Source organism: Epargyreus clarus, unplaced genomic scaffold (genome assembly GCF_041222505.1).
Source record: "Epargyreus clarus isolate Ecla_fem2 unplaced genomic scaffold, WU_Ecla_fem_2.2 ptg000004l, whole genome shotgun sequence".
NCBI classification, from domain to species: domain Eukaryota; kingdom Metazoa; phylum Arthropoda; class Insecta; order Lepidoptera; family Hesperiidae; genus Epargyreus; species Epargyreus clarus.
Genome location: NW_027332212.1, coordinates 6,698,652 through 6,825,082, shown reverse-complemented (window position 1 = coordinate 6,825,082; position 126,431 = coordinate 6,698,652). Strand labels below are relative to the sequence as shown.

The window sequence follows — 126,431 nt, the reverse complement described above, 5'->3', positions numbered from 1 at the left end:
ATTCATCATCACCCCAACGCCCTCTATTGTTGTCTGATGTAATTAAATATTGAAGAAAATAATAAAATGGAAAAATTAAGTAATCCCATCTGGGGTTGATTACAGATGTCCATGGGCGGCAATAGCCACTTGCCATCATACTGTGGACTGCATACTCGTCTGCTACTCTTATATTATATATAGAAAAAAATAGCGGTTTCGATAATGTCATATCGGTATATTTATATAACGATTCCTGCACCCGTAAATCAAACGTCGCATACAAGGGTAATTTTTGTTGGCACTGATATAAATCGTGTAACAAAAGCATAGGTGATTCATTTCTTGTCAACTGTGGGACGTGATCGTATGATTGTGAAAAATTCTGTTGATATTCTATACAATGTTTTAAGGAAATTCGATGTGTTTAAAAAGTAATTTGTGGTTCTGTATTCTTCATAGTTTTACGGATGAATTACGAGTCATATATTAAAGATAATGTTACCTTTATCAAAATTCTGATAAAATTAGTAAAATATAATAAATTGACTAATGAGTTATAAAAAAATATAACAACGCCATGAATATAAATATACATTTATAATGACAATAATTACGTATCGATATACTATGTATTTCAGGTTAAAAGCATGATATAATTTCTTATTCTCTCTTAAAAAACCTATCACTGTCAGTGCTATTGAAAATAGCGCTTCTAAATGGTTTAGAAGCACTATTTGAAATAACGGATGAAACGTATCGCACCCACGCATTACCATTCATTGCTATTAGTTGTACCGAGAGATATTGACCATAGATTTCAATTCTCAATTTCCCTCGAACAAAAGTTTTACCCTGAGTAGGTACAGGTGCACTTTTCAAATGGAATGTGGGGACAAAATTGATTGTGTAGGGCCGTTTTCCATTTAGATATGGAAATTCAGAGCGTGTGTACGACACCGCAGCCGCCATGTAACTAAAAATACCGCTGGCTATTTGCAATCGTTTGAGCGTCGCTTAGATTTGTACGCTTTATTCTTCTGCTACTGCATATAAATCAGTATTAAGTGCTGTCTGGGCATTGGTTGCCGAGTTTGTTACTTAAGTGTTATAATTTCAAGTGGCAAATAATATTAATAATAACTTAACTAAAAGGAAAATGTATAATCGTTTAATCGTGAAAATATTTATACATACATTTTATAATACTTTTTGTTTTTTTTCGTATTTAAGTAAAACATAATCAGCTCCAGCATGCGTAATTATTTTTTCAAATAGGCCTGTATAAAACTTTATAACATACTGTTGTAAAAAATCCTACTGTTAAATGTTTTAAAATGTTGTTAATTAACTGAAAAGGAAGTAATGTTAAGAAAAATTCAAGGATACCTCATGTTTTAAAATACAACAATCCGTTTGGACTGTAAGAGCGTTTGTCCAACGCTGCCGTCAACGGACCGTCACCGAGAAAGAGATGACGACGCCGAAGTAGTGGTACATACATTTACTATAGCCACGTGTCCACCACATGTCCGTCATTTCATATTAAAGTGGGTCCGAAATAATCTCGTACTCGGTGAGGATCCGGTGACGGCGGCGGTGGACAAACGCACTAAGGCGTGTCAAAGAATGGGACATAGATACATACATACCCTCGAAAAATTTTACCGTCTAATTTCTAGTTAAAAATCTATAATCATACATATTTTTAATGCTTTGCAGACCTAAGCCCAACAATGGGATAGTACTCGTAATAAGCTATTTTCATCAACAAACAAGACGATATTAGTCGCTAATGAGTTCACATGATAATCCAATAATCCGTTGTACCAAGAACGTGGACGTCGCAATCAATTTGATATGTACATTGGTTTAATATGCATAATCGCATTGCTAACTGTTAACTAGTTACGACTAATTTAACTGTGTAATGTATGATTAATCTTAATTATCCAAAATTTGTTCAAAAGCCCTATTACATTTTGAGAGTTTCCGCTGTCTGTCCGTCTGTACGACAGGGCTCTGTATCTTGAACAGTTATAGATAGATATTTTTAGTTGTATATACATTATTTATTATAGTTTAAAAATAGAGCATACTATTCTGAACATTTAAAGTCTTTAATTCTTTCAATATATTTTTATTTGGATTTATAAAAAATGTTAGGTACCTATATACATTCGAATTATATTCCTATGAACATACTTGAATTACGGATGTAACAATGTTAACTTAAGCTGGCCCTAATTAATGTTTCGATAGTTTTATTAAAGTTTATATAAGTATAAAACAAGCATGCAATCTACCTTATTAAAAGGCTACTACCGCCCGCCTATTTTAAAATCCCCATACGATCATTGAGTCATGCGTTAGGTCAGACATAGTCGCGTAAACCGTAAACAATAAATTGAGCCTTACCAGTTGTATTTTTCTTCCCACACCCTTTAAATTAGAATTCAGGGGAATGTAACACAACTATTATTAACCAGAAATATGTGTGGCGGCGCTGTCATTAAATTAAACTATTAACGGTCCTACCAATGAAGCTAATTGGAAATGTGCAATATGATTAGGTACTTATAATTGACATTGTTACAATATTGGAATAGGAACTTTATAACGACCCGGTTGAAATCATAGAACCGCCGAGCTAGGCGTTTGTCGAGTATTAACTATTTAAGTTGGAAATTGAGCTGACCAATTCAATTAAGTGCTCCAAAATTCATAGAACAGTATTAGTTTTAAGTCCTATTCAATTAAAGGCGGTAAATTTCACCATTTGCTATCATAGATAAAGAATACGAGGTAAGTAATTTATTAGGCAATTAATTTGTTCCAAACATTGTTACGACTCGGTGAAGTTAAACAAAGAATAGGGAATTTATAGCGAGGCTCTCAGTATCCAATTTCAAATTTTGATTAGTAAGAGCGATCCATAATATTGGCATTGTACACAGAGAAGAGTGATTAATTCCGCTCATAGTCCAATGAGACAGATTAATTCCATTATCATCTTTAATAACCAATTGATATAATTTTAATTATTAAATTGATATGGTTTTAAAGTTCTGTACAGTTAGTACAGTTACAACTACGATTAAAATTATATTTTAGTGTTTTTACTTTGTATGCATGTCATTGTCTACCGATTCGCGCTTGGCCAGCGCGGTGGACTATGGCCTGAACGATGAACATCTCTCACTTCGAGATGTGAGCTGTGTCCAGTAGTGAGGCAGTAATGGGTTGACGTGCCTTCGTTACAAATGTTCATGCGTCCGTCAAATGTGGTAGAGCCAGTATAAGTCGACCAGGGAGGTACCACTCATACCAAATTTTATCATGGAGCAGTAGGTATTGCGTTTCGGTGGAAGGGGATTAGCAGTGATAGCCTAGTGGTTAAGAAACGCGGCCTCTCGATCGAGGGGTCCGAGGTTCATATCCCAGGCACGCACCTCTGATTTTCAAATTTATGTGCGTATTAGAAATTAATTATCACTTGCTTAAACGGTGAAGGAAAACATCGTGAGGAAACCTGCATACCTGAGAGATTTATAAAAAATCTTAAAGGTATGTGAAGTCTACTAATACGCACTTGGCCAGCGCGGTGGACTATGGCCTAATCCTTCTCATTCTGAGAGGAGACCCGTGCCCAGCAGTGGGACAGTAATGGGTTGATGATGATGATGATGATGGAAGGGTGCGGCGTACTTACGGAGTACATTTGGGGCGACCAACCTCAGAAGTGGCAGCGTGTTCGTTATAGGCTACAGGTAGAACCTGTTAGAACAGATAGAACAGGTAGAGAAAAAAAGGGAAAAAGAGAATAATTATTATTAAAAAAGAAAGACAAACCCACTGAGTTTCTTACCAGGGGGGCTAGCCATGTTACAAACTTTGCATTCTATTCGTTTTCTATTCTATTCGTTAGCAAATGTCATTGTACATATACGATAAGTCTATGGTTAGCGATCAATTTATATCAATTAGCCGTCAAATACAATATCGTCTAGTTTCTACACTACCAAAAATACCTAGATGGTACTGATTAATTATTTAATAGTAATATTACAATAAAACATTATAAAATACATAAAAAATATACCATATTTTATAGTACATTTATTTTACTAATTACAATTATTTGCAAAAACTAGACTTAATAATGTGTCTATGAACGGTAACTATGGTGATTGGTGATTGTTTACAAAGAGTATACAAATTGTTTATAGAGATATTACTAATGACAGTAACAGCGATTGCATGTATTTTATATAAAATTATTACTTCAACTGAGGATACTTATTCGTACCTCGTACTAAAAGAAAATATCTGGACGTAAGATTTACTGGCTCATGGCACGAAAGTCTTTCAGCAACATCAAGCAAAAAAGCCATACTAAAACCAATATGGTCATATGGATCTAAACGTTGCGGAACCGCATCCAACTCAAGCTTGGACATCATACAACGCTTCCAAACGAAAATGCTTCACATGGTAGCTGATGCCACAGAGACAACAGTGAAAGAGGAAGTGACAAATAAACTAAAATCATATACTCGTCCATAGGGGTAACCTATCATTGTATTCGTCATATAAAGACACTCCAATGAAGTTACTACTGAGCTTATGAAATCCACCCGCACTTTTAAACTCATCAAAAGTAGAGCTACTCAGGATCTTCTCCCATCGTAGGAGCGGCTTCCAAGGAGGCAATAATTATAAATGGTTACGCCACTGGGTGTATACTATACATGCCATGCCAACAAATGAAACCTCATAACCACCAGCTTTTTGCCTAGACAGGGAAATTGCAGGGAAACTGGAGATAATAATGAAAAAGAAGGATACGGATATTAATATTTTTTTTTCTATTAAGGTTTTAATAAATTGTTTTGTTACAAGTAAAGATAATAATAGAAGCATTAATATAATGATGCAATAAAACAGTTAAACTGAGACAATACTTTTATTTAAATACTGGAATAACTCTAAGTTCTATTTTATCTATCTTTATATATATATATATATATATTTCTTATGTGCGTGTGTATGTCACTGAACTCTTCCTAAACGACTGGACTTTGATGGAATTTGATGAAGGATTTTGATGAAATTTGTTGTGTGTGTTCAAGGGGACTTGAGAATGGTTTAGATTCACAATTTAGTCCGTGGGAAACGGTTTTTTTTAATTAATTTTTAATTCGTAAGTAGTTGTTGATTTTGGAATGTTTCACATTGGATTCCAGAGACTTCGCTACCATCGCAGTTTCAAATATTAAATAATAATCTATTTTAATGATAGTTTTTACCAACAGTTGGCGCTGCAATCGAATTGAAAAAAATATTTTGTTTTCATTGAGTTACATTCGAACACGTGTTGAATCAATATCTATATATAAAAAATAAAGTCGTGTTAGTTACACTATAACTCAAGAATGGCTGAACCGAGTTGGCTGAAATTTGGTGGAGAGGTAGCTTAGAACCAGGAAAAGGACATAGGATAATTTTTATCCCGTTCGACCGCGTTTCCGTGAAGTATTTTATAACTCGAGCACGGCTGAACCGATTTGGCTGAAAATTGGTGGAGAGGTAGCTTAGAACCAGGAGACGGACATAGGATACTTTTTATCCTGTTCGACCGCGTTTCCATGAATAAATAAGGGGAGAAAGTTTGTATTAAAGTCGCCCAGTTTTGATGCAAAACTATATGAATATTGGTATTTGGGATTTCGATAGAAAGTAATTAAATATCTATTTTACGATATTTGGAAAATCAACCCTAAGTTGGTTAAATAGGGGTTGGAATTTTATTTTAAAATCCGTTAATTTGGAAGCAAAGGCTGTAAAAAATTGCATTTGGCTTTAAAAGACACTTCGTTTAGAAGTCGGCAGATTTTGAAGCAAAGTCTATGAAAATTAGAATTTAGCTTTTATATTGAAAATAATAGAACATATATTTCACCGTTTCTGGAAAATCAACTCTTACGGTCGTTTAACCGGGTATGGAACTTTAATTTAAAATCCGTTAATTTGGAGCACTAAGAAAATGATCATAAGACATAATGAAGCATCTGAGTCACTGTTTGTTTGTTTAGATCAACCCTTAAGACTGTTACACGAGTGAAACTACGGGGTACAGATAGTCACTCATAATTAGGTGGTACGAAGTTCACCGGGTCATCTAGTTATATTATATGCTCATATTAATTTAAAATAGAAAAACGGCTTTGCAATTCATTTCTATAATATTTTAGGATACACTAGTTATAGAGAGCCATATTCAAATTTCAACACATTTAAAGTATACATTTTCAAATGATCAAAAGTAATTAAAGTCTATAATGCAGTGATAGCGCGTAGTGAAGTGACAAACAGCTGATACAGAATCCACCATTTTATTAGCGTTTACGTTTTCTACAGGGTCGGCGCGATCGCTCACTATGATATTTATCTTAGAATACGCTTCGCTAACAAATTTGACAAAAAAGTCAAAAGGTTGTCAAAGGTTGTCATTTGTATGGAAAAAAGAAATGACATGGGCATTGTAGAATCGCTAGCGTTCTATTCTATCGTGTAACTTGGCTACGACTTTTCTACTTCGCTATTTTGATCACGTGATCATTGATATTTTCATACATTTTAGCGTGTCTATAGCGTTTCTACAGCGCAAGCGACTGTAGAATGTCAACTTGGCTAGCCCCCCTGATCTTCTCAGTAGAGGTCGCGTTCCGATCCGGTAGTAGTTTAATAAAATATTGTTACTGACAATTTGTAAGTGCCGCTGTTGGCCTATACAAATAGATATATTTCATTTCATTTGTTCTATTTGGAGTAAATACAGATATCCATGGGTGATTTGTACCCGAGTGGTCGCATTGGTCGCGGTGGTTGCAGTCAATCTGATGGTAAGTCCAATCAGGTGAACTGCAAGCTCTTATGCCTTTCTAATCTTATAAAAGAAAATAGTACTAAATTCACTAGTCTAAGCTACGTATTGTCGTGTCTTTCAATCAGTTTTAAAGTTTTATTAAGTAAAACGCATAAAAAACTTTAAAGAAATATTAATCTAAGCAGAAATGTACCATATTTCACTTTTTGCTCCATACCTATCTACATTATTAAAAGAAAGCATAATAATAGCGAAAATAATCTCTCACTTTCAGAAGAAAAATCTTTTCAAGAGTGTTGTTATAAGATATAACGTTTTCTCTAACAACAGCTAAAGGAATATTGAAGTATATATTAAGAATAATAAAGGCAAATCGTCTCTGTATATTATTTTTGCATAATGTTCATGTATATTATCTTGTTGTTATAGTTTATATTGTAATCTTGATTATAATAAGAAAAGGGGCATAACAAGGAAAATATAAAAAGACACGAATAATTAGGAACCTATTTTTTTTGGGTAATCGCAGAAGCAAATGCTATGCAGAAGCATTTTTAGTATTCCTAACTTAGCCTACCTTAAGTTAGTCAGATTAATGTGTTTCTACTGTTATAACTTTACCTAAACTTTGGGAGTATCCAATAAATAAATTGAATTGTTCCTTGTATGCAAAGCAATGTATACAATACTGGCCCTATAACTAGTGACTTTCGAACCCAAATGGGATTTACATAAGATCAGCCTCTAATTAACATACGACCTTACAATTAACATTTTGAAAACACGTTCGTGTTACATCCCTCAAGAGACTACAAGCTAATTAGTGTTTGTCTCGAGCTAATTACATCACAAGCACAGCTGAGCGTGTCCACTCTGCTGACGCAGCGTACACTGTGCTTGTGTTAGCTGACGGACTAACAAGTGCGGGACAGTTGACAGTTTTGCTTATAATTTTGTTGTTGTACTTATAATTTATACGAATAAAAAAAGGGTCATTATCTGTGTGTGATTTTTTTTGTGATTGTCAGAAAAATATAAAATATGTGTCTATTGGACCTTGGAGGCACTCTGTTTCTGACTTTCCACTAGTGATGGATTAATTAGTGTTTGTCTCGAGCTAATTACATAACAAAGCTGTGTGTCCAGTCAACATTGCCCGTAATTTTATAAGTATTTATTTTACTATAATTTATTTATACAAATAAAGATAATTTTATTGCATGTAACGTGGAGGCATTTACTGTCTGGCTGCCCACTAGTGACAGATTAATTAGTGAATGCCTAAAGCTCAACATTGTAAGCCGAGTTGTGCTTATCCGCTGATGCAGTACGAACTATATTAGCAAACAAACTGATTATAGCTTGGGGCTGTTCTATATTTAATATTATGTATATCGTCAAAGTATGTAGTATGAATATGTGTCTTTTTACAAACAATCACTTCAGTGGTCAAGTTTGTCGATAGCTAGCCAGTCACACGACGCAACACACTAGCGATCGCTCGATCATGTCTGAGCTGCGTGGCGCTGAAGGTGTGTCGTAGAACACGTTTAATACCTATGGCTTAGCCTATTTTCAAACATTATTATTACCCATGTTTCAAATAGCAGAAACTATTAACTATTTATTAAATTAAACGGTAGCTCAGGTGTATTAACTAGAGATAATAATTTCAAAACTCAATGGTAGCATCTCCACTAATTAGTGCTTGTCACGTAGCTAATTACATTACAGGCTAAGCCGAGCGTGTCCACTCCACTGATGCAGTGCAAACTGAGTTAGCTGACGAATTGATTACAGTCGGGGAATTTGCAGGGATGTCGGATAGAGATAATAATTTGCTATACTTGACTGTTATTAATAAATAGAAGTTAGTGTAGTTTTTGTAGAATTAAGGTATGGTTATTATTTTGCCTGATACGTATCCAGATAAGTGAATGTGAGTAGGAGTACGTATGATTCATCATTATTCAAACGGTGTCGTTTGTTGACTATAGTTACTTGATTCTAAAATGTCAAAAGTAAATCGTACGAAATTATCCGTTTACACACGGATAATTTCTGTGTTATCAATTTATTTATTATCTTACTGTACTTGCCTTTTAAATATTTCTAAAATTAATACTACGAGTAGAATATACATTTACTTATCCATGGAAATGTTTTTTATGTTATTACCACGTATGTATGTTATGTCAGAAGTTCTATATTTTCAACTTTTTTTATTTCAATAACAAAGTTAAAAGTTTCAAAACTTAGCTTACTTATTTAGAGATCATGTTAAGCTTAGTCTGTCCACTGCTCCAACTAGCGCGAAACTTAGTTAGCTCACAAACCGATTATAGGGAACAACGAGAGACGTATTTTGCTCTGCTTTGGCATAATTTACAAAGAGGTTTGTGGCTTTACATACCACCAGTACCCTGTAATTAAATTACTTGTAATATTGTTTATGCTTCAAAGGGATGAAGACAAAACAATTTCAAAATATACATTATTAGATCATAGTTCAATATGGAGATTTATTAAGTAACTAGCTGACCCGGCAAACGTTGTGTTGCCATATAAATAAAAAAAAATTAAGGGTGAACAACCGTTATCACTTAGAGGTATGAATAATAGATAGTAGCCGATTCTCAGATCTACTGAATATGCATATAAAATTTGGGTAAAATCGGTAAAGCCGTTTCGGAGGAGTACGGTAACTAACATTGTGACACGAGAATTTTATATATAAGATTAACAACTGAAAAAATATGGTACAACCCTTCATAGTTCGATAGCACTTTACTTATGTCAATTGATCACCAAGGTTAATTAGATTTCTATAAACATCAGCGTTAAGCGTTGCTGTGATCTGGTTTGAAGTGTATGATATGGGAAGAGACACTTAAATATGCAGCCGTTCCAACTTAGTCCTCAATAGTAACAACGCTATTATAATCGACGTTACTTTGAGCCCCAATCCTGTTAGTATCCTCCTATTTGCGTCGATATCCTCAATGCTGAGGGTTGTGACCTCCTCCACGGATACTCCAAAGGCACCAGTTCTCCGCAACACGAAAGACTTCATGCATCTTGCTGTATGTGTAATGTTTGTTATAGATGTCCATTGGCGATAGTGTCCACTTCATTAAGCGAAAAATATTGTCACTTGTTGTTTTTGAGTTTAAAAAAAATTACATAAATTATTCCAATTATTTTCATATCCCTTTTATATTTTCTGTTTAAATCAATTATTTCAAAATTTGACAAAACATCATGAGGATAAGATTGGTGTATACTGTATATCGAGTAAAAAGGCACTAATATTGTTAACTACCACTTTTATTTCTTGCTACGTATTTAGAAATGTATTTGTAGGGTTTAGTGGCCAAATAAACCTTCGTAATAGATATAAAAGGAATTTACTACTTGACTTGTATAATGAAGGAGCTTGATAGGTCACGTTTCTCGATCCCTCTCTTTGAGGGAGGAAAATAATTAGGCCTTGAAGGGTAGGTAAAATCAAGTAAAAGAACGCAAAGGTATATAACTTTATATACATTTATACCATTCTAACGAGGTGTGTACATTGAAGATATTTTTGAAAAATTGTCTCAATTTAGTGGTTTTTGTACCCATTTTTTCAAGATGTTTGTCTGTTTATTCGCCAATAATTCAAAAACTTAATACACATTAAACAAATAATATGTATTTAGTATTTAATAACCGATATCTCCTTAAGATATCATTAAAAGCCTTATATAATATTATCAATATTGGAATTAATCTCACCGTTTAAAGGATGCCTTATCTACTACGTTATCTGAATCACGAGTAACTTATTCCTTTGACTGTTTCACGGAATATATCTAAGTAAATTGAAAATTCTGTCTCTGTTCTATTTCTATTTCTCGCACAGAAACAATGATTTCTCTCAAATATTTCTAACATTTGTTCCGTACTGACGCTACCAGCCGTTCAACACAAAACAATACACAAAAGTAATAGCTCACTCAAATTGCCAATTGGCTTTTTCGTTTCGGCGATAGAAGGGTTTTTCTCCTTTTGTCGTCGCTCGCGAGTCGACAAACATTGCAAAAGCTACGACATGTATGATCGGGAAGCTGTTGCAGATTCTTTTAATTTGTTACATAGACGCGACACAAAGATTGATTGTCTCGTGACATTTTGAGATCATAGATAACAAAAAATATAACTTTTTTCACTTTGTTGTTTCGGTGTTTGTTTTATCTTTAGCATATACTCGTATGATTTGATTTTCTATATATTTAAAAGGATCTATTACAAAATTCGAATGTATTTTATGTACCTATGTATGTTTATTTTATGTATTGTTTGTTTGTATTTAGGTATAATCATCAAAAATATTTAGGTGTGTTCACTTTATGTGTAAAGTGCTCTTTCCCCTTCGATCACTAATAAGAACTATAGTCTGATTCATAATTAGGTGTCCAAAATGTAAACAAAGGTGTTGATCTATCAAGAAAATACGTTAGAAATGGTAGTTTCTTATTTTTGTCGATATTAAAGTAATACAACAATAATAAAATAATAATCTAAATAAATTAAGATTAATTCACATTTTCTAATATTTATATCACCTCAATTTCGTTCCATACAGTACTAATAATAAAAACAAAGTTTATGGTAGAAAATTAAAATGTGATAATGGTAACACAATCGGAATCCAAGACATTTCTTGTGCTGTCATTTTTAAGTTTCGTAACTGATATTATTCATTTTCGTGATTGTGATCAAACTCGAATGTTTTGTCGTTTACACAACGCGTTTGTTAAATTGTGTATATTTGTTAAATTTTCGTTTTTTGTTGAGTTTGTTAAAGTTTTTGTTTCTTGTTAATTTTGACAGTGACATTTCTTTGTTTACATTTTGGACACCTAATTATGAATCAGACTATAGTGATCAAAGTCTTTCCCCTTTTAATCTGTACGATCAATAAAACAACAACTATTTTTAAGAAAGAGTTTTTATTTTCCTTTACCCGGAAATTACTTACAGACTTTAAAAACCTTACGCTATAATTTATTTACAGAGGATTATTGTTAATCTATAAGTTACATTTAATTTTACATACCATTCAAATACCTATATTACACATAAAGAGAAATTATTTTGTCTATTATAAAGTTACACAGTTCTTGACAATTAGCCTAACATTTTTACAATCTATATCACATTTCTTTTTATATCTAGTGTTATTAATACACTGTACCAAAATGCAGTTTCTGAGTATTTTACAAAGGTTATACATATAAATATTATAGGCAGATTTTCATGAATATATTATGCAGTGTCGTATTCGAAATATTTACACAAATGTCAATTTAACTTGCAAATCACTTACCACATAATAAATCCACTAATATACGTTAATAATGATTTATATTTGTATCTTAAAATTGTATTGTCAAGCAATGTATATACAAAGATATGTTATTTGATGAGTCAAGTATAGTATAAAATTTTATACGAAGAACAGAAGACATCATTGGTTACGTTCGCTACAGCTATTTGTCAAACAATTCACATCTTATTTACAAAGTAACCTTCAATTTAGATATGGCGTCAATGTGAAAACAACCTTATTACATTGTATCAGAAGCCATTATAATTTAAAACTCTACTGACGTAACATTTAAATATTTTAACAGCACACTTAAACATTCACAAATTAGTAAGTACTGATTCGACGAGAAACTGTTCAGTTAGGGAGGCACTTTTGCCAAATTCAGTCTTCATTTTCTGGTACACGATAAACACAATTGTTATACGTCTGTGAATGTAGGCAGTTTGGCCTACAAAGTTGTCTCTAAAAGATCGGGGTAATGTCAACAGAAGCCGTCCTTGAGGTCTGGGTACCCGAGATCAGGCATCGCTCTCCTGGAGCCATTTCCTCTTGAATTGTCAAGCCTCGACCCGCGTCCCGCACGACCTAAGCTAGCGTACCTAGTATCAGCAAGTTTATCCCTTTGTGCCACTTCGTCATAATACCTCGCGTCATTTATTCCCGCACTATATTTTTGACTTAAACTGTATTTATCTATAGTAGCGTACTTTTGTACTGTTGCGTATGGACGCGCAGATTCTTGTACGCCATTCACTTTGACCCGATCGTAAGGTCTTTCCTCTGGTGGTAATGCACCATCTAGGCGGGCTTTGAATTCTTTGTCCTTTTTTCGACGTCGACGACACGCGCACAATGCTACAGCTATCGCACATATTAGAAGACCAACTCCCGCCACCGCCGCTACGTATGGCGGAGGTAATGATAATCTGAACGAGCAATTAGCATCATCTTCATCATACCCTGAAGGACAGTGAGGACTGCCATCACACCAAAGCGCCACAGGAATGCACGCGTTCAACTTCGGACAACTAAGAGAAAAATTAAAAATATATGTTAATATAGTTGGTTACACACAAAGATATTATTATAAGCATACATTGATAACTTACTTGTATATACAGTCCTGTGTAACAGAAGCTGGCAAAATATTTGAATCAGGATCATGTTCAATCGAAGGCTTTTTCATAATCTCTATCCATTTTATTGAGTAATCTGCTTGTTCATGCTGTAAAAAGTCGATAACGTAACTTTTTGCATGAGGTTTTAGAGATGACTCAATATTGTTTTGCGACGACTTCCATCCAGGCGAGTACAGCTCAATATAATTGGGACCATCAGGACATATTTCTCGGTATCGAGATGTATCTCGGGCTTCGTAAATAAACAGTCGATTAGGGGTAGGGCAGAAAGGGGATGCTATTGTTATATCATGGCCAGGAACCTTCACATACAGATATCGTCCTTGTACAGGAGTAACTTCATCTCCACCAGGTTCAATAAGCCACGGTCGATGCACACACGCAACTTCTGCTCTAACGCTTTCCGATATAACATTCCGGTCTCCAACTATCTCTGGTATAATAGACGTATCCCTTTTATCAAAAAGTCTAATTTCTCCGCTGCTTCCTCTAAGTTTTCTCTCTCCCCAACCTGTAGAACATATAGTCTCATCACCAGGACCAGTTGATATAAATTTGTATTCGCCTTCAAAAGCAAAATCATCGTAGTCCTCAGTTATATTCATCATCGTGACAGTGAAATTAATTTCCACAACGGGAGCCGTTAAAGTATGAATATTCAATGGGTCTGAACGATTAGTGCATAAGCAGTCTCTTTGTATCGGTACGCCTTCCCAAGGATATTCAGTTATTTTTATTTGAGCTAAACCTTCCCCTCCAATTGTCCTTTTTGCGGGCCTGTCACATTTCCAACGACTCGTTTTACCATCTTTGTGTGTGCTGCAATGTTTATTTCCAAAAAAGGTACTGGTGAATGTTATCTGAACTCTTTCGCCCTGTTTCGCTTCAAACCTGCAGACAATGAAATTACCTTTTACAAACGTGCGTCTCGTTTCCTTCTTATCAAATTTAATGTTATTAGTACTTACCGTAAAATGCAGGTGAGGTTTTGTGCTCCGCCCCTTCCGTAGTAAAATATCGCCCTGGGAGCCTGGAATCTCCCGGAATACGTTTGTGCGGATTTGAAAACTCTATCGCACGCAGATTGAGAGTCCGCCAAAGGTTGCCCCTGTTCGCTCACGTCCACAAATTCGTACCTTAGGAGGAACGAGACGGGGTACAACGCCGAGCCTTGGCGAAGTTCCTGTGGGAAAAGAAATATTGTTACCTTTTTGTGATTTAATTTCATCTACATCGTTTAAGTTTTTTATTTTACTTGGAAGAACCCCAACATCGCGGCAATCTTAGTGGCATGCTTCAATTTAAAGTAAGTCAATTTAATTTTTATTTTGCAACAGTTCCTTTATCTGTTTGAAAATTACGTTCATGCAAAAAAATAACACGTCAATACTTATATACAAAACAATTTTGCTATTGAAAGGTTAACAAAAATTATGGGAAAAAATATATGGACAGTATTTTACTGATATGTTACCGATGTTCATATAAGAGAAACTTGTTTATTCTGTTCCATGCCGATGTTATTAAAATGAGTGTACAATACAATATTCCTACAAATTCTCAGAATTGCTGATATAGAACAACATACGTGAAAATTAGTCGGAATTTCATAGGCGGGAACCAAAATCATGGCGATAACCAAAATCATTTTTTAATACTTTGTATCAATTTTATCCACTTTTACCTGGTTATAAATAAGAATTAACATGTGAACATTGGTTATTCCAAGCCGCGAGCCTGCTGTACTAAAACTTAAATATTTAGTTAAGAAACTTGTTTGAGTCCTTCCTCTGCTGAATTTAATATTGAATAATAAAGCAGTTCTCAACTTGTGACTTTAACAACTTGCTTAAGACCAGGTTTCCTGTAATAACTAGGGCGCCCCTTCTTGCTGGGAACTCAGTTAGCATACTAATGTCAACCATCACGTTTTTTATGATATTAATTGCTATAGAGGCGTCAAAAGACACGATTACTTATAAGTAACTTGACTGTCGTCGTCAACCCATTATTATCCCACTGCTGGGCATGAGTAGAGAACTCAGAGTGAGAATTTATGTCACAATCCATCTAATCTGGCACTGGTCAAGGATGAACCTTTAAGATCTTTTTTTTCAGAAATTTAAAACATTTAGTTAGTATGTTTTCCATCACTGTAATACCAAGTGATAATTAGTTTGTAAAAGGAACATTGTAGTCCTGAGATTTGAACATAAAATTAAGAGGCCGAGTTGCAACCATTAGGCTATCAATGCTTTTACTCTAATGACTATGTACTCTTCAAAATATTAAAATATGCAACATTTATAACACTTTTACATTTTGAAGGTGGTAGAACCCTTTGTGGTTCGACTCCGGCGGCACCACCGCCACACCTATTTCTACCTAATAACAGCAGTGTTAGGCGCTGCTGTGTTCCGGTATGAAGGGTGTGGTAAGGGAGACAGACTTTTCCGAGGCGTTCTAGCTTAGTCCTCAGGAGTAGCGGCGCATCTGTGGCCGACCTCAGGTAGGAATATGTAATCCTATCTGGGGTTGATTACAGATGTCCATGGGCGGCAGTAGCCACTTACCATCAGGTGGACTGCATGCTCGTCTGCTACCCTTATAATATAAAAAAAAAAAAAAAAAACATTTATATTCCTATCTTCTATAAGATTCAGTTAATTGAATAAAAAAGGAAAATGTTTTTTATTGACTTTAAGAAGGGATTAATAGTTATTTTTTACCCGACTGCAATATTTTCTAACGATTATGTAATAATTATTATGACACTACCATTATTAATATATTTTAATTTCACGTCAGGCACTGTCGGGAACACAAGAAAGATAAAACTAAAAAGTTACTAATAAAACAGTATTACTAAAGTTTTCCTTCAGGCTACGTAATAAACTATTAAAACATTCTTAGAGCTCACGAGCGAACTACTCGTATGAAGGTTCTGCATTATTTACTTTAGAAAACATACTACATTTATCTCATGTGTGTACCTCTGAGATATCTAACAAAGAAGCACTAAGATTATTATACTTAATATCGTCTTAAATTACTGTATGTACTTAAACCAGTAAAAGTTATAATTAATCAAAATCTTAATTAATTAATTAATCTTATTATTAACAAGTAATAACTAAATTTAATGCGATATCATTTTGTCTTAATTACAAGTAATTATTAAAAACCATATTTAACAACATTATGCTCAATTCATTCAATCAAAAAAACGGTTCATAGTTTATAATCATTTCTCATAGTCATAGCTCAGTATTTAAACTTTTGATCCTCTTAACATCAAACTAGGCTGTTTGCTTTTTACTCTTAAAATTGCACTAAAATAACCCTTAGAATTCGGTTTCAAATATGTTAACAGTGTGTTCGTGCCTTCATGATGCTGAATCTTACAAGCGATCGCATTATGTGTTACCAGTTAGCATTAGCAGCTGTCGATGTATTTAAGTTGATGAAAATTATACCATATAATTTTGAAGGTGGTAGAACCCTTTGTGGTTCGACTCCAGCGGCACCACCACCACACCTATTTCTACCTAATAACAGTAGTGTTTGGCGCTTCTGTGTTCTTCTTCCGGTTGAAAGGTGTGGTAAGGGAGACAGACTTTTCCGAGGCGTTCCAGCTTAGTCCTCAGGGGTAGCGGCGCATCTGTGGCCGACCTTAGGTAGGAATATCCTATCTGGGGTTGATTACAGATGTCCATGGGCGGCAGTAGCCATTTCCAATCAGGTGGACTGCATGCTCGTCTGCTACTCCTATATTATGAAAAAAAACATTGAATATTTCTATTACAAAAAATACATTCCTTTATTTACGAAAGTGAAAAGAAAATCTTGATTGCCCAGTGCAGTGCAATAACTAAACCCTATTGGTGCATTCCATCAACTTAAGAGCACAGCGCGCGTGCTGCATTATTTACCGCACATTGCAAAGGCGTAGTTATTTACATTACCCTTATACTATCCCACGCGATTTTCTTTCTTGCATATTGAGAGATAAATGCAAAACAAAAATTGAATAACTTTGTGCCTAATGAGGATTGGAGTTCTGTGCTACTTATTTTATATGATGTTGGGTTTAATAACAGTAATAAAAGTCGATCCATACGAGTCTCCTTCATGTCAAACAGATTCCTGCCTAAACATTTGATTACACGTTTTTAACTTACTTCTAAGAAGTAGTAGTAGTAAGTACATTTAACTCAAATCAGGTCGGATTCAAATCCCATTTGAGGTTGATTACAAATATCCATTGGCATCCGTGAACACTTCCAGATGGACTCCTTACCTCAACTAACTACAATCAAAAATCAGGAAAGCTTTTTGGAGTTTACTCCTTAAGAAACGATTTAAGTTATAAGGGCCGGTACGGAAATTTTATGAGGAGTAAAATCAAGTGTAACACGAAAAGTTGAGGCGTAACGGTAACCAAAATATGAATCAAGAGTGCTTTTATTAATTTAAAATACAGTAAGTTCAAATCCCATATGAAAGTAATTATTACAATAAAAATAATTAGCAATATATAAAACATTAAAACGTCATTAACTAATTTGTTTACATTTTTGCATAAATTAAGTTATAGGTTTGATCATTTATAAACACTGTGAAAAATATGAACATTGGCGCCATAATATGATTAACAATCTTTTATGAACGTTTTTAAAGAAGAGTAACATATAAAATCAGTAAGCAATTGAATAAGATATAATATTAGCAAAATAAGTTTTTAACATAAAGAGGCTTTTGTAAGTTACTGATATATTAATTTAACTTATAAAAATGGATGCATTATTGATCAGCACCATCTATCAACGATAAACGGGCAAAATCAAAACAGTATTATTTAATATTTATTACAGAATTATTGCTAATGAATTATGTTCAAAATAAGTTATATAAAATTAGCAATACGTTTTAAATGAATTCTAGAATTATAAAACATTCAGAAACAATCCAAATTACATATAATAACATGTTTATTGAGTCTCATATAAATTTCATCCGTAAATTGCAACAAGGATATTTTATAGATGGCAAAGAAATTATAATTATTAAGTTTTAAGTTATAAAACGTTTAACATTGTTTTAAATATAAATAATTATATTATATTAAAATTTACTTTAATATAAACAATTATATTAAGTTACCATTATAATATTTGGAACCAAAATACATAGATTGATAAACTTGCAAACTTACAATTTATAAAACTTGCCACTAGATGGCGCTATTTTATATTATTTTGTAACATACTTTATGTAATACGCATTATTGAAGTAATATAAATAATCCGAATAATTACAGATATATGTTTGTTTCTCTTATCGTTTTAGCAGATGCGTTCATTTACCTACCCTTTTTTCTATTCGATATATATCATAATTATCATTCGTAAAGAGTAAACTCCAATCGTGCGTCGTAGCTGACACACACACACTTTTTTTATTTCCTATTTAAGATTTGGCCACTAAGAAGTAAATGCCCTAAAACAATAGAACTACTTCGTGAAGAACTCTCTTACCGTCCCAGGAGTAGCATAACATCTACCCACTATACAGATATAATCAAGCAAAGAAATGTAATAACCCAAGTTTCAAAGCTTTCATATTTTCTCCTCAACAATATCCTATTCTATATACGATCCTTTCTCTTAGCTCTGAGCTCATCTACTAGAGAGTGGATCTAGCACGTTCCTGCATTATTCACTATGGAGTGCAATGCCTCGGCGCTGGAAAATTCCACCCATAGAAAATAAGCCTCGATGAAATATTCACTTGGACCGCTGCCGAGGTATAAAATTAAATAAATGTTCCATATATTTTTAAAATTTCCCCGTGTGTACCGACCCGCCCTATATCTTCGGCTATGAAAGTTTACCGAATTTTGTAACATTGAGGCCGCTGAATTAGGTTATTGGCAAACATATTATTTTAAATGACAGTCATTTATCTTGCGGTCAATGTGAATGGCGGTCTAAATTGTTTTAACTCTACGTTCAGGCACAAGGTGATATAAATTATCAAGGTGTTTAAGCACTGTTTTGAGACATAATCAGGTATATTTTTATTACATTCCGTCATTCTTTAGCTCTGTAGGGTTTACCATCAAGCAAGACACATTACATGCCTTGATACAAAGACAAAAAATAGAACCGACTTGAATATCACTACAAAGTGAAAAATAATTTAAATACAAGTTAGTTGGGTCCATATTTCTGAAGTCTGCATGAATACAGCGTTAAGCTGTTATTGGGAAGAAATAAATATGACGGTGCCGCGGGCGTCGAAAGATAAAAGGTTCTACCTTCAAACTGCTTATTAATGAGTAAAACGTAAAGCATAACTAGATATATGACAAGACATAAACACTTGCAACTCATAATACTACCCGCATGTCATCTTACATCACGCACATATGAGCGGGTTTCAACAAACGCCATGCATATGTGAGCACAGGATGAATGCAGCCGCGGTCAAAGCCTGGAGTACTGAACTTTGTACGCTGGAGGACGTTTTCACTTCATACTCTCGTAAATATGTCCATGAATAAGAATTCGTAAGTGACTTAGCACTAGTAACATAGTCGGTGTGGGAATCTTGTATGAATTGTAACATGTTATCTTAGAGAGTTTGAATTGATTGCGGAGACCATAGATATATTTCGTCAGTAGGATAATATATCTATGGCGGAGACGGAGTGTTTCACGAAGTTTTCATCTGTCAGTTTGAAGTATTGTGTGGCAGATATACTAAATTAATGTTTTTTTTAGTTCCTAAGATTAGCATTACAGAGTTTCAAGATAATGCGGAGTTCTTGTCTATTCAGAAACGCCCATAAACAGATACTTTATAAACTTTAAAGTATTTACTGTTTCTATGTTGTATATTTCTAAATATTTCACACATAATTTTCTCGTGTAATACAAGTAATGGAAAATGTATTAGATTTTAATGACATTTCAATAACACAGTACTCAATAGGTAGGTCTCTTTATATATTCTGATAAATAATTCATGTCAAAAATATTTTATATCCAACCGGGTTTTATAATGTCCCTTACATTAAAAAACCTTTACAATCTTGTAACGAACGTACCTACGTTACGAAAGCCCGCAGCTTTTAACGAATTGTTACGAAATTTGGCACAAAAATAATATGCACGGAAATTTTGGTTGAGTAATGCGAAATTTACCTTTCCGAGTGGCGTGGCTATAAGTCTTTTTGTTTATTTTTGGCCGATAGCCTACAGGGTGGTTAACGATGCAATTAATTCCATCGTGAAATACGGTTTCCTTTCGCTTAGGATTAGTTAGGAGTAGGGAGGACGATGAGATGTTAAGAGATGAGAAGATGAGTCTTTGCTAGAGAAGATATGCTCTATTGTGGTAGAAGATGGCTATACCACAGTAGGGCATACCTTAATTTCTTAAAACCGATTTTTAGTAAGAATTATTGATTTGTGATTGTTGGTGAAATGTTCACTAAAAGATCACAACTTTCTGGCGATAGTTGGTGATACAAGTACCGAACTCGCTAACCCAAATAACCTGTTATTGGAGACAACTTCAACTTCAGAAAGGGTTCCTGGAAACGGCGATGAAATCAACCAAACTTAAAACAGCCGGCTTACTCACTATGGGGTATTACATATATGGGTTGTTCTCTTTACCGAATTACGTTACACTAACGAACATCAGGTTGGCTGCATGCATACTTGGTACTAGTATAATACGAAACTTAGAATGCTTAGAAGACACATTTCATCATACCTGTAATATAGTAAGCGCTGGTCCAGTAGTGATGTAGCTCTCAGTAGGTGCACAGGGTCTGGTAGCTCTGGTCGCGTTTGAGAGAAGCGCATGGTCGCATAGTCGCGGCGATTCTTCCCGACAGAAGGAACCTAGCAACAGCTTTTTGTCGCTCATCTCCAACTGTTTTATAACAAAAAGCTATGATTTAAATTTATTTTAGAGATCAGACTGTAGGTACAAAAAAATATATTAAAAAGAAATATATATACAAACAGATATGTCTTATTACATAATGTAATGATAGGGCTGGTTTTTATCGCAAACTGAATGCATATTAGTTTTACCCAACTGCTGAGAATTATAGTTTTCGAGCGTAGGTAGATACATCTCTTTGGGTTGCCCTAAAGCCGAAATATTTTAACATAGGCGTTATCGATGCATTTGTCTAAATTTTAAGAAGAACGTAAGCTACATTACTTCATTTTTCAGTTAATTGTTTTAAATAGTCATTTTAATTTAATAACTACTCATTATTAATTCATGTTTATGAGGTAAAGTGGATAGTTCTGATGGATTCGAAGTCGACAGTATAAAATTATTACCACTAAACTGAACTAGTTTAATTAGCTCTTGAGACAGATTAATTAACACTAGAAAAGTTAATTAAAAACTTAGCTTTTTATTTCTAATTCTAAATACAAGACAGCCTTCCTTGGGTCAAAATAGCAAAATTTTGGTGTATCCATAAAACTTGTATTGGAGTGTATGAAGACGATAAATATAGGAGACTGACTTTAAGAATAGAAAGTCCTACAAAATATAGTTGTAACATAAAGTCCTAAACTATGAATGTATTTTTGGTTAACACATATAAACGGTAGTTGATTATTCAAATACAAGCGAGGTAAAAGGTCATAACGTTCTGATTGTAAAATCCGTTTTGGTGTTCATTTACGCCACGAAACCAAATCTGCTTTTCAATTTTGTTTTCAGCGCTTTGTTAAAATATTGGCAACAGTGCTGCGTTGAAATTTCTAGTGTATTTGCTCTAACGTTTTTATCGAAAATTCGTCTGCAACATGTCGGCAATACTGAACGGCAGCGCACTTATCTTTTCCTGTTTCGATAAATAAAATGTAACCTACTTTTGAAGTATAAACTTCGAGCAGGAAGTGATTTGCCGACCAGGTGCGCTATTTACTGAGAGTATCCGGCGAATGGAAAGTTTTCTGATTAAAGTGCTAACAAAAAATAACTTGAACGTAGCTCTCATCCATTCTTAATGCAAGCGGAGGAATACCGAATGAATGGAACGAAACACCGCAGTGCAGTTGGTAGTCAGTAAGAGTGCTCAGACACATTAAAGAAAATTAATGTTTGGCTCCCGCCGTCAAGTAGGTAATAGTTGGCAAAGTGAAATGGTACGAATAAAGGCGGTGAGAACGCCACCCAATTTTATATCGCTTCTGTATTTGTACACGCATTAGTCTTCCGGGGAAGTTTTGCTCGCTAAACTAAGTTAATCCACATTTCATTCCGCTGCACATTGGTTGAAATTTTGTCGTGTTCATCAACTTATGAAAATTTGGAACTTAACCGCCAAATAAACTTGGGTTTGATAGATTAACTTTGTAACTTGCTCCTCACGATTTATGATTTTAAATTTTATTTGTTTGTGCTGTTAATGGAAATCGTTTTGACTATGAAGCTCAAAATTGTTGGATTTTTGGAAATAATAACATTGTTGCGAAATATTCACGTCACCTATATCCAGCTTATCAAAATGATGAGTTGCCGCTGTGTTTCTGTTTGATAGTAAATAATAATGATAAACTCTCATATAGACCTGTAAAATAAACTATTCCTGTACAGTCAAACCAAAAAAAATCTTAAAATATACAATTATACAATCCATCTGTAAACACGAGTAACTTTCCGAGGCTTTTAGGGCTATAAGTATTAAAATTTGGCCATAATAATTTGCAATTTATAATTGAAACCGCGAACTCATTTACTAGTTCTCTCATATTGGCAAAACATATTCCCGGTAAAAATCTGAAAAAAATCATATATTAGGGCACTTTTCATACCTTTCTATCCAAATCAGCGTCAGGTGCCGCTCCATCCCATATAGTGAGTTGAGAGGAGCAATCCTTTTGCTGGTCGAACCCCGCTGGCTCAGTGCCCGCAGCGTGGTACTTCACGAACGACACCCATACGATTTCATTAGGTCGACCCTAAACAAAGCAAAAAGGATTATTTAGCAAAAAGGATTAAGCAAAAAGGAAATTAGTATAGCTCTGTTTTAGTTATGATATGTAGGGACATTTGTTTTTTTAATAGGTAGGTATAATAAAGGAGCTATATATGGCTTTAATCTCTCATTTCTGATCTAAGTATAAGTTAAAATTTCAATAATTATTTATATTATAATTACTAATTCTAATACTGAACAAAGAAAACATATAATTGTAAAGATATGTTTGCGTTGTATATTCATAATATCATAAATCAGTCTCCATTAAAAAAAAAAAAAATATCAAATCATTTTTTTTAAGTTTTTTAATTAATTAGTAGTAGTAATTAGTAGTAATTAATAGAGTAAGTAGTAGTATTTTTTTTAAGTTTAATAAAATACTACTAAACGTAGGCAAGTACAAACTTTTCACATTTTTCGATTTTTATTGATAGCTAAAATTTATTGAAACCGACGTCATAAGTATAACATATAAAATTCTACTAACTTGAAAGTAATAAACACAAGACGTATTCGGCGGCAACGAATGCCGCGGGTTCCGTAGCACGCCGCTCGTTTTGTCCGCGGATCGCAACACGAAACGACAGCGGCCGTCCGCGCGCACGTACGAGTGCGAATCCTTGTCCACATATAGCACCTGCGAAGAATATTATCTGAGCAAACAATCCAGAAAGATTTCCGCAATCTTTGTCCGTAATAATATTGTCAATACAACGGGTATATGTTAGTGTGATTGGATTTCGCCGAATTCTGAACACGCAACTAAGATTAATAAAGGTAGAATAAATAAAGGTTCCTATAATATTATTGTTTTATTAATAACTTTAGATGACATTCATAAAGAATATTCCTTTTTTAATTCATTATGAATTTGACAAATGGAATTGTGTATTTTCATTTCATATTCATTTTTATTATTCAATCAATTTGAATTCAATTAATCGAATTATTAAATTTCATTTTTGAAATAAAAGTTTGTAATAATTAAATAAAGCAGCATAAAATTGACGAATTAACGAGAGATTGAGGGACAAGTAGATCTACTTAAAACATTAAATTACCTGAAAACGTTTATTAAATTAAATTAATATTTTCGTATTTTACTTTTCGCTGTTAATCTGCGCAAAATGTCATGGTCGCTCTTGAATTTACTGATTTTAATTAAATTTAAATATAATACAATTTTTAATATTACCTGAACTTCAAGTTCAAAGCCTGGTAAGTAGCTCAAGGGTACAGGGTGGAAGGGATTGTCGTATGGTGACGTATGGAACTCCAGCAGCATGTTGGGCCCGCGGCTGACGATGTCCGGGACGGCGTCTCCACCGCACAGACGGACCAACACAGGAGAGTCGCGAGTGCCACCATCCCACACTGTCAGGTAATCTTGGACCACGTTGCATTGGTCCCAGATCCTGTGGAGGAAGATATGTTTAATAAACTCCCTACTACATGTAGATATGTGGATCTAAATTGGATCTGTAGTTTTTGAGAAAATCGCGGACATACAAACATACATACATACATACATACGGTCGGATACAGATTAAAGATATCGGTATAAGATATTTACTAGGGTGGTCGTTAATTTTATTTTTTTTTGAGACGCCCTAAAAAATCCTTCCTTTTGACGAAAAATGACGGAAGATGTTGACAGAAATTTTGATGAAAATGTTGAAAAAATGTTGACTTTTCGGTTAAACACAATAATTTATTTAGAACATTATCTAATTTGTTTTAATATCGATTTGCTTGTATTTGATTCAAATGATCTAATTGTTACGGCTGTAATATCCTAATGACATTTATAGCAACTCAATATAAAAGACCTATAACTTAATATCCAATAAATTTCACATGAATTGATTGTAATAAAAATTATATTCTGATATCGATATTATTGAGTTTCTATTTAGCATGCTCAGTTTCACGAAATACATAATAGAAATAACAAATAATGTATCTGCGTAAGTGAATACAAAGTGTTGGCATCGTTTCAGTTATCCTTGCTTATAACATTGAAATCTGAGCTTATAACAATTGCGTTTTATTCTCAACACTGTGCTTAGATAAATGTGGTATGTTATCACGACTATGACGATAAGAAAGAACGTTGCACATTTTATTATATTAAGCCGTTTACTCGTATAAGAAATATTTATTGTATTATGAAAATTCAGTTCGTTTTTTTACCCGACTGCCAAGGAAGGGTTATGTTTTTCGCGCGTATCTTGTATGTTTGTCTTTCTTTATTTGATCCGATCTAACAAACGGCTGGATGAATTTCAACAGTTAAGGTGTCATTATATTTGTCTCAATGACCCGAGTGTCCTTAGATGGGTCTTAGTAAAAAAAAAACAAAATGGCGGATTTTTGGCGCGAAATAGTAACACATGTAAAAAAAAAGTTAACCGAAACTATCAAGTAGGGTATCAAATGAAAGGAAATTAAACGGAGATTATAAAAACATATTTGTATATATATAAAACAGCAAGGTGACTGATTGACTGACTAACTAAATGACTTTTTCATTTTACAGAAATCAACGTACACCCTAAACTAAGGACCTTACAGTTCTGAAATTTTGCACATAGGTTCTCTATATAGCGTGAATAAGTACTAAGAAAAGCCTTTTGGAAATTCTACCCTTAAGAGGGTAAAATAGGGGAAAATATTTTTTTTGAAATCCTTAAATTTTGAAGCAACTACTATAAAATTTTGTATTTGGCTCTCTGGATAGGAACAAGGACGCACTTATTTATCCCCATCCGAAAAATCAACCCTGTAGAGGGTAAAATAAGGGTTAAAAGTACATTTGAACAACCGTCAATTTTGAAGCAAACACTTTGGTTCAAAATTGGTGGACCTTTTCACGAAATAGTAACACGTTTTAAAAAAGTTCATCAAACCTATCGAGTAGGATGTCAAAATAAAGGAAATTAAGAGGAGATTACACATATATTATATAATATATCTTTTATATAAAATTCTCGTTTAAGTTACCGTACTCCTCCGAAACGGTTTCACCGATTTTCACCAAATTTTATATTCATATTCAGTAGGTCTGAGAATCGGCCACTATCTATTTTTTTTACCCCTAAGTGATAAGGGTTGTTCACCCTTAACATTTTTTTATTTATATGGTAACGCAATGTTTGCCGGGTTAGCTAGTACATATATACTCGTATATACACATCGAGATGACTGTCTGACTCAATGAGAGAGTTGATGTGCCAGAAATCAACGCAAAGGGAAACCGCTGAACTTAAGCGTGTTGGAATTTTACACATAGGTTCTTTATATAGCGTAAATGAGCACTACGAGGATAAAATATGATAATATTGTTTGAAGATCTTTTGTTTTTGAAGCAGACACCTACTATGAAACTTTGTATTTGGCTTTCTGGATAAAAATAATGAAATGCCTATTTCACTGCTTTTGGAAATTCTACTCCAGCCTTTTTGGGGCAGTCGGGTTTTTTGATTTTTTAAATTAATTACTTGTTTGTAAATGCTGTTGTAAATGAGATGAGATCTATCAATTGACTCAAATGTGTAAATGAAAGAAATAAAAATCGAAAATCTCCCTTTCAGGAGTTAAGCGGTTATTATAGGTTGAAATCTTTCAGTAAAATCTACTTCTTTGTTATTATCTAATGTTATTATCTACTTCTTCAATAACGTTCAATACACACATGACTTTTTAACCGACTGCAAATAGGAGGTTCTAACTTTGTCCTCGGGTAACGTTCTGCTTGGTTTTAGTTCCTACAATATTAAAAGTTCATTAATATAGGCTCAGTTTTACCTATATGAAATTAAAAAACTATCAACACAATAATTAATTTTGCGAAATGTAAGATTTTTATCGTACTCAATAATTTTCGGAATGATAAGTTAACTAAAAGCAACGGAGAGAGTATTTAAAAACTCATTTGGTTAAAAAATTTAACAGCGGTACACGTAAAAGTTATTTTAAAATGACATAAAAATTGTTTCATGACAAAAACTTTGTCTCCGCCAAGCCGAGCTACACCGTACTGTAAATTTTGGTAAGGGAAGTGTTTTATCGCTAGCGAGAAAATATAATATAAGTTGTAAATAAAGAAAATGTAAGTTTTGCACGACTCATGATGCGAAGCATCAGAGAGTGCTTTACGATCGAAAAATTTTTTTCGCTTCATTTTGGCGGCTATTTTTATTATTATAGCCTTGATAGTTCACGGAATCAAGATATTTTGCATACTATTGTCGAGATAATTTAATGGAGATTAATTCCATACTTTTTAAAAATTGATTTACTGCAATAGAATTGGAAAAAAACACCAAAATAGGTCAAAAAAATTTCCTGTCCGTCATGTGTGAAACCTGAAAACACTGTAACTTGTGAAAAAATCCATCATTTGAGTTAATTTTTTTTTTTTAAATTCTAATCGACGATTGTAGGTCACTGAATGCGAATGATTAATTAATTCAGTGTCGTTTAATTGCAATTAATAAAAAACAAAAACTACAAGACTGTATATCTATAGATATTATGTACATTTATTCCACCAGGGGCGCTTGTGCAGTACCTTCTTCCTACTACAGCTGTTTTTTCGTCAATTAATTTTGAACGACTTAAGTTTTTTTTTTTTATATATTTCATAATTAAATGAGCATTATGAGTCGTGCACTTTTGGATTTTCCAAACTTTTTACAAATAGGACACATTTGTTTTTATAATATAGAAGTAGCGAACGAGTATGTCGTCCGTCTGGTAAATGGCTACTGCTACACATGGACATCTATAATCAATCCCAGATAAGATTTGAGTCCTATCCGAGAACTGTTACAGTTGCTTGCTACTCCTGAGGTCTTATTTCGATTCCCTTAATAAGCATGTGTCCGTTATTACACTCTTCACACCAGAACACAATAGCGCTCAACACTGCTGTTATAACGAAGGAATAAGTGTGACAATGGTGCCCTCGGAATCCAACAGAGGGTTCTACCATCATCAAAATTTAATAATATTGTAGTTACAAATAAATCATTTTGCAATAGTTTTCAGTGAAATTAATGAGACAATACTCGGCTTTGTGAAATGGTGAATAAAGTTGATGCTTTGTATTCCGAAATACAATATTATCAATTCGTTGTATTTAACTATTGGATTCAAAGAAACTTATAGGAGTTAAATATTATGAATACCTCATTTTATCAAAATATATTTGGTAGGTGTGGGACGTAGGTATACTTGAGAGATGTTATTTGAGGCGTTTTATCTTAGTTTTCAAATGTAGCAACGCCTTCGTGGCCGAAAGTACGCAGTTACCATTGGGTATGATCATGCTTGTCTGCGATTTAAATATTATAAGGTAAGGTGGTAGAACCTTTGTGGTTTGACTCCGGCGGCACCACCTCCTTACCTATTTCTGCCTCATAACAGCAATGTTAAGCGCTGGTGTGTTCAAGTTTGAAGGGTGTGGTAAGGGACACATACTTTTCCGAGGCGTTCCAGCTTAGTCCTCAGGGGTAGCGGCGCATCTGTGGCCGGCCTCAGGTAGGAATATCTAATCCTATCTGGGGTGATTACAGTTGTCAATGGGCGGCTGTAGCCACTTACCATCAGGTGGACTGCATGTTCGTCTGTTACTCCTATATTATAAAAAATGCAAATTATAGCCAGATAGTTGCTACTTACTTGAGAACCCGCTGACTTCTATCGTACTTCACTATTTGATCTTTGATATGTATCTTATGGCTGTTCGTTTGTCTAACAGCCAGTAAAACGTGTTTATCGGCTGGTATCTGAAACAAAAATACATTTAAACATATGGCATTGAAAAATGAACGCGTTTTGACGTCACTGCGAAAATTACGCTCAAAAAATGTTGATCCCGTTTCGCTTGTCATAATTTAAGCCACTTACACATTAGTGCACTGTAACTGTAACCATTTGTAACTACAGCTGTTGGATGTTACTTGCAACAAATATATTGAGTAACTAGCTCACAAGCCTGTCGCTTACCTATTTATTGTATCTGCTACAATTACGGCTCACCAAGTGAGTACGTGACTGTAGGTTCGCTTGATATTGAGGCGAAGATTGTTTTATGCATACATTATGTATATTAAGGCGGTAACATACTATTGAAACGTCACACTGTCTGATAAAGCTTTGTAGCTAGAGTCGAATCAAATGTATATATTTTCTATGACCAAAATCACATTATGAATATTCAACGCAACGCGATGATGATGGTGGTGAGACGTTTTAATAGTATGTTTCGGCCTTAAAACACGTTACTTTATTATTCGGTTACAGTTCACCCCGTTAGTGTGTAGCCGGCCTTAACTTACCGCCATTCATATATTATGAGTATTGTTGGTGAAACATCGGCACAGGGTGGTGTGAATTTAAAATTAAATATTAATACGGGTAGCCGCATCGACCACGCGTGCTTGTGAAAAATGTCTACATAAATGAGCCACGTATGGAGTTTGATGTAGATTTGATTGCGAATTCGAAATCATATGCAAAATATACTGTGTTGAGTGTAGAAATATTAATAAGTAGAAACAAGGCCGTGGTAGTCTCTGCAATTTAAAGGGAATATAATAAGATACGATATTTTGTAGTATTAGTAACGTATGTAGATATGATACATGTCGCAAAAATAAAATAAATTCAGGCCTTCATGTGAATAAGAATCAGATGAAAAATGTATGTGTATTTATATATTTGATATATGTAGACATGAAAAAACATTTTTTTGTCCCGATGATCCTGATAAGAGCTTAATGGCAAAGTTAACATATTATTGAATTCTTATCGATCTATGATCCCAAGCACGCCGAGGGTATAAGCTATTTTCTATATAAGTTTACTGTTTACTAGTTTTAGTGTAGAGAAAATAAATTGTCAAAATCGCAAATATAGACTCCCAACCTATTTGCAATACACAAACATAAGTATTTTGACCTTTACTCGCAATGTCAACAATAATGACACTACAATTTTTAATTACACACAAAAAGAGACTAAAAATAACGGAACATAAACAAATATTCAAACTTGTTAACCAAATGTGAGTATTTTTGAAAAACACGATAGTATTTCAGCAACAAATAATTAGGTTGATTTCGTAAATACAGCGCTGAATGGGTGCATAGTCGCTTTAATTAAAAGTTGGGAACATGTCTGCGAGAAGTGCTCTGTAATTGCTGGAAATTATAACCATAGAGTTATAGTGTTACTTTCACGTAGTACACTAGATCATTTCTGTGGTTGCTATATGAAGAGGTAGGAACTCTTTGTAATCACAAAGGGTTCTGACTCCGGCTGCACCACCTATTTCCGCCTATTTTTTTTTTATAATATAGGAGTAGCAGACGAGCATGCTGTCCACCTGATTGTAAGTGGCTACTGCCGCCCATGGACATCTATAATCAACCCCAGATAGGATTAGATATTCCTACCAGAGGTCGGCCACAAATGCTCCGCTACCCCTGAGGACTAAGCTGGAACGCCTCTGAAAAGTCTGTCTCCCTTACCACACCCTTCAAACCGGAACGCAGCAGCGCCTAACACTGCTGCTATTAGGTAGAAATATGTGGTGCCGCCGGAGTCGAACCACAAAGGATTCTACCACCTTCAAATAACAGCAGTGTTATGCGCTGCTATGTTTTGATTTGAAGTGTGTAAGGGAGACATACTTATCCGAGGCATTCCAACTTAGACGTCAGGAATAGCAACGCATTTGAGGCTGTGATCAGTATCCTTAGTATCGGTGTTTACGTTTTTACATGACTGTTTTTGTATTTGTTTACGTATTTGCCCTTACATTTCTTACTATCAGCGCCCCTAGCGGACTGAATACTAAAAACTCATACTATGGGTACGGGTAGGGACCTAATGTTATTTGGGGTTGATTATTATAGATGCCCATGAGCGGTAGTATCCACTTACCATCAGGTGGGCTGCATGCTCGTTTGGTACTTCTAACTATAAAAAGTCTGTACTAGTTTCTAGTTTGTCTAAGGCCAAAATTCGTGACCCCAGGAAATATAAAATCAAGCGGGACATTTTCACTATTGATATAAAAATATTTGCGTGTATTTATGTACGTACTTGGAAATTATACTTCTTTGGCGACTAAAAGGACTTATAAAAACTAACACCTAAGTTTAACTGCAGGTCACGTAATCATTTTTACTGCTGAAGAAAACAAAGAAAATCTTTTAAATGTAACCTGATTTCAAATACGAAATGTAGTTGATGATAAGGTGCGTCACCAGCAATGAAAATAGGATCGTCCTACCAGTTTGGTTACAGGTGTGTTGCTACCCACGAGGATTTTGAACGCCTCGTGTTAAGGGTCTCTACCTACAACTCAGCTCAAATCAACACTGCAGCGCTTAACATTGCTTTCATAAGGCATAATGTATACTACTGTTAAAGCAAAAGTATGGTTATATTATTAACATAATACAATTAACAATTATTTATTATTATAATATTATCATATCTTACATTATGATATGACGAAGTATTAAACACAAAATAAACACATGATTTTAGGAAATAAACCTACCCAGGTATCTGCTCCCGTTCGTATCTAGTGACTTATTGTAACATGTTTCAATTATACTACTAACTCTTTCTATTAACGCACACACATACAGACACACACACACACATGCGCAAATATAATTAACAGTTGTCACATTACCTTAGTATGTTCTATGCGGTACGTGCACGTAGCGTTCCGAGGATAAACGCCCGGGAAGTTCGGCGACTGGATGCGACAAGCACGCAAGTCGCAATCGCTCAGGATGCGGTCGCAGTAGGTCCCGGGGACCCGCTCCCCCCTCCACGCCCCCACGGTCGCGTTACCATACCGCAGCCGCGCTTCACTCCGCCTCAGAAACTTGTACGCCAACTTGAAGTCAAAATTGTATCCAACGCCCTAAAACCAAAAGGGGTCGTCACTTTGTGTAATTACTCCAACTTGCTTCAAATGTGAATATATAGGTTGTACAGTGTATTCACTACATACCCAAAATTCGAAATGCGACTGACAAATATGCGAGAAATTCAATAATACGGTGTTCAATATTAGTTTGTTCAGCGCCCCCGGCAAATATAAGACGTTATTCACTACGATCCAGATATTCGATATTATGCTAACATAGTAGAAATATTTATTAATATCATATCAACGAAAACGTAGTGTCTTTCGCTAAATCGTTGTAATTCCGCAGCGTACTAATAATATCGAATTATCGACAAGTTCTTGCAATAATACTTTGAGAAAATTACCAGTCTTCGACGACTTAAAAGGTAAATTACAGACGCGCTACGTATTAGATATGTCAACTTGTCCTGTCATAAGTCCGTAATAGGTGCCCATTAAAATAATTGATATCGAATTACACTGGAAATCCAGCTACGGAGGGAGATTTCAGAATGGATTCTTTGACGCGAATAAAATGGCCATTATTAAATTATGGAATTGGGGCCTAATAATATTCATTATAGTAATTGGAGAGGTAGACTTATCCGCGCGGTCCCGAGGGCGTCCGTAATCGTCGAGTAATTAATTGATCGAAAGTTCAACCCTCGGTGCACATAATATGTCTGCTAAAAGCAGATAAAGGAAGGGCGGCGAACCGTTAAACCCGGGCGTAGTGAAATATTAGGCAAGTCACAGGCGAAAACATGTAGTTAGTTACGTCACGTCACTGTAACATAAAGGGATGCTTAGTAAGATACTCTTAATGAAGATAAATACCGTTGTTCATTTATATGGATTAACTTTGCCGTACGCTGAAACTTAATTAACATGGCGTCAATGTTGACGTGTGGCAAATGGACGCGATTTTGGGGATTCGAGAATTTAAACAAATAGGCAGTGATAGCCTAGTGGTTAAGAAACTCGGTCGCTTGATCGCGGGGTCCGAGGTTCAAATACTCTCCTCTGATTTTTTAAATTTATGTATGTTTTAGATATTAATTATCACTTGCTAAAACGGTGAAGGAAAACATCGTGAGGAAACTGCTTACTTAAGAAATAAAAAAAAGTTTTCACAGGTATGTGAAGTCTACCAATTCGCACTTGGCCAGCACGGTGGACTATGACCTAATCCTTCTCATTCTGAGAAGACACCCGTGCCCAGCTGTGGGACAGAAATGGGTTGATGACGATGAAACAAATAGCTTGTTAACGACTATTCCTTAGAATAAATACGTAAAATAAACAAATAGAAAGCAATTGGCCTTTATTGGCTATAGCAACTTACAGTTCTGTTTACTTGTCTTGGAAAATTCGATTAGTACAAACGTAGCCCTCTGCAATTGTAAATACAATAAGCGTAAAATTTGTTTACGTTTCTTTTGTTGAAAGCGTAATAATCGTAATACTCTATAAGATTTGTTTTATACTTCAAACAGATTGTTTCAACTAAAGAAAAAATAGCGGAATTGAGAATCTCTTTTTTGGAGTCTGTAGTAAAAATGAGTTGGTGAATTGTAATTTTTGCTGATATTATGAATTGGGAGAATATACTCTTAACTGGGTTATGAGAAAGCATCTAGTATTGCACATGCAATGCATGAAGCAGTGCTAGTGGTTGAAACTCGGTCTGTTATTCGGTGGGTCTAAGGTTGGAATCCAAGGCCTCCAATTTTTGATTAACATTAATTACCACTTACTTAACCATAAAACAAAATTTCTTGAGGAAATGGATACTCCTCAGAGTTATTTTCAAAAATTCTCGAAGGTCTGTGAATTCTACCAATTCGCACTTGACCAGCAGTGGCCAGCTACGTCCTAATCCTTCCTAAGATGAGAGGAGCCCAGAAATGGGACAGTAACGGACGACTTTGTGATAAAGTAATTCATAGATTTGCATAGCAAGATCATGAATAGGGCTATACGATCATTGCTGGGTCCTGAACAATCAACCAATCATTATGAGATCGCGATCATCGCAATCGCATTGATTGCGATGATCATTATTATCTCGCGATTATTGCCGGGTCGCTAGGTCGTGCACGATTATTGGAAGATTGCATACAATCGTTGCCATGTCACAGGGATTAATCATGCAAATGCGAGATTGAAAGTTATTGACAAAAGCTTCATAAGCACGACGATCGAACAGTCACATTTTCCATTTTTTACCTACCATTCTAAATTTGAAAATATAGGCAGGCAATCAGTGGATCGATTATTTGACAAACGGGCGTTAAACAAACGATAATTCTGTACCCTTAGTATGAGTTTGTACGTTTTTACAAAAATGACAATGATTTCCCCATACATTTTAAACCAGCGGCCCTAGCGGATTGTATCGGAATTTTATGGGAAATACGTTTCCAAAACAGTCATTTTTGTAAAAACGTAAAAATGCATACTAAGGGTACTGATTAATTTGCTTTGATACGTTATCCATTCATTTCTGTATTAGTTCATTGCAAAAATAAAAAGTGAAATAAAGAGTCATGTGCTTTAGACACTATGGTTAAATTATTAAAATATACCAAAACAGATAATCTGTATACGTTTAATAAGTGATGGAAAAGCCATGACACATAGGCTGGTAGGTATAACATAATGGTTGGAAGGGTAATGAATAAACATATATAGGTACTAGGAATTATGAGTGATAATGGATATTTACTTACTACAATGAGAAGGTACCTATTTGTGATCATAGATCAAAATACACGTCAAATGTACATTGACACTAAAGATAACAATAGAATCGATAGGGCAATGAACAAACTCAACACCACTATAATTACTGCTGTTGACAAAGACGGGTATAATGACTATTCGTATTTCTATTCTATACTAATATTGTAGACAGAATCGATGACCCCGATCAAATGTCTACTACTACGTACAAAATTATTAGGAGTAATTGATCTTTAGTATATAAAGAATAGGATATTAATAAACGTATATAAATGTAATATAAAGGTTTGATGATATGCTGTACCCAATATCTCTAGTATAATTATTTGCAATGTACATACAGGTACATTATGAGTGTACAAGAAATATTCGGTTTTAAAAGCCAGTAAATCCTACTTATTCTCATTATTGCTCATTTATATAACAAAGGCTTAAGTAAAACAAGCAAATCGAATTAATAATTAAGTAGCATTAAACTACTTGCTTTTTCCATATTTCCTTTCATTTCAGTATTAAATAAAAGTTGTTTACAAAAACCGAAATTTAATAACAAATACATGGTAGTACGGCGTTTTTCCTTTCACGCATGTTAACGCCCGCACGCGCGTCTCACACGCAGATATGTATGTATATACATTAACTCGCCGCAGTCTATTCGCGACGAGTGCGCGTATCCTTGTGAAACGATAGGAATCAAGTGGCATGCGTGTGGATATGACACGCGTGCAGCCATAAACACGCATGACAAGAAAGGCGCCCGCCCGTAGATAAATAAAACATTATACTAACCTGTTGACTCAACCTGTCAAGTCTTAGTGTCATGTTAATGGAATCCGACTCGCTGAAGTACACAGTGTAGCCCCAAGCGGACCCACACCACTGTCCTGTTGGTGGTGACGGACTCCGCTCCACGATGGTCATGTGACCGTCTGGACAACCATCCGACGTGAATGACACGAACTTCCCAACGGTAAATGTGTCGAATGTTAGCTGCAACAAATATTTATGATAAGACTTTTTAGCAATAGCAATTATGTTTAGTGCATTAAAAATCTCTTTTTTTTTAAAGTAGTAAATGAATCTATAGTTTATGGTTACTACAGGCGGCACATATTTCTAATCAACCCCAAATAGGATTGTAATGGTTGACATGTTGAAATTTACTCACCGCACCCTTCAATTCATGAACACAGCTGCGCTTGACACTGCTGTTATTAGACAAAGGTGCTACTTGAACTGAATTATAGAAAATTCTACCACTTTTATAATATATTTGTTAAATATATTACGGACATCACCAAATTTCATTCATTCAAAACACACTTATGATAATATTTAACCAAAAGTTAAGCTTTGGTACGCATTGGGGGGTAAATACGTACCTAAGCTAAGGAAGAGTGCCTATATTAAGCATCTTTTATCTGTCTGTTACGCTTTGTCTCCCAACTGTTGTACCTAAGACCCTATAATACATTTTATGTTATATTTAACTGTGAGAGAAAATAAATAAAATTTTATTATTTTTATTATTATTATTTTATTTCTTAAAACTTCTTTTTAAATATCTGTTATTGCAGTCTATACAAGTTTAGTTTAACATTAGTTGAAAAATAATTAAAAGAAAAACATAGCACATAACAGAACAAGATAAAAACAATTTTATATTTATATTTGTTCTTTTTTGTTTGAACAAGCATCAAATAAAAGTAAAAAATAAAGACGATTTTCCTACATTTGAGAAAAGTTTTGTTTTCTTCAGAAAATATAGAATTAGATACCGTATTTTACGAGTTTAGGGATCATTGAGGAATTATAAGAATCTCGGGCCAAGTAACCCGACGACCTGAGACAAGGTGAAGAGGGGCGTCGTAAAAGCGAATCAGCTTATTTTTTAACCCTCAATTTTAGCCCCTAAGTATACTTGATAATACTTGAATGCTTAAATTTAATGACTAAGTAGGTACATAAGACCTGGACTGCAGGTGAAAATCTGTTTAGAACCATAACAATTTTTTTTTTGTTAGGTTTCATTGTTCGACTTAGCAAAGTTCTTAGAAAAGAGTTTTTTAAGAGCAGCTGTACGGTACATTGCTGAGTTCTAAAGTTTTTAATGAGGACGACATTAAGACTCGTCACCCCTTGGCTACTATTGCTTGAGCAACTGGTAGCTGCAGCGATTAACGTCCACAATTAATAATCTGTCCATTTATCGAGCAAAGATCGATATTTGATGATTGTAGTAGATAGAATAACTAGTAGTGTTTAACGTGACTGTCATAAGTTATTCGGCGACTATTGTTACGTGGACATATGTATGTATTCGTACATACTTGTACGTAGACACAATCGAAAGAAAATCAAATATGTACCTCTCGTCGGTTACTTATGTAAGGTTCTTAAAAGTTCGTAAATAACAAATTAGACGCCCGAGCGGTGGCGGCTTTAGTAACTGCTCCTATAAAGCACCAAATGGCTTAAGCAACAATATCGTAGCAACTATCGCTCATAAAATAGCACTTATATAATAGCATTTACTTTTGTTACATAACAGCAGTTGATGACATAATTTTGACCAAATTATGTTGAATATTCGTATACGAGTAAATTAATCGCACTGAAATTTCAGTTTTAACATATTGAAGTGATGTCTAATAATTAGATAGAGTTCGCGCACATGATTTTGACCATTCTGGGAATACTGAATGTAATTACTTTAACTCAATATACGTAATTTTGCAAATCAGTATATAAATGAGTAATTTAATGATCGACATAAAGAATGTTTCTTTTTAACGGCTATATATTTATAAACAAAGAATGTATAAACTTGTCACTGCTTCCGGTGACCAAAAAGCTGGCGGCTATTTTGCACAAAGATTAAGTCTTGCCGTGCAGCAAGGAAACGCCGCCAGCGTTTTGGGAACCATGCCTCACACGGCAATTTTAGATGGCTTATTTTATTTATAATTTTCTTGTATATATTTTGTAAATAAGTCCATTTTTAGTTTATATTTAACATTTAATGTATGTTAGTAATTAAAAATGTATCAATAAAGAGCAATAAAAATTCCAGTATTGGACTTGCTTAACAAAGAATTTCATTGACAAGAGAAATACAATATGTACTAATAAATTGGCTAAAAAACAATTATCTTTAAAAACCACTTAGTAATATCTAATGTAATAGTAATATCTCTCGATTATTGTTTTAAAATTAAGTTTCGTAAACTTTAAAGGCAATTTAACAAATTGTTAAAACTTTACCTCTAAACCTATCTTTGGGTATGGAACGTCTAAATAATTGATGGATGACTATTGACTCGAAGTTTATTATCTCCAACTTTAGTTATTTGACCTTTAGTTCGATACGAAGTACTGTTGCTTGCCAATCAAGTTTCTGAGAACTTTGTTTCACTTATAGGAGAATTGATGGTTTCACTCGAATTATTGGCTTGCGCTAGGACGGTTAGTACCACCCCTCCGAGGAGCTGCCACCTTGTCGTGGTGGAGGGGCTTGCGTGGCCCTACGATCCCCAAGGCTATGCCGGTAGGGATTCCCATACCGGACAGGCTTGGTGGGGAGGGTCCAGACTAAGAGTGGCTCACCCTCGTCGGGACTCAAAATGGTTCCACCAGGCGGGGAAGGTGCAAGGCGAATAGCTTGCACGAGGAGTCTCTTCCAATTGGGAGAGCCCTAGGCGGGCTCGGTGTGCACTTGTGCCACCGTGCAGGCTACGGTAATTTGCCTAGCTACCGTCGATATCGTAATCCCACCCAGGAGAGGTGTCGTGGTCATGTCTCGCGGCCTCTGGTGGGACCGAGGGTCTTGCCTTAATTGGCCGGACTGAGAGGAAGAAAACCTCTATAAAAAATCACCCTAATCCCAAGCGGCGGCGCACCGCGAGGGGATGCATGGCTGGCGGGGAGGCCAGTCACTAGTGCGACTCCCGCCACGGTACCGGCCGACACCGTGGTGGGTTACGCCCAGGCTTACCCGGGTACAGGGGGCACTGCCCGGGTGGACCGCTTATCCCCCATACTCGTGGGAACAACAATGGCGGATCAATTTAAAAAACCAAAACAAAGAACAAAAGCACACGACACAAAAAACACACGCACACACACAAAAACACACATAACACACAAAACATTGATGAGGGGGAGGCATCCGTATCGGATGTGAGTGGGAGTACACAGGTGGGTACCGGCCGGAACCGCCTGTGGAGGAGCCGAAGGAGACAAAATTTGAGTCCTTCGGTTACAGCGCTGTCGAGCGATGAAGATGTTGCGCCAGTCGCAACAGTTGCTCCGGCGAAGGTTAAGAGCAGGAGGAAAGAGTTCCTCATTCAAACAGAGACCTGCAGTGAAGGGGCGACACAGGCACAGCTGACGTCAAACGTAGCTTCAGCAGGAGTGGAAGACGATCGTTTGGCCTTACAATTAAAGGAGAAGGCCCTTAAGGATGTCAGCGTGATCCTTAACGTGACGGCAAAGTCGAAACACCTAAAGGGTACTTTTCACAAGGCCCTGAAGGAGGCGGCCCAGTCGTTGATAGTGGCAATAGAAGCCTTACATTCTAGGTCTTCTACGGAAGAAACTGCCAAACTGCAGGCGGAAAACACACGCCTGAACGGAGAGATGGCAGATCTCCGTAGAGAAATGTCAGAGCTCAGGGAAGAGTTAGTTTGCCTTAAAAACAGCTCGCCACGGAAAGAGTCGCCTCAAACAGCTAACAGCAATGAGGAGCTGTCTAGGCACATATTGCTACAAGTTGGGGGCATGCTAGATGCGCGCCTAGAGGCGTTGGAGAGTAGACTGCCTTCGCGTACACCTGACTGCAGCTACACGTTTGCCGAGGCTGCCTCTAAGCCGCGTAACAAGCGAGAGGTGCCGAGACCGGTGGAGGCCTCCGGCAAGGAGAATGGGAGTAGGAAGAAAAAAGGGGAGGCTGACATTGCATCAGCCCCAAAAAAGGCCGACAACCGACCTCCCCCGCTGACACCTGCACCCAAGGAGGGCCAGTGGGTTTTGGTTACCAAGCGGGGAAAGAAGAAGAAGGGAAATCCTCAGGTGGGTGCTCAGGCAGCAACGAGCAGTAAGGGGAAGAGGAAAACTCCTGCCGAGAAGGTCGAAAAGCCAAAAGCCAATCGGCCAGGGCCTGTAAAGCTCCGCCCTCCTCGCTCCGCGGCTGTAGTTATTACACTGCAGCCGGCAGCCGAACAGCAAGGAGTAACTTTTGCCAAAATTTTGGCAAAAGCGAGGGCGGATATTGACCTCTCGAGCCTTAATATAAGCGGTCTAAAATTCCGTACTGCTGCTACAGGTGCCCGCATTTTGGAGGTACCAGGAGCCTCTAGCGGTGACAAGGCGGACTCCCTTGCTGAGAAACTCCGGGAGACCCTTGATGACGGAGTCGCCATAGTATCCAGACCGGTGAAATGTGCAGAAATGCGGATCACCGGCCTGGACGACTCCGTATCACAGGAGGATGTCGCTGTCGCCGTTGCACGGGATGGAGGCTGCCCTAAGGAGGCAGTAAATGTCGGTATAATTAGACCCACTCCTCGGGGCGTCAGTTCCGTCTGGGTGCGGGCTCCCGTCACGGCGGTGAAAAAGATGGGTAGTCTCGGCCGCCTGTTAATAGGCTGGGTTTCAGCAAGAGTGGAGGTGCTGCAGCCAAGAACACTGCGATGCTTCCGGTGCTTGCTCAGCGGGCACGTCAGAGCACAGTGCACCGCAGAGGCTGACCGCAGCGAAGAATGCTATCGCTGCGGTAAACCTGGCCACAAAGCCAATGCATGTACCGGCACACCTAAGTGCTCGGTATGCGCGGCGGCAAATAGGCCGGCCGAGCATCGACTGGGGAGTAAAGCGTGCTCCCCACCGAAAAAGAAAGGGAAGAGCGCCAAAGCCGCTACAGCTCCTGCTCCCGTTCCCGCGCCAGCTACTGGTACTGCTGCTCCGAATGCCGCCACATCTACTCTGGCAGCCGCCGATAGTCCCCCATCTGAAGGAGGGACTGGGGAGGTAATGGCCACACAACTCAATTAAGTATGGCCCATCGCCTACTCCAGGCTAATATCAACCACTGCCGTTCTGCTCAGGACCTTCTAGTTCAGAGTATGGCGGAGTGGTTGATAGAAGTGGCGGTGGTGGCGGAACCCTACTTTGTCCCCCCAATTAACAACTGGGTGGGGGACCAAGATGGATTAGTGGCCATTACGAGCTCCAGAACACTTAGTGTGCCGCCCCTAACTATGATCAAGAGGGGCAAGGGCTATGTGGCTGTGCAGTGGCGGGACTGCGTCCTCGTTGGGGTCTACTTCTCGCCCAACAAACTACTTGTCGAATTTGAGGAATTCTTGGGCGAGTTGGAGACCCTAATAGGACAGATTCAGACTCGCCGTGTGCTCGTCCTTGGGGACCTCAACGCCAAGTCAACGGCATGGGGCTCCCCTAAGACGGATGCTCGCGGCGAGGTCTTGGAGGAGTGGGCGACGACGACCGGCCTCTTAGTGTTAAATCAAGGGTCGGCAAACACATGCGTGCGACAGCGGGGGGGTTCTATTGTGGATGTCTCGTTCGCATCCCCCGCTGTGGCAAGCATCGTCCGGGGCTGGAATGTTCTGGAGGGGGTGGAAACACTGTCGGATCATTTATACATCCGGTTCGACGTGTCCCCCTCACCAGAACACCCGGGCCGTCGTCGCCCAAAGAAATCGACGCCGAGATGGGTGCTGGGGAGTCTCAATAAAGACTTTCTGGTAGAAGCTGCCATAGTCCAGGCCTGGCTGGCTCCACCTGAACCTGTGGAGGTGGAAGGGGAGGCGGAATGGTTCCGGGCTGCCATGTCGAATATTTGTGACGCAAGCATGACCCGTGCCAAGCCGCATCCCCCAAAACGCCGGGTGTACTGGTGGTCCCACGAGATCGCAGTGCTTCGCTCAGACTGCACAGTGGCGAGACGCCAGTACGCCAGGCACCGCAGGTTGCGCCGACGTGAGTCCGATCACGGCTCGGTGGAGCAGCAGCTGTACAAGGCCTATCGAGAGCGACGATTGGCCCTACAGCTGTCCATAAGCCAGGCAAAGGAAAAGGCCAATACGGAGCTTCTCCAGACCCTTAGTCACGATCCGTGGGGGCGCCCTTATAAGATCGTAAGGGAAAAAATGCGCCCTTGGGCGCCCCCTCTGACTGAAACTCTCCAGCCCCAGCTACTGGAGGAGGTGGTGTCCACTCTGTTTCCAGCCAGAGTGGCACACTCTCCTCCGACAATGGCACCTTCCGATCACACCTCAGGATCGGAGGAAACGGAGGTGCCAAAGGTGTCGGATGAGGAACTAGGTGCGGCCATTTTAAGGCTCCGGGGAAAGAATAAGGCCCCGGGGCCGGATGGAATACCTGGCCGCGCCTGGGTTATAGCTCTTAAGGAGCTTGGGGACCGGTTTCGCAGGCTATGTGATGCCTGTCTGGAGTCGGGATCGGTCCCAAGACAGTGGAAAACGGGCGGCCTAATTCTTCTTAAGAAGGAAGGACGCCCCGCAGAGTGTCCTTCGTCGTATAGACCCCTAGTAATGCTTGATGAGGCAGACAAACTTTTTGAGCGTATTGTGGCAGGTCGCCTCATCAGGCATCTAGGAGAGGTAGGGCCGAACCTATCCGGCAACCAGTTTGGTTTCCGAGAGGGCAGATCGACCATCGATGCTATTATGCACGTAAAGGCCCTCTCGGATGAGGCGGTGGCCCGACGCGGGGTGATGTTGGCTATTTCGCTCGACATAGCAAATGCCTTCAACACCCTGCCGTGGGCCAGCGTTAGAGAGGCACTAAAGTATCATAAGGTGCCTCTCTACCTCAGCCGGATCGTTGGAGCCTATCTCTCCGATAGGTACATAACGTACCCGGGGCACGGAGGACACACACTCAGTCGGCAGATGACGTGCGGTGTTCCACAAGGGTCGGTTCTTGGTCCGCTTCTGTGGAACATCGGATACGACTGGGTGCTGCGGGGTAACCTACCCCCGGGGGCTACTGTGACCTGCTATGCGGATGACACGCTGGTCACTGCCCGTAGGTCTAACTACGAGGAGGCTGCCCGTCTTGCCACTGAAGCGGTGGCACTGGTGGTTGACAGGATAGAGATGTTGGGGCTCCAACTGGCGTGCGCCAAAACCGAGGCCCTGTGTTTTCACGGGCCAAGGAGAGCACCGCCGCGGGGGTCCCACATACTCATTGGTGGAACCCGTGTCGAGGTTGGGTCAAATATGAAATATCTGGGACTCATCCTCGACAGCCGCTGGAACTTCCGCGAGCACTTCACTCGCTTAGCCCCCCGGTTAATGGGAGCGGCAGCTGCGTTGAAACGGCTGCTGCCCAATCTCGGGGGGCCTAGTATGAGTAGCCGCCGCCTATACTTAGGGGTGGTGCGGTCCATGGCCTTATACGGGTCACCCGTATGGGCGAAGGCCCTGACAAGGCAGAATATCACCCTCTTAAAAAGACCGCAGAGGGTGATGGCCGTCGGGGTCATTCGTGGATACCGCACCATCTCCTTCGAGGCAGCGTGCTTATTGGCGGGGTGCCCTCCTTGGGATCTGGAGGCGGAGGTCTGTGCTGCGATGTATAGATGGCGCGCAGACCTCCGGCTCCGGGAGGAACACCCCACGCCCAAGGAGGAGGAAGAGCGGAAGTTCCACGCTCTACAGTCCATGACTGTGAAGTGGAAAGAGAGGCTGGCTGAACCTACGGCTGGCCTCAGGACTGTGGAGGCTGTCCGTCCGGTGCTAGAAGCCTGGATGGACAGGCGGCATGGATCGCTGACCTTCCGGATGGCGCAGGTGCTCTCGGGACATGGGTGTTTCGGAAAGTACCTGTGCCGCATAGCCGGAAGGGAGCCAACCACCCAGTGCCACCATTGTAGCTGCGACGAGGACACGGCGCAGCATACACTGGAGGAGTGTCCTGCATGGGACAGCCAGCGCCGTGTACTCGTCGCTGCAGTGGGGCCAGACCTCTCGCTCCCTGCCGTGGTAAAAGCTATGGTCGGGAGCGACAGGTCTTGGAAAGGAGTAAAATCCTTCTGCGAGGAAGTCATCTCGCAGAAGCCATCCCACACAGAGACGGGCCCTGTGGTGGGCAGACGCCGTCGGGACCGCGGACGAATGCATAGCGTACCCGCAGTCCCGACAAAGGGCGTATAGAGGAACACCGTGGGGTTTTAGCCGGTAGGAGTCCGGCATATCCTCTCCGCTGCCCCCGCGGCTGAGAGGAACCCATGAAGGGTTTCCCCACGGAAAAAAAAAAAAAAAAAAAAAAAAAAAAAAAAAAAAAAAAAAAAAAAAAAAAAAAAAGGACGGTTAGTACCAAATAATTGTTTAATTAAAATACACGTAAAGCGAAGTTTGCAAGGGTGAATATTAATTTTAATTTGATAAAAAAAACATAAAATTCTAAGTATACTCTACGTTCACTCATAATCCTGATTTATGATGTCTCTCCAATATACATAAGCTAGGTAGCTAAGTTATGAACGTGTGTGAAATCCACAAATAGATATGCTTTATTTTCAGTGAGATATAATATGCATAACTCTATTTATATCTTTGAGAAACACATCGATCGATACCATAAAACATAAACATAACGGTTATGACAATTTATTCAAAACTTCGCCATTAGAATCTTCGGTCGAACAAGCACTTACTAATGATAAGTGGACTGCATGCACATTGCCTATTTCCATTTTATATTTCTTCAGAGAAGTGATAGCATAGTAGTTAAGAAACTCGGTCTCGATCGAGGGGTCCGACATTCAAATCCCAGGCTCAACTCTGATTTTTCAAAGTTATGTGCGTATTAGAAATTAATTATCACTTGCTTAAACGGTAAAGGAAAACATCGTGAGGAAACCTATATGCCTGAGAAATCTTTAAAAAGAAAAATCGTCTACCAATCAACGTCTATCAATTCGCACTTGGCCAGCGCGGTGGACTATGGCCTATCCCTTCTCATTCTGAGAGGAGACCCGTGCCCAGCAGTGGGACATTAATAAGTTGATAATGATGATGATGATGATGATAATATTTCTATTCAAATGGCATCATGACATAATGTTAATATAATATCATACCTGTATAATATCCCCGTAGTTGCCGCCAGTGGCAGTGAAGTTTAGATGGCACACAAATGGTAAGTGGTCTTCCCGAGGTCTCCGCACCTCCAACTCATATGTCCGGCCGACATCCCCCATGTAAGTTCTGTTGCACGCTGAAAAGAATATGTAAAATTAGTAATTATAAGTTAATTTTAAAAAAACTACTGTTAAAATTATGGCCTACATAAGTTAAGAAGAATCCAACAACATCTCATATGGTAAAATCCGTCAAGCCATTTGGGCTGTAGCGGGTGCCAAATAAGAATGAAAAACCAATGATATGACGTCTGAACATACGTTCATACATACATGCCTTCCATAGATACATACATATTATTTTTCGAAGTCAGGTAAAACCTAAAGAAACTATATCCCCTTAACGGTATAAGTACACTAGACTATTGAACTATCCAAACGTTTGATAAAAAGTCCTTGATAAAGTTGAATATCTTATGTACGTAAACTTTTTATTTAAAATTTAGAGACTTCTGAACTTATATGCACACACATTGATTTCTAAACCATTAATCTCGTAAATGTGCGTCTATGGGTTATTATTCAACTCTTTACTTTCTCATGTATTATATGAGTTAGGTTTTCGAAATCAAATACACATAAAAAGACCTAAGCCAAGGTTAGATAAAATTCGGCAAAAGTACTTAAAACCCTTCAAAGCGTAGAATCTTGAACGCTTACGGCCTGAAAATCTTTCTTAATATACCTGAGGCTTACGTTTACGACCACTTTTTGTTATAAGAACCTCTCGTGAATATTACAACCTTTTATTTAACTTGCCTTGTTTGTTCTTATGTATGAGGGTCAAATGTTAGAACTTAATTTCGAACCACTTAACCCTAACCGATTGAGCTGAAATATTGAAAGAAAGAAAGAAATATTTATTTGTTTACTATAGCATAATACCTAACAATACATTATATTAAATACCTATGTTTGATTTAGCTGAGATTTCATCATTACTTTATTGACATAGATTAGTAAAGCTTACTCACTCCTAACAAGAAAATGTAACCAGTTTTGACAATTGAAATTGTCATCTATTTTCGTGTTTACATATTAAAAAACTATATTAAAAAAATGTAGTTTTAGATCATTTACGAATGCAATGATATTTCTCCACACTTTTTCTTCGATTTCGTGTTTTTGCACTACTAAACTGCGCTTGTCGGAATTATTCCGCGTAAATTACACCATGACAGTCATTAAACGGCTGACAGAACTGTCAGCCGTTAAAGCCATTTAATGGCTTCCTTCAATTAAAAGGCAGTGAGATATCTATACTTATGTATCTATGCCCGTGATATAAACTTTAAATGGAAATAATTTCTGAGACCAATACGAAAGAATTTTCCTTTAATAATTTTATTTGAAGATCAAATCTAATTACCTTTAATACTCGTAGTTTTTCTCTTTTGGAAATTATTAAGTAATACGGTACAGCGATTTACATATTGTTATTAAATATGTTATCGACACCTCGTATATTAAACCAGTTTGGTTGCCAAAGCGTTTTAAAAATTGAGACATTCGTATATAGAGCTTAAAACATTACCCTCCGCAACTGGTAAAAAACTTAACAGATTCAAACAAATGGTACAACGTTAAATTAATTAACACTCATGCATTATTATATTTTCTATGCCATAAATGTATCATTAATATCCGGCTAATAACATTGAATATTAACATAATACGATTAACGTTGGATTAAAACGAATGTTACCGTTTAATCATAGCTTAACCACTCACTGACCTTGTGCGTTTGTTTCGACTACAAATGTTTTGTTGTGGTTACATTTAAACCGATTTACGAGAACACGCTCCAAAAATCGCGTGAATATGTTTATAAGGTTCGTGAATAAAGTTTGTGTAGACCTTTTGTTTGTTTAGTGTTATGTAAGTTTGTTGCTGTTTCGAATTAGATAGTGCTGGGTAACTTGGAAATTAACTGTCAGAAACCTAGGTGGTATTAGGAATTTCTTTTCTTTCTCATGTCTTCAAAAGAAATAGTTTTCAAGAGACAATTTAAATGTTAATTCTGTCTTTTCGCTTCTTCGTTCTTCTGATGTTAATTATCATAATTCGCTATGATTTATTTATGTACCCAGAGTCTACCTGTTCGAAAGAGGCTAATGCCGCGCATGGAAGTCTATAACCAACATCAGATAAGAATATATTCCCATCTGAGGTTGGCAACAGATTCGTTGTTACTCCTAAGGACTAAGTTAGAACGCTTCGGATAAATATGTATCCATTACCTCACCTTTCAAAATGGAAGACAGCACTCAATACCGTTATAAGGCAGAAATTATGTAACTGTGGTGCGTCCGGAATAAACCAAAAAGAGTTGTACCAATTTCTACAGAAAAATCCTACAAGATATACTAGCGAGCATAGCATTAGCAGTTAAACTCAATCAATTTATCCTATCACGGCTAGCTACGTAGACATTAAAAATATACACCAACTAATTATTCCGACAATCCAATGTATTTTTTTTAAACAAAATGAAAGGAAAGGTAAATCATAAACAACGACTATCTAAACTGCGGGTCAGGAACACGCTACCTGTACTATTGTTAATCCTTTCAACACAAAAATAGGGAAATGGGAAGGAAAAAGATTTGAATAAAGCGGGCTCACAATAGCGGGCCGCCATATTTTTACAATCTTTTAAAAAAGGCCTTTTGTCCACCCTGACAGCGCATTAAGTACACAGCATAAGACAAGTGTTCACTCCCCTGAGATCATTGTTCCTTTTTAATTCTCCTTTTTTATTCTGGAGTCGGGAAATCTAAACTTCTATTATGGCAGCAAACGGCCTTTGATTAACGGTGTATGAAATGCTTGAGGCTCTTTCGGGCTGGTAAGTTTTAAGAAAACTTGAGCACGTGTAATACTATACGTTATTATAATTGCTCCTTAGTCGTTTAGCCCTATGGCTTGTGTAAATCAACCATACATTGTGAAGCAACGTCGACTGTGATAGGCAGCAGGATGGGTGACCGTCAGTATCTAAATTTCATGTCCTTTTCTCGCTTTGGAAAATACTTAAAGAAGTTGATCGCGATTGTTATTATTGAATATTTCAGCATTGTCAGTTTTAAGAGCAGTTTGAACAAACTTACACGAATTGGCTACTAACACGAATCTCTTTGCGCCAATCCGTATTGAAGCAGTGGAATGATCAACACCCTCCTCAGTTATGGAAAGACCTATGCCCAGCCGTGGGGTATAAAAAGTTGTCCATGTAATATGATCATTGGTGCGTCCGTTATCGATCGTGTGACATCTGAACGGCTTGACCGATTGAGGTCATATTGGCAATATATTTGTTTTGTCGAGACAGTGGTTCTACGGTATGCTAGGATCCGATAGGTCGCGCCGCGGTCGAATAATTACTAAATTCCAATTTACATGTAGATGACACTAAAACACTGCCAAAAAAGTGTGATCGTTATCAACTCATTACTGTAGAATTGACATAGATCTCCACTCAGATGCAAGAACGGCTTTACGGTGCAAATATCCTAAAACCTTTTAAAAGCTGGTAGGATCCTCTCGATAGACGCCACCGTCTCATCTATTCTGTTTAGTAACATATTAAAAGTACTATGTTAATATTATTATATACTCATATAAAAAGTAGAATGAAACTCTACTGTACTCTGATTTGAAGGGTGTGGTAAGACAGATCTACATATTTGAGGCGATCCAATCTAGGTACTCCTCGGAGGTAGCAAAGTATATGTAGTGAATCTTAGACAGGAATTTAATTTTATCCGGGACTGATTACCGATGATCATGTTTGGCAGTAGCTACTTAACTACCGCGTGAACCGCTTGTTGATTTGGTACTTTCATTTAGCAAAAAATAGGTATAGTAAAATTTTGTAGTAAAATCCGTCGTGTAAAAGTTCTACGCCTACACTATGTAGGTGACAGAGTAGCCTGTACACACTGCAACATCAAACACAGGATGTTGACAGAACCTTTTTGTTACAAAAATGTGGCCGCTATATGAAATAGTAGCCCATGACGTTCTATCAACTGTTAGTTATTCATGGAGACATTAATGAAAATAGTAGTACAAAATAGTTAGGGAACGGAGTCGAACCATTTGTGGTTCGACTCCGGCAGCACCACCGCCACACCTATTTCTACCTAATAACAGCAGTGTTAGGCGCTGCTGTGTTCCGGTTTGAAGGGTGTGGTAAGGGAGACAGACTTTTCCGAGGCGTTCCAGCTTAGTCCTCAGAGGTAGCGGTGCATCTGTGGCCGACCTCCGGTAGGAATATCTAATTATATCTGAGGTTGATTACAGATGTCCATGGGCGGCAGTAGCCACGTACCATCAGGTGGACCGCATGCTCGTCTGCTACTCTTATATTATAAAAAAATAATATGTGTAATTATGGGATGGATGCCGTTTTTGTCGTTCATGCCTGTCCAACTTCTGAGCATGTGTCTACTTCACTGTTACGGAAAGTTTGAAGGTCTTCTAATGCCGTTAGAAAATGATGCTGCGAACTACATTTTTGCATTAGTGTTACTTTGTCAAACCACACCATAAAGATAGTAAAATTCTTGTTTAAAAATCTTTGTTTATTATTCTCAATATTAATTTATAAAACGATCCTCCTTCTTAAACAATCTTCTTAAACATACATCTCATGAGGTATCAAACTTTAGTATGACCGTAACTCAAATGTATATGATACATGGATTTCAAGCTATTTTTTGTTAACTAATGCATTAAGAGTCAACAATTCCAGCAAATCCCATGAAATTAACCATGAAATGACCAACAAAACGACTGTGATCATAATCAATGCCTTCCAGCCTGTTTTTGACTATTTCGTACAAAGACATTTTCAAAGTAAAACAAATCGAAAAACAAAAGCTTGCAAACCACAAATAACCAGCAAGCTTTTTTTATTTAACATAACATTTGGCTACTTTGTGTATGAGCATTTCACTAATGTAAGGGCGCACTTAGACGCAGCTGTGCAGTCCCCAGAAAAACAGTTGTTCGCTCAGTTCCGCATAAGTTATCCGGGAACTGTACGGTACACGGACCCTCACTGTTGACATGTATGTAACTAAAGTCCGTTAGAATAAAACATTTACATAGGAAATAAAAGCTAAAGTTCATCAGTGTATAGGTGCAAAATAAATACCGTATGTCAAACATTACATAGCCATGAATTGTTGTTTCATTTTACGTTTTACGAGTAATATTCTTTATTTGATTTAATGTATTTTTGCGAAAAAATCCTTCTTATGTAATAATGTAAGAAATATGAATATTCACGGAGACGTAGTTAGACATTAAAATGTAAAGTAAGTTAAGGGACATAATTGAGATTTAGTATACAATTTAAACAACAAACTAATCTCATTCATACTTTATCGACATCTTTAATTGACTATTTTGTACTCAATCAAGATCCCATACAAATCTCATCACAAAAATATTAGGCTAATACAATCGACCCTAAATCTAATATATAAAATTCTCGTGTCACAGTTTTCGTTGCCATACTCCTCCGAAACGGCTTGACCGATTTTGATGAAATTTTTTGTGCTTATCCGGTATCTATGAGAATCGGCCAACATCTATTTTTCATCCCCCTAAGTGATGAGGGTTGCTCACCCTTAACATTTTTTTATTTATACGTCAATGCAACGTTTGCCGGGTCAGCTAATAGACAATATAAAACTAAGCGAGCAGGGCGCGGCAGCGCCCTGCGAGCGGACGCTTCCATTCAATGTAAATTAAGCTTACCTTAATTCATGATCACGTTTATACAATTTTATATTCGTTCTCATCGTTATCCAAAAAAATATATTGAGCGCCGACTTCAGAAATATGTACTAAACCAACACTTATTTGAATTATTTTTTACTTTGTAGTGACATAGAAGTCAGTTGTATTTTTTTGTTAAACATTTTTTTGTGGCTTATATTGCGGTTACATTTCAATTGTATATTTTTCTTTAGAGAATATTCTATATCTGCATGAAAATCTGTACAAATCAATTCACGAATATTCATTACAAATAGCGAAATTCTATTTCCTTGCAAATCTCAGTACCCCAGGGCATACAAATGATACGTTTTACAGTAAGAATTTAATTTCCAGCCACGAGTTGCTCTACCCACATGTAGGGAAGCACTTTGTACAAATAAATTATTCGTAAATAACGCGAACTAGTGTTTCTGCACAGCCGCGTCTAAGTACGCCGTTACATCAGCGGAATGGACTGTTTTTTACGCGTTGAAATGCGTTGTGTCAAATGAAAAAACTCGTCCGCTGCCCTCGGGTACTTTATTAGATTTTCGGACACATTTTATTTGAAACAGATAAACGTTTTACTGTTTTTTTCTGGCTATGTAACGTGTTTGTAATATATACCCTGTTAGGTGTTTACTGTTTGATTCGCTTTTATTTAGTAAAAACACGTATCTACTATTATAGATATCATGGATTGTATATTAGTTACTGAGAAGTTAACTTCAAAAACACAAAAATATATTAAATATATCATATATTTAACTTTACAACTACACTAATATAAGTAGTTATTGTTAAGTGATCGTTTAGTGAATTTTCTACGTTATTATTTTTATTTGTATGTAAAACCTTAAATATTACCACGTAAATATCTTTTGATAAAAAAATCATCATGTAATGATCGCATCCAAAAAATTAAAAAGTGTACAATTTTATCAGTTGATTTGAAGTATACAAAAATGTTTTAAACCGAAGTTCTCACGGGAAATCAGATTAGCCATAGCGAAACATGCCGGGTTTTGCTAGTCATATAACATCATTATTTCTATATAACTCAGATCAAGACAAATTATTCAACATTCAGTCATAAGTTCGAGCCGATGTCTAGCGAATAGCATTCCACGGATAAGTTATGCTCCAGTAGCACAAACAACTGTTTTTCTGAGCTGCACAGCCGCGTCTAAGTGCGCCGTTATTTCAGCGTAATGGACCGTTTGTTACGCGCTGGCGTGCGTCGTGCTAAATGAACAAGGTAGCTCGCTGACCTTCACTGCTTTATTGCCTTTATTTTTGGAAATGGTTTCTTGAAACAGATTGGCACATTTCGATTTTAACTTCTTTTGAAAAAATAACTCTGTCACTCGAATGAGGAGACACCAGGTTTATCAAAACCTTTTTTTTTTATTGTTTTCGAGGGGGAAACCTTCAAAAGGTACCCGGTGCCATGGGAGCGACACAGGGTTATGTGGGATTTTTACCGCACTAAAACCCCCCCGGTGGCGTCCTCTACGTTGCCAAGAGGACTCCGGGATCTCTACGGAACGCAACCGGAGTCCTCTGAATGCGTCGCCCCTTCGGGCTCCACCCAGGTGAGCTCCAGGACTCGCCACACCGTCTGGTGTTTACGACGGTATGCGACCACACACACCGCCGTCCTTCCCGGAGTTGCGTACCGGACGGCTCGACCTCCCAATCTTGCCGCCCGCAACCCCGGAAGCCCCCTTTTAATCGCCTCTTACGACAGGCAGTGGATACCGTAGCCCTATTCTAGTCCCGGGACTACAGGGACAGGGTTTATCAAAACCTATCCCAATTATCAAACCTATCCAATGCCCATTGTATAATTAGCAGTGCTGTTGTGTTTTTGTTTGAAGAGTGTATGTATTAAAACAGTATTTATATATTATTTAGGTTAAAAATAAACTATTTAACATTCAGTCATAAGTTTACGCCGATGTCTACCGAATAGAATTCCACGAATAAGTTATGCTCCAGTAGCACAAACAACTGTTTTTCTGAGCTGCACAGCCGCGTCTAAGTGCGCCGTTATTTCAGCGTAATGGACCGTTTGTTACGCGCTGGCGTGCGTCGTGCTAAATGAAAAAGGTAGCTCGCTGACCTCCACTGCTTTATTGCCTTTGTTTTTGGAAATGGTTTCTTAAAACATATTAGGACATTTTGATTTTAACTTAAACTTGAACTAAAAACAGGTATTATAAAAATCTATTTTATTTTAACAACCAATGTTGAGCTACTGTGTTTTGGTTTAAAGGGCATAATTATGTATTAAATCGATATTTTTACATTAATCAGGTCAAAAATAAACTATTTTATCATTCAGTCATAAGTACCAGCTGATGTTTAGCGGATAGCATTCCACGAATGACTTATGCTCAAGCAGCGCAAACAACTGTTTTTCTGAGCTGCACAGCCGCGTCTAAGTGCGCCGTTATTTTAGCGTAATGGACCGTTTGTTACGCGCTGGCGTGCGTCGTGTTAATGAAAAAGGTAGCTAGCTGACCTCTACTGCTTTATTACCTTTGTTTTTGGAAATAGTTTTTAGAAACTGATTGGGACATTTTGATTTTGACTTGAATTTTTAATTGAACCGCGCGTAGATTGATGAAGCATCAGATATTATCGAATCCTTTTTTTATTTAACAAGCAGTGATAAGCTGTGTTTTGTGGTTTGAAGAGTGTGATAAAGGATAAGAGCTTTTAAGTTAGTCCTCAGAGGGGCTCAAGGGCCTACAGGTAGCGTGTTCCTGACCCGCAGTTTAGATAGTCGTTGTTTATGATCTACTTTTCCTTTCATTTCGTTATGAAAATTACATTGGATTTGTCGGAATAATTACTTGGCGTATATTTTGAATGTCTACGTAGCTTGCCGTGATAGAAAAAAATAATTGAGTTTAACTGCTATGCTCGCTAGTATATTTTGTAGAAATTTTCAGTAGAAATTGGTACACCTCTATTTGGTTTGTTCCGGAGGCACCACTTTTACGCCTATTCTGTCTAACAACGGTTTTAAGTGCTGCTGTGTCCATCTTTGAAGGGTTACGTAAGGGACACATATTTATCCGAGGCGTTCCAACTTAGTCCTTAGGAGTAGCAACGCATCTGTTGCCAACCTCATATAAGAATATATTGTTATGTTAAATTGGTTACAGATTTCCATGCGCGGCATATGCTTCTTTGGAACAGTACCCTTACCATGAGTTTTTACGTTTTGACAAATATGATTGCTTTGGTATTTGTTTACGTATATGCCCATACAATTTCCAATCAGCGCCCCTAGTAGATTATACAAGAACTTGGAAATTGTATGGGCAAATACGTAAACAAATACCAAAACAGTCATATTTGTCAAAACGTAAAAACTCATGGTAAGGGTACAGGTGGACTGGGTACATAAATAAATCATAGCGAATTATAATAATTAACATTAGAAGAACGAAGAAGCGAAAAGAAAGAATTAATATTTAAATTGGCTCTTTTTATTCTTAAGACATGAGAAAGATAAAGAAATGTCTAATACCACCTAAGTTTCTGACAGTTAATTTTCAATTTTCCCCGCATTACCTAATTCGAAACAATAACAAAACTTACATAAATAGCCTAGATAGACCCTAAATAGACCCACAATATATTTTGTTGGATAACGATGTAAACAGCGTGTCTAATATGAGCGCCGACTTCAGAAATATGTACTAAAGCAACATTTATTTGAATTATTCTTTACTTTGTAGTGACATAGAAGTCGGTTGTATTTTTTTGTTAAAATTTTTTTTTTCACCCTTTTCAGTGATGACATAATAACGTTTATATGAATACAATATAATAAAATTGTATAAACGTGACCATGAATTAAGGTAAGGTCTTAATTTACATTGATTGGAACCGTCCGCTCGCAGGGCGCTACCGCACCCTGCTCGCTTAGTTTTATATTGTCTTATATGTTCCAACCTAACCTAACTAAATAGTCAATGATGAACTGGCTTTGCAATTTCATTAGAACCTACACCAAATATCTTCAAACACAACTCAATTATTCCCATCGGTTGAGGAGTTACATATTTTGTCTCCGAGCCACATTACCAGACCCTTAAATAGTCAATGATGAACTGGGTTTGCAATTTCATTAGAACCCACACCAAATATGTTCAAACACAACTCTATTATTCCCATCGGTTGTGGAGTTACATATTTTGACTCTGAGCCATATTATCAGACCCTTAAATAGTCAATGATAAACTGGTTATGCAATTTCATTAGAACCTACACCAAATATCTTCAAACAAAACTCAATTATACCCATCGGTTGAGGAGTTACATTTTTTGTCTCCAGAACGTACTCCGATCCTCATCATATTTAAATGGGACCAACTTGTAGCAATTGTCTACACACAAAATTAAAGCCATTAAAATAGGTTCATAAACGGCGAAGTTATGGCTGTTATATTTACATGGTTGGAGGAGTTCTCCTTATTTTCTCCAGAACCCATCGATGGATCCTAACAATATTTAAATGGGACCAACTTCCAGCTCGTCTCTACACAATAAAAAATAATTATTAGAATCGGCCCACTAACGGCTACTAATTCGTGTACATACATAAAAAAAAAGATACCGGCGGAATTGATAACCACCTCCTTTTTGAAGTCTGTTAAAAATAAATTTTCACTTTAGGATGTAATGTGACCATTATAGGTAATGGCGACAGAAAACGTCGTGAAGAAACGTGAGAGAAAATATTTTCATTATTAAAAAAAATACAAAAACTGTGCAAGGGTTTTCATTAAAGTCATGGCATTGTGTCCCCACTCTCTTTAATATTAAAGACTAATGAACTGCAGGAATTACCCGCGTGGTTATAACGTTAACAAGGTGTAATAGGAGATAATGTTATGCATACGAAAATTGGGCGGGCTGAATGAAAACTGGGTTAAAGTTTGGCAAAACAAAATTTGAAACTGGAAAATGAAAGACACGACACACTTCCATCGTAGTTTGAAACGAACATGCTCTCCAAAATATTATGAAAAATAAAATGCGGAAAATTCAGTGAATACATGTATAATTATATCCGAATTTTCACTCGTTTGTCTCGAAACAATTTTGCTCAGGTTCACATTTTTACTTTTGTAGGTTCTTTTATACGTATGTAGTTGAATGTAATTTAGAAAATAACTGTTTTTACTCGAGTTCGAAGGGTAATTTTTTCGAGCGTATGAATATATAATGTATGGATATTTGTATGTATGTTTCATTGTTTGGTATGCCCTGCAAAAGTCCAAACGGCATAAGAGATTCTAATATAAGGCGTCATTGGATTTGTCTCAATTAAGGAAGCAACATAGTTATATTTTTAGCAAACGGGTATTTTGAGTTATATTTTTTTATTTTTATATTCATCAACTTTTAAGTAAATGGCATTACTCACGATAATACTACGAGACACGTCTAAACCACGCAAGGTATACAGCTAGTCAGTGATTACTCAAGATTTTCATTGTAGCGTTCTCCTGAACCGACTGATAGGTGATACTCTAGCCTCGACGGAGCTTAAGCACGTCTTAGACTTGAGTCAGCCTCTAGACTAGCTTGCACGTTTGAGAGACTTGCTATGCTACGACTACTACTAATTTCGAGCTACGCAGACTTCTGTATCTTGTGGCTGCTACGCAATTGACGTAATGATGCAAGACATTATGTGCTACCAAAAAGCTATTCCAATTATGTAGCTTTAGTTATTGTTCTGAACATAGTAGCAGTAGCATATTACGCTACGACTACTACTTCGAGCTACGCAGACTTCTGTATCTTGTGGCTGTTACGCAATTGACGTACTGACGCATAATATTATGAGCTACCAATAAGCTATTCTAATGATGCAGTTTTAGTTATTATTCTGAACGTAGTAGCTCCATATTACGCTACGACTACTACTTCGAGCTACGCAGACTTTCGTATGTTATAGCTGCTACTCAATTGACGTAATGATGCAAAACATTATGTGCTACCAAAAAGCTATTCCAATTATGTAGCTTTAGTTATTGTTCTGAACGTAGTAGCCACATATTATGCTACGACTACTACGCTTCGAGCTACGCAGCCTTGCGCATCTTGCTGCTGCTACGGAATTGACGTAATGATGCAAACATTATGTCGCTTCTAAACGAGCTATTCTTATGATGTGAGTAGCTTTAGTTATTATTCTGAACGTAATAGTTCCATGAAATAAACACAGTAAGCGAATATGAATCCTTTGACATTACGTAAAACGGTCCCATCTTATCTCTCACGTCTTATGAAACATTGCGTTCCAATGTTTATGTAGATAGAATCTTTCATCGTTCGACTCTGAAAGCACCACTGCACCTCTTATGTCTGCGAAATAACAACTGACACGCAGACGGATCCAGGTTCGATCCCCGGCCAGACAGATATCTAAATAATTAAGTGAAATTTATATTCTGAGACTGGATATTTGTGAATGCATCTTTGTGTGTATCCATAACACCCATGATACAGGAAAAATCCTATTGTTTGGCTATGTGTGCAAAAATTATAATTGTAACTAGCTCACTGCAATATATCATTTCATATTTCAACAGAAAAAACATACAATAGAAAGAGCTACATTCATACGGGATTCCCTTTCACTCAACTATCTACAATGTAGCAATCACCAAAAAATATTATCACGGGAACATTAAGTGATACATCCGTGAGCCAGTTTATTCATTGTATTTCTCCAACAAAAGGTAAAAATCCTTCTTTGTCACTCAAAAAGAGTACATTAAATCGAGCACGTTTACACTTACTAAATTTACTAACTTTTTTATAATATAGAAGTAGCAGACGAGCTTGCATTCCACCTGATGGTAAGTGGCTTCTGCCGCCAATGGACAGCTGTTATCAAGCCCAGATAGGATTAGACACTCCTACCTAAGGTCGACCACAGATGTGCCGCTACCTAGAAAGACTAAATTGGAAACCCTTGGACAAGTATGTCCATTACCACACCCTTCAATCCAGAATAACGCTTAAAATTGCTGTTACTAGGCAGCAATATTTGTGCCGCCGGAGTCAATCCACAGAGGGTTATACTTTTAGTTAATTATTATTATTCCCCAACAAATGGTAAAAATCCTTCTTTGTTGTTCAAAAAGTGTAGACACTAATGCACTACACTTACTAAACGATCGTGACAGATTACTGGCCATTTGCCTAAACACTGCATAGTAAACTTAACACCTTATTAAATACCCCTGTTTTTTCGTTAATTATACCCATATTTTAGGGTAATGACTACCTATGTGCGAGCGATAAAAGCAAAAGCTCGTTCGTACTGTAATTAAAGGAGGTTTATTGTTCACCTGTGTTTCTGAGCGTGGTTTAGAATATACGTAAATGGTAATGACTTTTATGTGGTGCTTCGAAATTTTATGGGCTACCATGCATCAATGGGTAAGAACGATTTTAGGGTGTTTTGATGAAGCGAGCTAATTCTGTAAACGTATTGTCTATTAAATGTTTAGAAAATTTATTGTTAAGATATATATACGATAATTAGGTTGTAAAGTTGAAGAAACCTCTCGACTGCGGAGGTAGCACCATCAACCCTATTTTTAACGTTAAGCAGTTCTGTATTTCAGCAGAAGGGTTTAAATACCGACTGACATACTATAAAGCAATATAATGTAATCTTAGTCCTCAGGAATGGCAAAGAATCTGTGATCAGTTAGAGTTAGAACCCGTATAGGTCATGTATGGGGTTGGATACAGACCAGACAGGGCTTGGACATACCATTAGATGGATTACAAACTCGTTTCCTACTAACAGATGTTTACGAGTCTACGAATAATAAACTTAATAATATTCCTAAAAACTTCGGCAAAATCTTTCATAGAAAATACGAACATAATAGTATATTATCAAGTTGTAGCTACTTCCAGTCTTTCAACGTTTACTTTTAATAAAGTTTTGCTAAGAGTTCAAAGTTAAGATATCGTAATAATATTTTTTTTAAATAACAAGCCTAAGAGGAATATTTATAATAAAATACTTATTTCAATTAAAACTTATGGAAACATTGTTAAATTTAATTAATTCATACGTATTTTCAAATTTACTTGTATAACAGTTCATTTCACTCACAGAAGAGCGAGAGAGAAGACGATGGAAGTGACGCTGTTATGATTGAATCTGCTGTATGAAACTTTTTCATATAGTTTGTATATGTTAAATTTATATAACTGGCTGTTTTACTATGGTAGGTTCAGCGATTGAAGTTTATTAAAATAATATTATTTAATACGCTGAAAATATGTTTTGATCATAGACTTAGAATTTTTTCGCTATCTATGGTTTTGATATACTCTGCAAATAATTCGCCCAAAATAAGACAAGGTTATGGGTCTCATGCTCAGAACATAAATGCAATCAGTATAGATCTGTGAAGTTTTCCAGAAAAGTAATAGTAAAAGTGAAGTTACTCGACAACTATAATTCATCCAATATTACCACAGATTATTTACGTGTTTTAGCCATATTGGTGTCGATGAGTTTTTGTCATCAGACCAATGACGTGCCGTACCGGTGCCGTACAGTATCCACCAATGGAAACAAGTTCTCGCTCATTACAAAACATTGTAAGAAACATTTTGAGGAAAATGACGCAACTTAAGTCTGAATGCGAGATTATGTCGGAAAAGTGGTTTCTTTTTTCCGTAAAAAAAAATTTTAACAAAAAAATAAAACCGACTTCTATGTCACTACAAAGTAAAAAATAATTGAAATAAATGTTGGTTTAATACATATTTCTGAAGTTGGCGCTCAATATATTTCGTTTGATAATGGCGTAAACAGCGTGTCTAATATGAGCGCCGACTTCAGAAATATGTATTAAACCAACATTTATTTCAATTATTTTTTACTTTGTAGTGACATAGAAGTCGGTTTTATTTTTTTGTTAAAATTTTTTTTTCACCCTTTTTAGTGACGATATGCTAACGTTTTTATTAATATTATGTAAAATTGTATAAAGGTGATCATGAATAAAGGTAAGGTCTGAATTCATACGAATTGGACCCACCCGCTCGCAGGGCGCTTCCGCGCCCTACTCGTTTAGTTTTATATTGCCTTATATGTTTCAACCTAATCTAACCAACTCAATACGAAACACTAAAGGCGAGGCTACATGGAATTCTATATTGTTTGCTAGGTTAGGTTGGAACAGAAAAGTAAATAAATCAAACTAGTGGTAAAACTCTGCGAGTGAGTCGGTCCAATTTACCTTAATTCAATAGTTAAGGAAAACTACAGCGTATTCATTAATCATATTTTATATTTGTAAGAAGTGATTGTCAAGTTACTGTTGTTTAGGCCAGTAGTGTCCCTGCGTCACTAGGATTGAAGACTTTACGGTCAAAGTTATCAGGGTTAAGACCTTGAATTTTTATCCTATGTGTCTTCTTAGTGACGTTAATACATATATGAAAGCACAAAATGGCTAACTCCTGTGGTTTAACTTTGAAGCACACCAGCATTATCAGAGTGAAAGAGTTGAAGGTCATTTTTATCATTACATGTACCTGCTTAGGACCTGTAAAATATGTGTGAAAGCACGAAATGGCTTATTCATGTGGTTTAGGCTGGAGGTACCTCTGCACCATCAGATCTAAGGAGTTAAAGGTCAATTTTTTCATCATATATCTCTGTCTAGCAACTTCATTACAACAAATGTCTAATCTATATACTTTACATGGGAGGCACCTGTGCATCATCAGGATTGAAGAATTGTAGTTCATATCTTCCATCATATGTCTCTACTCAAAGACCTTATCATATATTCGTAAGCTCCAAATGCCTAACTTGTATGGTTTAGGCAGGAGGCACGTCTGCATTATCAGAGTTGAAGAGTTGAAGGCCAAATTTTCCATCATATATCTCTACCTATCAACCTTATTAAATATCCATAAGTTCCAAATGTCTAACTTGTATGGTTGAGGCAGGAGGCACTTCTGCATTACCAGGGTTGAAGAGTTGAAGGTCGAATTTTCCATCATATCATGTTAATCTAGATACTCAATGTTCATTTAAAATTTCATGAGAATTGAGTGGGCAGAAGGAAAGTTGTCATAAAAAATGTAAAAAGCAGGGGTAGTGATGATGAGTTCCACCCCATTACTTAAGTTCTAATCATCAGAGCATACTAATGTTAAGGTAGGAAAGTACCGCAACAAAACACCCTTACATATGAAAAAAAGAAAATTGAAATTGGTTAAGAAATACTCGAGTTATTGAAGTTTATATCGGGAAAGAAAATAAAGAAATCGGGTTTTTCCAATTTCCCGGGAAAACTGGCGAAAATTTTCAAATTTCCTCGAAATGGGACCCCCTGTGAAACTAGCCGCATACAATGGTGTATGAATCATGTCGATCGGTCGCGGCATCGTGAAAAAATCGCCGAACAAACATAAAAAAAAAAAATATATACGGTCGAATTGAGTAACCTCCTCCTTTTTGGAAGTCGGTTAAAAAGACATTTGTGTTTGATACTCATCTTCACTTACTTACATTACCAGAAAAGTCATTTTCATGAAACTGTGTATTAAAATCACAGACCTGTATTTCTTTTGTACCCAAAAAAAATTGTAGTATTTATTATAAATTGTAACTGATATAAATGTTATACTAAGTATCTTATACTATCTTGAACACCAAGAATAGCGAGATTTATTTTCGCTGACAAATTCGTTCTATTTGCTTTAATAACACCGAACACAAAACGCTATAAATAACTGAAATGGTACATATCCGTACCATATGTAGTTATGGTTAGATCTAAGTAGTTAGATCTAATTAACTGAAGGTGGTAGAACTCTGCGTTTCGGCTCCGGCGGCACCACCACCACACAAATTTCTGCCTTGTAATAGCAGTGTTGAGCGCTGCTGCATTATGATTTGAATGGTGTGTTAAGGGAGACATAGTTATCTGATTCTTTCCACCTTAGTCCCAGGGGTGGCTACATACCTGTGGCCAACCTCAGGTAGGAATCTAATCTTATCTGAGTTTGATTACAGATCCATGAACGGAAGTGGGCACTTACCATCTGATGATAATGATTACTTCAATATTATAAAAAAACGTCCAAATTCTTTTAGGTCACTTTTTGGTTTCATTTTGTATTCTTAAATTTATTTCTCTATTCAATGAAAAAAACAGTTGAAATAACGATACAAATGTCATGTAATAACGTCACTGAGGTCATTCCGTCTGTCCGTAAGACGATGTTGTCTTCAACTGAGAATTGTGGAAACTGCGTTATCTAGTTTTTTTCCTTTGTGAAAATTTTCTGAGCTCTGAGTATAACGTAGTTAGTCGTTAGTTTTAGCGTAAAATGTATGATAACATTTCTTTCTCTTTAGCTATCTTATAGTTTACGCCTCTTTTACTTTATTTTTAGTGATAGCCTAATGGTTAAGAAACTCTGTCTTTCGATCGAGGGGTTCGAGGTTCAAATCTCAGGCAACCTCTGATTTTTCGAAATTATGTGCGTATTAGAAATTAATTATCACTTGCTAAAACGGTTAAAGAAACATCGTGAGGAAACCTGCATACCTAAGAGATTTATAAATAAAAATCTCAAAGGTATGTGAAGTCTACCAATACGCACTTGGCCAGCGCGGTGGACTATGGCCTAATCCTTCTAATTCTGAGAGGAGACCCGTGCCCAGTAGTGGGACAGTAAGGGGTTGATGATGATGATAATTTACGCAATTCGGTCCTTGTTCCACTTAAAACCTTTTCACTTTGTGCTTAGAAGGTAAAAATTGACCTAAATGACATGAGTAATGTAGTTTAATTTTATTTTTAAAGCTTCTCGAGGCATCTTTTTCTTTAAACATAGCCCTTTCTACCCGATTTTTTTATAATATTCAAATTGCGACTGTGCATGCAGTACACTAGATGGCACGTAGGTACTGCCGCCTATGAACATCTCAAACTCAGAAAAGATTAGATTCTTACCTAACGTTAGCCACAGATGCGTTGCACCCTGAAGACTACTTTGGAACGCTTCGGATAAGTGTGTGTTTTCTTCCACACCCTTTAAAGCGAATGTTGTTATTAGACAGAAAGAGGTGTGGCGACGGTGCCTGCGGAGTCGAAAAACAATTTTTCTAACCCCTTTTGAATGAGTGAGCTAGTAAAAACATAACAGCAAAGAAACTGCAAAATGACGTGACGTCATTCCCGTTTTTTATGTACCGCCTGTTCGTAAGAACGTTGTTGTCTCCAGACTGAGAATTGCAGAACTGAGTAATCTAGTTCTTTTCTTTGTGCAGCTCCACGAGTCTTTTGTATAAGACAATTATCTGCCAGCCAGTTCTAGTGGAAAAATGTATAATGGAACCAAATGGTTAAAGGCCGGACTGAAACTATCAATAAGACCGTTCTTAGCAATTGTTTGAACAAATTGAATTTCTTCAGTAGGTACATAATGAGTTAATAACGTTAGTTTTTATTCTTTAATCTTTTTGTGATATTGAAGGAGGGAATAAAATTTTATGTCATTTGCATATTGCAACCAAAGGGTAAAAATGGAAACCTTTAAGCCTCCGCTCTCTGTTCGTCTCAGGGATTTATCTTTTGAACCGTAATATATGAATATACACTTGATTTTTTCACATTGTACACTATGCCACTATAACAACAAATACTACAAATATAAAAAAGTAAAAAATAAAAGGGAGTCTATGAAAAATATCCTTACTATCAATTCGTAAAAGGAAGACAGTTTACATTTTCATAACACAGGAAATCTTATTAATAAAGGCTATTAATAAATTATTTTTAAAAGGTGGTAAAATCCTTTATGGTTCGACTCCGGCGGCACCACTTCCACGCCTATATCTGCCTAATAACAGCAGTGATAAGCGCTGCTGTTTTTAAAACCAGGTTTACATAGAATTTAAACCTCGGATCTTTAGAATAACAGACTGCTGCTTCTTGCTTGCAACTAGTACTACATAAATTTAATATCCAGTTGATGCTGCCGTGGCAAAAACGAACGATTGCTTTACCTTTTGTGACAGTCAGCAGATTCGCACAAAAGGATGTTATTGGGATGTTTCTAGCTCAACTGAAGTAGTTTTTGCAATATTGAAGAAATCGATATCTTGAATACGGTGCCCATATTGTATAGAGAAGGAATAATAGTTTAGAAGAGTTTGCGTATTTCAACGATCTTTCAGCTGAATAGCAGCAGTTTGCGCTGTGTTGTGTTGTAAAAACTTATTTGCAGGGACATATTGCGATTTTATGTGAAGAGTAAGGAAATTATTCAAATTGTTTTTTTTATAGTTTTATTTTAAGTAATTATTGATGTGAAACATCTATAGCCGCACGTAAAACCGATTTCTGGCGTGGCGACGCATGCCGTGGCGCCACGCTATACGAACGAATTAAGTAGTCACGATTTGAAATAAATTCGTAAATTTTTGTATTTAATGAAAATAAATGTTTATTCAATAAATAGTCATCGTTATCTGGAAAAAAATCGTAATATTTTATTTTATCATTATGACATATTTAGTTCCTATCACAATATGTTCTTTTCTGCATATTACTTTTACAAAATAATGTCGATGTTTCACATCTGCCAGGCGTCCCGTGACGGCTCACATTTTTATTTGATCTTATTTAGGAGATAAGACAAATAAATAATAATTTAGATTTATGTTATACTGGCTGGAGGGATTTTACGAGTTCAAAAAGGGCATTCGGAATTTTAAAACGTTTTGGGGGCATTGCGAGATTGGATCTTAGATGAACTATTGATGTGAGATTGTAATGCAAGCGGAAATAAAGTTAATACCTTCTAAGCATTGGTATATTCTTTAATGGAATTTATAAGTCATATAGATGTTATTTGGTGCCCATATTCTAGTCAAAAGATTCCATGTTTGATCTCCGACAAAATTCATTACAAGTATTTTTCTGTGCAGTGATAGCCTAGTGGTTAAGAAACTCAGCCTCTCGATCGAGCGGTCCGAGGTTCAAATCCCAGGCACGCACCTCTGATTTTTCAAATTTATGTGGGTATTAGAAATTAATTATCACTTGTTAAACGGTGAAGGCTAACATCGTGAGGAAAGGTAACATCGTGTTAAAGGTGGTAGAACCCTTTGTGGTTCGACTCCGGCGGCACCACCGCCACACCTATTTCTGCTTAATAACATCAGTGTTAAGCGCTGCTGTGTTCCGTTTTGAAGGGTGTGGTAAGGGAGACATACTTTTCCGAGGCATTCCAGCTTAGTCCTCAGGGGTAGCAGCGCATCTGTGGCCGACCTCAGGTAGGTATATCTAATCCTATCTGGGGTTGATTACAGATGTCCATGGGCGGCAGTAGTCACTTACCATCAGGTGGACTGCATGCTCGTCTGCTACTCCTATATTATAAAAAAAAAAAAGAAACCTGCATACCTGAGATATTTATAAAAACAAAATATCTCAAAGGTATGTGAAGTCTACCAATACGCACTTGGCCAGCGCGGTGGACTATGGCCTAATCCTTCTCATTATGAGAGGAGACCCGTGCCCAGCAGTGGGACAATAATGGGTTGTTGATGATGTGATGTAATTTTCCTATGTGCTTATAGCAATTATGACAAATGTAAAGCTATGTATTTCTAAATTCATAACTTGGTATCGTAACTTAGTTTGGTTCATATTACAAAGGAGGCAATAATCTTAATCCTCAGGAGAAACAAAGGCTCAGGAAAAACTTCTGTTCTTTAATTAGCTCATCACAGATATTCATGGACGGCAGTGATCATATACCACTGCGCCCTTGCTACTTCAACCACATAAGAACATCTTAATACATCTTATAAATAAAATTCTCGTGTCACAATGTTAGTTACCGTACTCCCCCTAAACGGCTTTACCGATTTTCACCAAATTTTATATGCATATTCAGTAGGTCTGAGAATCGGTAACTATCTATTTTTCATACCCCTAAGTGATAAGGGTTGTTCACCCTTAACATTTTTTTATTTATATGGCAACACAACGTTTGACGGGTTCGCTAGTTATTTATATATTCGCATACATATAAATATTATACACGTACACGTACACAAAGCAAGAAAAGCAACTTTGCAAAAATGCCACATAAAATAAATTCACTTAGCATGACATGCAACTGAAAGCAAACTTATTATAGAATTGCAGTCCTCGGGCTGCAGCGACTGGATGGACTTGGCTTGTATCCTTTGTGAAATATTTATACTGCAATATTTATACTAAGTTATTCAGAGGCACAGCCAAAAAGTACCGCATATAATGTTTATAGGTCTCCGTAATGGATGCGATCGATAAAGTATGGGTGTAGATACATTTTTCTAAAATTGTATCTATGAAGTACAGTGATTCAGTAGGGAGTGTGCTTCCACAAGAGAGATACTAGAGACAATCATATTTCTGGCATGAAGCAGTTCTGCATAAAGATGGAAGGGTGTGAATGCCCTCTGACTCAGTTTGAGAAATACCAACACCTGTTTTATAAAAAAACAGATTGGCATAAAAAACCTGCTTTATATAGAGTCCATGAGTGAAAATAATCACTTACCTCATCATCATCAACCCATTACTGTCCCACTGCTGGGCACGGGTCTCCTCTCATAATGAGAAGGATTAGGCCATAGTCCACCGCGCTGGACAAGTACGTATTGGTAGACTTCACCTACACTTGAGATAATTTTTTTTAAATCTCTCAGGTATGCAGGTTTCCTCACGATGTTTTCCTTCACCATTTAGCAAGTGATAATTAATTTATAATACGCACATAACTTTGAAAAATCAGAGGTGCGTGCCTGGGATTTGAACCTGGAACCCCTTACTTATTATTACTTATCACTTACCTCCAGATGGGCTCAATACTCGTTTGGTACTACTATTTAATAAAATAATTATAATGATTAAGTTCCATTGAAACCCGTGAAAGCATATCCTCACTGGAAAGGATAAAAGTCTACCATGCAAAGTGGCCCCTTTACTTTAGTCTTTAGCCGACAATATGGACACATCCGACAGGTTTCAATGTTAATCAACTATTGAAATTTGCGAATGCTTAAATTTAGATCCACGGGCCTCATCAAAGTTTTCAAATGAAGTCTATTGCATATTCAACCAATATAACTTATTTTTCTTTTTTTATAATATAGGAGTAGCAGACGAGCATGTAGTCCACCTGATGGTAAGTGGCTACTGCCGCCCGTGGACATCTGTAATCAACGCAATCGCCTCGGAAAAGTATGTCTCCGTTACCACACCCTTCAAACAATTAGCAGCACATAACACTGCTGTTGTTAGACAGAAATAGATGTGACGGTGGTGCCCCCGGGGTCGAACCACAAAGGGTTCTACCACTTTTATATCATTAAAAGTGTTTTAGCGTTATTCTATCTGTTTGCCTAAGATCGGTTACAAAAAAGTATTTGAAAAAGCTTATTATGCTATGTCAGAAAGCTATAAATCCCTTTGAAGGTTGAGAAAGTATAAAAATTCAAATAAAGACAGGAAGTAATAAAAATGAAGGAAGCAAATTAAAGACACAATGGCAATAAACTTTTCGCCAGATTGTAAAATGTACAAGTTCATTTTATTACTACCCCGAAGCGAAGTAAGTATGGGAAGGAATTATGGTATTTAGTGAATCAGAATATTAAGATATGATGAATGTTTACTACATTAAGGCTAAAATTCTAAATTCTATTTATTATTGGACAAGAAGAATTTAAATATGTTATTGAGCTCTCAGCTGCAGCATCAGGATTGTATTTGGTGCTACTCAAGATATACGCAATATTCATTGTAAGTATGTAGTATGTATGTATTTTTTAGAATATAAGGATATTATATGAGACAAGTTGACAGATCTTAAATAAACATACGCATGCAGCACACGTACACATTTCGAGCGTGCACACACGTGCGCGCTTAACGAATGCGTGTACAGACACACAAATAACTAAACAGGCTCGTACAAACACGCGCGTGCACACACACACACACACACATACACAAACACACACACACACACACACACACACACACACACACACGAAGACATACGCACAGACGAGCACGCACAGTGATACAGCTAAAAAATAAATCCATACTCTATATATCCTCTCCTTAATTTGAAACCGGCGATACCTTCACCAAAGCGCTCACTCAACCGGATCGTATTACAGGTATTCCGTTTACATGCTAAACGACCACTTAGAGGCACAGACACCTTGCATGTATGCTAACCAACCACTTTAGGGACATGCGATTGAATCCAGGAATAGTTGGTCTAAGCTCATTTCACATTCAAATCTTTGTACGTTCGTACGGACTTCTGGTGTAAAGGGTTGCGTTGATACGAGTACACGTGCAGTAATGGCGTTACGAGAACGAGTTTTGACCAAATATTTTGAGGAAACTTTTGACATAAAAAAATAAATATCGCAGTAACACAACATTGATTAGCCGACTCTTGATATGTTCAGTATGTATTTTAAAATGAATAGTTTGGCGTGAACATGTAAGTGACATTAATAAAAAATGGTCCGCCAAACCAAACATGTACGCTAGTATAAGTTTTGACCCTCAATTATATACAAACTAAAAAGGCATGTTAAATAAAAACTTGTAATAGTGTGACTATTTTCATAATATAGTCAACATTTGCTTAAAAATATTTTGGAAATAACCGAAACAATTTTGACCGAAATTTTATGTAACAATAATACAATTTACAGGAATGCCTAACATAAGCTGGTTCTTCTTTGGTTCAAATTTTTTACACGTGATCACATGAGGGAAGGCGTGTAGGTAGACCTGTTCTAAAAATATAAGATGGTATTCATGTTTTCAACTTAGAACTATTGAAAATAAAAATAACTAAAAGTCTAAGGTTATTTATTAACGTGCACGCAGTTACATAAAAACACAATGGAATAAGGGGGTCCCCACATATCAACGCGAAAACGATGTTACTCGCATCAAATTGGAACAGCCGATCAGAAGCGAATCTTACGAAGTTATTTATTCGTATATGACACTTTCCTTGTCACGCGTGTTTATATCATGCATGCTACGCGCACGCTCTTAGCCACCTGTATGCGTGTACGAATGGTTGCAAATAAAACGAGAGGATGAAAGTGACACGCATGCGGGTAGGACGCGTGTGTAAACACGCGCGAAAAGAAAAACGCCGTAAGAGTACCTACGTGGATTCCGCTGTAATGCTCACCATACAAAATACAAAATATAGTGAGTTTTAAAATAAATAGTTGTACTACGTCTTGACTAAACCTTTTCTAACCGGCTCAAGCTGACTCCGCGTTGATAAGTATGGAACCACCCTCGCATATGTAAAATGACACTTACGCGTACAAGAAGTCGGCTCGTCGCTCTTGTCTCCGCAGTCGTTCTCCCCATTGCAGTATTTGTCTAACGATATACACTGTCCCGTATCACAGAGCAGTTCACTCAACCTACAAGGGCTCGTGTCAGCGTTCCTCGCGAACTTAACTTTCTTCACCACACTCAACTCCGAGTCTAAACTATCCTCATTAACGAACTCATCACTCAAATCCTGGGGGCTACACAGCTTTAAACACAGCAGCACTATTATGAATAGAAAAGTCCTGTGCCCCGAAATATCATAGAATATTCTTTGGGAACACATTTTCGCTACTCTACGCTACTGATACCGCTTTTGTCACAACATTTTGCTTTTTCGCCTCGGTCGGGATCGTCTGTAACAAATAAATAACATATCAGTTTTTGGTCGCAAATATTGGAATCAAATATCATATGCGGTGACAGCTGGCGTGACAGTGATTCCAAACACATCAATTAAATGCGTATTTGCACATGTATGGAAATAGGCATTTAACGATCGGTTAGGGAGAGCGCACCAAAAACACAGTATAGCGCCTCACGATGCATAATTTTCGATCTTAATATAAATATAAATTGCAGTCAGTTTTTTTTTTTTAAAAAAAAAGACAGCTGATAACAGCTTAATACTATCGATTATACAAGTATTTCTTAAACACCAAAATGACGGCAATTAAAAAATATCTTTTCATATACACTGACTGTTATCAACTTGAACTATTGTTGGAGGACCAGGCTTGCATTGATAACTAAAAGTGATGATACGAATTTGGGTCTTCACATTTAAAGTAACTTTAACAACTGTGTGTTATTTTGCTCTACAAAAATGAGCATGTAGCACTAACATTAATTCTCCAGTGTAGTCTATCTACAATAAATATGCCAAAGTAAGCAAACAGAACTAGGCTACAGTAACAAGCCTAGAGGCTAAACTGGGTAATTGATTGTGCGATAACTCGTAGCACGGAACTTAAGGGCGGTTTTCACTTATCGGTGTAAAAATATTTGAAATGAGTGCCGTAAGCAAATTCGATTAACCATAATAGGTTTTTTATCAATAAACAATATCTATTTTCTTAAAGAATTATCATAATAATTAAATTTCCATTTTATATTTAAACTTGTCACAAAAAAATAAATAAGTAAACAGAATGAATTTCTCAAGTTAGTCTTCTAGGCAAAACCCACGAAAAATATAAATTAGCGAAAAAAAATCGCCAAGTACGATTTGAACTCGCGCATGGAGGCTTCCGTACCACAAAATGTTCATTATCTTTATTCATTTTATTATTTTCAACAATACCTAGTTATATGAAACAACAATAGATGGCGTTGAGGTGATGATGAATGATACGTAAATTTTCAACAATACTTAGTTATATGACACAAAAATAGATGGCGTTGAGTTGATGACGAATGATACGTAAACAACGTATAATAAAATTAAAATAACTAGTTTTATGGTTGTTATTTTTATTTATTATAATACCAGTTATAGTAGTAAACGGATTGTAAAAATTTCAACCGTCTTTCTACGGTTTAACAGTTAGATGGAAAAATGCCAAAATATACCGGTTTGTTGTATGGAAACCCCCTTTAATATTCAACTATATTTTATTTTTAGTATTTGTTGTTATAGCGGCCACCGTTATGCATAATTTGTAAAAAATCATCATCAATCATCGTCAATTGAAATCATGTGTCTATCTATTACGGTTCCGGAGATATAGCGCTATGACAGACGGACAGACGGAGACGGACAGACAGCGAAATCTTAGTAATAGGTTCCGTTTTTACCCTTTGGTTACGGTTCCCTAAGAATGCTGGAAAAGTTACGATGCCGATTTTGACACTAAATACTTGATTCATTCTTGTAAACCTACTATTCTTAATAATTTAAAGCTATTCACAATTATTATTATTATCCTTGTAAGAAACCTATACGAAAATTTATTATATTTTTATTATCTGCGAAATTGTTACTTGACAAAATATTGTTTTCACATAACATAATTTTTATACTGAACAAAAGCTATGTTCAGTGGATGTAAACTAAGTGATAAAGTATGTAGCGATATGGATATACAACCTCATATGGCCTGCGGCTGAGAACACTTAAGGTTTTCTTTGAACTAGATTTTATTACAACACATTTATAGTAAGAATATTTTATTAACCAAGTATAATTAAGATCCACTTACTTTGATAAAAATGCTTCGAATTTAACCCAATAAGTTTCATTGGAGTATATAAAATTAGTGATAATAAAATTTTATGTACTATTGCAAGGTTGTAAGAAACCAATTATACTATAAATACAGGTAAAGTAATAAAGTTTATAAAACTGCTCAAATACTAGATCTAATAGTAGTTAATGCCGTAAAAACTCATGGTAACTATAAACTGTGTGAATGTATGTGTTACGCGCTTATAAAGGTTACTAGTAAACCTGGGGCCTCTATATAACAGTCAGCATTCTTGGAAAGTAATAGCCCATAATTTGGTTCAGGACTCTTAATATAGAACAATAAATTTAATACGGTTTGTGAAAAAATATGTTATTGAAATGTGTAGTATTTAATCACATAGTAGAAGAATATTACAATTATAAGTTTGTGGTATCCTTCTTAGCTTATTTTACATTTTGGATTGTAAAGATCCATATGAATTACTTATTATAATATCACAATTAAATTTACCAAGGCAATTTGAGCATAATAGTGGACTATGGTTTTATTTTTTATCATTAAGAATAAATACTACACGTACTCTGTACCCTTTCCCTGAGTTTTCAAAACATCCCACAATTTTACGTTACGTTTACTCAATCCAATATTCTATTCCGTTTGCTTCAGTAGACTGAGTAAACGTAACAATAATTCTGCCTGCCTCACATGATCGCAAAAAAGAGAGACAAAACATAAAGCGCCATTTTGTCAATTTAGACATTTAATGTTACGTTACTGACACCATAGTTCTGATACAATCCGCTAGGGGCGCTGATTGGAATTTGTATGGGCAAATACGTATTTGCGAATACACAAATACCAAAACAGTTATATTTGTCAAAACGTAAAAACTCATAGTAAGGGTACTGAATGTGAAACATTTCTTATGTATCCGTGTTAGAGCATGGAAGAACGGACGTCTTATTAAAGATGTACATGGGCGACATTGATCGTTTACCTGAAGGTGGTAGAACCCTTTGTGGTTCGACTCCGGCGGCACCACCGCCACACCTATTTCTACCTAATAACAGCAGTGTTAGGTGTTCCGTTTTGAAGGGTATGGTAAGGGAAACATTCTTTTCCGAGGCATTCCAGCTTAGTCCTCAGGGGTAGCGGCGCATCTGTGGCCGACCTCAGGTAGGAATATCTAACCCTATCTGGGATTGATAACAGATGTCCATGGGCGGCAGTAGCCACTTGCCATCAGGTGGACTTTATGCTCGTCTGCTACTCCTATATTATTAAAAAAAATACCGTCAGGTGGATTCTACTTCAATCATATAAATATTTTGATTTTGGCTTGATATATTTTAAAAATTGTAGCATTTAACATGAAATTTGTAACTTTTCAAATACAACTACTAAACGCAATACAGGCAATACTCGTAGAAGGGGTAGTAACAAGCTATAAACTACGTAATACAATGTGTGGTCGCACGCTTATATAAGGCCTTAAGTGGCGCTGTAGCCGAGAGCGTTAAGCCGCTGCTTGGCTGGTAATGGCCTATATTCAGGTAGATTTGTGAACGGCTGGCTATTTCTTGAAAATGGAGTTGCGTTTTAAAGTTAGGGTTGCAATTGTTAAATGTTTGCAGTGAGGTAAGTTTTGAAGCAGCACTGCGGAAATGTATGTTACCAAGGCTATATTAAAACATAACAAATAAGAAAATACTTATAATATGTCGAATAGTGCATACTCTAATGGTGCATAGTCGAAGAGTGCATAGTCGAATAGTGCATAATCGAATAGTGCATAGTCGAATAGTGCATACTCGACTAGTGCATAGTCGAATAGTGCATAGTCGAATAGTGCGTAGTCGAATAGTGCATAGTCGAATAGTGCATAGTCGAATAGTGCATAGTCGAATAGTACATAGTCGAATAGTGCATTGTCGAATAGTGCATAGTCGAATAGTGCATACTCGACTAGTGTATAGTCGAATAGTGCATAGTCGAATAGTGCATAGTCGAATAGTGCATACTCGACTAGTGTATAGTCGAATAGTGCATAGTCGAATAGTAATATCAAAATGATAACATTGTTCTAAGTTTATAATTATGAACGGTACTCGTAAGTAATGACCAAAAAAATTAACTAATTTTTGGTATTTTTCCCTCTTTCTTCCTAGGCACTTCTGCAAGTTTTTATCAACAAGCCTTATTGTACGACGACCCGCGTGGCGGAGCGGTCACCATACCGGTCTGATGCGCAGGGGGTCTCGGGTTCGATCCCCGGCGAGACAGAAATCTAAATGATGAATTTAGGATTCTGTTTCTGGGTCTGGGTGTTTGTATATTTGTCTCTGTGTGTGTCCATGGCACCCACGACAGGGAATCCTAGTGTGGGGCTGTGAGTGTAGTAAGCGCTTTTTTATATAATATTAAATTTCAAAAGATTACAAAATTCTTTATGATAATGAAAATCTTCTCAGTGTGATACTTATATGTATACTGCGAGCCTTTGTCTAGTAGATGCGGTAGTGATATGACCTAAACAGGGACAAAGAATTTTGTTAAATTTGATTATAACAGTTCAATGGCTCGGAGATGATACAGGTTGCGATATACTTTAACGCCTTTTGATATAATATAATGCTTATATTATAGCTAGCTTTTAACTTCCACACATTACTGTGTAACTGGAATAGGTATATTAATAACTGTTATTTTAACTAAAGGAGTAAATAACTGCTATGCGGATAAATGTAGAAGTTTTGAAAAACGATGAAGAGTAAAAAACAAGTAATTAATTTAAAAAACCAAAAACCCGACTGCACCAAAAAGGCTAAAGTAGAATTTCCAAAAGCAGTGAAATACGTATTTCATTATTTTTATCCAGAAAACCAATACAAAGATTCATAGTAGGTGTCTGCTTCAAAAACAAAAGATGTTCTAACAATATTAACCTATTTTATCCTCGTAGTGCTCATTTACGCTATATAAAGAACCTATGTGTAAAATTCCAGCACGTTTAAGTTCAGCGGTTTCCCTTTGCGTTGATCTCTGGCACAGCAACTCACTCATTTAGTCGGACAGTCATCTCGATGTGTATATATGTACTAGCTGACCAGGCAAACGTTGTGTTGCCATATAAATAAAAAAAATGTTAAGGGCGAACAACCCTTATCACTTAGGGGTAAAAAAATAGATAGTGGCCGATTCTCAGACCTACTGAATATGTACATAAAATTTGGTGAAAATCGGTGAAGCCGTTTTGGAGGAGTACGGTAACTAACACGAGAATTTTATATATAAGATATATTATATAATGTATGTGTAATATCCTCTCAATTTCCTTTATTTTGACACCCTACTCGATAGGTTTGGTTATTTTTTTTTAAAACGTGTTACTATTTCGCGAGAAAAATTCACCATTTAAGGTCTATAAAATATATAACTTCAGTAATTCAAAGTTTCGGTCATTATTTTACCTCCTTAGAGGTAGAATTTCATTATTTTTATCGAACAAGCTTGATACAAAATTTCATAGTGTTTGCTTCAAAATTGACGGTTGTTCAAATGAACTTTTAACCCTTATTTAACCCTCTACGGGGTTGATTTTTCGGAGGGGGATAAATAAGTGCGTCCTTGTTCTTATCCAGAAAGCCAAATACAAAATTTTATAGCAGATGCTTCAAAATTAAAGGATTTCAAAAAAACTGTTTTTCCCTATTTTACCCTCTTAAGGGTAGAATTTCCAAAAAGCCTTTCTTTCTTCTTTTCTTTTCACGCTATATAGAGAACCTATGTGCAAAATTTCAGAACTGTAAGGTCCTTGGTTTAGGCTGTACGTTGATTTCTGAAAAATGAAAAAGTCATTTAGTTAGTCAATCAGTCAGTCACCTTGCTGTTTTATATATATACAAATATGTTTTTATAATCTCCGTTTAATTTCCTTTCATTTGATACCCTAATCGATAGGTTCGGTTAACTTTTTTTTTTAAATGTGTTACTATTTCGCCCCAAAAATCCGCCATTTTGTTTTTTTTTTTTACTAACACCTATCTAAGGACACTCGGGTCATTGAGACAAATATAATGACACCTTAACTGTTGAAATTCATCCAGCCGTTTGTTAGATCGGATCAAATAAAGAAAGACAAACATACAAGATACGCGCGAAAAACATAACCCTTCCTTGGCAGTCGGGTAAAAATGTACACAAATAAAATATGTAAGTAATTTAAGTGCCTTGATTTACTACTTCAATATATTTCAACAGTACCTATATAAAATAAACAAAATTTGAGGCTACTTACTTACATGCGCCCGTTATTAATAATCAATCCGTTCAGTGAATTGCCGTAGATCGAAATTTGATAATGTCTGTCTTAGAAATTATAAAATTTTGTAATTATCTACAACTTTCTAACATTATATACGGAAGTATTTTAATTTTCCGTTACAAATACTAGTAATTCATTACACAAGCCAGCTCGGCACATATTAAACTTCTTTATCTAGCCAATCTAGCCAGTACAGGTGCGCGAAATTATTTACGGTCTCAACATGTCGGCAAGAGGCGATGTATTGCCGCACTTAATCTTGCCGTACTTACTTTTATAAAATGTACGTAGCTATTTACTTCTTGAATGCTGGTAGTATAGTAAAATGCAACGGTCGATAAAAATGACAGACGATTCGTTAAAATTGCAAACGGTGGCAGTTTTCACAAACTACGAGTACATATGTTTCTGCTTTTCAGCAGCATTTTTTTACTAATATGGTGAGGTGATTGAATGTGGTGGAATCCTTTGTGGTTCTCCGGCGGCATCACCGCTACACCGATTTCTACATCAGAACAGCAGTGTTAAGCTCTGCTGTGTTATAGTTGGAAGGGTTTGGTAAGGGAGACTTACTTATCCTAGGTGTTCCAGCTTAGTCCTCAGGGGTAGCGGCGCATCTATGGCCAACCTCAGGAATATCTAATCCTATCTGGGGTTGATTACTGATGTCCATGGACGGCAGTAGCCACTTACCATCAGTTAGACTGCACGCTCGTTTGCTACTCTCATATTATAAAAAATATTAGGGACTCGATTTACTCGAGTTACTTCTATTAAACATTCAGAATTATTCTCAGAGACCTTCCAAAGCAATTTAGGTGTTACCTTTTATTTGCATCATGCAGCACCCCTTTACATCGACATAGCGGCCTTTGGACAATAGTAGGTACCCACCATAATGGCAACACAACTAATAGGGATCATGAGAAAACCCACGTATAATTTAAAAAATACTATGCTTTACATTGTGTACAGTATTTTTGGTTAAAGCAAGTTCAACTGTCAAATTGATTACATCACAAATAATAGGTACTAAGCAAATAACTACGCGACTAAATAATTATGTATATAATTTGTTTCTTTTAAGTAAAATCCTATAGAGTAACCATATGATTACTAATCGGAATAATTTAATATTAAAATACTATTTTACTTTACACGAAACGCCGATTACAGAGAAGGTCAGATTTCATTTTCTCACTACCGGCAATCAGCGAGAAGCGATCAAACATAATTTTTGTAAACCCAACAAGATTTATGAAATACTCGTAATATTATAACTTTGGGTACATTTAGGAGAAATACAAATGAAAAAGCGCCTCATCGTATTATTAAAATACTCCTTGCATATCCCAGATAGAGCAGGGTCTGTCATCAATAAAACGATTTGAAAAACCACTACAGCTGCCATCTTGCGCTGATTCTTCTTTATAAACGAAAAACCTCCAGAAGAATAGATTTATAGAAAATATATGAAACGATTTTAATAATGATTTTGATTTGAGTCAGCAATAGCAAATATACACGCATCCAGGCAAAGTAATAATTAGTAACACAGCAATGGCACAACCACAGGCATCTCACTCACACATCGATCTCACGTCAATTGATATCGCAACATACTCGTACGTCAATACACAATACATAAGTACACCAGGGGGAAAATATTCGAAATAATTATAAGCTAAAAATTAAAATAATCTAACTTAACAAACGTGAGAAACTCCCAGCGCCCAAAATCAGCAATATCGTCACCCACCCACACATAAATCAGCCCCACACTTACGCATATTAAATTTCTTTATCTAGCCAATCTAGCAATGCAGGTGCGCAATATTATTTATGGTCTCCACATGCTGGAAAGGGTGAATGTATTGCCCTACTTACGGGGGTCGATCGTGTTTTCTCACTTTTGTGTACTTGCCTGCGAGTATTAGTCGGGATTTGTTACTGCTTTGCCGAATTGTTTGATAAATAATATTAAGCAGTAAGCGATAAACGATTTTTCAATGTTATAAGAATAATATTTATGCAGAGTGTAGGCGATAGTCTTTTTTTTTTGCTAAAGAAGCTACGCTCTAAATTACTAGCTACGAGTTTTGCGAGTAATATTAAAATGAAAAATAAAAGAGTTTTTTTATTATCATATTGAAGATATATTTGCTTCTGCTTTTATTTTAGCTAGAGCTCTGTTATTAGCAACCGAAATAACAAAAATAGATGATACTATGAACTAGCATATTAAGATTTGAATTATTCGTCTATTACATACAATTTATATGGTCCTTATAATCTAGACGCACGGCAGTGCGTTGGAAAATTTTGCTTTCCAGCAGTATATACTACTAGCTGACCCGGCAAACTTTGTACCGCCTCAAAATCTATCTATCAAATATATTTCATATAAAATATAGTCTATGTTACTCGTGGGTAATATAGCTTTCCAATGGTGAAATATTTTTTTAAATCGGTCTAGTAGTTTTTGAGCCTATTCATTACAACCAAACAAACAAAACAAAGTTTTCTTCTTTATAATATTAGTGTAGATAACACTTGCGTGCTTCGCGGAATATTTCAGCGTGTTTTCCCCTATCATAATAAAGCTTTCACTTGTAGTTATAATATGTATATCGTACAAAAATTCATCTCTATCAACTCGCTTTTCGTTACTCGCTTACAATGCGACAGTTTCATTAATCCGCTGTTTGATTTATGCCTTACACTAACTACACTCGCTTTATTGTTTACGAGTCGGTTTTAACTGTTATAATTTATGACGAAAATCCCACAAATAAATAAACGTTTTATTTCCTAACCTAATTACATAAATTAAAATGGCGTAGTAAAAAGTTTACCTACATTTGATAGAACTGTGTTTTAACGTCGGTGGCATGTTTTAAGCCTATTTTGTTTTGTTTTAGATGAAGTTGTAACACAGAATTACTTATGCGATTTGAAATAAATTATAACCATTATTGAATCATATAGATATAGGGTAGGTATCACCTATTTGTATTACATTCGTAATGATTATAGAGGTTATATATTTGTAGCGTTAATCAGTTTTTGCATATCAGTTAAAGGGTGGATATCAGTTTCCTGTGGAAGCTGACTAACTTTTATATGAAGTATTATAGTACAAAATTATTAATCCTTATGAAGAACAATACACCTATAAGACGAACCGCTTCGCTCTATTTGAAGTTGGATATAGATGTCCATTGTCCATGTCCAAAAAAACATGATTAATTCTCATTAACAACTTTCATTTCATAAAGAAAAGTATTTAAATTTATAAATCACTAACTATTATCACCCTTTCGTTCAGCATATAAGTTAGTACACAACAACAAAACCTAAAACCACACATACATATAAGTTCACATACAATATTCCTACAGATCAATCTGTTATATTACAGAGACAACAATACGAATACAAACTACTCAGTATTAGATATGTTCGCAAGTAAAGCCTTGAGACCGGTTCCAAGTAATTTAATTAAATGCTAACCAAAATTAATTGGTGTCTAATAAAGTTCCAATTACTATATCCACAACGGAACTAACTAGTTTAGGGTGATAACACACTCGCTGTTTGAAAGTGCGACTAAGACGCGGTCGAATTATTCTTAGTGATTAATTGATAGAATTTTGCATTTCAAAAACAAGTGGACAGCGGCGTATTTTACGCATGCAGTATACCTGCTTTATTAGTATATAAATGTAATACCAACAAATTTTGGTCATAAAACAATAATTTTGTAACATCGATCTGATTGTATAGAATATTGCATTTTGTGAAATATATAATTTTATAGGTTTTCCACCCGCGTGCAGCGTTGGTCCGCATGCACATCAATAACCGTAAATACCACTCGAGGTTATCATTATAATTTCATAGATATTCTACCACATTAAACCAAATGTTGGTACACATGCCGCGAAGAGAACCAATTCCATTTACGTATGCCGTGCAATTACGGATACCCGGGTGACAAAAATTGACCTAACTCAGTGATACAATAAATTCTGACATGGATTAGTAATATGTATTTCTATATTGAAAAATACATATCCCATGGCAACTAAACTAAGTGGTTTAGCAGAACTAAAAAACAAACAGACCCAACGCCGGGATTAAGCTAATCGAGCGGTAAATTCCACGTATCATCTGCGCGGCTTTTATGACAGAATTGCAAATTTAAGCCCTTTGTAAGCGTTTTGCATTTGGGAACACAAATTCGCTTTTACGGTCATTTGCATGCTGTGTCACAGTTGCGGCGACTTCCGGACTGTGCCTAAACTGTGCAAAGTGCGCAAACTGTGCATACTGTGCACCCGTTTTAATATTATATGCAAACACAATCGTTATGGCGCAGGATGCCGCTAGCTATTTGCATTGCGATTACTACGCTCTGTTTGAAACGTACCTACAGATTATCTTCGGTTTCTATGGTCTAATATCTTCTAAGTAACTACTTAAGTCTCTTTGTATTATTATAAAATTATATTCCAATATCATTTTTATTTTTTCAGAAGATGCAATTTTATCTGGCCATAGGAATGTAACGATGGAATGGAATACATTTAATATTATACTTGGGCAAACGTTATTGAAAAATACTTGGATATCAGCAACACATATTGGGGATAACCATACCTTATCTTTTAAGATTTATTTCATATTATGTGATTTTACATCAACCCATTACAATCGTATGAAAGTTTCTTCTGTTTAACGAACCCCCATTCACTACTTCTATATTTATTTGCTAACAAACTATTTATTATAATATTAGAAATTAAAAAAATAACAACACGTTGCAGACATTCCACCTCCTTTAGAAAAAGCCGCCATTAAGTAAATTTAAATCTTGAGTTTGTCTCCTCGAGAAAAACACGATAATTTGCTGGACAGTGATAAATTAATGACTAAATAAGCGCCGATAATGATCTGAAGAGAACTGCCACGGACAAAACAGCCCGTCTTGTTACAAATGAATTGGGCGTAAAAAATATTTGGATTCATTTCAGTTATCTCCCTTTTAAATCGTGACAGATCAACTTCTCCCTTTTTGAAATTATGTATAATACATTAACTGGTGCATAATTTCGAGTGAGTTGTTAAAACATATTTTCACTTTTACGTAGAATTAGCGAAATTCAAATTTATTATTGTTCACATTACATTGATACATATTGTATTCTTTGGGTAATTTATCTATAAAAAATAACTGAGAACAACTATGTATTATGGTCTAAAACATAGATTAAAAACTAACGTATCTATATTATTCAACTTATATTGAACCAAAAAATATATGTTACATTTGGTGTATTTGGTTATAAATTTAAAAAATATACATTTTCTTTTCGTAGTAAGGAAGAGAATAGGAGTTGGAATGCCTATCTATCCACACTATTTATATACAATATTTGATATTATTATAGAGTTAAGTAGCATAACAAAGCATATCTGTCTCTAGCATCATAATTACAGTACGATGAAACCATTCAGTCCGTTTCATAGAAATCTTGAAGTATGAAAGTGAAGGGTAGATTTAAATGTGAACTCCTTTTTATTAAAACTCTCTTTCCCCTATTTAACTTTTCTGTTCGCAATCCTTTATAAACGCACAACTGGGCTAATTTCCATACAAATGCAGCGTAAAGTATTTATATTTAATTACTGAGATATGCAAGCTTGCAACAATTGAATAATACCGATTGTGAATAATACAAAACCGTAATACCGATTCAGCCATAATAAATTAATCCTGTTAAAACGTCGGATAAAACATTGCAAATCGCCCGAAGACCGAAAGATTTACAGTTAATAATTTTCGAGCTGCTATCTGTGTCGTGCAATTTAAAATTAATTTATTTAAAATGCGAACCGTACGCAATTCCAATTAAAGATTATAATTGCAAGCGTACCTCCGCTCATCATAAAAGCTGTTGTGTGGAGAATAAAATGGAGAATAAAATTTCAACGTTTGTGGCAACAACTTTATTTTTAAAATCATCCATTGTTGTAATGCGATTTTAAATGTTTTAAAAATAGTATTTAGTTTTAAATAACGTAAATACATTTACGTAGCTTTTGTGTATTTAACGACAATATTCTACTACTATTCTACTGTTGGGAATTAATTTGGTAGAATAAAAATCTTTAATACAAATTTAAGAGTTCTTTGTCGTAATTATTTTTAGTTGATGCTTGTTTTCTCCTGTCACAAAATAAAAGCAACAGTCTCTGTTACGGCAGGAACTTCTAGATATATGTGTATAAGTAGTAGGTATACCTACGGAGATTACAATTATATGTTCTGCAGTATATTATGTATTGCACCAAAGGTACTCCGTATAGTACACGATCGAAAATTAAGCATATTATTTTTATTGTTTCTTAAAAAATATGAGGAAAAATGGCTTATGACCATACTTTTACATTTATATGTAAACATTACCTACCTACTTGTTATAACATTACAAATCTTATATAACGCCATAGCGTTTCATAAACCAGTCTTATACTTATTTCTACTCCAACTTTTCACCCATTACTTATAGAAAAGGGCCAGTCGTTGAACTAGAGGCAAATACCTATAAGTTTTCAGCGTGAAAGAGAAAAAATCGACGGCACGAATGCTTGGAAATCTTGAAGATTTCTTATAAGTTCGGAACTCAGAGACCTCACAAGTTAGCTGAGTTCAGTTTAGTCGAGTTCGAGGTAAAATACGTGCCTGCTTCAAATTAATGAGGTCAAACTTATACTCATTTGCAGGTAGGTATGTACCTTTATTATGTATTGATTGAACGTTGAATGATTTATTGAAAATTGAAAAAAGCCTTGGTAATTTGTAGGTGGGTAGAAATAAAAAAAGTTGCCTCTTAATGTGGCTTGTTACGATCAGTCCTCGGTTTGTGATAGGCGAGTTTATACAGCCGTTTTGTATGTGTCTTCTCGCTCCTATTTATTATGTAGACTGGCTGTGCTTTTACGTGTGTCTTCTAAAGTAAATAAACCACTCCTCAGGAGGACACGTCACGTCAACTAGGTTGAGCGCCGAACGCATCATCCGTGACAAGATTCGAGTCTGCAGATCAACTTGGATAGCAAGGTAAGTCATTTTAACAACTGATCTATTATAATAAGAAATTAACCTTTTAATATATTTTAGAATTCTATTATGCGAGGTCCAGCAGAACCGAAAATGTTTTACTTATTGCACCCAAGATTTTTTAAGACAAAAGATACTATGTTTTTTTGCTCTGAAGCGCCCAGAGCCTTACAGCTTATATACAAAATGCGACGCTATGACATCTATCTGACAGTCAAGAAACATCGGATACATTAGAAGTGAAATGGGTGATCGCTAGAGAGTATATTCAGTACATTCTTCTCTTTTCGGAAGAGGCATTAGCATTATTTCCCTGTCACTAACATTGGGTATTATAAAGTCTGTTCATATACTTCTGATGCGATATGGTCATTACCCGTGTTCTTCTTCAACACACCATAAAGTATCCAGACCTTCTCTTGTTGTGGGAGAACACAAGCTGATTGGTTATTATGGCCCCAAAAATATCTCTTATTCTGGAATAGTGCCTACTTTCAGTGTAAGTAGCTGAATTTTACGCTCCATTTTTAAGTCCAGTATTGCAAATGGACTAACAGACAGCATGTCCAAATTGCAGCTTCAACAAAGGAACAAAGGATATAACCATGAAAATACACGGAATGGTAAAAACAATACACTTCTTGGTTTAACGCCGTCGGGTAATAATATCCTTTGTAAAATTCCATACACCGCTCTCTCGGAATGCTGTGGCGTGCATTTTCATAAAATAAAATATTTTTAAATATCACTCGTCCTTTGTTGCGAAGCGCGTTTAAATATGCAACGATCGTTATATTATTACAGCGTTTTGTACATATTACGCAAAAAATTTTTAGTAAATTTCTATTTAAATTGAGATTTCTGAGAGAGATTTGGCCATTGAGGTTACTCGTAATCTAAATCTGTATATACCATGTAAATGTGGAGATACCAGATTTTTATAAAATATTTTAAATTTAATATCATAATTTCGTATGGTAATTTCTAATATGTTTAAATTAATTAAGTATTTCATGTCTTCTTATTTTTTAATTGAAGATTTCAAATTAGATATCATGCTTTATCTTTCCAGTTACATATTTTCGTACATAAATTAACGTAGTGTGAACGCAAAGAAATAATCACCTAAGTTGAAACACGGTAATACCTATAGTATTTTAACCTCAATACTTAACCCTATACCACGCCCATAGTTTAAACAACAGGTAGTCAGGTACGCATATTTCATAAGATCCTACAATCGAAACACCGATATAATTGGGCACAGTGTGGTACAACTCAAATAAACGTATTCACAAAACCGTTTGCCGCATAAATTAGTATGCAGCAATTTTTTTTATGGAATATAAAGTGACTATTAGCAACTTACTTTTGGCATACGCCATCCGGTCCACATTCGAACGCGTCTGCATATTTATGTCTCCCATGGCAAACGGGAATGGGGGAAAAATAATTTTCAAACAGTACATTGAAAACAATTTTTTGCGCCGAACTAGTGTGGCTTACATGTGTGGAGAGAAATATTTTTAGCTATGAATTATGACATACGTTTTTGTATATTTAATGGGGTGTACTTTTTATGTATAAAGTTGTCCTGTAAATAGTATTACTTACAGGACAAAATGTAATGCTTATAACGTTTTATTAGTTAGTTAGTATTAACTAACTAATAAAACGTTATAAGCATTACATTCAAACAAAATAGGTGTTTTCAACAAACTAGAAGATTATTTTAAAAATTATAATTCTTACACGTCATTCATGTTAATATTCATCAAGTCGTGTCACTTTTAGGGCATGGACAACAATGAGACACCCCTAAAAACAAACATAAGCGAAAAATATTACCCTCTGTTGTCGGGTAAAAATAAGAAAGGCTCAATATAATTTAAATGATTTTCCTTTTTTAATCCGTAGACATACGTATTCCTTATTTCCGCGCAAAATGTAGGATCTCTAAAATCACAGCATGCAGCACTCCAGTGCGATAGCTAAATCACGTTGGTTTAAGCATTCGTCAGCGTCAAGTTTTCGCTGACGCATGCAAATCAATGTCATGCTCGCTGTGAAATAGACCAGCTTCCAAGTCCTCAATCATTTCCTTGTGAAATAAATATCACCAAATCAGAATGTTCTTTTACGGTTTCAACTATAGAATACAGAAAGCTAACAAGTTTGCACCATGAAAACTAACAGCGGGAAATGTAAGTCGCATTGGTTTATGTATTCGTCAGCGTCAAGTTTTCACTGACGCATGCAAATCTATGTTATGCTCGCTGTGAAATAGACCAGCTTCCAAGTCCTCAAAAATTTCCTTGTGAAATAAATATCAACAAACCATAATGTTCTTTTATCGTTTTAAGTGTAGTGTACATAAATCCACTACTTTAAAGTTATGCATGCAAATCTATTGCTGGAAACGTAAATCGCATTGGTTTGAGCATTCGTTAGTGTCAAGTTTTCGCTGACGCATGCAAATCAATGTCTTGTTCGCTATGAAGCAGATAGCTTCCAAGTTTGTGTTCAAAGTCCCTTTTATAGCATGTAGTAGCATGCAACTCACTAATAGTAAACGTAAATCCCATTAGTTTACGAATTGCAGGCGTCAAGTTTTCGCTGACGCATGCTAATCAAAGTTATTTCTATGAAAAAGCGAGAAGCTTCGAAGTCCCATTTAAATGAGAGAACTAATGAGATTATTCTATCCCGTAATCTGCTTATAGTCTTAAAAAGTGAACAGTGTAATATGAACCGGGGTAATTTATACAGTGAACATTTTAATCACAATTCTATAATAATGTATTTTTTTATAAAATGTTTTAAACTTTATACAAAATTCTCGGAATCAAGAAAAGGCAATAGAAATCCAAAGACATACTTAGGATTGAAAGACATCCTTGGATAGATGACCGCAGAAAATATATTATATCCGTATAGAAAGAAGTCGCTGTCTAGATAAATACCGTAGGCGTTGCTTAATATATCCGTAAGAAAATTAATATCTCTCTAAACTCAATATCTCTCTAATCGATTGGCGTCGACTCTAATCGATTGAATCGTCAAGCGACAGCTAAGACCAGGACGAAAAGCTTAAAGAACAAATGCCATGCCACGCGGCTAAGCGATGCCACTAAACCCAAGTCTGAAGCAGTGCGATTAGGCAGGTATCACACGTGCGACACAAAAGCGATAGCCCGCGCTGGTAATTGCCGCCCGTCGCCAACTACTGACGGACCGTCGGAGCACTCCATTCCACTCCACTTCATGCACTTACATAACACCACACAGTACAAACAAAAGCGATAAAACAAATATGAACATTTGTAACAATTTCTAAAAGTTTTCATTCAGTATCAATAAACTCATTCACCCACATATAACAAGGTTGCGGTTGACAATGGAAACAAACTTTTTTGGCAACGGCTCAAAAACTTCCTGGGCATTACCGATGCGAACATTTCATAAATGTTTATTTAGGAATTTCCAAGCGAATGTTTTACGAACTTATTAAAAGACAACTTGGAGGGACTCAAATAATGTTTATGTAATTTCATTTGGTTTATCAAATTTGCATGGACGTCACGATGAAACGTTTCACGATACGTACCTTTTGAAAATCTTTTATTTGCTTATGTCTATAATGTCTGTGAATCTACTTTTTACTTTATATTACGAATCAACTCAATAAAAGTCATCTAATTAGCTAATAGGCAATGCACTTTAACGATTGGGTTTAAATTAAAACATGGAATGTTACAAAGAAATTTATTACAGTTATACATTATATTCAATATCGTGCAAATAAGCATTATGAGCTTAGAGTTCAGTAAATGGAACTTATGTTCAAATTTTACCGGGAATATATTTCACTATGAAAAATTATATATTGTTTATTCTATGCATATAAAAACATTATCTTAGTATTTTAAAGAAGTAGAGGAAGAAAGAAAAAAAGACAACGTGAGGCTATAAAACAGATATCACAAAAAGCAAATTAATGAGCGTTTTTTTTCTATTTCACACCGACAGGCGTAATTAAGACATTATTAAGGTTATAAAAAGGTTTTTAGGCATAATTTCCCTATAACTTTATAATTACATTAAAAACGGTTGCATGTTGTATTTTGCATGTTATTCCACGCCATACGACGGCCATGCATGCAAAATATTAAATCATACTAACACAGATTTGTTTTTGCACAGCACTTTAAATTTTACGTTTTACGTTTAAAATTGTGTTTATGAAATAAGGATTTATTAAAATTACGATTTTTATATAAATTGCATATTATGTTATATTAAAATAGTACATGAGTAACATTTGAATAGGTCCTTATAGTTTATTTACACACGAATAGCGTTTATGTTATTGTTTAAATTAATATTAAATTATTTTAAAATCAATATTATTATATCTCATATAGCTAATAAACTACAATGGGTATACTAATCAGTACTTGAATGTAAAAATAAGAATGATAATATAAACATCTAATCTCAATTTCTTTTCAGAAAAAAATAATTTAACCTCACCTTTTTGAAAGAATGAACAACGCAACGTGTTCTCAAAGACACCATACCCAGATAAGCAACATACCGAAATCCAGAATATTAACGTTATACAAACCGGTATGTAACGATCCCAGTATTGCCTAAGTGATAGTCGGTGTACTACTTGTACCTATTCTCAGTGATATAATTAATTTTATCCTCTTATAGTTTGAGTACGTTACGTTAGGTAGCGACACTAGTAACAACGACAGAACGATATAGGCCCAACGACAACGACATACCTATATCGAATAAGCGATAACCATGGACTGTTACTAAAAATCAATCAATTTAATTATTACCAACTAAAGAACTAAATCACAAATTATGCGTGCTAGAAACTGGTCCGCAAAAAAACAAATGCCAAATCATTCCAATTTATTATAATCTCTATGAACGATTTTCTTCCACACTTGAAAATTTAAATGTCTACAAAATATTTTGTAGTATGTCTAACAAGGAGCTATTTACAAATATTTTTTCAATCTTAAAACAAATGAAAGCCAATCTGTAATTCGACCAAAATATTCTAGAATATTATTCAAATGATGATTAAAAGCCGTTATTTGTTCGCGTATCGCTATCTCTAGTATCGGGGACGTACCTTACTCCACTGCAGAAACCCTGTTTATTAATGTGAAACATTATTCAAAGGCTGCCGCAGATGAAACTTGGTGCCCGAACATAAAACATTCTTGAATTATATTCATCCCTCGTTAAAAGATAGTTGAGTGGAAAACTTGACTTTCATGATCGCTGCCGTTGCTTCCGACTTGAAATTGTTTTCGCAATTCTTTTATGTTTCACATTTTAGTGTGCCAGTTACAGGGTACAATATCCTTCTTTTTCATGGTATTTTGAACTGTAATGTCAGTTTTGGGATTTTAAATTAACTCTTTTTCAAATTCAATGATACAATAAAATTACTATTAATAATAGTAGTTAAATAGAAAAAAGAAATGTTAGTAATGAGATTGTAACGTCAATAGTAAGGTATTACTCAAAATATATAAGTACCTACCTTATATTTAATTTCATAAGAAATTCCCATTTAGTACTAATTTATATAAAGCAACCAATCTTTAATTGCTTAAAATTTTAATTTAATTACATTTCTTAACACAAATAAAACTAATCTTGTTTCCATTAAACGATCCATCCATGATTCATGATGATGGATGAATTTTAAGGTATGTAACAATTCGAAATGTTCTAGTGTGAGTGTTATTAGTTAGTAATTTCATTTCAATACTTTTCATTCAATTGAGCTAGTTTTTATTTCACTTTCATTGCATTTCATGGCATCTCATTTGAATTTCATTAGGCATTTATTCACAACTCAGACGATGGAATAAAGAAGTGAAAGTAAATTAATTCGCACCTTTCGAAGAAATGACCCATTTTAAAATTGGGAAAATGTTTTCTGTAATTTTATATTTAAACAAAGTGTATAAACTTTGTTATATAGGTAATGTCATAGATAAGTATAGATATCTCTCCGCCTTGTAATTGAAGGAAGCCATTAAATGGCTGACTATGTATCAGCCTATGTGTTACGTCTCCGTCTGTCATGGTGTAATTTACGCGGAACAATGCCCTCATGTGAGTTATGTGCTGCAAAAACACGAAATGGAAGAAAAAGCGCGCAGAAATATCGTTTCGCAAATGCTCTAAAAACTACATGTTTTAAATATTTTTCAAACACGAAAATAAATGACAGTAACAATTTTAATTGTGCAAACTGGTTACATTTCCTTGTTAGGAGTGAGTAATCTTTACTAAGCTATGGGTAATATTGTGTTAATATTATTTTATATTTTAAACGTATCCATTTTTAATAATACTTGTGGAAAAAGTTATTAAGAGTATATTACGATTTAAAAATAGAAGTCGTTTTTTAAGAAAATATCGTATTACTGTTATGTGATAATCACACGATATATTATACATAAATGTAGTGTCACCATAATTTTATAGAGAACGACTCTTGATTAAATAAAACAATATATTATAATTGCCAAACTTTTAGATATTACATAGCCGAGGGATAACTTTGCTTACCAATAATTTATTGTTATTTATTTATCTAGATGTAAAAAACAGCTTAAACGGTGATAACACTTAGATCAAACCAAATCTGTATACAGAATCCTCTACACCCTTTGTAAAATTATCCCTATTATATGAAAATTAAGTCCATTAACTATATTTAAAGAGCTCCGTACCCTTACCATGAGTTTTTTCGTTTTGACAAATATGACTGTTTTAGTATTTCTTTACGTATTTGCCCATACAAATTCCAATCAGCGCCCCTAACTATAGTGTCAGTAACGTAACATTAAATATCTAAATTGACAAAATGGCGCTTTATGTTTTGTCTCTCTTTTTTGCGAACATGTGAGGCAGATAAAAAGATTTGAGCACTTACTTATTGTTACGCTTACTCAGTCTACTGAAGCAAACGGAACAGAATAATGGATTGAGTAAACGTAACGTAAAATTGTGGGATGTTTTGAAAACTCATGGTAAGGGTACTGATGTTTTTACTCGTACAGGATGTAACACTTTGTCCCTAAACTCTCGGATGAAGTCCGTCCCGAAACTTTCCTAGTTTAGGGCCGGTTATATATTTGACATATTCGGTACGCCCCTTAAAATAACACCGAATTAAATACAGTTTTATGTTTAGGAATATATTAATGTATAATGTTTATGTATTGCATCGTGTACTAATACATATCTGTATCTTTTTTGATGTGCTTGTAGCTTTGTACAACTAAATCAAGGATACATTATTCAAACATATAATAAACTTTAATAAAATATGAAGCTATTGTATTTTGGTATCGTAAGCTAAAGTAATTAATCAGGCACTTACTGTCACTTAGTTCTTACAAGTATAACTTCCAAAGTAGAACCGGTATGGTTTAACCAGGGAGGTACCGCCGTCACACCTATTTCAAGCGTGAAGCTCCATACATACATTTTTGTGAAATTAGTGACGGACATACAATCTACATTCAGCCAAAACTCCTAAGAGCTTACTAAATATTGATTAGATACTAAGAAAACGAGGATTAGCATTTCCCGTAGCAGAAAAGCCGAAACTTTCGGAGCGAGCTCCCGATAGTATTGGCATGCAAATTCACTAATGTCCGTCCGTGGAAGTAAGCTAAACTAAATCAGCAGCCGCAAGTTAAATCCCTTATGCAAGCCAATCTGGGGAGTCACTTGATAACTCATGCATTTTCACTCCGCCATTCTCGTAGAGTTAGTTACAAGTTGTAAAACTACTGTGTATACTAAAAGGAATTTTCGGTTTGCTCAAAAGATTAAGGTGGTTTGCAGTTTTAGTGTTGGAACTCATCTGCTCTGCATATCTGTTTGAAATAACTGTGTTACTATGATATTTTTTTATAATATAGGAGTAGCAGACGAGCATACAGTCCACCTGATGGTAAGTGGCTACTGCTCATGGACATCAGTAATCAACCCCAGATAGGATTAGATATTCCTACCTGAGGTCGGCCAGAAATGCGCCGCTACCCCTGAGGACTAAGCTGGAACGCCTCGGAAAAATATGTCTCCCTTACCACACCCTTCAAAACGGAACACAGCAGCGCTTAACACTGCTGTTATTAGGCAGAAATAGGTGTGGCGGTGCGGTGGTGCCACTAGAGTCGAACCACAAAGGGTTCTACCACCTTCAAAAATATCTGTTTGAAATAACTGTGTTACTATGATAGGCCAGTGTTTAGAAAAGTTTCCGAAATGGATAATTTCCGTAAATATGCAAGTACTTTATCGCAATAAATACACACACCCATTTACGCACAAACACACACACACAAGCACATACGCACACACGCACGCAAGGCCTCACGTACACACGCATATTGTTAGGCATCTAAAACATACTAGGATATAAGGGTATGAACAATTTTAATTGACTTTTTTATTTGTTCTCTTAAAATACATAAACCAAAATAATATTTCATTCATCAAATTCAATACTTAGTATTGTAGATAAAGACTTAGAGACAATTACTAACAATGATTTAATGGCGTCCTCGTCATTCAACATAATCCTATTTAAGCCGATTATCTTATAATAGCATGAAACTATAGGCATGAACTAGACAGAATAAATCATTTTTACGACTTATTCGCTTCGAGATAAAAACCAATGCGATGATAATGCGGTTTCTTGAAATTGTTTTCGTCATCAATATTAATATTAAAAAAATACTTCGCATAAAACCTCATTATGTTCTATACCGATGCAAATAAAAATGCTTTTTAACTGTAGTACGATTTAGATACTAGAAGTGTTTTGCATTAGTTCACACATGCCTTCTAATTTCTTATTTTTGCTGATAAATAAATAACCACGGGATATTTCCAAAATTAAGACACAAAAAAGTGTGTGTGTGTCAGCTACGACGCACGATTGGAGTTTACTCCTTACGAACGATAATTATGATATATATCGAATAGAAAAAAGGATAAATGAACGCATCTGCTAAAATGATAAGAGAAACAAACATATATCTGTAATTATTCGGATTATTTATATTACTTCAATAATGCGTATTACATAAAGTATGTTACAAAATAATATAAATAATAATAATAATAATAATTGTGTTCAATTTATACAAATCCAATTTTAGGATGATTGATTTCTTTCACTTTGAATAATAATATCATTCTTAAATACTGTAATTATCGTAATACGCAGGCGCGCAACACACACGTACAAACATACGCACACATTCAACTCTCAGACTGGAGGTAGTGAACTATACAGTCAGACTACGAAGTATCGCGCAAAGAGGAGACCCCGAGAATGAGATACGCTGTGTAATGTATTCCATCTCATTCTTTTACACGTTCAATCCTACAGATATATATGTTTGTCTCTTTCTACGTTACGCCTCAACTTTTCGTGTTACACTTGATTTTACTCCTCATAAAATTTCCGTACCGGGCCTTATAACTCAAATCGTTTCTTAAGGAGTAAACTCCAATAAACTCCAAAAAATGATAATAAATTATGGCCGAACTTGGAAATCTGTTATCACATTTGCTACTTAAGCTAAGCTTTTTAATGTTTTGACACTGACATCATGGATAAATACAAACACAAATACAATTAAATAAATATTAAGATCCAATACCGAAATGATGACTGATAGAAAATGCTACTTAGCATTAAGTCCACCTATTGTACCAATTTTTTATTGGTCAATAAAGAGTAATAAAAAAAGTGTGTGTGTGTCAGCTACGACGCACGATTGGAGTTTACTCCTTACGAACGATAATTATGATATATATCGAATAGAAAATAGTTAATGACGTTTTAATGTTTTATATATTGCTAATTATTTTTATTGTAATAATTACTTTCATATGGGATTTGAACTTACTGTATTTTAAATTAATAAAAGCACTCTTGATTCATATTTTGGTTAAAAACGCTACTTCCTTTTTGAGAGGATATGATGATTGTAATAAAAAGGAGGGATTGTAATGGATCATTAATATATTCGTATTTGGCTTATTTTAAATTATCTATGTTTTATTTGTGGCTAAAAATACTTTTATTATGTAGTCTGTGAACCTATTTTACCGATACAACGCATTCCTTCACGTCACTAGTACAAAAAAATAAAATTATGACATTTCTATTCAGTGACTTCACTGGTGTTGCGCGTAAAGTGTGGATATATATGTTTGTCTCTTTCTACGTAACGCCTCAACTTTTCGTGTTACACTTGATTTTACTCCTCATGAAATTTCCGTACCGGGCCTTATAACTCAAATCGTTTCTTAAGGAGTAAACTCCAAAAATCTAACTTCATCATTAGTAACCATCACTTGGTCGTTGATTGAACCCGGAACCCTTAGCCAATCTAACTAGTATTTACCCTTACCATGAGTTTTTACGTTTTGACAAATATGACTGTTTTGGTATTTGTTTACGTATTTGCTCATTAAAATTCCAATCACCGCCCCTAGCGGATTGTATCACAACTATAATGTCAGTAACGTAACATTAAATGTATAAATTGACAAAATGGCGCTTTATGTTTTGTCTCTCTTATTTGCGAACATGTGAGGCAGATAAAAAGACTCGAGAACTTACTTATTGTTACGTTTACTCAGTCTACTGAAGCAAACGGAACAGAATAATGGATTGAGTAAACGTAACGTAAAATTGTGGGATGTTTTGGAAAGTCATGGTAAGGGTACAAGGTGGTGGCCATGGAGCTTTCACCTGTACAAATTGCAAAAGCATAGCAGTCACCAATATAACGCTGACTATAAAGGAAAACTCTTTGTTTTACTTTTTCAAAGCTCTGTGTATTGCGTTCCAGGAATACATCAGACATACACAATGATATTCCCACGAATCACTTTTGTAGAAAGAACATTCTTTTTAACACGCTTTTTTTCAATTATAGATTAACTTAAATTCGGTCAAACACAATATTTCTCGAAAACAGCATAATATATTATAAAAAAAACAACTATCATGTAACGTTATTTTGTTTTTCGTATTTATGTCAGAATTTTGGAGGTAGTAGAACCCTCTGAGGTTCAACTCCGGCGGCACTACCGCCACACGTATTTCTACCTCATAACAGCAGTGTTAAACGCTGCTGTGTTCTAGTTTGAAGGATGTGGTAAGGAAGACATACTTTTCCGAGCCGATCCAGCTTAGTCCTCAAGAGTAGCGGCGCATCTGTGGCCGACCTCAGGTAGGAATATCTAATCCTATCTGGGGTTGATTACAGAAGTCCATGGCCGGCAGTAGCCTTAACTTAACTTAACTTACCATCAGGTGAACTGCATACTCATCTGCTACTCCTATATTATAAAAAAAACACTCATTTACCCCTATCATGCGGGTGCCAAATTGTTAATACGCTTTTATTAGCTTCAGACGTATGTATGTTGGTATGTTAGTATGTAACGGAATCTTTGAACATGATTTTAACCCCCTTCAAAACGTCGGATTAACTCGAAATTTGGCATACTTATTAAGGACCGATGACAATTCAATATTTTAAACATTCTGACCCGTTATCCTTACTAGGAAAATCAGGATCAGCGATTTTTGTTTTCCTGAGACCCGGAAAGTCTGCGTTAAGACCAATAAAGGAATCTACCAGGCGCGCCGATCACCTGACCTGACCTGACCTGACCTGACCTGACCTGACGTGACGTGACGTGACGTGACGTGACCTGACCTGACCTGACCTGACCTGACCTGACCTGACCTGACCTGACGTGACGTGACGTGACGTGACGTGACCTGACCTGACCTGACCTGACCTGACCTGACCTGACCTGACCTGACCTTACCTGACCTGACCTCAACTTCGACGCGTCCGTTGTTAATAGCATCATGAAGCGGTGTCTCATCATCCTTATTCATTCAGCACTTCAACATCTGCACCTTCCTTTAACAAGATTTCCACTATTTCATTGTTCCCATTTCTTGCTGCCAAATGTAAAGGCATATATGATTTCAGCTCATCGTCGTAGTCACAACTTATATTATTAACTCGAGCTGTAAAATTAATTAAACTACTAACAGTTTTAAAATCTCTGCAGGCAGCAGCAACACAAAGAGAAGAAATTCTAGAATTATTTTTGATATTAACATCATTATGCTGTAATATTAAATCGATGATTGGACGACGTCCTTTTGAAATGGCTAGATGTAAAGCAGTTGACCGTTTTTCTCTTGAGTATTGCCATCAGCGCCTGTTTTTACAAGATGCTCTATCATCCTTTTTCCGTGATTACTTTTATCCAAGATAGAGGACCTGGGATATGGTATAAATTATGAAAGAAAGCAGTTAGCATTGGCAATTCGGATGTCATTCAACAACTCCTCTGGGATTTTCACGTTAACAATAAAAATAAACACCAATGTAAAACACCACTTCATACAGCTGTGTTAAACAATGACCCAATATTTATTTTTGCACTGCTAAGCAAAGGTGCTGATGCTGATTCGAAAGATAAACTTGATAATACGCTACGTAATAATCGTTAAAATAATCGCTAAAATAATCACTAAAATATGAAAAATAAATAATAGTTAAAAAAAACTAAAAAATACGCTTTTATAAAAAATTTGACCAAAAAATGAAAAATAAATAATAGTTTAAAAAAACAAAAAAAATACACTTTTTATAGAAAATCCAACTAAAAAATAGAAAATAAATGTTTTAAAATTTGAATTAAGAATAGTGTAAATAAGATAAAAATATTTTTTATTGTAAAAAAAGCGTGGGGTGCTTTTTAAGATATTATCAAAATGATAATCCTTCTACTCAATATCTATCAATAAAATATTTATAACTATTGACACCATGCACCCCACGCTTTTTTTACAATAAAAAATATTTTTATCTTATTTACACTATTCTTAATTCAAATTTTAAAACATTTATTTTCTATTTTTTAGTTGGATTTTCTATAAAAAGTGTATTTTTTTAGTTTTTTTAAACTATTATTTTTATAATGATATCACTATGCTGATCATGTATTGTCATCCAAACCAAACAAGTATGCAAAATTTCAGCGCAATCGGTTAAAGTTTAAAATTCAGTTCCAAGATTGTACCCTTAGAAACATACGAACTAACAGAGCAAATTATATAAAAGCTTCCAAAGATGAAACATAATTTATAACGAAGAAAAGCGAACATAAAATTCTCGGCATATTTAGTTAGGTATTCATTTTTTAAGCTATTGAATCATGGATAACATGAATGTAAATGAATCTGTCGTATAACCGAAGGATGAATGTATAAATAATAATGTGTGAATACAAAGTATCCGTGTCTGGGAATGAAAATTGTATCGATACCCACGTTCATTCATTCGGTCCATTCAATTGAGAAAGCTTATTATGTGTCCGTTCATTCAATATTGCGTGGACGGTTATCTATAGCTACAAATACTCGTAAATAAAATTGAAATGAATGTCTATGATTGAGCGTGTGAACTGTTATTTTTTACTCATACGGATATTTTTTGATACTTAAATGTAAAAAAAGGATTAAAAATGCTATGTGGATTGAAATGGGATGGTTCGTAAGGGTACAAAACAAGAAAACTTCTACTAACCTGTCCAATTCTTCGTAATTTATTTTTTTTTTACACTTATTAGTATTCTAGGCATAGCTTCGTTATATCTGGTATTCCGGGAACAGAATAGGGCTACGGTATGCTCTGCCTGTCGTAAAAGGCGACTAAACGGGGGCTTTCGGAGTTGCGAGTGGCAAGAGTGGGAGCTCGAACCGCCCGGCCAGCGGCCCCGGGATGGACGGCGATATGTATAGTCGCATACCGTCGTGTACACCAGAGGATGTGGAGAACGTCATGCTCACCTTTGCGGAGCCCGACGGGACAACGCGCTAAGAGGAATCCGGTAACGTTCCCTTAGAGATCCCGAAGTCCTCTACGTAGCGCCGAGGATAACCACCGGAGGGGTTTAAGTGCGGTAAGAGTCCCACATAACCCTGTGTTGCTCTCACGGCACCGGGTACGTTTTGAAGGGATCCCCCTTCAAAAATTCCCCCCCTCGTTCGCAGAAAAAAAAGGCATAGATTCGTATTGCCTCTCCACCAGATCTAATGTATTTGGCTTAAGCTATGTATTCGGAATCTTACAGTAGAAATGCTCGATTTGCCATGCTTAGGTTGCTCCAGTACAAAAGTTATGTTTTAGATGGAGACTCAGGATTCGAGCTACGGATGTGAGCTAAAGATCACAACCCGTTTACCCATAACATTTTCAATTTCAATTTCAAAGGTGCCAACCTCCAAACTCACTTAACTTAGCGTCTATCTCACACACTAAAAAGGCCACTTTATCTTATTCCATACATACTGTAACAAAGTGTGTAACTGGCTTGAAATATCACTGAGATAAAAATGGGGCCCCATTTTTCGTAATACATATCTTAAAAGACATTACGGCTTACATAATTCTATTGTATCATCCTTAATTGACCAATCACGCATCCGTGAACTGAATTATCCGAGCGACAACGAAAAATGGATTGACATTAGTCTTCCAAACTTCGGATAAAGGACTTGCTTTACTTTGAAGAAATAAACGATAATAATGTTTATTCTACATTTTCTGTAAGTTAAGTTTGGCCATACAACGCGGCAACGCAGCCAGCATTCTTGGGACTCTACCGGGAGGCAGTGATTTGGACTCATTGTTTTATATTTAATTATTTAAGTTTTAATATTTCTTTTTTTGTTTAAATTATATTTTTTGTGTATATTGTATATAGGTTTCAAGTTTGTAAATAGATAGATATATTATATATAATTATGTTACTTAATTGTAGAATTGACTACTTTTACTGTTAAGAATAATATGTAATATATTAAAATAATTAATATTTTTCTGTAATAATAATATTATATCGAATCATTACTTTCCATAGTGGTATTAATGATACCTTGTTTTTTCTGTTCCATGAAGAATAGATCAAAGTTGTGTTGCCCCTCCGGTACCCTTACCATGAGTTTTTACGTTTGACAAATATGACTGTTTTGGTATTTGTTTACTTATTACCCCATACAATTTCCAATCAGCGCCCTTAGTCGATTGTCTCAGAATTATAGCACAGTATAAGGATATAGATATTTGTACCATGATTATAGTGTCAGTAACGTAACATTAAATGTCTAAATTGACAAAAATGGCGCTTTATGTTTTGTCCCTCTTTTTTGCGAACATGTGAGGGAAACAAAAAGTTTATCGTCACTTGAGCACTTACATATTGCTACGTTTACTCAGTCTACTGAAGCAAACGGAACAGAATAATGTATTGAGTAAACGTCATGTAAAATTGTGGGATGTTTTGATGACTCATGGTAAGGGTACTGAGCACTAAGGTGTTCACCTCATATGTAAATCAGACGATATTTACACACTTCCATTGATACACAGGAATTGTTGCATGGTGGTAGATTAAAGGACGTAGAACACTTTTTGTTTCGACTCCGGCGACACCACCGCCACACCCTTTTCTGCCTAATAATAACAGTGTTAAATGCTGCTGTATTCTGGTTTGAAGGGTGAGGTAAGAGAAACATACTTATCCCAGGCATTCCAGCTTAGTTCTCAGGGGTAGCGGCGCATTGGTAGCCGACCTCAGGTAGGTATCTAATCTTATCTGGGGTTGATTACACATAACATCTGCATGCTACTCTTATATTATAAAAAAAGATGGGCTACCTTCCTACAAATATACGTCAAGAACTGCTCCTTTAAAGTTATAAGATATAGGGATTTATTCTTAAGACGCTCAGTGGAAATAATCAATACTCAGTGAAGCAAGTCCCTAAGATGGAAGTGAGCTATGGCTTACATAACAATATCCATTCCGTGGATTTAGGTTACACTTTTGTCTTTATTTTATCTACCTACTTATTTATCTCAGCTCTCGAGAATTTCCCTCGTTAACTAAGGATGGTGGCTAATTAGGCCAATTGCACCAATTAGTCTGTAGAACTCCTGTCATACACTCGTTATTATGAGATTACAATTATGTTCAGCTTTATGTTGGAGTAACATTCGTTTGGTACATTATTCTTACCCGTAAGGCCGTAATGTGGCCTGTTAACTAGTGTAATTTATATTTGTATGTGCTATACATATAAGACTGTTAAAAATAAAATAATACAATTTTATATTGTAATAATGTTTTGCCGTCGTTGCCGCACTAAACTGAACTATTGGTGACAGCAGCAGATAAATAACATTGTAAGAAAACACTGCTGTCCATCTTCTAGATTTAGTCGTTCTAGAGTTAGTTAGATCTTTTCCTTAGTTGCCTCTCATAGTATCCACGGGCACAAATAAAGAAATGCTATTCTATACCGAACACTACGCAACCCACGTCTAGATGAGTAATTAAAATATTTTACAGGGGTTAAGAATTTACGTGTTTTCATAGTAGTTGATCAATGTATGTGAACCCAACAATATAAACACAAGTCATTACATGTGGAACCGACAATATGAAGCACTTTTTGACATGGTTTAAAGTATTAGACTCCAAAAATAAGGAATACAAACATTTCATGGATAATCGACTAACTTTTTATGGACATTGAACGTAAGCGTTTAAAACAGGCATTATGTAATATAATATAATTAAAAGCTTACGTGATTACATAATGTTTATAAACTATGTACCTATTACTTAACTTTGAAGTAACAAAAACAATAAATCTTAATAAGTAACCATAATAGCCATATTTACGTTTTTATTAAACTTTTGCGGTAATCATTATAAATTAGTCGGGACCATAATGTATTTTCTTTGTTCATTTATAAGAAAACATTACGAGAATAAGCTTCTTAGCAAATTGCGTATAAATTAACATTAACAAGCTTTTCGGTTCGTTTATTACCTCATCACCCACGAACAGTAAAAGAGTGAAAAATATACAAGGTTAGTTAGTAGTATAATAGGAACGACAAACTGACATACGGTCCATACTCATGGACATCTATCTACAAGCCCTAGGTAAGGTCGAAAAGAACCCACGTTATGGTGCTGTGGAATTCCTTGGCACAACGGACGATGAAGTGTCGTGATTTTTTACGATCAGTGCCGTGGTACATTACCACACTACGCCAGTTGTTTCACGGCGTCGTGGAGTTCTACAGTGCCGTGCCGTGAAAATCCATTGTATGCATTGTAAAAAATCTAAAATACACATGTATGATGTCGGCGAGACGTCATGAATAAGCTACGATGCCGTATTGAGGCTATTTTATTTGCCCTAAGATCTTATATTAAGAGTCTTATCTGCGGACCACAGACACTTTGCTACCCTGGACTAAGTTCGAAGGCCTCGGAAAATAAGGCCTTTGTTACCACATCCTTGAAGGGTGACGTGACGTGAAAGACCAGAACACAACAGCGCTTAATTTTGAAAATAATTCAATAAATGAAATTTATATTTATCGAGTATCGAGTATCGCTCTAAAAATCTGTCAAACAAAAACAAAATATATAGTTGAGTATTTTTGAAACAAACGATACCACCCAATAGATACTAAGCGGGTTATGTTTCAAATTGCATTTTCTAATTCAATTTCTCGTCTCGAAAACAGATGTTCTTTATCCATTCTACTCACATCATAATGTCTGCGGTCAATTGCAAAAGCATTTCGTATTTTCTTACTCTACGGAATAATTTTAAACTAAGTGTTAAGACCTACTTTCAGATAAATCCAGCCCTAACTCGGATGCTCTGGTGACTCCATTAGTTGTCACTTAACAATGTTAGCGCTTTTCAGGTCAATCTTGCTGTTTATTTCGTTCTATTGGCATTATTCACTTAGTCATTAGCAAGAATTAACTATTTAGCATCGCTATTATTAAACTGTAAGATTTAATTTCCTATAAATTCCAGAAAGTAGAACTTTTGCCGTGTTTTTACATGTTGAATTACTTGAATTGGTCAATAAATCTAATTACATGGTATTCATACAATACAATGGGTCAAATAATATTACGAATTCAGACTGCTTTGCAAAATGCTTCAGGCCACTGAGATTTAACTATAATTTTGTTTTAGTACAAATCAAATTGCAAGGAAACTTATATTGCTCATAATAATCTCAAAGTTTCTGAAGATATTAACCAATATTTGAACCGTCTAGACCACCCTACTCTATTATTATTTAATGAACAGTTCTTAATCTTATTATAATTAAATTTACCTTTTAACCAATGATCATTTTACACCTGGGCATTATCGCATTAATGATGATGTTTAAAAATCCATTTTAATTTCTATGAAATATGAAAAAGGTCTTTTCACCTCATTCCTATGTCACCAGCCCATTTTCTACGTTGAATCCAATAGCACTTGACGGGTAACAACGTGAATGCTTTTGAGGTCAATCACTGGCTTCCGAGGTCTTATACTATCGCTTCACGGCATATCGTCTCGAAGCCTATATTTCATACACTTATACGTGATTCTTCAGTTGATGATCGAATACTTAATAACTGTAGTCGTTTTGAAGGTGGTAGAACCATTTGCGGTTCGATACCGGCGGCAGCACCGCTGTTTGAAGGGTGTGGTAAAGGAGACATACTTTTCCGAGGCGTTCCAGCTTACTCCTCAGGGGTACCGGCGCATCTGTGGCCGACCTCAGGTAGGTATATTTAATCCTACCTGGGGTTGATAAACAATAAAAAACTTAGTAAGAAGTGTAAATAATATACTTTTTTATTTTCGGGTTTTATTAGTATTCTCTGTCACGCTTTGATAAATTTCGTCTTGAATTATATCTTTTCTACAAGTAATAAAATACGGTTTAATAATATTAGGTAAATAAGTAACGTTTTCTATGCACAAAGCTCCACACACCGAGTATTCGTATATCACAGAAATTAAGACATATACAAGAAACCCACACTCAAAGTATATATCATACCTAATCACCTTAAATCTAAAAATCTCATCAAAGTTCTAGTCTGAAGTGCAAGGTACCCTAAGGCACTCCAAAGTTAGTCCTGAGACTGCCCCCAAGGACTGAGTTGAACTATGATCACGCCTCACGAATAGCACCACTATAATCTTCACTTAGGACTGTCCAATTTGAATTTTAGTAATAAATGTCCATAAACTGCAGCTACTTAGATAATATCACGGCAGACTGCTCCGTTGCTACTATTTTTGATTGTTATGACGTAATACTGTTCCATTGCTGCATTTCAATGCTAAAAACAAATATTTATACGTCGCCTGATGGTCATGAAGATGACATTATCTTCATTAGCTTCAGCGTATATAGTGTGATACAGAAGGTCAGCAAATTAAACGATAAACATAATTTATGCATAATTATACATATCAACATAAATACACAAAGAAATTCAATAAATGGAAACTAAGACAGAATAATAAGACCCATACCGATATGGTGGCACAGCGGTCCGCTTGAGTCCTCAGAACATTATCCTCATGCCCAAGCCGTCTGTCTTCTTCTCCAAAGTTTTATTACGCGTAGCGACCTCTATCACCAATGTGTTGTAACCTCAAATATAATCAGTAGCCAATAGGCGGTCAACCTTAACTAGTCCAATCAGCTTTAAAAGCTAATTTTCAATACAATTTCATATTAAACTATATAAAACTAAATGTAGTGTGAAAACTGAATCGAAGATGAAAGAAGTACAATGCTACCATATTATCGTAACTGGTGTCCTAAATAATAAGCATTTCCAAACAAACAACATTGAAAAAGGAAACACAACAGAGATAAACATGAACGCCACAATTTTCCCCACAAAACAGAATATGTTGGACACGCATCACTTGCTCTGAGCAGTATTGTATCTTGTTGGCGGCCATCATTGTGTTTTCGAGCATTTGTTTCCTTACGAAACGGCAGTTAGAAATATTTATTGGGTGAACTTGTAGCGTAATGTCGCTTTTTAGTCAATTGTAGCCATTTTGTATCGCTCTCTCACGCCCCATACTGATATATCGAACACCATAACGGTTTCAATGGTCGTTAAAATGCTGTTCCAGTCAGCTTTGATTATTAATCATTAAGTTATTATTATTTCACTTGTGGACTCGAGTTTTAAGAAAAGAGTTGGAGGCCTACTATACCGGTAAGATATGGCCTAATTTTATTAAGTTGACGCAAACGAGTATACAGCCCACTGATTTAAAGTGTCCTACTCCGTCGAAACATACTGATTCTAGTATCCTTTAAAGTTTTTTCAGAATCTGTCAGGCGTGTAAATTTTTTCATGATGTTTTCTTCGCGTAATTAATGTCTGTGACTTCGAAGAGAAGAAAATCCAACACAATTCAAGGTTTGTTCATATCTTGAACTCAGCGTTACACTGGCTATTGATATGCAAATAAAATTGAAATTTATTACGCTGGTAAAAAAAACATTCAACTTAATATACCATCAAAATGTCTTCGAATGAGTCGATCGTAAACAAAGATATAGAAAGACGAAATGGAGGTCATTTTGATGACAAATAGGGCTACATAAATATCAAGCTCCTAAAATTTTCTCGTTGCCTCAAGCAAGTCTTGTTTCAATTCCAAGATTGAACGTAAAACTTTTATCTTCAATATTTCGAACACCCATACCTATATCTCTTTATTGATATAATTCCGAGCTTAAAACTTTTCAACTGAGAGGATCAGTGTATCGAAGTAAGTTACAAGTAATTTAGTACAAATATTGTAGCTAAGACGTTCCAATCTACGAAAGATATTATGTTGGATTATTCGGGATTCTACTGATTACGTAACCTGGGTATTTTCGCGAAAATTGGTTTAGTATTTTTAGATAAACAGATATAAAAATAAAAAAATGGATTACGGCTTTTTCTTGCTTTTGTAATTTTTGGGGTTCCGTACCCAATGGGTAGAAACGGAACCCTATTACTAAGACTTCTTTGTCCGTCTGTCTGTCACAGGGCCATATCTCCGGAACCGTAATAGATAGACATATGAGATTTTTGCAGAGTATGAATAACGGTAGCCGCTATAACAACAAATACTAAAAATAAAATAAAGTTGAAAGGTTGCAAAGTAAGAAGTTTCGATTAACAATAATATCTTGATCAAAGGTAAGAAAGGTATAGGCCATGATCCACGTTAAAGTAAGACGTAATTAATTTCAAACATTTCAAAATTATGACTATAACGCCCTGTATATCATTTTTGTGTGTGGTTTCAAATCCCACCTTTTACTACTTCTAGACTATCGCTGTTTTCCAAACTTGTACACCTTCTGTAAGTAGTAATGTAATCAAAAGTCGTGATGCAATAAAATAACCTACATTTACATACAAATTGCATATAAATAATTCAACTTTTATTAGAATCATTTAGTTATTGTACTTGCCCCTTTATTGCCCGAAACAATAACAAGAGCTATTTAAATTTCAATTTTACACGATACCAAAATCGTCCATGTCCACTCAACATTACAAAGTCTTATTAGACAAACCCGTCTTGTTAGAACAGGACTTATGCAAATGAATGAAGGGTATTTAAAGCGGTTGTGTATCCTGGATTAAAGGGAGTGACGTCACCAGCTGTTTTTGCAACGCCACATGGTGTCGGCTTAACAAAACAAGCAAGGGTAAGGATTTTGTACACTTGTGCTCGGATAGATGGGAAGATATAATTGGATATTCTATTGGTTTTCATTATATACAATGTTCATGTTAGTAGGATATACTTCATTGATGTACCTTCATGTAACTTTTAGAAATTCAAAAATTTAATAAAGATTAACTGTACATTCGTATTGTATTATTTATGTAGCTCAAACGTTATGTTGTTATTTCTGCTTTATAACAGCAGCGTTAGGCGCTGCTGTGTTCCGTTTTGAAGGGTGTGGTAAAGGAGACAGACTTTTCCGAGGCGTTCTAGCTCAGTCCTCAGGGGTAGCGGCGCATCTATGGCCGACCTCAGGTAGGAGTATCTAATCCTAACTGGGGTTAATTACAGATGTCCATGGGCGGCAGTAGCCACTAACCTTCAGGTGGACTGCATGCTCGTCTGGTACTCCTATATTATAAAAAATATAGTAGTGGCAGTAGATACGTCCTTAACTTAACCCTTATAATTTAACAAAGGTCCCGTGATCACTATTAAGAAATTGGTTCACAATGAAGATAGAAATATATCTCCTATCCCCTAATACCTCCAATGGTAGTCGATACTGAGCATTGACAAATTAATTAAACAATAACGAACGTAGCGAAATATTTAGTCCCTGTGTACTCAAAGGTTTATGTGTACTTTATTTGGGCTTAAAAATTAATTTGTCAAAGCTCCTTACTTAAGTATTTATTCAAAGTTACCTTTACAATACGAGCAAGTTAAAACGCTGAGAATACGCTGTATATTTTCGATAAAATTATTCAACAATTCAACTTATGATTATATTTTTATCTATAATTTTTATATATAATCACTTATCTGTACACGTAAATAATATAATAGTCATAGAGTGTAGGAAAGGTAGACTGCATGCGCGTCTGCTACTCCTATATTATAAAAAAAGACTGTAAGTGTGACCATTTGAATATTTAATTTATTAATGCCCGTTGTTATTAATCAATCTATCCAAACTTTTTCCTACCAAAGATCGATATTTGACTTAGTTCATATTAGAAATGATCAAATTTGATCTTTGACAGTCAAATTTACAATAGATCGAGTATAAATAACCGGTGTAATTACACCTGAAATTATTGTCTTATGATATAATCAAGTTTAACGTTTACACTACCGCTAAACTACTTACGAAAAACAACAAAACATTTTTCCACTTTTATTAAACTTCAAACGTTTATCAGCGGTTCCTGAACGTAGTTAAGATATTTCTGAAGCACACCCGCTCTTTGATAAGTCGGGATATCGTGTAATCTTTCCGTACTTCACGTCTTTGTTTTAGAAAACCTCTCGGGAGACCGGATTCGTTGCGAGCGTCTCACAGCTTAAGAGTACATTATCTATGTCAATACGAAACGGGAGTGCCGTTTCACGAACATTCTGGTGTATCACATGTATCAATAAGCACCCGTTTGGGACACATTACGTATACAGATTTGTGTCCGATACTCCGCTGTACCATAATGTAATAGCGGTTATTATTTTCCATTAAGACTCTTTTTGTTTGGTCGGTGAGTCGGTGACTCGCGTTATTTCGCGTGAAAAGATGTTTCTTTGAAGGATAATTACGAATTACGAAGATTTTCTGGCTGTGTCCATTCAATTGTGTAGTGAAGCGAATTTCTCTTTATTTCTCCTATACCTATTTCTTTTGATAATATGATTAGTTCATAATCATAGGCTCATTAAATTGTCATTATAAGTAGATTTCCTCACAAATTGAAATATGTAGGTATATGACAGTATGAAAATATTAGTACGTCAATTGAGATTGTTTTGAAATATAAATCTTCATTATATCGTTTTAATCGATGAAAATTATGCAGGTGTATCTAGAAAAATATTTTGAAAATACAAAATTCTATTACTATTTTTGTAGCTTTAAAGAAACTAATTAGTTTTATTGCTAAACAAGACTCATTAAGATTATATAAGAGCACAAGATATTATATCATAAGGGGTAACATGTGTGCAAGCGTAGCATAAACGCAGTCTTAGTTAAATCCTAATGGAAAAAATAAACCGCACTAGCACAAAGTCACTTATACTGATTCTTAACATAATACAGCTTAAGCCGATAATAAATTAGAGTTTCTATTAGTTTATGCAAGTCACAAATAATGCAAAGTACGGTACGTAAGGATATTGTTAGTGTTGTGTGTCGTGACATGAAACCTAGAAAAGAAAAACGAAATAGACGTAGGATAGATAGATTAATCTACCACTAGTACTTGTCAACGGTTTCTCCTCTCCACCTCAGTTTCGCCGCGACCACGATCTATGCAACTGGGTCGAAATATCGGCAATAAAAAATTACCCGTGAGTACCCGTTACATAATAAAATGCTTCTATCTTAACTATTATTTTACTAAAACACTTATCTCAGTAGTAAACATTATCTTTATTCAGATTTGGATAGAATGAGAAGATTAATTATAATACTTTGATTAAATATATAAATTCAGTTTTTGTAGATCAGATTAGAAAAAAAGATAATCAACATTCTTTCGTGCCCCAATTTTAATCTTGAAAGCTGCTAGAATAAAGACAAAACTAGATGGCTCTACAATCGGCGTGATTCAATTATACCGTCATATTATAATATATACTAGCTGACCCGGCAAACGTTGTGTTGCCATATAAATAAAAAAATGTTATGGGTGAACAACCCTTATCGCTTAGGGTTATAAAAAATAAATAGTAGCCGATTCTCAGACCTACTGAATATGCATATAAAACTTAGTGAAAATCTGTAGAACCGTTTCGGAGGAGTACGGTAACTAACATTGTGATACGAGAATTTTATATATAAGATTTTATATTACCATTATTTTAAATTATTGCTTATTATTAAGGATAACTATGTTATCTTACGTATTCTTCACTTGTAATCATAATTATTTAAACAAATTTTATATTATCGATAGGTCATAACAAAGCAATTTCAATAAAATAAACATCGTAGATAACTTTATTAGACAGATGGTGGTCTTTCTATAAAAACTAATGAATAGAACCGAATTTGAATAGAGAACAAAATACGAGATAATCCCTTTCAGTTGGCGTCCCGTTAAGTGAAAAATCAATACACTCACTACCAAAATTGGTATTCATGGTCGTATTTAAAATTCAAATAAAGTTTTAACTCGCATTCTCCCCGCCGTGCCATTTGATTACTGTTTTGATTACAAAGGGGGTCGCTATTCATTTTTCGAAGGGTTCGAGTGGTCAGTTGATCGATAATTACCAACCCCGGGCTATCTTTGTGTTTGTATTCATGATCAAAGCTTCGACGCTCTATAATTGTTTTTGCTTTGAACGCTATCTACATTTTTGATATATCAAAGAACTATTGTTGCTTGATTTTTATCAGTTGCGTGTATGTCGTTGATGGTATCGCACTTTTTATTTTAATTTATACCCATGAATAGGTTTTCTGTTTCGATTCTCAGCTGATAAGAATCAATTCCAGGAGTTATCCTGATTTAATTAATTTAAACCTTCGACTATCCTTTTCGCTTGTGTATGCATTGTATATAAAATTTCGCTCTTTTGTTGGTTTCCAATTGATTGGTTGCTAAAAGTGGACTAAGATGTGGTTCTTATACAACCATTTTATAATTTATACATGTATTTTATAATTAGAATCGAAATGCAGACAGTTACAGTCTTTTAATTCTGATTTTATTTTTTATATACTTTTAATATTGTAATTCACTATTACCACCTAACATAATGTTATATTAGGTATGTATATGCTATGTTCAGAGTAGGTTTTATAATTTTATGAATATGAATTATGAAAAGCTTAAGGTATTCTTGAGGTTTTTTATTGTTACAAAATGGTCCTAAGCAAACAAAAACGAAAACTACTAAAGATTGACATAATTTTACAAAATATTTAGCGTTAATTTACAAAAAAATGAAGTAATTAAAATATTCGCTTCCGATACCATTTTGAGAAAAAAATATGATACTTAATATGATATGAGCCCTAAAGTGACCGCAATAGGATGAAAACATATAATTTACAGTGAGAATTTACATGGATTCGCACCGTACTGACTTTCTAGTACCTACTTACACTTTCTATTAGGCAGAATTTGTCAAATTTCTGTCTAGAGTAAGCACTTTTAACAAGGATCGTTAGGAGTAAGTCATATAATCACTGGTTGCTTGTTTCTTTAAAGGCTTTTGTACATTACAAGCACGTTGTACCGTATTCCATTTTTCATACAACACTGCTGCACAATCATTGCGGCGTGTTACAATTTTCGTATGTTGATGGTTCATATAAATTGTATAAATGTAGGAAAATTAGACGCGTTAAAAAAATTTTTTGCAACGAAGTTGTCAAATCGTTATATAAGAAAAAAGCGTTATGATCCCTTCATGCAATTTCCTCCTTTTCTGTCTCCTTCTAGTGTGTGTATTAACAGACACTCGTAGTGTATGTGTGCGCGCAAATATCAAAATTCGAGCAGGTGAGCATCATGCGCCGCTGATTATATAATTTAAATGCTGAACGCATCGAATATTTATAATTATCTCATTTTGTTAATACCGTACTTGAGTTATATTGTCTCTTTATAGCATTCTTGCAATGAATATTCGAAAAATGGAGGAAGTTAACAAACTTGGGAAAGTAAGTTAATGACAAGTATTTAGCATTATTATGTTCGCTTATTGTATGTTTCTCGAAAGTGTACCTATTTCTAAAAAAATTTTTTAAAGGGAGTCGTCTAACCTTATACAAAACAGCAAAATTTTTGATCTCTCTAAACTTAAGAGTTATCGTAATGCACTAAATATTTTCAGATAGTCAAAGTAATTGCTAAAAGTCAATCCGCATCTCCATTCGTTTAAACACTTTATATTATTTAAAAATGAGAGCGTGAAAGTCATTAAAATAAAGGGGAAAATAAAAAGCATTTGAAAAGAATGAGGTTAAATAGATATTTTTTCTTTGAAAGCTCTATTGAGTTTCAGTATAAAGCACATTTTGTTCGACGTTGTGGTCGTAAAATCTACCCAAGATTTTAATTACGAGGGTCTTTCTAAAAGTGACCAACACATGCCAACGACATTAAATTAAAAAGTGAAATTAATTAGGCGAAAACAATAAGGATTTGCGCCGGAAAATATTGGATTTATTTTGACAGCATTCTTGTTTATGAAAACATGTTTATTAGACGTTATTTTTAAATTTGATAACTTGGTTTTCTTTGCTATTACCGGTAGCATTAATTATACCAGGTTTTAGAACAGAGTCTCAAACAAAATTATTTGTAAGTTTCGTGAATTTTAAATCATTGTCACTGATAGTCGCAATATTTATTTATGTCTTTTGTTTTTGAGTTCGCAATGCAGTAAGGTGAAATTATAAACCTTATTTATTAGACTGACTACCATTGTAATATACCTATTACTTATACAATGAATTAATAATTATTCTTTATTTTATAGAGTTCAACTGCGGTCCACCCATCCTTAATTCACCGCTGATGAAATAAAAGTGAATTTTATGTAACTAAAGCAGGTCTTATCTAAGGGTCAATTACGAATAACCATCCCGTGCCCACCTGACAAAATATAAAAGTAATACAAACATTTGTCCCAAAGTTATCACAAAAGCATCGAACGTAAACCGTACCATTTATTTAAATCCAGGCTTCATACATACCAGTGCGCTAGTGGAGTGGAGCTGCAAAAGTTACTTTATATATTCCGAACGGCACCCAAGTACCAACAAATGTAGCAACTGAAATGTTCTGTTTGCAGAGCGGCCTATTTCCCGCCTGTGTTCAGAACGCCGCTGTCCTGAACAAATCGATACTATATTTTTAAAGCTCCACATAAAAAGTTTTGCTTGTACCCGCTCGGTGGAGATCAAACAGTTAGTTCTATTTCTATTTTAGTTGCTGTGCCTGATTCATAGTAAGTACGCCTAAATGTTTTTTTCTATTGGAAAAGTTTTGTGGCGATTTTAAATTACACAATACATTGGATTATTAATTTACGCACATTTAATGACAACTCGCATTAGTAAACCATACTAGTTTGTCACGCAGTGTTCCATGTTTGATGTTCGGCAAATCAAACACATAAATGATGAATGTATCGTTTGTGATCTGTGAGCGTATTCATCTTTGTAACCAAAATTAAACCCAAAGACTCCGGAAAAGTATTCTAATGTGACGCTACAAGGCTGTGAGGCTTTTATAATGTACCACTATTGATAAACCGTGTAGCTCCGCTGTCATCGTAACGTCAAACAGATATAAGCATGATTTTTTGAAATTTGTTTCTAATTCTTTCTATATATATTTTAAATTAGCAAGCGATCATGCAGTCCACTTAATGATGAGTGGATTACTGCCACCCATTGACATGGGATAAAAAGTGCGATGGTGATGACACTAGAATCGAACCACAAAGGTCTATCTTTAAAATGTGTATGATTTTAGACTAATACTAGCTGACCCAAACGTTTTGTTGCCATATAAATAAAAAAATGTTAAGGGTGAACAACCCTTATCACTTAGGGGTATAAAAATAGATAGTAGCCGATTCTCAGACATAGTAAATATGCATATAAAATTTGGTGAAAATCGGTAAAGCCGTTTCGGAGGAGTACGGTAACTAACATTTTGACACGAGACTTTTATATAGGTATAAGATTATAAAATAATTTAAAATATACTGCAGAAAAAAATTATATATATCCAAGCATCACAACTCGAACAATACGTACATTACTGTTGGTTATTAAGTGTAAAAGCCACTATTAATTTATAATCAAACAAATCATCATACAGTAGCGTTTACTGACAGTAAAACGTGCTTCGTATTCAAGAAAGCGACTATTGTCTGCATTCTACAAAGGACGGATAATTGATTTTCATTGGTTATACCGTTATTATTTGATGGATTCAAACAAAGTTATCGTTCTACTTTTATTTAACAATTAAATGTAAGTAGAAAATTACTCTAAATGTAAATAGAAAGAACATTAATTCGACAATTTTAATATCGTTTTAAAAGCGTTAGTTTTTTATATTATTTTTAACGTCTTTCATATGATTTTTAATCTCAAAAAGTTAATGTGCGATGAAATATCTAATTTGTATTCGTTTTTCGTTAGGAAATAAAATACATGTTATGCCAGGAAATCTGATAATACACGTATGGAGTTATTCTTTAAAGGTATCAAGGTTTTTAGTTTCATTGTTTTTACCCGACTGCCAAGGAAGGGTTATGTTTTTCGCGCGTATCTTGTATGTTTGTCTTTCTTTATTTGATCCGATCTAACAAACGGCTGGATGAATTTCAAGAGTTAAAGTGTCATTATATTTGTCTCAATGACCCGAGTGTCCTTAGATAGGTGTTAGTAAAAAAAAATCAAAATGGCGGATTTTTGGCGCGAAATAGTAACACATTTAAAAAAAAAAGTTAACCGAACCTATCGAGTAGGGTATCAAATGAAAGGAAATTAAACGGAGATTATAAAAACATATTTGTATATATATAAAACAGTAAGGTGACTGACTGACTGACTAACTAAATGACTTTTTCATTTTTCAGAAATCAACGTACAGCCTAAACCAAGGACTTTACAGTTCTGAAATTTTGCACACAGGTTTTCTATATAGCTTGAATAAGTACTAAGAAAGGCCTTTTGGAAATTCTACCCTTAAGAGGGTAAAATGGGGGAAAACAGTTTTTTTGAAATCCTTTAATTTTGAAGCAACTACTATAAAATTTTGTATTTGGATTTCTGGATAGGAACAAGGACGCACTTATTTATCCCCCTCCGAAAAATCAACCCCGTAGAGGGTAAAATAAGGGTTAGAAGTTCATTTGAACTATCGTCAATTTTGAAGCAAACACTATGACATTTTGTATCAGGCTTGTTGGATAAAAATAATGAAATGCTACCTCTAACGAGGTAAAATAATGACCGAAACTTTGATTTACTGAAGTTATATATTTTATAGACCGTAAATGGTGATTTTTTTCGCGAAATAGTAACACGTTTTAAAAAAATTAACCAAACCTATCGAGTAGGGTGTCAAAATAAAGGAAATTAAGAGGAGATTACACATACATTATATAATATATCTTTTTTATAAAATTCTCGTGTTAGTTACCGTACTCCTCCAAAACGGCTTCACCGATTTTCACCAAATTTTATATACATATTCAGTAGGTCTGAGAATCGGCCACTATCTATTTTTTTACACCTAAGTGATAAGGGTTGTTCATCCTTAACATTTTTTTATTTATATGGCAACACAACGTTTGCCGGGTCAGCTAGTACATACATATATACTCGTATATACACATCGAGATGACTGTCTGACTAAATGAGAGAGTTGATGTGCCAGAGATCAACGCAAAGGGAAACCGCTGAACTTAAGCGTGCTGGAATTTTACACATAGGTTCTTTATATAGTGTAAATGAACACTACGAGGATAAAATAAAATAGGATAATATTGTTTGAACATTTTTTGTTTTTGAAGCAGACACCTACTATGAAACTTTGTATTTGGCTTTCTGTATAAAAATAATGAAATGCCTATTTCACTGCTTTTGGAAATTCTACTTCAGCCTTTTTGGTGCAGTCGGGTTTTTGATTTTTTAAATTAATTACTTGTTGAACCAGGACTCTATTAGTCTTAAATCGGCCTCTACGCGACTATAATTGAATTTAAAATTGTGGTTACTTAAATTTTGAAGATTTATTCAAATATCGTAGACCGATGTTAATTTGCTACAGCATTCAGCATAATTCGTGAATTGTTCAATGAGAATGGAAAGATAAAATAGGGGGTATCCAATGTCATAACCATGAAATACGCTTCGTGCGAGAATGCGATTGCCGTCGAATCTGTACTGCCATGAGCACGGGAAATTGAATTGAGCTCCTCAAGACACTATTTCGGTTATGTCTCTTGGAAAATGTGTAAATTGCAACAGCTTTGTAAATGAATCGCTCGAAACATAAGGGAGTAAGCGATCCGTCAAATGACGCAGTACCAAATAATTTGGGAGTTTTTTTTATGTATGGCAATACCAAGCGCTTTGCGACCGTTCTTGATTTGATTTCCATGCCTCGCTTAAATCTTTGTAAAGAAAATTCGAAATGTATTGATTTACCTGCATAACCGATACCAGATATTTTAACGTAGGCAGCTAGCTAACATCATCTACGATTTTCAGTATGTACATTGTATAAGGAGAATTGCTTTACATGTGTGAGTGTGCGCGCTTGCGTTTGTGTGTATGTGTATACATGCATGCGTGCTTGCGTGTGTGTATTTTCACAGTATCAAACTCTGAAATTGTTCCCTCCAACCAAATTTTTTATCGTGACAAAAGAATTTACAAAACACGTCATCGGTATCCGCGATTTATATACATAGATATATACCAGTAGATATTCGGAAAGCATTTTAAAGGTCCGCCTAAAAGGTAGAATACCCTTATGAATTTTTATATGGGACGAGGAATTTTATGCTCGCTCCTTCAAATATGCCTCCCGGCTAAATGTACCTTACAACGTGAAATGATCCGGAGTTGTCTATTCCTACCCGCCCCATATACTTAAATGATTCCTTTTTGTCGTCAGAAACACATTACAAGCTGATGAGCTCTGATATTTCCACGTATACTGGAGGTTTTATGTATTTTGTATTAATATTTAATAATAATCATAAGGGACATACAAATAGTAGTAATACTTTTATTATATAATTAATAGTAGTAGAAAGAAATAAAACTGATATACATTAGCAAAATTGTATGTGTGTTTGAAAGCGCATCAAATGAAAACTATTAAATTGAATCGAGTGTAGTCTGTATCATGTATTACCATTTAGTATTTTTATTATTTACATTAAACATGTATTAAATCTAAAATTTTGAATATGGTAGAACCCTTTGTGGTTCGACTCCGCCGGCACCACCGCCACACCTATTTCTACCTAATAACAGCAGTGTTGGGCGCTGCTGTGTTCCGATTTGAAGGGTGTGGTAAGGGAGACAGACTCTTCTGAGGCGTTCCAGCTTAGTCCTCAGGGGTAGCGGCGCATCTGTGGCCGACCTCAGGTAGGAATATCTAATCCTATCTGTGGTTGATTACAGATGTCCATGGGCGGCAGTAGCCATTTACCATCAGGTGGACTGCATGCTCGTCTACTACTCTTATATTATAAAAAAAATCATATTCCTATTTACAGTCGAAACTCGTATACAAACCTTTGAAAAGCATTTCAACAACTAAACTTACAATTCTTTTGAAATGTAACGCTTATTAATAAAGATATTCCTTTCACAACGATCCCTATACCCTATATCCATCCGTTACGCAATTAAACCGAACCGACCGTCCATTGAGATTTGCATATAGATATGCGATTATGGCAAATGGCTCGACTTTGTAACGATGTGTTAAAAAAAGATTATTTTTTGGATATCGTTTGACTAATTTTATTTGCATAACAATTCGCATTGGAGCTGAGCGCTCGAGTGTGCTCCAGGCCTTCCCTAGGGGAAGTCGTGTCCAACAGAGACACAATATATAAAAGTATTGCAATTTATCTAAATTATGGGTCAGAGTAGCAAGGGCCCCTTTCCTGTCGCGCGCGACGCCTGCATATACGACCCACTCCACACATGAATTGATTCGCTGTTGTCTTTTCGTTACCGGTATGCGTGTGTATAAAACGATAATATTGAAGTGGCACGCGTGTGGGAGAAACGCGTGCGGGCGTAAACACGCGCGACAGGAAAAATGGCTTAACCATACGATTTTCCACAAGTATTAATATTTCAACCCAATTATATGGATCGTGGTTACGGCAAAACTGAAATGGCACTATTATTGACCGATAGATAGATTGATTTTTCAACTGTGTAACGCCTGTTATTAATAAAAATCAATACATTCAATGTGACAAGTAGGGAGAAATCGTTACATTTCAATCATTGATAGACAAAACATTCGATAGATTGTTTATTACCATATTACGTAAATCCGTTTTTGAGACATAAAGAAATATCATGCATGAGTGTAAAATTCGAACTAAAAAGTAAACAAAAAATACAATTATCCTTGGAAACAAAAACTATTCATTATTAAAATTCGTAAGCAAAACGTGTTAAAAACCGTCCCCATAATAACACAGGCCAGTGATTGTAATCCGCAGCGCGTGCATAGGGGAGTCTCGTAATTGTTCACTTTTCGTATGATTAATCTTTCACACTCAATGGGGTTGGTCGAATGAAATATGTGGTAGCGACATCGTCGTGTTAGCTGAATAAAATCAAAAAAATGTCACGCAAGAAAAATTGTTCCATGAATGTGTCGGAATTTGTCATTGTTTGTAAAGCAGTATGTCATGTGTGTGTGTGTGGACGGTGGTATACAAGGATCATAATGTTTAGGTGTATTTTTGCCGTTTTTTTGAAATTATTATGCAAGTCGAATTATAACATATTTACTTAAATATTTCAGATTTTATTTATATTACTTGCGTTGTGCACTTTTTATGATGGGTAAAAAATGTTAAACTCTCGTAAGGTCACGTGTTCTGATCGAAAAGTCGTAAAACGGCAAAGCAAACTGCAAAAGTCAAGATGTCTTCCGGTGTTAGCATGGAAAATATATGTGTAATTTTATTTGTTATATTTACTATTCAGGATACAGATTGCTAACCGTTCATTTTTTGTATTACAGCCACTCATGTTACCATTGATCAATTAGTCCTAATAATAACATATTCGGAGTTCACATATATCATAATAACTATATGAATAGTTCCATTTACTTTAATTAGCTACGGCAGCTCAACTTCTAAATATGGCTCGTATGGCACCCTAGAGTGATATTATAATGTTCTATGATAGATCGAATGACGTAAGCTTAGAAACAACTAATTTGTTTGCCAAGATATATAGTTATGAAGAATTTATCGTGTTTATACTTTATATTCAAATTTTACGCATTACCCATATAATTACTGACACAAATAATTGAAGTTGTATTTAATAAAATAATTGCAATAAAAATAACAAATATAAAGAATTATGATTAACTAGTTTCTATTGTAACGCCATCTAACGGCACCTCATACTGATTACTCGTCTTGGGAAATATGGTCGCTTACATGCTACTTATTCACACAAAGAAATATGGAATGCATAGTGATACTGTATCATATTATTCAAATTTTTAAAAGTTACTAAAACATCTTTATATTGCTGTTGGCGGAACCAATGTGAAATCACACAATCGGCTTGCTAAAGCTACAAATTTCGGTCGACCAAAAAATTTTTTGCTACCTATCTGTCTAAATTACTTAAAGGGTTACTCAAAATGTTTAACAAATTCAACAAAAGAGTAACAATTGAGATCGACGACCTAAACTTAATATTTTCTTTATAACGTGTAAGTAGTAGCAAGTAGTGCTCGTTAGCATGCAGTTCGCCCGTAAATAAGTGGTTATTTAGTAAATAACAAAGCTTCCATCTGAACCCGTTTACAAATACGTTGTCACTCCTGAGGAATCGCATCACATTTTAATCACACAGAAATAAAATTGAAACATATCGTTAAACAAATGCTATGTAAAAAAGCGTACTATAAACCATAGATATATTATCCTACTGACTTAGTATAATATATCTATGCTATAAACTAAGTGATTATTTGACTGACAAAACGGTGTGGTCTGAAGTAGCTCCAGCTCCACATGTACCATTAGGTTAAGTTTGACATTGTAATAAATATTTTTTTAAAGATGTGTATTATGGAGTTTCTTCCACCGCTTCTTCTCCATAACGAAACTCCTGGTGAAATGGTGGTAGTTTTATTGACATTCAAAAAGTAGTCTGTAAAGAACCTATTTTCAATAAAAAAAAATATTTGATTTGACATATAAGTCAGTCGGTTGTACCAAACAAATTCACATAGCTTAAACTGTCGGTAGCAATATGTTACCACAAATCTATAATTTCAAATAAAAGACAGTTAATAAGACTTACAAGTCGTCTTCAAACAAAGCAAATAGACCTCCTTGTTTTGCGTTGTTCACCTTAACAAAGTGAACAGCGCTTATTCTTGCTCCCAGATTAATATTTCAGATTGCGGCGGTTCCAGCTGTTGCCTCTTGACTATTGTAGTCAAGATGAACTGAGTCCGACACTTCGTGCTTCTATTTGCGGCTTTCTGTCTATCTTCTGTTAGGTACAAACTAGGGCGTTCACTTGTAACAAAATCTTGAACATTCGTCGAAAGTTCATTTCGTCGTCAGTACAGAACAAAAAGTCGGCAAAACGCGCACAAAATCATTTTATCAGTTTATTTTTTTATTAACTAATTAGAAAATGAATGATCAGGTCTAGTTTAAAATTCAGGAAAATGAGTTTTTTTACATTGCCTTCTGTTGATTTGTTTTATTGATATATTGTCTAGACTTTTCTCGCCTCATTTTATTAATAAATAATAGTCTTTGGTCCATAATTGGCAAAATATTTTTAAGTAATGATATTTTTTTACCAACATATATTTTCATTTTAGCGCAAATGCCTTTTACAATCAATTTGAAATTGGCACACATATTCGCTCAATAATAGCCGAATTAAATGAAGCCAACTAATTGAACAAATGAATTCCAACAATAGTATCATTTCGTCGAAATACAATAATTTTCTCCGCTCGACTGTTTACAGAAACTCACAAGAGTTTAGTAATACTATAAAATTTGAGTTACCATTACTTAGAATCGCTCTGGTTTGTTCGTAGCTTAACGCGGCGAATAACTTGTCAACTTCATAAATTCTGGTTGACTATATATTTTTTTTACAATATAGGAGTAGCAGACGAGCATGCAGTCCACCTGATGGTAAGTGGCTACTGCCGCTCATAGACATCTGTAATCAACCCCAGATGGGATCAGATATTCCTACTTGAGCTCGACACAGATGCGCCGCTACCCTTGAGGACTAGGCTGGAACGCCACGGAAAAGTCTGTCTCCCTCACCACAAACGGAAAACAGCAGCGCTTAACACTGCTGTCATTAGGTAGAAATAGGTGTGTCAGTGGTGCCGCCGGAGTCGAACCACAAAGGGTTCTACCACCTTCCATATGTATAGTATTATTAAAAAATAAAGTATCTATGTGTACTTGTTGACCTACTATGACAAAAAAGATCAAGCTTTGCTCATTTGTTAAATTTGTAAATGTTGTCAAACATTGTGGTTTGTTATCATTTCATAAAAATATGGTTATAAAAGTAGTTATTTTATTAGTTAATAACAAGCTGTTTTCCTTATTCTTCTAGAAAACCCTTTCCATTTGATACCTATATCACGGGTACGTATAAAATAATTGGTCCCCCATCGCCAGTAACTTTTGGCAACACGAACTGTGTTACCTTACTTATGCTCTTACATACATTTTACAAAAATTATGATTTCTAAACCCAACATCAAAATTCTCATTCCCGTAAGTCAAGTATTCGATCGATAAATTGCTCGAGTTATACCTTAACATATAGATCAGATTCTTGACCCACTGGAGCGGATATCCTGAGAAGTCGCTTGAAGTACCTACAGTCGACTGCTTTACTTTAAGGGTTGAAAGAAATTCATAATAATATTATGTAAATATACCGAATATTCGGAACGGATTTTGAATATTAAAAAGCGGAACTCTGTGGTAATTTTATTGAGAAACAAGTGCGTAGTCCTTAGGGATAAGTACGATAACTGGGAATTGGATAACTTAATATTCATGATAAAATTCGACAGCCCTTGTGATATTATTGATCTCGGAATGTGATGTTGATGAATATTTATCAAGTCATAATGTTTTTTTTATATTCCTGCTTCCGCTTATATATGTAGCGAACTCCATATACTTGTAGTTTTTATTTGAAGCCGTTAATAGATATTTTGCCAATTCCGACACCTAAAATAGTCGTCTTATATGTGAGTCAGCCGGCATCCATCGATATGCTCAATTATTCATAACGTCGAAATGTAAGCACTGCTTCACTCTAGAAATACTCCCTTGCCACATCGAACCAGAACGCACCAGCGCTTAACACTGCTGTTAAGAGGCAAAAATAGTGTAGTAGTGGTACCGCCGGAGTTGAAGCACAGAATGTTCTACCATTTCAACTAGTAGAGGAGATATGTACGAATAAATATTCAATAAAGATTGCATTCTAAATATAACCCATTACCAAACACGAGAGAAGTCTGCGTATAAAGATTGAACAAAATATACAATATAACAAATGAATCTTACGAAATATTACACATGTTTAATAAAGCTAAAAGTAACAGACAAGACAAGGCCAGCAAGTCTAAAGTAACGTAAAACTAACAAGAACTGAAACAAGTTAACATAAAGACTGTTCACGAAACTAAGTAGAAAATGGGAGAGTACATAATCGCTCGAGCAAAACCAAAGATTTCTGAATTGTTGATTATATATAAGTTTGTTACTTTCAAGCATACAGCATACTAGTATGCAGTCCACCTAGTAGTTTTAGTGGCCATCAATCCATCACTGTCCCACTGCTGGGCACGGGTCTTCTCTCAGAATGAGAAGTATTAGGCCATAGTCCACCGCGCTGGCCATGTACGTATTGGTAGACTTTGAGATTTTTTTAATAAATATTTCTAAGGTATACAGCTTTTAGTCTTTCCCGTTAAAGCAAGTTATAATTAATTTGTAATTTGCACAAAATTTTGAAAACAATGAGAGGCTTGCCTCCGATTTGAACCTCGAACCCCTCGATCGAGAAGCCGAGTTTTAATCATTAGGCTATTACTGCTTTTTTACTAATGCTACCTACTAGTAGTTACTGTACCTCGTGGACATCATCGTCAATTGCTAACAAGGTAACAATGAGAAGGGATACTCGTACCAGATGTAGAACAAACTCCCTCCCATATTCTCAGAATGCTATAACATGGAGCTCGTCAAAAGAGTCAAGTATAATTCATTTTCAAATAAAACCCTGCATTGGTGACGTTCTTGATGTTGAGAATGCCTATATGCCACATTACCTACTATTCGCCTTCTGAATCTAAGTCGACCCAAAATCGCCCACCGAACTAAGACAGTTTCTTATTTCATAAAAAGTATAATAAAGATTATTTCAAACGTAAGAAAGAACGAAAGAAAATTCAAATGTAATTTTCTTTCTATTTTTGTCAGAAAATACTAGCTTATCATATCTTGTTTTTAAAACGCAAAGTGAAACAGACGTTATTCTAGTGAGAACAATAAGAAATAGATAACTTCTTCCCTTATACAACCGTAAAGGTGTGAACAAAACAAAGCGTCCATGTGCCGGCCTTGTGCCTGTAACCTTTTTGCGCAAAGTTGTATTAAATTCATAAGTAGAGCGAAGCAAAAAGGCCTTACGTCCCTCCTGACACACATAATGGACAAATACTCGTACACTTTCCATCTATATTCTCACACATTCTCATATGAGGTGACATTTTAGTGACATTTCCGCTATATTCCCGTACATTTGACCAATAAAGTGACATCATTCGCTTCAATGGACCTTTTTATCAACGAACAGGAACTAAAGAGTCGAAACTAAAGAGTAGAGGTCGCGTTCCGATCCGGTAGTAGTTTAAGAAAATATTGTAACTGACAATTTGTAAGTGCCGTCGTTGGCCTATAAAAAATAAATATATATTTCATTTTATTTTATTTCATTTCAGTCGCTTTCTACGCTAAAAATCTCACATTAGGATTCCCTGTCATGGGTGCTATGGATACAGACAAACACCCATAGTCAGAACAGAAATCTAAATTTATTATCATTTGGAAATCTAAATTAAATTTATCATTTAAAAATCTACTCATCATCTAATCATTTTAAAATCTAATCTGTCATTTAAATCTAAATTTATCATTTAAATTTCTGGCTGACTGAGAATCGAACCTGAAACCGTGGGTCAAACCGGTACGATGACTGCTACGCCGCGCGGGTCGTCACGGTTCTAAGCTAGAACTTTTGGATATACAACCTTCATTTCTGTTTACTGGGCGGGGTACCTTTGATATGTAGCACCAACACTGGTTTTGAATAGTATTTATAAATATATATTAAATTATATAATTCATAAATTACATTAAAAATAAAAGAGAAAGTTAGGTAAAGAGAGAGAGAACAGGAACATTTAGTATATTTTTTGTGCAGATATACGAAGCTGTTCTTTGTTTTATAAAGAAAATTCTGAAATAAAAAATTAATATATCTTTGAAAAGCCGAGTCATTTACAAATTAGTGTAGCAATAACCTTAGTATAAATTGGACTTTAGTATAGCATGTAAACGATATTTTGGGTAACCAAAATCATGGTAAACCAACATCGAATATAGACGGCCCTTGTGTAGATGACCACTAGTGGCATTTTCGTGGCTTAGAAGGTTTTAAGTGGTGTCAATTCTAGTTTTATTAACAGGTGATTTGACAAAGTTAATTTGGTTATTTAAACACTATAATTTTTGGTCTTATTTATACCTTTAATAAGCCGCAGAAGTGTAGGGAAATATATTTCTTCACAAAGTTGCGTATGAGCTCATGAAAACATATACACATATGAATTTTGTATAAAATAGTAGCCGCGAATAAGCATGTAACCTTATGTGACCGCCACTATACCTGTCGAAGTAATACCAGCATAGATGTCTGTCTTAATGCACAAAGACTAAGTAATGAAATAAATTACTTACTGGTTATGCTTTTTCACACAAAACGTACGGAAGTATTGACTACCCCAGGTAGCAAGATTGACTCGAACTATATGCTTATTAGTTCAATAAAGTACGTCATGTATTGACAGCAATAGGCTAGCTTTAAACGGCCTACAGACACTGAACGCGTCTAAACCGGACCGTCATTATTTAGACAGGCACTGCCCGTGTTTGCACGGCTTCGTACGGTAGATACGTAAGCATACATTAAAAAGGAAAATACTTTTTGTCTGTCACAGCACGCGTCTGACACGGTCTGTGTCATAAATAAATGAAACCTAATATGTACTATTATCTTGAACACATGAGCTGCTGTAACTGATTCCTAACACGGTAGATGTGCTTCCTGCTTAGAGTCTTTAGGAATAAATTATATATCTGAATATTGCCTAAATAATAATAATAAGTAAGTTTAGCCTAATTAAAATAAATAAATTAATTTAAATAAATATTACTTTTGGTTAAATTATTAGTTAAAAATTATATTAATTACACTATATAAATAGTCATTGATTATAAAAAATGTACTTCTTTAAAAAAAATTAATTAACAATAGAGTGAATCTGAAAGATAAAACAGATTTAACTCTACGAAAAAAAAATTAAAAATAATCATAATTCACATACTAACAATTATAAAAAGAATACGTTATTATAAAAAGAAGTAACTATTTACCTTATAGCATCACAAGTACAGGAACTCCATGAAAGCACTCGCTACCCAATTGTTCGATATTAATTACGTTCCACTAACACAAAGCAACGCACGTTAAACAGTATGTACGGCGAAAATCCCCTAATATCCTTTATTAAACACAAAACTATTAATTAAACTCTATCTCATTCAATCTGTCAAACCGACTGCGAGCAGTTCCAATATGTAAACTAAGGTTTATGTCATTGATAAATTAGCTTTCAAAAATTATATAAACGCTAAGTAACGGCCCCTCTGGAGGACAAAGGACGTCCTCTCTTACCATACTGTCTCCGCTTTTACGAGTCACAAGGCTTTTATTCACATCAAACAAAAAATAACAAAACGGCACGATTCGTCGCCGGTCCTATTGTCCGATAATGTGGGTAGGGAACACATGGGGAGCTACGCCGTAGCCGCGTCGTAGTGCCGCTACGGTCGGCTCGCTACTGGTGGGGGCTACGCGGGCCCGGACCGTGCACCCACACGCGAGCACGAAGCTATACCTACGCGCCCGGTAACGCACACTAGCGTTCCACTTACAAGAGGCCCACAAGAGGAAGCGGGAAAGTAACATTTTTGGGCTTGTAAATGATGTACACACTAATGGTGATTCACTCACACACCCAAACGCCCGCCGTCGCATAAGTACGCTCATGCCCATACACAGTGAAGCGATTTAAACTTGTAATCCTTAACGATGATTTGAATTTAAGGGATTTAGTACATCCTAGCGACAATAAAACAAATGCAAAACATTTGGATTTTAAATTTGGATCGGTTGTAGCCTCGCTTCGTATATACCTACATCGCGCACGAAAACCAAAAAAGAAATTCTTACTAGAACTTAAAGGTTAGATTCTTAAAGGTCGTAGAACCCTTTGTGGTTCGACTGGCGACCGGCACCACCGCCACACCTATTTCTACCTAATAACAGCAGTGTTAAGCGCTGCTGTGTTCCGGTTTGAAGGGTGTGGTAAGGGAGACAGACTTTTCCGAGGCGTTCCAGCTTAGTCCTTAGGGGTAGCGGCACATCTGTGGCCGACCTCAGGTAGGAATATCTAATCCTATCTGGGGTTGATTACAGATGTCCATGGACGGCAGTAGCCTCTTACCATCAGGTGGACTGCATGCTCGTCTGCTACTCTTATATTATAAAAAAAAAAAAAAAAAAAAGAGTAAAATGTTACTTTAATGAAACTGTAGTTCGATAAATATTTTCGAAACGTTTATTAAATCAAGTTATTGGAGTTTTCTGTTTATGAAAGCTCGTAAAAATAAGTTATACGCAACTCATAACGGCTATAAAAATCAAGGCGTCAGCTGCATTTTTATATTACATCGCCGAAAAGGTATTTTTTAATTAAAATAACCAAGATAAAACAACAAAGCCGGTACACGTTGGCGAAATTTATTCAAGAAATATATTTTAGTAATTCACAGTGAACGTTTCTTCTTAAAATTTAAAAATATGATTTTAATGAACTACTATAATCAAGTCGTATATAAAACATAAAATAATTCACAAAAACTTTAAATTTTTCAGAAGACTTTTAAATTATACAAAAGACAGTGGTTGTAAAATTAAAACTGAATAATAAATTGTTTTTTTTTTTTTGGTAAATATCTTACCAGTGCTTTTCAACCTTTTTAATGGCCCCTTAATATGTAAAAATATATTGCGACTCCCCGCATTTTCTAATTTGTTCTTAGTTGTGTTAATTATGTTACTAACGATAAATCCATTAAAAAAAATATATATGCTGGTTAAATACATAATTATCTATCTACTAAGGTAGAGTTAACTGTTCTTTACCAAAAAATATTTACTATAGTATATATTTATTTAAAATGTATGTATTTTATTTTCTTTTTATTTTTACTATGCGACGTCTCGCGACCCATTTGTCGAGCTTTCAAACTTTCAGGGGTTCGCGGTCCATACTTTGAAAAACTCTGCTTTACTTAGTTTTAGTGTACACCATATAAATATGCTCAAATGTTTTGTTATTAATTAATTAAGGTTAATTTTGGGAATATATTGTCCAAACAAAGTTTATAATCGTCAAGAAGATACAACAATTCATAGGACTAGGACTTAATAGTACTAAGTAGTTACGTGCAGTAGAGTGTATAAGGGTGCGAAACTTACACGAAACTTTCAAACTTAATCGTTAGGGATAACAGCGTATTATTACGAGATAGAACTCCAATCTATTTTGTGATTATTGTGTAATTACAGATGACTACAAATGACCGACCACGTGGTACGAGTATTGTTGACATCTGCATTCAACTCTAAAAAGGATTGATTGGTCTGAGTATTATGATTTTATTTGAATACAAATTGTATGTTAAGTTTTTATTGTCACTTTATATTTTCACTGACAGCCGCGCGGCCAGAAGCGGACTGACAGCCGCGCACGTATGCGCCCGAGTCCCACCGAGATAACGTGTCGGTGAGCAATGTCTATGCGTGCGTTGCTCGAGCCCGCTTTGTATGAAGATTGACTTCTGTTAGTTTATATTTTGTGGTAATACCTAAGCCCAAGCTAATTCAAGCTTGAGTACAGACGTCAATGGACGACAGCAGCCACTTAACATCGTTTGACTGCGTGCTCGTCTACTACTTCGATAATAAAAAAACGCCTCAAAACAAATCACATCAATACTTGATACCGCCGTTACAAGGCAGAAATTCAAATTGCGTAAGTGAAGTCACAGGTCACGCTAGTTTAATTATAAAAGGTTCATGTATACTAAACTTTTCAGGGTATCGTCGAAACGGAACCCGGTTAATGTAGTTGTCTATCTATCTGTCAAACTGTCCGTCTGTCTCGTGTTTGAAGCAATCCGTTTAAATCTACAATAATTGGAGTTTCGTGTCCCGATACTAAAATTAGGCATTGATGCTAATTTAATTTGTATAAATTTATATGTAAATGCTAATTTTTTATTCATTTTTATTTAAATATGTACCTACATAATGTTTAA

The 126,431-nt window shown here is 35.6% G+C and overlaps 1 protein-coding gene across 1 annotated transcript; it reads right to left on the bottom strand.

The window, feature by feature from the left end:
• Positions 1 to 11,843: 11,843 nt before the first annotated feature.
• On the bottom strand, positions 11,844 to 123,874 carry LOC140757373 (uncharacterized). The gene is made up of 13 exons (XM_073093039.1): positions 123,420 to 123,874; positions 69,511 to 69,881; positions 45,221 to 45,357; positions 35,881 to 36,081; positions 32,122 to 32,358; positions 29,091 to 29,197; positions 24,601 to 24,820; positions 23,893 to 24,042; positions 23,239 to 23,385; positions 21,167 to 21,328; positions 14,350 to 14,564; positions 13,352 to 14,272; positions 11,844 to 13,270 (listed from the first exon to the last, which is right to left on the bottom strand). The coding sequence occupies exons 2-13, from the start codon at positions 69,809 to 69,811 to the stop codon at positions 12,724 to 12,726; spliced, it is 3,345 nt and encodes a 1,114-aa protein (XP_072949140.1). The 5' UTR covers positions 69,812 to 69,881; positions 123,420 to 123,874; the 3' UTR covers positions 11,844 to 12,723.
• Between the last annotated feature and the right edge of the window lie 2,557 nt (positions 123,875 to 126,431).

Excerpts from the sequence above, each read along its gene's own strand:
- LOC140757373 (XM_073093039.1), bottom strand. The coding sequence starts at position 69,811 with ATGTGTTCCCAAAGAATATTCTATGATATTTCGGGGCACAGGACTTTT. Across the intron at positions 24,821-29,090 it reads AGAAGTCAGCGGGTTCTCAA|GATCTGGGACCAATGCAACG; the intron begins GTAAGTAGCAAC and ends CTTCCTCCACAG. Across the intron at positions 23,386-23,892 it reads CTTGTGTTTATTACTTTCAA|GGTCGACCTAATGAAATCGT; the intron begins GTTAGTAGAATT and ends TGCTTTGTTTAG.